General features: G+C 45.1%; 4 protein-coding genes across 7 annotated transcripts in view; 2 read left to right on the top strand and 2 right to left on the bottom strand.

Annotated features, from left to right (window-relative positions):
* Window positions 1-480: 480 nt before the first annotated feature.
* PSTPIP2 (proline-serine-threonine phosphatase interacting protein 2) lies at window positions 481-22,813 on the top strand. Its single transcript, XM_039567654.1, has 15 exons — window positions 481-559; window positions 9,501-9,601; window positions 11,250-11,327; window positions 12,211-12,245; window positions 13,718-13,824; window positions 14,478-14,540; window positions 15,403-15,501; window positions 15,700-15,745; window positions 16,126-16,205; window positions 18,616-18,714; window positions 19,229-19,325; window positions 19,624-19,705; window positions 20,382-20,416; window positions 20,727-20,784; window positions 21,302-22,813. The coding sequence occupies exons 1-14, from the start codon at window positions 527-529 to the stop codon at window positions 20,774-20,776; spliced, it is 1,005 nt and encodes a 334-aa protein (XP_039423588.1). The 5' UTR covers window positions 481-526; the 3' UTR covers window positions 20,777-20,784; window positions 21,302-22,813.
* A 1,734-nt stretch (window positions 22,814-24,547) lies between these two features.
* Window positions 24,548-79,631, top strand: EPG5 (ectopic P-granules autophagy protein 5 homolog). 3 transcript variants are annotated; one of them, XM_039567047.1, is made up of 44 exons: window positions 24,548-24,618; window positions 28,357-29,295; window positions 31,489-31,732; window positions 32,582-32,718; window positions 33,283-33,390; window positions 34,358-34,431; window positions 36,130-36,238; window positions 36,555-36,669; window positions 37,224-37,374; window positions 38,272-38,427; window positions 38,781-38,938; window positions 41,868-42,022; window positions 42,587-42,727; window positions 42,945-43,109; window positions 44,317-44,436; window positions 46,985-47,244; window positions 49,105-49,245; window positions 49,645-49,789; window positions 51,186-51,383; window positions 52,072-52,182; window positions 52,895-53,014; window positions 54,438-54,604; window positions 54,798-55,022; window positions 56,853-56,976; window positions 57,857-57,998; window positions 59,075-59,246; window positions 60,428-60,590; window positions 61,183-61,325; window positions 62,580-62,736; window positions 63,720-63,914; window positions 64,872-65,085; window positions 65,860-66,020; window positions 66,137-66,344; window positions 67,079-67,154; window positions 67,980-68,083; window positions 68,278-68,453; window positions 68,948-69,133; window positions 70,639-70,848; window positions 71,006-71,150; window positions 72,167-72,409; window positions 73,411-73,630; window positions 75,138-75,353; window positions 76,494-76,608; window positions 77,658-79,631. In XM_039567047.1, exons 1-44 carry the CDS (start codon window positions 24,571-24,573, stop codon window positions 77,838-77,840), a joined length of 7,740 nt encoding a protein of 2,579 aa, XP_039422981.1. In that variant the 5' UTR covers window positions 24,548-24,570; the 3' UTR covers window positions 77,841-79,631. The 3 variants fall into 3 exon arrangements, with proteins under 3 accessions (XP_039422981.1, XP_039422982.1, XP_039422980.1); XM_039567048.1 differs by having other exon boundaries at window positions 44,314-44,436; window positions 67,983-68,083; XM_039567046.1 differs by having other exon boundaries at window positions 44,314-44,436.
* A 1,706-nt stretch (window positions 79,632-81,337) lies between these two features.
* Window positions 81,338-89,682, bottom strand: SIGLEC15 (sialic acid binding Ig like lectin 15). Its single transcript, XM_019292001.2, has 5 exons — window positions 89,631-89,682; window positions 87,386-87,769; window positions 84,538-84,897; window positions 83,551-83,581; window positions 81,338-81,765 (listed from the first exon to the last, which is right to left on the bottom strand). The coding sequence occupies exons 1-5, from the start codon at window positions 89,680-89,682 to the stop codon at window positions 81,669-81,671; spliced, it is 924 nt and encodes a 307-aa protein (XP_019147546.1). The 3' UTR covers window positions 81,338-81,668.
* Window positions 89,683-106,774: 17,092 nt separating this feature from the next.
* Window positions 106,775-121,896, bottom strand: part of LOC104695705 (urea transporter 2-like) — a 17,407-nt gene continuing 2,285 nt past the window's right edge. Inside the window, exons 1-9 of one of the 2 annotated variants that reach the window (XM_010409667.4) lie at window positions 121,213-121,328; window positions 115,061-115,223; window positions 114,157-114,346; window positions 113,630-113,758; window positions 112,348-112,540; window positions 110,576-110,723; window positions 109,844-109,978; window positions 108,842-108,891; window positions 106,775-107,823 (exon numbers count right to left, since the gene is read on the bottom strand). In XM_010409667.4, the coding sequence (XP_010407969.3) occupies window positions 107,647-107,823; window positions 108,842-108,891; window positions 109,844-109,978; window positions 110,576-110,723; window positions 112,348-112,540; window positions 113,630-113,758; window positions 114,157-114,346; window positions 115,061-115,223; window positions 121,213-121,305 (1,278 nt within the window). In that variant the 5' untranslated portion in view covers window positions 121,306-121,328 and the 3' untranslated portion in view covers window positions 106,775-107,646. Of the gene's footprint in view, window positions 107,824-108,841; window positions 108,892-109,843; window positions 109,979-110,575; window positions 110,724-112,347; window positions 112,541-113,629; window positions 113,759-114,156; window positions 114,347-115,060; window positions 115,224-121,212; window positions 121,329-121,896 lie in introns of those variants that run through there. The other variant, XM_019291963.3, reaches the window with a different exon arrangement.

Genomic DNA, 121,896 nt, shown 5'->3' with positions numbered 1-121,896 from the left:
CCCTGGCACAGGCTTCCCAGAGCAGTGGTAAAGTCCTCATCCTTGTATTTAAAAATCCTGTGCATGTGTGGGGCATGGGTTAATGGTGGGCTTGGCAGTGCTGGGCGAATGGTTGGACTCGAGGTCTCTGGAGGTCTTTTCCAACCTAAGCAATTCTATGAGCCCATGAAACCTTCCCAAAATACTCCTGCAGCTCCGAGGCGGGCGGGCAGGGCACTGCAGGTGGCGTGGGCACGGCTGTGCAGCCGCCGGCCGAGCTGCTCCCGCTCCGCTCCGTCTTCCCTTGGGGAAGCCGCGCGGTTCAGCGGGATCGGCCCTCACGGATGGGTTTGTCCCACGGCCTGTGGATGCCGAGCTCCCTTCCCCGTCCGTAGCACCCGCCCGCCGCAGCCCGGGCCGCTCCTCGGCCCGCGGCGATCCTGGGGCGGGAGCACCCGTGCGTGGGAGGGGACTCCGCGGGGCGGGCCGAGCCGGGCCGGGCCGGGCCGGGCAGGGAGCGGCGGAGCGCGGCGGCGGCGGCAGCAGGATGAGGGAGGCGCGGTTCAGGGACCACTTCTGGGTGAGCGGAAGCACTGCGGGACCGGGGCAGCGGGGGCAGAGCCAGCCAGAGCCGAGGGGGCACAGCTGGAAGTGGAGGGATCACTGCTCTCTGGTTAGAGTTGGCTCCAAAGCCAACGATCGTGGTCGTGGGGTGACTTTGCTGAGTGCTCTGGGTCGGTAAAACACTGCCGCAGGGTGCCCAGAGAAGCCGTGGTTGCCCCATCCCTAGAAATGTCCAAGGCCAGGTTGGATGGGGCTTGGAGCAACCTGGAATAGTGGAAGGTGTCCTGCCCATGGCAGGGGGTGGAATGGGATGGGCTTTAAGGTCCCTTCCAACCCACACCATTCTGGGATTCTGTGATGCCCAGCAGGCACTGCCCACCCATGCACAGAACTCCTGAGAGTTCTGGCTTTACAACCTGCTCCATGCAGCCAAAATAATCCCAGCAAGTAGCTGCTGCCTTGCTGGAGGAAGTCAGTGCCAGGTTGAAGGATTTGATAACATTAATTGGCCATCGGTGAATTACTTGGAGACACCATGGCCAAAAATGTTCTCTTGATGTGGAGCTAATCCCGGACTAGGAGCAAATCACTCGGTGTGTGCTGCTACCAGCTGCTGAGCCATGGAGGAAAACCCACGGTTCAGAGAAAACCACAATTTATTCTTTTCAGTCTGAATTATGCTTTTATAAAAGGAGAAGTGCAGGAAACCCACATATCTGCTGCAAAACTTCAGCTCTGTGGCTACTCAGTTCCTCTTGTGGTGGACCTTCATTCCAAGTACTGGCAACCAGGAAGTAAATTACCAAATTTGGTCTTTTGGGGCTGAAAACCTTCATCTGTGAATGGTGCTTGGGGTTTCCCAGATGTTGCTTGAAAGCTGCTCCCATCTTTTAGGATGTGGAAGAGAAGCACAAGCCCCAGGAAGAGCTGGCACCGGGTTTGGGGCTCCTGAGTGTTGAGGAATAAGTGCAGAACACCAGGCTCACCCAGCATCATTAGCGAGTTAACTGGCAGAGGGTTGTCAAATACGTGGAGAATAAAGCCAACTTTGCATCTGGCTGCTGCTTCCCAGCTATTTGTTGCAGAGCAGTTTTCCAAGGTGCTCCCTTTGCTTTGCAAACAGGCAGAGGGAAGGTTTTGAGGGTGGTGGCAGCATCCCCCCAGGCTGGGGGAATAACTGTGATGCCAGGAAGGCTGAATAGACAAAGTTTGTCACGCCTCAGTGGCACATTGCATTGAAGAAGAGCTGCTCGCCGCAGGGCTGACTTCAGCTTCTTCTGTCTAGTTTGTTCCTCTCCAGCTGTGGTGTGGTGCTTTTTGAAGGAGGATCCTGGAGGAGGGGGCTCAGTAGGAGATAACACCAGCACAGGAGCAGCCTCCAGCTCCCAGGGCAAGGTGGATCTGGGGCATTGCGTGGGGCGCTCACTCTTGCCTGACCCCTTTTACTGCAAATACGGTTATTTCCTGAACAATCCCTGGTTCTTGCTGAGCCCCAAAACACTTGGTGCTGCCAGGGATTTTTCCTGGTTTTTGTTCTTTCTGAAGCCTTCATGCTCCAAGCCCCCTGACCGAGGAAATGTGCCTGGGGCAGGCAGCTGGGGTGGAGGTTGGACTGGATGGGAACGTGATGGATGTGACTCAGTGGAGAGACTGAGGCCCCTCTGCGGTCATTGGGCCCATGGAAAAGGCAGGTACCACCCCAAGCAGCTGCCACACCACGTACTGGTGACTGTGCATCAGCTGTGAGGGCTGGGGAGGAGGAGGGGAGTAAGGGCAGGAAGCAAAAAACAAATCAAGATGAGGTGTGGAGGGCTGCACATCCAGCTTCTGCCTGCTGCTGAGTGCTGTGAGTGGGTATGCACTTCCTCCTGCAATTTTCCTCTTAAATGGCTTTGCGTAAGGCAAAAATAGAAGAAGTCTTTGCCAAAGCAAGTGATTTCTTAGAATCAAAGAAGTTTTGAGCAGTTTGGGTTGGGAAAGACCTTACAAACCATCTCGTCCACCACCCTACTATAGTCAGGGACACCTTCCACTAGACCAGGGTGCTCCAAGCCCCGTCCAACCTGGCCTGGAACACTTTCAGGGATGGCATAGCCACAGCTTGTGTGGGTAACCTGTGCCAGTGTTTTAACACCCTCATCAAAAACAATCCAAACAATTCCTTCCTTATATTTAATATGAATCTCCCCTCTTTTAGTTTAAAACCATCATTCCTTGTCCTATCATTACAAAGAGCTTGGTGAGGCACAACTTTCATCTTCTGTAGGTTCTTCACCTATCAGATAAGGTGAGATCAAGAGAACCATTGCTGCATGATTCTGGGCAGGTGGCAGATGCTGCCACACATTGTTCTTCAGTGGTGATGCTGGCTCAGCTTCAGGTCTGCTGGTCCAACAAAATGTCCACGTCTTTTTTTTTGCCCCAAATTAACTCATCATCCCACTCTACCTGCAGAATCCCTAAATACTGGGAAAAATGTATGTTATTCTGGTGGGGGCAAATTTCTCAGTGGTTAGGACAGCCTGATGAGAAGGAGGAGACTTTGGGAGTGCTCCAGGGGAGATATGCTCCAATTGACAAGACAGAGTCTAAAAAATGTCCAGGCCCTCAAAACCTAGGCCAGTTTTGGTATTGAATCCTCTAGCTTTGAAATGTGGCTGGTTGTGAGTGATGACCTCCAAATTTCTTTGTGTGGATAGGATGATAAGGGTGAGGGTGGTGAGACCTTGGCACAGGTTTCCCAGAGAAGCTGTGGCTGCCCCTGGATCCCTGGAAGTGTCCAAGGCCAGGTTGGACAGGGCTTGGAGCAACCTGGGATAGTGGAAGGTGTCCCTGCCCATGGCAGGGGGTGGGACTGGATGAGGTTTAAGGTCTGTTTCAACCCAAACCATTCTTGGATTCTGTGATTGTATGCTAAGCTGCAGCCCACCCTTTGCTCTGTCGGGGTAGCAGGGCTGTGCTTCTAGCCTCACCTGGGGACTGATTTAGTTTTAAACCCCACCAGTTCTGGTTCCTTCGGTGGGTGCTGTGTCTGTTCCTGCACTGGCTCCTGTTCCCTGCTGGAGCTGATGGTGTGATATTCCTGATGTGCTCTGTCGGGAAAGCACGGGGCTACTTGGCTCTCTGCGCTGAAGTTTGCTCTTGGGTCTCAACACAAGATGATAAATTTTCTCAAATAAAGAGGTTTGCTCTCTGGCACCCCACTGCAGCTCCTGCTTGCTCAGGGACTGAAGTCCGGACATGCCTGAAGCCGAACATTTTTTGCCCGGCATGCTCCAGCTCCCATGTCACTCCCTCCCACCAGCTGTGTGTCCTGCCTGCCTGTGAGAGAGCTGTGCAAAACCAGAAATAGCCCAAAGCTTGTGTTTGTTTGTCTTTGCCCTGCCTGTAGTGATTGCCACAAGTTGGGCAAGCATGACGCTTTGTTTTCATTTGTTTTTGCAATCTGCTCTTCTTCTTTCACTATGTGAGGTCTTCTCTTTCACTTTTTTTCACTTTCTTTCTACATGCCTTGTTCTCCACAAGCTGATTCTTGCACATATTTCGGATAACCCAACAGCCTTGGGTCTCATCACTGCACTTTGGTGCTGTAAAACCATATGGTAAAAATAGAAATGACAGTAATGCTAAGAACCGTTCTAATTGTGATCTGTGGGTCAACAGGTTGCAACTTGAAGAGTGGAATTTTGGTCATTTGGTTTTAATGAGACAATGCTCTGCTCCCTGCAGTGTATTTAGAGATGCTGCTAAAACAACCCATGGCTGGGGAGGACGCAGCCCGGGGTTCTTGGGTTTATTCCCTGGCTGCTGACTGATGATGTGATGCTGGATGTTTTACTTCCCCTTTCCCCTGCTTCTCCTTCTCTAAACGGGGACTGGCTTGGTGAAACTTAGCAGTGTTGTGAAATCCCCAGGTCATTGTTTCAAAGGAACAAGGTAGGGTTTGTGGGAAGAAGAGGTCGTTGCGTCAAGGCAGGATGGTCCATTGCTTTTGGCTTCTCTGGGACAAGCAGGGAAGGTGTTGGCGTAGGGGGAGGAAACTTCAAATGGAAAATTACTAATCAAAAAGCTGCTTTTTGCAGGAATACTGATCCGAGGTGGGTGGATTTGCAGGGAGGCCTTTTCCTCCCTGCAATGAGTTTTGTCTGTCCTGTTGTACCCTCCTGGTTACGGGGTGGGGAGGAACTGCAACCTTGTGCAGGCTCTCCTCACTCTACTCCCTGCAGGCACCAGCATAAGCACTTCTCTTTGTCTCAGCAACTTCTGCAGGATACTGAGCGATTCTGAGGCTGCACCCTGAGCAAGGACAGCACAGCCAGTTACAGTTGCACAGTGTTTCTGACTACTAAAATAGTCACCGGCTTCTGGTGCCTTTCTCTAAGCACACAAGGCTGAGGAAACGTACTGAGAGCTTGGAATAAATATAGATCTTTCAAGAGGTGGTTCATGAACAAGTGCAGTGCCCCAAACCTTTCAGTTTGGGAAGGTTGGGACAGACTGGTGGAGGGCAAAAAGGCTCTGCAAGGGCATCTGGGCAGGCTGGATCCATGGGCTGAGGCTGGTGGTGTGAGGGGCAATGAGAACAAGTGCCAGATCTTGCACTTGGGCCACACCAAGCCCTGCGACTCCAGGCTGGGGCAGAGGGGCTGGAAAGTGTCAGGAAAAGCCCTGGGGGTGCTGGTGCCAGCAGCTGGACATGAGCCCAGGGGTGCCCAGGTGGGCAAGAGGCCAGTGGCACCGGGGCTGTCCCAGCCAGGGTGTGGCCACAGCCCCAGGGCAGGGCCCGTCCCCTGTGCTGGCACTGCTGAGGCACCTCCAGTGCTGGGGACAGCTCTGGGCCCCTCAGGACAAGAGAGACATGGAGGGGCTGGAGCGTGTCCAGGGAAGGGAATGGAGCTGGGAAGGGGCTGGAGCCCCAGGAGCGGCTGAGGGAGCTGGGAAAGGGGCTCAGGCTGGAGCAAAGGAGGCTCAGGGGGGTCCTTGTGGCTCTGCACAAGTCCCTGACAGGAGGGGGCAGCCGGGGGGGTCGGGCTCTGCTCGCAGGGAACAGGGACAGGAGGAGAGGGAATGGCCTCAGGTTGAGTCAGGTGAGGTTTAGACTGGATTTTAGGGAAAATTCCTTCATGGAAAGGATTATTAATCCTAGGAACAGGCTGTCCAGGGCAGTGTTTGAGTCCCTATCCCTGGAAGGATTTAAAAGCTGTGTGGATGGGGCACTTGGGGACATGGGTTGGACAGTGGTGGGCTGGGCAGTGCTGGGGAGTGACTGGACTCAATGGTCTTGGATGGCTTTTCCAACTTAAACATTTCTGTGTTTCTATGTGTCTCCAATGCCATTTGCTTCATAGGGTGTGTGTCTGCAGGGGTTTTCCGTGTAAAGTGGGGCAGAAGATGGAAACACCAAGGTCAGCAGCTTGCTGTGACTCAGACAGGATCATGACGTGCTTTCATATCCCCACCAGAACATTTTAGCCCCTCTTTTGGCTGAAGATGTAACCAAATCCCAAAACATCACAAGCAGCACACAAATTCCTTCTCCTTACTGAGTCCATTGGGTGCAAATCCAGGCAGCAGATCAGGAAGGGGGGTGCATGTCCTGCAGGCTCGGGAAACATCAGGTGCTGCTTTGTCACCTTGAAATCATCCATTTGCAGTTTCCATGGGCTGTCCTCTAAATAGCACATGGGCTCAGAGCTCTGCCCAGCAGGGAGGGCCAGGACAGATGTCTGCTGGAGAGTGGCAGGAGAGGCCCTCGTGCTCTGTTTGGGCAGGGCTTGGTGCAACTCCCCTGTTGCAGCGGGGTCTCCTGCAACATGCATTAGACAGCGAGGCCTGTGGAAAGAAATAGGGAGCAATTCTTGATAGAAGTTTCAGAGATCTTTATTCTCCAGGCACATGGCCGGGGGACTGCTGAAGAATCGAGCAATCACCAGACAAGCAGGGTCCTCCCTGGGCAGGGGAACACAAAATAAGCAATGGGGAACAGGATTAGGGCACATGTGACCAGGGAGCAGGGAGACCCCATGCCTAGGCCATGCCTCTACCCCAGGGTCCCCTCTCCCAGGACCCCATGGCAGGCGGGGAGGAACCCCAACACTCCCCGTCCTTCATATCTGTCTTTGGGTTAGTTTATTACGTTTTTAAATCTTCTTCTCTGTTCCCATGGCTCTGTGCTTGCTGTGTGGCACTTCCATTGCTGCCACCAGCCCTGCCTTTGCAGTCACAGAATCCCAGAGTGGTTTGGGTTGAAAGGGACCCTCATGACCATCCCATTCCACCCCCTGCCATGGGCAGGACACCTTCCACTGTCCCATGTTGCTCCAAGTCCTGTCCAACCTGGCCTTGGACACTTCCAGGGATCCAGGGGCAGCCACAGCTGCTCTGGGCACCCTGTGCCAGGGCCTGCCCACCCTCACAGACAGCAATTCCTTCCCAATATCCCATCTGTCCCTGCCCTCTGGCACTGGGAAGCCATTCCCTGTGTCCTGTCCCTCCGTGCCTTGTCCCAAGTTCCTCTCCAGCTCTCCTGGAACCTCTTTAGGCCCTGCCAGGGGCTCTGAGGTCTCCTGGGAGCCTTCTCCAGGCTGAACACCCCCAGTCATGCTGGTCCTTTTGACTCTTCCTTTGCCAAACCTGCTCAGAAGGGTGCTGCAAAGGCTGATTTCACACTATACAGCCCTGCCCAGCTCTGTTTGGGACCAGAGTTCCTCCCATGGAAGCCTCTCACAGGGGGATTTAAAAGCCATGTCGATGTGGCACTTGAGGACATGGGTTAGTGGTGGCCGTGGCAGTGCCAGGGAATGTTTGGACTTGATTGTGTTAGAGGGCTTTTCCAACCTAAATGATTTTATGGTTCTGTGTTTCATGTAACACCTTGCACCCTGGGGTCTGGTCCAGCCTTGGGTGCTTAGGAAACACACATGTGCTGGAATTAAATCCTTCTGCTGTAGGAGGAAGAGTGATAAAACAAGGAGCTTAATGCACATTATTGATGGATACTCCCAGTTTTCCCCTTGACCCATCTGCCTGGCACAGAGAGCCCAAGAGTCCCAGGCAGCAGAGCAGGATGCAGGAGCCTTTGGGTGCCCCTGGACATGCAATGATGGGGCTCTGACCCTCCCTCCTGCCTGGGCTTGCAGTGACCAGCAGTTGTGCTCTGCATCCATTTTGTTTCCTTTGAAACGGGGGATAGGAATTCAAGTTAGGCTGTTCATTTTGCAAATGTAATGAAGACTGACTTCAGTGCAGTGTTTCCTTTTCACAGACCTGATTAGTGAAGATGTAGAGCAACCTGAGAGCTGGTTGTTATCAGTACTAACCTCATTTTGGAGAGACATTTGTTCTTTGTAAAGGAAGTTTGGTTTCTGCTTAAGTCCTGCTCCACAGTCCGGTCTTCTGTGCATCCCACAGACACAGCAAAGCTGATCTGGGATCCCTGTGGATTTCCTGTCAGTCCCACTCCATCAGATCTCCCCTTCACTTCTTGCTTTCTGGTCACTGGCAGTCAAGTACTTGAATAGGGAATTCCTCTTAATTAAATCCTTCCTTTATTGCAAATACCAGCCCTGTTCTCCTCATTTATTGCACCAGGAATAAGCTCTTGAGAAATCCCCTCTTCTGCTGCCCGCACTTTAATGCCAGATCTCTGCATACTCTCATCCTGGCTTTGAACCACGTCCTGAACCTCTCCATCCTGCCACTATTCCTCTTCAGGTTTCTCGATAACCTTCTGTGGCTTTTGTTTCCTGTTGCTGAGCTTCATACCTGCTCCTACTACTGCTCCCTTTCTGCAGCCTCTTCCCCTATATTTCTCCCTGTGTTTCTTTCCCTGGAGGTGTTCAAAAGGCACGTGGATGTGGCACTAGTCTTTGTTCCAGAAGACAACAGGTGGAACCTTCTGCTTGGCTTGCTGCTTCTGCTTCAGGTTCTGTCCAGACTGGGAGAGTTCATGGTCTTTGCACTATCAAAGCACTTAGGAGCCCTGCCCTTTGCCTGGGGTGGTAAATTCCCAACAGTCATAGGGCAAAAGTCCTTTTTTTGTCCTAAGGTGCTTCAATGCATGGGAATGGGGAAAGAATGGGGTAGAGTAAGTCAGCCTACATCATTGCTGCAACTATCTTTTTCTTTTCTTCTCTTTTTCTTATTTCTTTTTCTTTTTTTTTCTTTTTTTTCTTTTTCTTCTTCTTTTTCTTCTTCTTTTTCTTCTTTTTCTTTTTTTTCTTTTTTTTCTTTTTTTCTTTTTCTTTTTCTTCTTTTTCTTTTTCTTTTCCTTTTTCTTTTTCTTTTTTTCTTTTTCTTCTTTTTCTTCTTCTTCTTTTCTTTTTCTTTTTCTTTTTCTTTTTCTTTTTCTTTTTCTTTTTCTTTTTCTTTTTCTTTTTCTTTTTCTTTTTCTTTTTCTTTTTCTTTTTCTTTTTCTTTTTCTTTTTCTTTTTCTTTTTCTTTTTCTTTTTCTTTTTTTTCTTTTTCTTCTTCTTTTTCTTCTTCTTTTTCTTCTTCTTCTTTTCTTCTTCTTTTTCTTTTTATTCTTCTTCTTCTTCTTTTCATCTTCTTCTTCTTTTTCTTCTTTTTCTTCTTTTTCTTCTTTTTCTTCTTTTTCTTCTTTTTCTTCTTTTTCTTTTTCTTTGTCTTCTTCGTCTTCTTCTTCATCATCTTCTTCTTCTTCTTCTTCTTCTTCATGCATCAATGCAATATATGTTTTTAGGAATAATTTGCAAGAAAACACTGACCCTTCAGAAGTCTATAGCAAGTGTGAATGGCATAGGTGTACCTTGTTTCAAATTGCCACCTTTGCTCTTATTCTGAAGTCTCTCCCATCCCTAAAAGAAAGGATTTTATTTCCTGAAGAGGCACTTGCATGCTTGCTCCCACTGAGCCATGGCCTGTGCAAATGCCTCAGGAGGTGGCAGTGGCCCTGGATTGCACTGACAAGGACATGACTCCTGTTCCTGTGTTTTCAGAGCACGGATCTGACCAGCACAGTTGGCTACGACAGCATCATTCAGCATCTGAATGATGGCAGGAAGAACTGCAAAGAGTTTGAAGACTTCCTGAAGGAAAGGTAGGGAGCTGCCTCTGGCAGCAGGTTGGGTTGAGCCTGGAAGTGATGCTGTGGCACTGCTCCTTCTCCTGGTATTCCCAGTTTGATTTCTGCCATGTGTAACTGTCCACTATGTTAAAATGCTGTCCCATGAAGTTCACCTTGCTGCTCACCTTGCAGAAGATCAGGTTGGAAGATCTTGGCCTAGGAGAGGCACGGCTTTGTCCTGACTTTGTCTTTGTACGTTATGAATGCCCCACAGATTCAGTGTTAAAAAGTGGTAGGGTTAGGTACTGCTGTTATTAATCAGAGGAGATGACCTAAGCAGAGGTTCTGTGGCTACAGAAACAGCTGAGAGGATCTGGCCATGTATTTTGCCTTTATCGTTCACCTGGTTAGCAGTGGCTAAATGTGAAGAGCATTGTAGAACACTGTACATTGAATCAATGTCATGTTGGCAGTGACAACTGGAGAAAACCAACCTCTGACTGCATGACTTGGTACAGAGCAGCCTGGAACAAACATAATGGGCATGAACAGGAGGAGAACTGCACTTAGAGGTGCCTAATGCACCGACATCTGTTCAGGCTGTAATCCCATGTTCCAGAAGAACTTGGGCCTTCCAATGAGGAAGTGGACCCTGAGAACCACGTCTCACTCATCCATGACAATGCAGAGTGCCAAAAGCCTCCTTCACACCCTGTGTCCTCTTCATTCTTGAAGGAGGTGTAGGTTGCCACTGAAGTGTCTAGCCAGGAGGAGATCAGAGGCTGGACCTGGGTTTGCCGCTCCCTGGACTTGGCCCAGTTGTCCAGCATGGCTGTTACACAGTCCCAGCTATGGAGAATGTGCTTGCTGGATGTTTTGTCTCAAACAAAGTTCATGGGAATGCTGTTAGGTAGAAAAAAAAAAATTGATCTGTAATATGTATTTTTTTTCAAATTCCCTATTAGCTTCTGGAGTTTTTAGAGTTAAGGTAGGTGAATTTCACTGCCAAACTCCAGAAATCAACCACCCAGGGGTCTGCCTCTGTGTTAGAAGTTAAGGCATTTTAGAAAGTTACTTGTTTTATTCAGTAGACATTCTAATGGCAGCCTCTAGCAGTACTTGTTCCTTTCCACTGGCCGCAGACAGCTAGGGTTGCCCACATGGAGAGAACTACACTTGACCAAGCAAGTCCAGCCCTGGTTGTCTGTAGTGATTTCAAAGCGGCTGCAGAGAACTGGTTGTTCTTACACTGCAACACATGGGCTCTCTTTTCCTCCTTCCTTTCTTCCAAGAGGGGGAGGTAATGTAGTCTCTCAAGGGTGTTATTTATGTCACCTCACAAGATTTGGTCTCTTCTTCAGGTGCTCTTCCTAAGGATTAGTGCCAGGTACAGAGAGTACTTACTACCACACATTGACAGAGGGCAGTTAGGTGGGATATTGGGAGGGAATTCTTCCCTGTGATGGTGGGCAGGCCCTGGCACAGGATTCCCAGAGAAGCTGTGGCTGTCCCATCCCAGGAAGCATCCAAGGCCAGGTTGGAGGGGGCTTGGGAGCACCCTGGGATAGTGGAAGATGTCCCTGCCCATGGCACAGGATGGAATTGGATGAGCTTTGAGGTCCCTTCCAACCCAAACCAGTTGATAATTTGTGACTCTATAATTTCTCTCTTTTCTCAACAGGGCAATTATAGAAGAAAAGTATGGCAAGGAGCTCATTAACTTGTCAAAGAAGAAGCCCTGTGGGCAGACAGAGCTGAAGTAAGTTCACAGTCTCCTGTGTTTATGGGTCTTTCTGGAGCAACCAAGGAGGAAGAGAAGGAAGGAAGCTATGGGAGACAAAACAGAATTGAAATGTGATTGGGGTGTTCAGAAGATGAGCTGAAATAGTTCTCATGAATGAACAATGCCCCGCTGGGTTCTGCTTTTCTTTGAGTTGGACCCCACCAAGTTCCCACCAGCCACAGATTAACCAAAGCACTGTAGACGCTCGGGGGGGTGTGGGCTGGTGGGTCAGCAGAAAGCTGAGGATCATGAGACCTTGGGTTAGCTCTAGACAGATTTTGTGCCAGAGGGAAGTACAGGTACTTCCTTGACTCAAACCTGGTGGACCTTCAGAGTCCAGAATGCTGTGGCCACTCCATTTCCCAAGTGACCCTTGGCGCCTTCTGCTTCCTCTTTTGTTTCTGTGCTATATACAAGCCCAGACTGATGTTCCCTGGTCATTTACTTACAGTTTTATATTGAGGTGTCACATAAAATGTTTCTGACATCTTTACTGTGCAATATTAATAGGGAGAATAGCTCCCTACTTTTCCAACCACTGGCAAATGCACCACGTTGAAATCGTTCATCTGTTCCAAATGATGGTTTTAGGAGGTTGCCTGAAACATTTGTCATGAAACTTTGAATTTTTAATAGCATCCAGTGTTCAGAAAAATATAAAGTATATCTCAAACCAAGTGAACTGTGTTATACCTGCTGAGAGGGGGAAAAAGCTGGAGGTGCTAAGAGGGTAAATAAATGTGCTTTGAGGTACTTTGGTCAGTGTTGAGTGAGCTCTGTTTTGGGAGAGGTGCTCTGCTGATGCCTGTGCCTGACTGTGCTTTCCCACCCTTTTTAATGCCCTGCCCATGTTTTTCAGTACACTGAAGAGGTCCCTTGATGTTTTCAAGCAACGTAAGTAATTCTTTGTGTTTGCCAGGACACTTGGCAGCGCCAAAGCCTGAAGGCAGCTGCTTGGGAAGAAAATAACAGGGAAATCTCTAAAGCTGTGCAGTGCTAAGGACAGGCATAGGCTGTACTGCTGGCCTGGCTCATCCCAGCGTGTGGGGTTTGGGACAAAGTGAGCCAGGGCACAGGTGGGACAGGAGACACACAGGGAATCATTTTGGGGATCTCTTGGGCTTTCAGATCCAGGTGCAGCTCAGAGGTCATCTTTATGTTGCACATAGGAAGCTGTGCATGGGAAGCTCATCTGGAGTTTGTTAGGCTTGTCCTCTTCACAAACACACAGTAACTCACACCTCAGACCTGGGGACAGCTCTGGGTCCCTCAGGACAAGAGAGACATTGAGGGGCTGGAGCGTGTCCAGGGAAGGGAACGGAGCTGGGAAGGGGCTGGAGCCCCAGGAGCAGCTGAGGGAGCTGGGAAAGGGGCTCAGGCTGGAGCAAAGGAGGCTCAGGGGGGACCTTGTGGCTCTGCACAAGTCCCTGACAGGAGGAGGCAGCCGGGGGGGTCGGGCTCTGCTCGCAGGGAACAGGGACAGGAGGAGAGGGAATGGCCTCAGGCTGGGCCAGGGGAGGTTTAGGTTGGATATTAGGGAAATTTTTTCATAAAAAGGGTTGTCCAGCCCTGTCCCAGCTGCCCAGGGCGGTGTTGGAGTCCCCATCCCTGAAGGGGTTTAAAAGCCGTGTGGATGTGGCACGTGGGGACATGGGTCAGTGGTGGCTTTGGCAGTGCTGGGGGAATGGTTGAACTTGAGGATCTTACGAGGCATTTTCCAACCTAAATGATTGTGTGATTCTAACTGGAGCATGTAAAAGATGGTGCTTTGGCTGCCACGCATTGTCATGTGTCACATCCTGCCAGGGTACCATCAGACAGCGCCTCGAGGGTGAGAATCTGCTATCCTGTGCCCAGTCCACCCCCTGCCCGATACAGGTTTCTTTGCTGCCCCTGTGGACCTCCCTAACAAGGCTCTGCCCTCACCACTGCTGACTGTTGACAGCTGTGTGTTTGGAGCAGCTTTGGGGGTTGAATCATGAGCTGCCATTTGGCTCCACTCCCATGGTGAGCTTGCTGGGGTGGTGTTTCACGGTGTGGCCTCTCACTTTCAGCAAGAGCAGCTTGAGATTGTTTTAGCCTTCATTTTTCTGTGCTCCAAGTTGGTGCCTGCTGTCCTGGGGCAGTGCAATGTGTTGAAACATGCCTAGATTTATCTGCATAAGGGGGAGAATTTTCTCAGACTGGGGGGCAGGTCCCAGCAGGATTGATCCTTACATTGGCAAGCACTGCTTGGAGGCTGCTTCAAACAAGTTGCTGCTTTTTCATGTTTCTGAGACTGGATGTGTGATGTGTTGTAAGCTGACATGAGAAACAGTCTCTTTAGGAATATACATATAGATACTGAATTTATTTTCTTTTTGCAGAGATAGACAATGTGGGACAAGGTCACATCCAGCTGGCACAAACCCTTCGGGAGGAAGCAAAGAAGATGGAGGACTTCAGGGAAAAGCAAAAGCTGCATCGGAAAAAGGTCAGGCACTGTGGGAAGATGTGCCTTCCTGCAGGGTGCTGATCCTGCCCCAGCAAGGGGCTGATCTTGGTGCTGTCTCATGCCTTGCCCCAGCCCCCACCACATCCCCGCTGCTGGGAAGTGCTGAGTTCCTTCCTCTGTGTAGTAACTGTGTTCGACTGTGTAGTAACCTCCAACTTCCTTCTTCTCACTTCCACGTCTTCTTCGTGTGCTTTTTGGGGTCAGCCGCAGCACTGGAATGTTTTTAAAGCATTTGTTTATAGTGCTGTATGATCTCCATAGGGGCTGCTAAAACAGCCAAGCCTTTTAACTTCCTCTGGCTTGAGATTCCTTTGTCTGGAAAACCAGGGGAAACTGCTAGAGCCAGGGACTGGCTTGTACCTAGCAGAGGGGAGTGGGCTTCCCAGTTTTGCCAGAGTCTATGGAGGTGATACAGTACTATATATTGCTAGGATTTAGTTTGTAGAGCTCCTTTGCATACACAATTCAAGGCTTAGGCAGAAGCATAAAAGATGAGTTTTGTGAAGATGCTTTGTGTTAATGGAGGTCCTTAAACACATCTCAGTGTGGCTCTTCCTCTTCTAAACCACACGGTGTGTCCTGGAGCTTTGATGGTCAGTGATGTGCTGACCCCAGGTCTGTTGTCTTCACAGATCGAGCTGATAATGGAGGCAATTCACAAAAACAGGAATCTGCAGTACAAGAAGACCATGGAGGTAAACCGAATCTGGGGCTGTTTCTTGCCATGTGGGTTAATGCTGCTCACACAAACACACACACACACACAGAGTGCTGGGACAGGCTTAAATGAGAAGGGTTTCCTCTTCTGCTGTGACTCAATGCTGTGTCTGTGCGAGTGGTGTGCAGGCTGTGCTCAGGAACATGCCAAGGACAAGGCCAGTGATAGCATTGCAGGGTTGGATACAGATGATTTGGAATCAGAGAATTATCTGGGTTGGAAAAGGCCTCTAAGATGCTTGAGTCCAATCATTTGCCCAGCACTGCAAAGCCCACCACTAACCCATCTCCCCAAGTGCCGCATCCCACACCTGTTTTGAACACTTCCATGGATGGTGACTACACCACTGCCCTGGGTAGCCTGTTCCAGGGCATGAAAACCCTGTCTTTGAAGAAGTTTTTCTGAATATCTACTCTAAACCTCCTCTGATGCAACTGGAGGCCATTTCCTCTTACCCTGTCCCTTGCACCCTGGGAGCAGAGCCTGACACCCCCCTGGCTGCCCCCTCCTGTCAGGGAGTTGTGGAAAGACAGAAGGTCCCCCCTGAGCCTCCTTTTCTCCAGGCTGAGCCCCACCAGCTCCCTCAGCTGCTTCTCATCAAACTTGTGCTCCTGCCTGTTACCGAGCCCTTCTCTGGACATGTTCATGGACTTGATTGCCACTAGCTTTTCACTGCAATCCAAGAGCAGCCTGCCTTGCAAGGCTTTTCCCAAGCTGGAGGGCACCTTTTGTGTCACTCCCTGCTCTGCAGGCAGCCTGTTCCCTCTCAGGCTGAGCTTTTCCCCAAGGCCTCCCCCTGAGGTGTGTCTGCATCTCGCTGTTCCCGGTGTCTATCCTAGGCCAAGCGTCTGTACGAGCAGCGGTGCCGGGACAAGGATGAAGCAGAGCAGGCTGTGCACCGCAACGCCAACCTGGTCACACAGAAGCAGCAGGAGAAGGTACAGGAAGTGGGTGGCCGGGGGGTAGGGGGAAAGGGATGTCTTTCCTTGCAGCTCTCCTGCCCCACAGCTCTTCTCCTAGTTCTGGGTTTTGGGGTGAGGTGAGGTGGCTGGTGATGTTCCCCAGTGGGGCTGCAGTGCCATTGGTGATGCACCCAGGCTCTGCTTCACCTTCCTTCTCTCTCCCGTTATTGGCAGCTGTTCCTGAAGCTGGCTCAGACGAAATCAGCACTGGAGGACACTGGTGAGTGTGGAAATACCATGCTGGGAGGGCAAGGGAAGTGTTTCCAGGGGCAGTGGGTTGTGAAGCTGTGGAGTGGCTTGTGGGGGAGCTCCAGCCCTTTGGTCGGACACGGCTCCTCAAAAACACCTGCCCAAGGTATTGGCAGTGGGCAACCTCCCTGGAGAAGCCTGCATGGCCCCACCAAGGCTGTGTCCTTCTGCTTTACCTCTCATCTCCCAGCCTTTTACCTTCTAGTGAAGGGATTTTTTTATTGAATGTTAATCATGGAATTACAGAATCATAAAATGACTTGGGTTGGAAGGGACCTTAAAGGTCATATTGTTCCAACCCCACTGCCCTGGGCAGAGACACCTTCAGCTGAAATGTGATTTGTCTCACAGACAGGAGTTACCAGCAGAGTGTGACCACACTGGAGAAGATCCGGGAAGAGTGGCAGAACGAGCACATCAAAGCTTGTGAGGTAAATGCCCCTAAACACCTCCACAAGCGTGGTCCTCTGGGTTTGCAATACTGGCTGCAGGCCTCAGGGACAGTGCAGATTTGTCTTCTGAGTATTCCCCTGGCAGTGAAGCAGCAGGATGTATTGCAGCTAACCCTGGGTGTCTGTCTCAAGCTTGGCTTCTGGATTCAAGGCCCCACTGCTTCAAGGTTTCCACTATTTTTTTATTATTTTTATTTTCCACCAGCTTTTAAAATTGGCAGAGTCAAGGTAGTGACATTTTTGCCCATTACCTGCGTGCATGTTTGGTGTGGCTGTCATGTTGAATAGCTGTGGTCACCTCTGGATACTCAGTGTCTCCAGGCCAGTACATCCTAGAGCCTCAACAACAACTGGAAGAGTCTGTCTGAAACTCTGGAAGACTTTAGATGACTTCTCAGCAGAGGCTGGTGGTGGTGGGGGATGCAGGTGAAGCCATCTCCACATGCAAGCTGTGCCAGGAGTTGTTCAGCTTGTGTCTCACAGACTGTGCAGTAGTGTGGGAAACCCTCTGAGTGGGTGTATCAGCCTGAAGCAGACTGCCTCACAGAGAAGTGGTCCAGCAGGGATTTCTAGCACATGCTGGGGAATTCCAGACTGGTAGCGAGAGGGCTGAGCAGCTGCTCTGCTGCTGGCCTGTGATCTGTGACTTGGGGATGGAGGGATTGCGAAGATTGAGATTTTATCCCAGATCTGCTTCAGGCTTGCAACCAGCTTTCCCATTCCCAGCTGTGCTGATCCCTTTCCAAGTTACCTCTCATCAGGCTGCTATTCTACTGTTCCCTTTTGAACTGGAATTTGCTGTCTGGTGTGTGTGGGTGTCTCTGTGCTGGTGTACTTTTGGTGTCTTCTCTGGAAGTCTCTAGGATGGAGACACAGTTTAGTGGTGGGTTGGCAGTGCTGGCTTAGTGGTGGGACTCAATGCTCTTAGACAGTTTTTCCAACCCTAACGATTCTGTGGTGGGGAGTGGAAAGCAGCAGTTTCACTTTCGCAGGTGGATCACATGGAGGTTTTCCTCTCCACGTGTTGAAAAGGTCATAAGCGGTAGCAAGTGTATATGTTCATGGAAATATATAAAAGCATGTGAAACTGAGGTGTACCAGACAGCAGATTTCAAAAGGGTTTAAACCTGCTTGGAAAAGGGTTGGGCTGGAAAGAGCAAGAAGACCAACCAGTCAATACACCTCTGTTTGAACCTGAGCCAGCAGTGTGCCCTGGTGGCCAAGAAGGCCAATGGCACCTGGCCTGGATCAGAAATAGTGTGGTCAGCGGGACCAGGGAGGTCATTCTTCCCCTGTGCTCGGCACTGGTGAGGCCACACCTCGAGTGCTGTGTCCAGTTCTTGGCCCCTCAGTTCAGGAAGGACGTGGAGATGCTCAAACGTGTCCAAAGGAGGGCAACAGGGCTGGTGAGGGGCTTGGAACACAAACCCTGTGAGGAACGCCTGAGGGAGCTGGGGTTCTTTAGCCTGGAGAAAAGGAGACTCAGAGGTGACCTTATCACTTTCTACAAACTCCCTGAAAGGTGGTTGTAGTCAGGTGGGGCTTGGTCTCTTTTTTCCAAGCAGCAACTGACAGAACAAGAGGACACAGCCTTAAGCTGCACCAGGGGGAAATTTAGGTTGGATGTTAGGAAGAAGTTTTTTACTGAAAGAGTGACAAAGTTCTGGAATCATCTGCCTGGGAGGTGGTGGAGTCACCATCCCCTGGATGTGTTTAAAAAAGATTGGATGTGGCCCTCAGTGCCATGGTTTAGTTGAGCTGGTGTTAGGGCATGGGTTGGACTCAGTGGTCTTGAAGGTCTCTTCCAACCTGGTGATGCTGTGATTCTGTGATTCTGTGTTTTCATACATCCCCAGTGCTTTTTATATTGCTCCATAACTGGAACATGGAAATGTTAAAAAAAAAAAGTACATGTGGCACGTGGGGAAATGTGTTAGTGGTGGCCTTGGCAGTGCAGGGGTAACAGTGGGATTCGATGATCTTAGAGGGCTTTTCCAACCTAAATAATTCTGTGACACAAGGGTACCTGTGTAAGGGAAGTGGGCTGGGACCACAGGAGCACAGGGTACCTTGGGAACCTGTACTGCCTTTAGGAAGCTGAGTTGGTCTCCCCAGAGGTAGCAGTGTGCAGGGTGGTCCCCTCCACATCAGTCCTGCAGATTTTCAAGCTTAGCACTCACCTTTGAATTACCTGGTTGCATAGAGGGATCATTGCTCCTTGGGATGAACCAGAGAACTCATGGCTTCCTTGTTTCCTGCAGAAGACCGACACCAACTGCTCTAGGCAGTTATCTTTGTTGTGACACGTGGGGGTGAGAAGCAATCAGGACAAAAGAGATTTGCCCTCGTTTTAAGGATGTTTTGGACAGTTTTGTCTGTGTCATTTCAGTTCTTTGAGACTCAGGAGTGTGAGCGGATCAACTATTTCCGTAATGCCCTCTGGCTCCACGTCAACCAGCTCTCCCTGGGCTGTGTCCAGAATGATGAGGTACCTCAACTGAAAATCTTAATTTTTCTGCATGGGAGGCAAAGTCAAATTTGTTTTCCTGGGCACCTAAGCTGTGTTCTGTCCAAGTTGGGCTGCGGACCTTGACTGACCGCAGATACCAGCATGAGCGGGCAAGCAGAAGGATTGGCCAAAACTGTTGCAAATGGGGTTTCCTCTGGGATTCCCACATTTTTTGAGGGTGGTGAGGCCGTGGCACTCGGTGCCCAGAGAAGCTGTGGTTGCCCCATCCCTAGAAATGTCCAAGGCCAAGTTGGACGTGGCTTGGAGCAACCTGGGACAGTGGATGGTGTCCCTGCCCATGGCAGGGGGTGGAATGGGATGGGCTTTAAGGTTCCTTTCCAACCCAAACCATTCTGGGATTCTGTGCTTCCTGTGACACTGAAGCTTGTGTGCTGCGTGAGTACTGGCCTTTCACTGTGTGTGGGAAGCAATTGGGAAAAAACCTTATTTTTTGACCTGATATATAGAAATGCATTTTATTTCCCTTTTGCAGAAATATGAGGAAATCCGCAAGAGTTTAGAAATGTGCAGCATTGAGAAGGATGTTGATTTTTTCGTAAATTTACGCAAAACTGGAAGTTTGGCTCCAGGTAAGAGCTTAGTAGAATCTGACAAAGTAGTGCTACTGCTCTGTACTCCTCATGGAGCTGGCTGCTCTGGTCAGCATCTTTTTGTGTGCAGAAAACACTCATTTTGCATTTCATTCATTGCCATGCAGCACTAGTCTCTGTCACTTTTGACAGCCCCCGGAGATAATAGTCCTGTTTTTTTAGTTTCCTGATCAGGTGTTTTCTCAGAGAGGGGAAAGACTTAGCAGCTGAATGTTGGTATAAAAAGTATTTTATGTCTATAAGAGGCCTGTACTTTACTGCTGTCAACTTTTCCTAGCTCCTGTTGTTTATGAAAACTACTATAATGCCCAGAGAAATGTGACTCCAGTGAGAAGTCCAGCTCCTGTACCTATATCAAGGTAAGGAGTGTAACATGTACAACTGCAATTGTTACTGCAAATGATGCTCGCTCCCCCAAAACAGGCATATTTTGTTCCTTTCAGTCTATTGGAAGCTTGCCTTGAGGGTATTAGAGAAAAATATTTGCTTGCATGGCTCTTGGTGTGATCTGCCTGTCTGAGGGGAGTTAAAAGCATTTGTGGGTGGAGGGAGGAACTGCAGAGCCGGATTCAGTCTTGTGGGACAGAAGCTGGGCAGGGAGGACACGGTGAAGGGTTTTTCTGCCGGGGGCAAGATGATGACTGGGGCCGAGGCTCATGCTAAGGATGAGTTGCCATTTTGGCTGCCACACTGGGAGAGGAGTCATGTTCAATTACGGCTTCCTGATGTCTCACTCTGGGCAAAGGCATGTACAAAGATGCACCCTGAGGCTCACTCATGAATTTTTCCTTGAGTTAGTGCTTTCTGGTTACTTTTTCCTCTCCCCCTCTGTATCAGGTTCAGTTCTCATGTTTGCCAAGCGGGGTGTGGGTGATGAGCCCACCATGACTTGCTTTGTCAGGTCTCCATAAAGCCCAGGGTGGCCAAACCTCTTGCCCTCCCACCAGCCCTGCGAGGGCAGCTGGGGGTGCAGAACCAGGGCAAAGGGAGTCCCTTAGCCACGCAGATCCTCAGCTCTGTGTTTCCTTCTTGCAGGAGGGGACCCCTGCCCACCCCGACCAGCGCACCAGGTGAGTTACTGCTTTGTGGGCTTTCTGGCCCCACAGAGGAACTCTCTCTTCAGCCATTGCCCAAAGTCCCTTTCCAGCTCTCTTGAACCCCCTTTAGGCACTGGAAGGAGCTCTGAGGTCTCCCTGGACCCTTCTCTTCTCCAAGTGAACACCCCCAGCTCTCTCACCCTGACTTGAGCCTCATTCACTCTTGCATTCCATCCCTTTAACATGGATGGCCAGTGTGTGGTGCTTCTGTTCCATTTAAAGTCATGTAATGAGCACTTTTCATGGGAAACCTGAAGGGTTTTTTTTGTGCTCTGTGTTTCAGGGGAGCCTGATTATGCCACAGTTGATGGCTACAGCTTGGTACATTTCTAACAGTCACAGTAAGTACCCACTTTTGATGAAGAAACGGGGCATAAAAGAAAGAGGGTGAGGAATTTTTTGCCTGGGCAGATAGTAAAATGACAAGAGGGAATGGTTTTATACTAAAAGAGGGTAGATGTAGATTAGCTAGCAGGGAGAAATTCTTCCCTGTGAGGGTGGTGAGGCCCTGGCACAGGCTGCCCAGAGAAGCTGTGACTGTCCCATCCCTGAAAGTGTTCTAGGCCAGGTTGGATGGGGCTTGGAGCAACCTGGGATAGTGGAAGGTGTCCCTGACCGTGGCAGGGGGCTTAGAATTAGATGGTCCTGAAGGTCCATTCCAACCCCAACCATTTTGTGATTCTGTAAGAAAGGATTTAAAATGAGATGAAACTACACAGAAGAGGGACAGTGGAGAAAGAAAGGTCATTGGTTAAGGGATGACATTTTGAGGTGACTGGAAGTGATGCTCCTGTCAGCCCTCCCATCACTTATCTGAGCTGGAGCTGTGGTTTAGACACTGTTGATCCTGTTCTCTAGGTTTTCCAGAAGGCAGAAGACACTGTTGGTCTGACCAGCATGGCAGAGGTGGTGTTTCCAGTTATTTCCAGACACACAGAGCTGAAGTTCTTCTGCTTTTAAAGAGAATATTTGAGGACTCCAGTATTTATTTTTACATTCAGAAAGTGCTTACTAAAATCTGTGCCTTTGATCAGCAAACTCCTTGGATGGATCTTCACACTCAGAGGAAGAAAAGGACCAGATCATCAGGGGTGATCTGTGTCAGAAGAAGTTTTTTATTTGAAGTGCTTCTGAAGTGCAGCCATCTAGAAAGGCTGGAGCCTCCCACTCTGTAGGTAATTAAGAGGTTGTATGTGCCGAGAGCAGTGCTGCATGATGCTTTGGGCACACTGGCTTGTGTTCAGGGTATGTACATCCCTCTCAGATCTCAGGTTTTGTGTGTTCCTGAAGTCTTTTGCCTGTTTCTTAAGTCTTTCATTAGTGGGGATTAAACTTGTCATTTAGATCAAATTTTACTCGTATCTCTCAGAAATCTTACTTAGAGGGGCACCAGCCGTTGCACTGCATGTCTGGCTTAGCTGTAGGTGTGCTCCAGGCTTAAGCGCTGACACTCGAAGCTGATTTGCATCTACCCAGGGAGGGGCTGTACCACATCCAACCTGCTGGGAGGTCCCAGGAAGGATCTGAAGGAATTAGTTCAACTCTTCCAACCACCTCTGCCATGAGGCTCTTGTGAGCTTTTAGGTTCATCAGGTTGTCCCTGGTAAGCTTTGGAGACTAGGGCTTGGAGCAACGTGGTCTAGTGGAAGGTGTCCCTGCCCATAGCAGCAGGGAGTTGGAACTAGGTGTCCTTTAAGATCCCTCCCAACCCAAACCATCCTGGGATTCTCTGATTCCATGATTTAATTAACTGCTGTGATTCTCTAAACTTTGGACTTGTTCTGGCTATGCACCACTGGAAACAAACTTACCTACTGCTGGAGCCGTGAAACTTGTTTTCTGAGCAGATCTCCTGAAAGTTTCTGCCCTTGTTGGTACCATATATATATATAGATATGATTATGGCTTTGATTCAGAAGCTTACGTGCTTCAGGGCTGCTGGTCTCTCTGATGTCCCTGTGTGCAGTGCTGCTTCACTGCTCCTCACTGCCTTATGACACTGCACACAGGGACACAGGACATGGGGATAAACACACAGTTTACTTGTCTAAACCTGGTGCCAGGTCACTAACCTGGAGCAACAGGATTTGCTGTTTTTATGATGTTTTTCAAGTTGCATCTGCATGGCTTCAATATGTGCCTTAGCCCATCAGTCCTAGGGGCTTTTACTGTATTTATTTGTGTGGGGAAGATGACAGCGAGCTCTAAAATCTGCCCTGCTGCCTCACAGTGAGTTGTGTGAAGTGCACATGCCAAGCAATTGACTATCCTATTTTATTTCTGAAAGACCAAGGACACAAATACTCTTCCGAAGGAGCCTGCTGTAGTCTTAGTTCTATAAATATATATATTAAAAAATAAGTTTTGAGTCTTGTGTTGTGGATATGCATTCTTTTTAAAAGTTGTCATGTTCACTTTCTGTTGGGGATAGGTTTGGGACCCATTCAAAGCATCCTAGTCTCTTCTAGAAGGAAACCTACAAGATCACATCCTTTACCTTTATTTCAATACCTTGCTCAATACCAACACAGTAGTGTGAGAAAACACCCCAAAAGAGAATGGCATGAGAAGTGCTTATGATTAGCCATGAGCTGCAGACCACGCAGGGCTGTTTGCCCTGGAAGAGTGTCTGCTCTGCAATAACTTGCATGGTTTATTTTCTGGGATTTTTCCACTAACTGAGCACAATAGTTGCTGTTAGGCTTTTCTGGATGTAGAGGTCCCCCGTGAGGCTGAAACTTGGCTTGCACATTTACTAAGAGCAGAGAAGTAATCCCAAAATAGGGGTGCTGGGGAAGGTTTCCCCCTAGACCCACATACAGTTTACCTTTCCCGTAGATAGTACAAATTCCAGGTTACGCTAATAACATGAGGACTTCTCAAGCCCTAAGTACAAGGTCCCACGGAGAGAACAGTGCCTGTTCAAGGCCATTAACTGGACTGTGATGTGTTCTGCAAGGTGCCACTGAGTGCTGGGCGCACTCATCCTCCTGGGGACTGGGAGAAGTCACTCCTGTCCCAGTGGGGTTCAGGCCCTGCTCCAGCTTTTGCTCCCTGGGGGTGACTGGGAGGATCTGAGGGACAGCAGTTCCAGGCCTGGGGCTGAGCCAGCATTCCTGCTGTGCTGGAGGTGTCTCAGGCCCTGGGGCAGACAGAAGCGACCTCACACTACCCATCCTTGCTAGTGGGGCTTGGCTTCTCATCCCACGTTCCCTCTGGCAGAAGCTTGGGCTGACCCTATGGATGGTCTTTGAATCCCTACAGCAGTCTCTGGTTCACTATAAACTATCTCTGGGTCCCTATGGACAGTCTGTGGGTCCCTATAGCAGTCTGTGTGTCCCTGTGGAGGGTCTGTTTGCCCCTGTGGACGATAGATCAGTCGCTTTGGATGATCTGTGTGTCTCTGTGGATGATCTCTGGGTCCCTGTAGTGGACCCTGCTCATCCATGGAGTGTCTGTCAGTCCCTATGGACAGTCTGTGGATCCCTACGGATGGTTTCTGGGTCCCTACAGCAGATCCCACTCACCTATGGATGGTCTGTGGGGCCCCCAGGACGGTCTGTGTGCCCACGGACGCTCTGTGTGTCCGCATGGACGTTCTTGTGGGTCCCCTACGGACGCGCTGTCAGTCCCTGTCGTGATCTGTTGGTCCCTATGGCTGTTCTGTGTGACCCCATGGACGGTCTGTCAGTCCCCACGGAGTGTCTGTGTGTCCCCACAGACTGTGTGTCAGTCCCCATGGGTGCTCTGTGGGTCCCTATGGACAGTGTGAGTGTCCCCACGGACGATCCACCTGCGCCCCTCTCGGCCCCCGCCCCTCCCTCAGCCGCTCCCTCAGCTGCTCACCCCGCCCCGCCCCCACGGCCGCGGCCCCGCCCCCACCGCAGCCGCGCCCTGTGATTGGCCAGTGCCGCGGGGGGCGTGTCCCGCCGCCCATCGCTCTCTGTGATTGGCCGGTGCCGTGGGGGGCGTGTCCCGCCGCCCATCGCTCTCTGTGATTGGCCAGTGCCGTGGGGGGCGTGTCCCGCCGCCATCGCTCTCTGTGATTGGCCGGTGCCGCGGGGGGCGTGTCCCGCCGCCCGTCCCTGCGCGGCCCGGTGCCGCCTCAGCCGCGGGGCAGCGGGGCCATGGCCGAGGCCGTGCGACCCCCGCGCCGCGCCCGCGCCCGCGCCAAGGTAACCGCGGCACCGACGGGGGCGAGGGGCGTCACCCGCGGGCGGGGGGTGAGGGGGCGGCGAGGAGGTGTCCCGCGTATGGGGGTGGCCGCGCCGGGCCGTGTTTACATCCGTGTTTGTGCGGTCTCTCATGGTGGAGGGTGGAGAGTGGGGGAGCGTGTGTGGGTGATGCTGCTGTGGGAGTTTTTTTTTGTTTCATAGAAGGATTCCTGGTGCTTCCTGCTGTTCTGCACTCCGTATCCATGGATTTGTCGTGTTTGCCGGGCGGGTGACGGGTGTGATAGGCCTTGTGCTGTAGCAGGATGTAAACAAGGTTTTTTTTTAATGTTGTCCTACGGCCTCCTGAGGGGTCCCGTGTCCTGTGGGAGAGCTGGGGGAATGTGCAGCAGTGGAACTTGTGTGCATTTACAGTGTTATAGTGTACTGTGAGGTGACAGTCCTACTGACAGAGTTGGGGGTGTTCAGCTGCACAAGAGAAGGCTCCAGGGAGAGCTCAGAGCCCCTGGCAGGGCCTAAAGGGGCTCCAGGAGAGCTGCAGAGGGACTGGGGACAAGGCATGGAGGGACAGGACACAGGGAATGGCTTCCCAGTGCCAGAGGGCAGGGCTGGATGGGATATTGGGAAGGGAATTGCTGTCTGTGGAGGGTGGGCAGGCCCTGGCACAGGGTGCCCAGAGCAGCTGTGGTTGCCCCTGGATCCCTGGCAGTATCCAAGGCCAGGTTGGAGGGGGCTTGGAGCAACGTGGGATAGTGGAAGGTGTCCCTGGACACGGCAGGGGTTGGAATTAGATGGTCTTTAAGTTCCCTTCGACCCAAGTCATTCAGTGCTTCTGTGATACTACATCTCCTCTAGGTTTGGCTTTGAAATGCTGAGAACACGAGGCCGCATGTAACTCATGACAGTGCTGCTTCTTCTTAAGTTGGTGCTGCAGTTTTTAAGTATCACTCTTCCTAGGTTTTTATCCTGTTTTGATTGTGTTCCTTGCTCGTGGTATTAGTACTGACAGCTTTCTGAAAGCTTTGTTTTCTTCACACAGAATGTTTGTGGGAGTGATCTGAACTACCTCACAAAGTGGAAATGTTTCCCTCTTTCTTGTTGTCCGTACGGACAACCATATAGAGCAAGGGCATTGAAGTAATGACTGTCAAAGCTCTTTGAAGACACTGAATTAATTGACCAGTGTTCTGTAAAACAAGGGTTAAATCTAAGTGTCAGGTGTGGGTGTGCTTCTTGAATAGAAGGCAAGTAAAGATTTGGGGGAAAAGCAATCCCAGGAGAGATACTGTGTCATTGTTTTGGTTTTGGTTCAGCGCCCTGGCGTGTGCAAGGCAGTCAAACCTTCAAACTGCTGCCTAAGAGAATTGGTTCCCTGCAGGAAGATGGTGAGTCATGGATGACACGCTGGTATTTCGTTAAGGACGTGTGTGGTGACTCCAGTCTTTAGCCATCTCTGCCAGGTGAAATTCACTGTGAAACAATTCACTGGAGGTGTCACATGTGAGAACCCTGAATTCTCCAGTACTACACATGACCCATTTCTGGTATTTCTATTGCTATTACTGTGCTCACCTCTGTTAATACCCGGGCGTGCCTGAGGATACAGTTTGTGGGTCAGTCACATTAAGGACTTTTCCATTCCCATGCCACAGAAAAAGCTGTAATCCTTTGAAATGCTGGAATTCTTGTGAGCTGAGAGAAAGGCTGGCTCAGCTGTGGAGCTGCCAAGTGGTAGAATGGAGCCCAGGGCTTTCTGACAATAGTAGTCCCAAAGTTAAACTTGTGAAGCACCAGACTGATTCAAACAGTGATGTGGCAATGCCAGTGCACCTGGAAAAGGTGATGAGGAGGCTCTCTGTCTGTTTGTTTCTGTGGGTGGCACTCAGGTTACTTCAGGGATATTTCCTGAAAAGTAGTAAGTGTCCTTAGAATTCGAGGGTCACTGATGATGTGCAAGGAGAGGAGGGTGGTCAGGCATGGGGCAAGGCTAATGAGCAGGTGCCATCTTCCTGTCCCTGGGAATGTTCCAGGCCAGGTTGGATGGGGCTTGGAGCAACCCGGTCTGGTGGAAGGTGTCCCTGGTCATGGAAAGGGTTGGAATGAGATGATCTTTAAGGTCCCTTCCAACCCAAACCGTTCTGGGATTCTTTGATATGTGGGTTAAGCAGATTTTGCTTCCATGTTAGTTCAGAACCTGATTTCTCTCCTTCTTTCTCAGATGAAATCCCATTTAATGATTATGCCATTTTTTTTGGCTAGGAGAGTGAGAACTGAAAGGCACTTCATAAATTTTAAAAACAGCTGTGTCCGGGAGGGGTGCAGGCTGATATGAGAGCTAAAGGGAGTTTATTCTGTATGAGGACTGCAAGAGGAAATGTTGAGATTGTAGAGGGGAGAGGACCAGCATGTGTTTGTAAAGTGTGTGGATCAATACCCTGTATAAATATGATTTACTGATACAGTATCCTGTGGAAGTTACTGACTTTGAGGTAATTGTCAGGAGATGTTAATTACGACAAGTCCCAGCTTTAAAAAGTTGCGCTGATGTATTTTTAACCTCTCACCTGCAGCTTTAGTTAGTGAGTCAGAGCTGTTTTGTGATCAGAAGTGTTTACAGGTTTTAATATACCAGAAAACAGTATGAAACAAAGCCTGAGTAATTCCTTTTTTGTAAAGGAGCTGTGACCATACGTTCAGAGTAAAATTAGTCTTGAGATCAAGGTGAACTAGTGCCTTGATTTGAGCTGTGTTCATTTATGCTTTCTCTTAAGGCAAAGACATTCAGATGTTTAGTAAAAATACATGTGATACTGTGAGCAAGTTTCCGAAACTGTTGTCTTTTCCCCATTATTATTTCCCCATATTAAAAGCTTGTACTCATTTCACCTGTGTTCATTGTTACGTTATCTGGGTCACCCAAAACTGGAGCGCTGTGACCTAACCCCTCAGTTTTGCTCCTAATAAACTGCTAGTTCTACACAGTTTACAGATTGGCTAATCACTTTGCCAAGTTTTTGTTTTACAAGTTGGCACATGATTTACAGATTATCAAAATCTTTGTTCATTTTCTGTGCTATGCTTTTGGGAAGGAGGCTAATGTACACTTTAGATTAGGTTTATGGGAATTATTTACCCTCAAACTAATTTTAATTTTCAATTGATTTACAATTTTAATGGCACTGTTAAATTTTTCTACATCTCTAGTGTGTATTGCCTGCTGAAAATAGGTATTTCAGTAATTGTTCAAATATCATGATGGTTTTAGAATGTAGCTAGGGGTTACATTCCAGACTCACTTTGTTCTGAAATTACTTTTTTGAAAATATTTTTCATGGATCTGGATCACAGAGTAACTTTTTTTTTTTTTTTTTTTTTTTAGCAATACAGTGAAATTGAGTGACTCTTCTTAGGTATCAGGGTCCTGTTATGTTGATTATTTTCTGTGTTAATGAAACAGTTTGTCCTGTGATATTTATAGATTTTTACTTAGAAATGTTGAAGCCTTGTGCAAGAGCTGACCGAGAAAATACACATTGATAGGCAGTCTTCAGCGGGCAGCTAAAGAACAAAGACTTGCTTGGTATATTTGTTTTTATCTTTAATATTACAAAAATTAGTATATTAAAAAGGGCTTTTGGAGTCATAATGCTGACCAGTGCTACTTTTGGTGTTGGTGGGATTTGGGATGCAAGATGGAGAGATGCACTTGGCAGTGACACTGTTAATTTTTTTGTTTTTTAGGAAAAAAAGAAAAAAAGTACTGAGGAGCCCCAGGTACAAGAGCCTGATGATGTCTTCCTGCCTCCTGTGGCAGAAGGGTCTTCTCAAGCTGGGAGAGTGCAAATGGAACATCCTGGAGAATTTACAGAAATTCAACTTGGAGATGAAGTAGACAATAGGAAAACTATAAATGATGTGTCTGACATCCCCCAAAGTCATTTATCTTCAGCAAATGAAGGGGGTCTGGCAGTCACTCTGGAGCCTCCCAAACATGCAGAAGAGGTCAAAGCTGGTTCTTCCCAGGAGGAATGTGAGGGGGATGTTGAGAAGAGTGAGAAGAACAAGTTGGACAAACCTCACAGCCCTGTGGAGGCAGCTGCTAGTGGATCAGGAAATTCTGATTTGTTGAGTAGTACCTTTCAGTCCAGTGCTGCTGGCCCTCAGACAGTGCTGGGCTTTGTGCGGGACAGAGGAGCTGAAAACCTACAAGATGTTAGAAATCCTCTCGTCTGCTCTTCAGAGAAGCTTCCTCTCAGCACCTCACAGCGCTCTGAGAAATCCAAGTCACGTGTTCCGCGGCCGGGATTCAGGTCGGTTTATCCAGACCTGTCCTCGGAACTGTCCTACGAGAGACCCACCATCATGGCAGTAAAACCCCTGATGCACCACGAGAGGCTGTACCCAGAGCTCCCCTCTGAGCCAGAGCTGGTGCCATTCACCAGGGAGCAGCTGAAAATCTTTGAGCCCTGTTCATGGCTGGAGAACGTTGACTCCTATGCTGAGGAATTCGAGAGTGTGGCTCACCAGGACAGGCACGAGTTCTACGAGCTGCTTCTGAACTACATGCGCTGCAGGAAGCAGCTGCTGCTGGCTGAGGCAGAGCTGCAGGCCATGACAACAGACTGCCAAAATGTGAAGGGGAGATTATGGACTTTCAAGGAACAACAGAAAACTGTGCAGGTGCTGTTGCTGAACCTACTTTTGAACCCAAACTAATAGGAAATTGATTTACTTGCTGCCAGGTTTATTGTACTTAAGCTGTTTTGTTGTAAAAGAATCACTGAATGTTACAGGTTGGAGGGGACTTTAAAAATCTGATCCCAACCCTGTGTGCTATGGACAGGGACACCTCCCACTAGACCAGGTTGTTCAAGGCCTTATCCAGCCTGGCTTTGAGCACTGCCAGGATTGGGGCAACCTTCCTGGGCAACCTGTGCCAATGTCTCATCACACTCACTGTAAAGTTTTTTTTTCCTAGTATCTAACCTAAATTTCCTGTTCTTTCAGTTTAATCCTTTTAGTCCTTGTCCTGTCACTACAGTTCCTGACAAAGAGTCCCTGTCCAGCTTCCCTGTAGGCCCCCTGCAGATACTGGAAGGTGCTGTGAGGTTTCCATGCTCCTTCTTTTCTCCAGGCTGAGCAGTCCCAACTTTCTCAGCTTGTCTTCATAGGAAAGGTGCTCCAGTCCTCTTACCAACTTCTTTGCTTCCTCTGGACCTGCTCTAACAGTTCCATGTCCAGAGATTATTGCCTATGCTTTCTGTCTCTCCACTAACCCTCAATACTTCAGAATATCATCCTCTTGAGACTTAAGTTTGTTGTTTTATTTTTAACCTCTGACATGTGCAGGGCACAGGGAGATGTATTGGTGGTCTCTTTTGGGGTCAGAAAGAATGAGCTGTGTACACCCAGTTCTGCCCGTGGTGTCAGGTGAAGTTTGTACCACAGCACTCCGTGCAGGCGTGGGGGACACGTGGTGGAGTGACTGTAGCAGTGATGTCCCATCTGGCCTGCTGCCAACTGTAGGGACAGTTTCCATTGATGTCATTCCTGCTGTCAGAGTGGCAGCTGCAGGGGAGCTCGAGTCATGCTCAGGAGCAGCCCTGTAGCTCAGAGGGTGTGTAGGCCCATCCACTTGCAGTAACTTGTTCCATAAGTGTAGCTGTGGTTTTTCTTACTTCCAGAGTGGTCATGGTACTCTGTAACATTTTTGTCTGCAAAACAGAGGGGTTTATGGAGCTCTTTGGGGCAAACATCAGAAAAGTTTCCCCCAGACTCCTCCTGTGACACTTCCCTTCAGAGCTCAGCATTACAGTGGGAGTGAATGAAAATGTTCTGATGCTGTTTATAGCCCACACATCATCAAAATTGTCTGAAGATGCTGAACACCTATGCATAGGGTAGATTTTACTATTTCTGCGAGTGCAGTTCATCAGAGTTGAGGAATTGAACTGATCTCAATTCTTCCCTTTTTCTTGGGGAATAACACTGAGCCTCACTGGATTCTCAGGTTTGCAGGGATCATTTTTTGGTACTGAAAGCAATTTTGGCTTTACTCTTGCATCCTCTAAGGTCATCACAGAGTTGTCTAAGATTTCTACTTGCTTTATTTCATCCCAGTTCAACATATATTTATGTCCAGAATAATTGTTGTCTTTATACCAATTTAAAATTCTTATTCTTCTGATTTAGGAAACACAGGGATGCTTTCAAGCTAAGCTTTCAAAGTGCTGGTTCTGAGGAGTGTTTCTTGGTTGCATACAAGATTAACAGGAATGTTATTTATGAAAAGAATAGCAAGAATGTTACTTATTGTAGTTTTCTTTTGCTGAAGAATTAGAGACAGGGCAGAGGAAAACTGATTTCAGCTTTTAATTTCAGTTTGGGTAAAGGTTAGAGTGTAGGTAATTTCTGAACATTTTAAACATGCAGTGGAGAATTGCTGCAAATTATCAGTTGTGGGAGTTATGAAAATACTTGTTTTGTTCCAGTACATGTTTTAGCTTTAAAACAGCAGATCCAAATGTTTATGAAAATCTATAAACTAAGAAGCAGGTGTACTCACTGGGAGTGAGACACCTGGTTTTGTTCACATCTCTCAGTGCTGCAGGCATGTAACTTCTGGCTGTTTCTAAACCTGAGTTACTGAGGGTTTATAAAATATTTTTTCTTCAGAAGCCAAGGATATGAATCTTCAGTAATCAGTAGCACAGAGGATATTGCCAAATGTTTGTATTTTCCATTTATGAAATGTCCCCTCTTATGAAGGCTTTGAAATCCGTTTAGGAGAGGGTTATATCATGATTGATTTCTGTTACGGTGACCCGGCAAAATGTCAGAACTGCTGACATAAAATATTTGCTCTCTTTTCAGGGTGTGTGTGCAGATCAGTGCAAAGTGACGGGTCACCACCGCTACCAGACAGTGGAGCTGAACGACAGCGTGCTGGGGGAGCTGAAGAAGCTGTTTGAGGCCAAAGCAGAGCACGTGCACCAGACCCTGGCACTGCACTCCTACACTTCGGTGCTGTCCCGCTTGCAAGTGGAGTCCTATGTTTACAGGTTGCTCAGCAGCTCATCCCTGCTGAGATCTGTGGCCCTGCAGCAGCAAGAACAAGGTGTGTTTGCTGGTCTGGACTGCTCCCAGTCCTGGTCAGGGTGCCCAGCACCTTGTGCAGCTGCAGTTTTGGAGTCTTGTGGTGGAATTTGTGTACTGGAGTGTTTGTCTTCTGATACAAAAAACTGTTGATCTTATGTAGGGATCAGTGAAACTTTTTTCTGACAGGAAAATCTCCCATTCCCTTAACTTTATCATCTGGGCAGTAAAAGCTGAATGCAGGAGTGACTTCTGCTGTCTGAGATGTAGACTAACACTGATTACTGTACAGAAACACTGTGTGGATGGGACACCCAAACTCCCAATCTTTTGTTGTCCAAGGCGATATCTAATACAGTTCTTTTTCCTAATTCTAAAATGAGCTGGATATTTTTCCTGCTTTACTTCCTCTTGGAAGGCCATTTGACATCTTAAACTATTAGTGCTTAGAATTAATCTTTTTGGTTTTCATCCTAAGTGTTTGGTTTGAGTTTGTGCCAATATAATCTTCTAGCTAAAGTATTTCCCCTTCTCCTGCCCCAGATATTTTTCTTTCCTAGTGCTCTTCCCTTTGCACTCCCAGATAGTTTATGTGCATAGTAAATGGTGGTTCTTACAAAGCTGATGTTGAGGGAAGGCCTCTTGTGAGAGTAACCATAATATATTCTTCTTATAATTAGTGTCCAGAGCTTAATTATAAGATTAAATAAAGTACTCTTAAGTATTCTTCTCTTACAGATTTAATAAGCAGCTGTGTTGAAATATATTGGTATCTACAGATACAGAGACCAATTTTTTATGCAATCCCAAACCCACTGTTAATGTTGCTACTTCTTGTCAAAGCTTCTTTAATTCTGTTTTTAATTTACAGTTTCAAAGCAGTCAGAAAATCTCTCTTCAGACTTGAGCCACTTGAAGGAATGTATCAGTGTCCTTTTCAGCTTCACTCGCAGGGTTATTGAAGATCCTCAGTTTCACAGTGACCTTCTCATGTGGCTGCAGAGACTGGTGAGGGAGTATACACGGATATGTCTGATCCAGCACACGGGATGAATTGGGGAATAATTTCTGGAAGTGTTACTCTTTCTCTTACTGTCACATGGGCAATGATTTTTTTTGGTGGGGTTTGTTCTACTTGAGGAACCAAATATCTTAGCAGACGTTTAGAATTGATTCCCTTATCTGATAAAGTCAAGCAGCATTAGTGAGGACTGGCACCTGAGCAGCCAGCACTGCTCAAAGTGAACTTAATAATACTCAGTATGCTTTCACTTATTTTGAAAGTAGAACTGTTCAGACTTGTCATGTTTGAGAAACTTTTGTTCTTGCCAATTTCTAAATAAATTAGATTTTAATGCAGGTGTAGAAAAAATAATTACACTGAAGAAAACGGTTTGTGGCTCATAAGGCAAGCAAGCAGATTTTAAATATTGTTCTCCTGTAACATGCTCTGAAAATTTAGGTTTGTTAGAAAGTGTGAGAAAAGAAAGGAGCTGTATTACTCTAGTTAGCAAAACTGTGAGAAAATGAACTTTGAAATTATTTACTTGATTTCTATATACATCCCTTTAGGTGTCTGTGCTGCAGAGAATTGGCTGTCCAGGTGACCATCTCTTCCTCTTCAACCACATCCTTCGGTGTCCGGCTGGCATCAGCGACTGGGCTTGTCCATTCATTCAGGTGTGAATGTTTAATTCTTTATCGTCAGCAGGTTGGAGTGGGAGAGGCCTGGGTAGAAGAGGAGAGTGTCTTGTGCGTGCTCAATCTGTCATGACCCACACTGCCTTTCCAGGTGTGTGGAGTCATGGTGGCAGCTTTTATCCATGTTAGGCCAGCCATGTGCAGGTAACAGCAGAACACACTGCACTCTTAATGGAGAGATTCCATATGAAAGGGAGTCAAGGCCTCATGCACCAGGCTTTGGGAGTGTTCTCCAAAAAGTGGAAAGTGTATTTAGACTTGAAGCAGCAGCTGTATATGAGAAGTGAGATTGGAATCAGGTCTGTGATGTGTGAGGGATCAGGAGGAGCAGATTTTTTTATATCCTGTACATTGAAATGGCACTGGTTTTTGTGGGAAGTTCAGAGGCAAAGGAAAGGGTTCACTTTGTCTAGGTCAGAGGGAGTGCAGATATCCAAAGGCACCAGGATGTTCTTTCAAAGAACATATTTGCTCCTCTAAGAGGAGAAAATGTTGGAAATACAGCCAGAGGAAAAGGGCTTCAATACACTGAGAAGAAAGGCAAACAATGCAATAAAAGTATGGAATAGAATAATTTAGGGTGGGAAAGACCCTTAATGTCACTGAGTCCAATCAACCTAATGTGGTAGGATTTCGACTTCACCTGTGCTCAGTGTCTGAATTAGCCCTGGTGCCCAGACCTACATGTGGAACAAAGAGAGAGGTTGTCTTTTTTTTTTTTTTGATGTGTTGTTTTTATTTTCCCCCCTCCTTTACTTCTTATAAGTAATTCTTTTGGACAAGTCACAGTATTTTGCCATGGCAGTACTTTCACCAGGGTGTGGTGCTGTCTGTTACGGATTCTTTTTAGTGTTAACAAAAACCTAGTGAGTTGTGGATTTCTCTGCTAAGATTAATTTGCCCTTTGCTTATTTTGATTTACTTAGATTTTTGCATTTAATTTCAGATCAAAGTCTTGGATAACCCATCAGGTGTCTTTCATTTCATGCAGTCTCTTGCCTTGCTTATGTCTCCTGTCAAGTAAGTATGAACATTACTTTTAAACATGTTCTGATTATTTAAGAGTAGAAAACACAACACAATCTCCTTGTAAAACTCCAAAAGTTCATTGCAGGTAAAGTCATAAAAGTGGGCACAAATAGATTCACAGTTTAATTCAAACTCGTTTTACTCATTCATCTTAAAATTCAGCCTTGGCAGTACCTCCTTGTGCTGTACACAGTATGATGCAGCTTTCTTTCAGCTGTGAAATAGCTTGTGAAGGCTGACAGACCCACAGGTTTTGTTACTGTGGGTTCTGAAGTATCTCTTGCTTTGCACCATAGCCTGTATTTTATATTGTCTCTGCAATATAATCTCCTGAGTAAAGGTGTTAAGCTGGTGTACACACTGGTTGGACCTCTTGATCTATTTTCCATCCTTTTTATTTTTGTTTTTAATTTTTAAAATGTAGAAGGAATGTGGTGCATGGGGAAGCTAGTTAATGACATTAGTCATTAGTGAAATCTGTTACGTTCTCCAGATAAAATACACAACTTGCCTCTCCCCCTGCCCAAATTTTGAGGTCAAGGAATCAAACTGCTGGTATTTAGGGTTGTCACTGTGATCTTGATAGTCTGTCTCTTACTTAAGTGAGAGTCTTGATTATTGAAAGCTTTTACTTTAAAGGATTTTATTTTCACATTTCCTTTCTGTCTGGGGAAACCAGTGTATCCTGAGAGAATGTGTGTTGCCAGTGCCTTTTGATACTTGTGTTTGGAGCAAGGGCTAACTTAATGTGTCTGGGCTGACGTTCTAAATGTTGATACCAGAACTCAGAGCCTCCACAGGGTCTGCTCTTACTGCTGAAAGAGCTGAGGCTTATGTGTTATCTTATCTTGTTCCGGTCCTGAATGTCAGGAACCAGGTTATCCTAGAGTCATTTAAAATCACAGGATTGTTTAGTTTCGGAAAGATCTTTAAGGTTGTTGAGTCCACCCTTAATGCAGAACCACTGCGTTCACTGCTGACATGTCCTCTGGTGCCACATGCATGAGCCTTCTGAGCACTTCCAGAGATGCTGACTCCACGACTGCCACGGACAATCCGTTGCAGTGCCTGACCATGTTTCCAGGAAAAAAATTTCCCTGATACCCAATCTAAATCTCCTCTAGTGCAACTTGAGGCTGTTTTTGGTCCTATCACTTGTAATGTGGGAGCAGAGCCCAGTTGCTCCAATTGCTCCCCCTCCTGTCAGGGAGTTGTGCAGAGCCACAAGGTCCCCCCTGAGCCTCCTTTGCTCCAGCCTGAGCCCCTTTCCCAGCTCCCTCAGCCGCTCCTGGGGCTCCAGCCCCTTCCCAGCTCCGTTCCCTTCCCTGGACACGCTCCAGCCCCTCCATGTCTCTCTTGTCCTGAGGGGCCCAGAGCTGTCCCCAGCACTGGAGGTGCCTCAGCAGTGCCAGCACAGGGGACGGGCCCTGCCCTGGGGCTGTGGCCACACCCTGGCTGGGACAGCCCCGGTGCCACTGGCCTCTTGCCCACCTGGGCACCCCTGGGCTCATGTCCAGCTGCTGGCACCAGCACCCCCAGGGCCTTTTCTGCCAGGCGCCTTTCTGCTTTACTTGCTAATTTCTTCCTCTTGCATTTGGGTTTTTTAATATCCTCCCTTAACTGAAATACTAATTAATTCAAAAATTTTAATTTTCTAATCTTTTGCACTTGATTTTTACTATAAACCAGAAATCGTGTGGACTTCATGTGCCATATGAAACCAAGTGAAAGGAAAAGTTCCTCTTCATCTGGGAAGGAATCTGGGAACTGGACTCTGGTAGATGAAGGAGGAGAAGAGGTACAGCAGACACTTCTTTTGTTTCTCTTTTTTTTGTCCTTTATGCTTTTGCTCAAGCTTATTGATCTTTGTGAAATGGGTGAAGAAACTCTGACTTGTTAAGATAAAAAGCGTGATTTGAAATTTACTTCTGTTTTGCTCTCCTTTTATCTCTGTGGTATAACTGTAGAGAGTGGAGCTTCCAGTAGTGAGTATTAGCAGAGAGAATTCAAATATTTCAGTTACTCCTTACAAAACTGTAATTAATACAATAGTGAAGCGCTTTACTATTGGTTTTATTGTAAAGCTACTGACAACACCTTGTATTTGTCTGTAGGATGAGGATCCCGAAACAAGCTGGATTCTACTCTTGGAAGATGACTTGATTGCTCTGTTGTCACAGTTCCCATTTCATGAACTCTTTCAGCAGGTCCTTGGGTTTAAGTCTGGAGGTAAATTGGTTGCTAAAGAGTTATTCTTCCTTATGCTTATGCTAATTATATTAATGACTACCACTGCCAAGAGTGCTACTGCATCATGGAACTCTCTGTGAGAAGTAATAATGAACCTGTGCAACAGGTCACAGGCTAAAGAGATGAGATGGAAGTATATGCCATGTGTATGGGAAAAATAAAAACCTTGTAGCAATATGCATGCTAAACATTGGAGTCTTTTCCCTTAGTTTGGATTTGGTTGCCAGAAGTGCTTTCAGAACCATTTTTCCCCCTTGTCTCTTAGTTGTAATGTTACTGTGATTTTTCTCTGATTTTTTTTCGAAATCTCTGGGGAAGTACATGAAGACAATTGCTTGCCAGAGGTCTTATTACCTCCATAGTTTATTTGTAGTTGCATACTTAGCAGGTATTTATTGTTCATGTCATAAACAAGGCATACATTTCAGTTCACTATATGGTGAATTGTTGCTTTGAGTGCTTGTCAAATTATTTAAAAATCCATAATTCACACTTCTCTTTTTTTTACTGTTATTTTTGTGTCTCCGTCTTAGGTGCTTATTTTCCTGAAAAAACATCTCCCCAGGAGATGATGAAGATTTTTGCCTTTGCAAACTCCTTAGTGGAACTTCTGTCGGTGGGGTTAGAAACATTTAACAGAGCACGGTACCGACAATTTGTGAAGAGAATTGGCCAACTCATCAAGTAAGAGAATTTTTCTCTCTAGTGTGATTTAATCTGTTTTATACATGTATTTGCTATTCAGAGTTGCTAAAAAGCTCCAGAACCAACCATCAAACAACCAAAACAAACCCAAACCCCACCCAAACAATTGTCAGGTAGGTTTTGCTCTGACAGTTGGTCAGTTCAGGGTTAGCCAGTCTGGGAATCTGAAACGGGGAATTGCAAACTCTGAATCCTGTGGGTACAAAGGAGCCAGGTGAGCTGTGGAACACCAGTGTGACTTCCATCAGTGATGTGATTAGGTTTGTCTTGGGTAGTCACTGAAACCCAACAAACAGAAATTCTTTGAATTTCCTCTGTCTATAACCAATGTTACTGCTTTATTTCCATTGTTGTCCAGAATTGCTTTGGGGTTTTTAATTTGCTTCCTGCAAATTATCCTGGTTTTGCAGTAAGTAAATGTAATTGAAATCTAAAAGTTGCTCTTTATTTTTAAATCTCTAGCATTCCCTCTGTATGGCTTCTGTGAGTGTGTTCTTAAGGGGGAATACAGTCAAATCAGAAACAAAATCTTTTTCTTTGTGTTATGTAGGGAGTAACTTTCTCAGTGTAATTTTTCCTGTATGAGCTTACTGCTTGTACTGCCGTTTCATCCTGTATAGTTACCTCAAGGCTCCAAAGGTCACACACAAACTAATTTGCTGTAACAGAATGTTAAGCCTTGTTTTCTTGCAAAACCAGGGAAGGAGAACACAGAAATCTGACTGATGCAATTTATATAGAAACCTCTGGAACCCAGAGGGCAGAATGTTGGGCATGTCTCTTGTGGCTAGACCCTGATCTGGTTGTCCTTGTCTGTGTTTTCATGGGGTGGTGACATACTTAATGATCCTTTGGCTTGTTTGTTCTGCTCTGTAGGATGACACTGTGTCATGTCAGTGACCACTGGGCCCAGTATGTTAGTGGCAATAAACAATACGGATCACTAGAACACCCCTACTCCGTGGAAAAATTGCAACTGGAGTTTGATGAGCTGTTTTTTAGAGCTGTTCTACATGTTCTGAAGGCAAAAAGGTGGGTTGTCCCTTTACTGGCTTCATCTTGGAGGAGTTGAATACTTGAAACTGGGCTTTGGAGTAGCTTTAAATACTTAAAGGTTTAAACAAGACTGAAATAAGTAGGATTTTTCAGTGCATTGGTAGCATCAAGATGAGGAGGAATTATGCCATGGATTGTAGCATCTGACAGAAGCTCTGAAGTCTTGGTCAGTTCAGAATGAGGTTGGCTCAGAATCTGAGGTGCTGATACCCATCCTCGCATTCCTCATTCTGTTGCACAGCAGAGGTGTGGGCAGGAGATGTCTCCTTTTCAAATGTTGGGATTTATCAGGGGGGACCTGTTCCTATCTGCCTCTTCAAATCCAACAGGTTGGGAGTCTGGCTGTTCATGTCCGAGATGCCTTACGGAACCTTGTCCAGCAGCATGCTTTGGAGGCTCTTCTTTGTCATGCACTGTGCCGACAACGAGCACCTGGAGCAGCTCTGCTCTACTCTGCAGCCTGCTGACTACAGGCAAAGACTCAAAGGTAAAATTCCCCCACAGAGAACCAATTCTAATCCATTCAGCTGCTGCTGCATCAGCTATGGGTTTAACTCTTTGCAGGTTGCATTGTTAAATACACCCTTGAGAGCATGACTGGTCCAGTGGCCTTAGAAATGTCTTGGGCAGTTCATGGTTTTCCTGTAGCTGTTTGTCCAAGTCGTCATTTTAACAGCAATTGATAGATTTACTGTCCTTGTTTTCTCTCTGGCTGCCTCAGAGCTGCAAGAGTGACATGTAGGAGGTACCTCATGTATTCTCATATCACCTCCCATCTTGACCTTCAATAGTATTTGGAGAGTGAGGTTTAAATCCTAAAGTGCAGAGTTCTGTATCACTTAGGGTTGGTGTGGCAGTTTTTTGGTTGGGTTTGTTTGTTAGTTTTTTTTTTTTTGTGACTGGTTGACTGTTGAATTGTTGATAGTTCTATAAAGTATTTTTAGAGTCCTCTTTTTTTCCACTAAACTTGCTAGTTTTGGTTTCAGTAACTCACATTATCATCCACAATGATGTTTCCCTTATCTCAAGCCTTCTTTTGATACGTTTCTTGTCCTAAGTGGCACCCTTTTATTTTTATTTCCTCTGGACTTGTGTCCCATGTTGATCTTCACAGTGACTGTGATGTCTTCAGCTGTAGCAGAGCTATTTAGAGGCCAGCTGGAATGCTAGTTTCCCTTTGCTGCTGCATTCATGGGTAATATTTCAGAACTTGATTGACAGGGGGACAGGTAAACAAGCAGTAACTCCCTACTTCATGGCTCCTTTGCGGTCTTCAGGGGGAGAAAGTCTCGTTTCTGTCAGTTTGATTTCTCAGCTGTCTGGTATCTGAGGTAGCTGTTACTCCATCTGCCAAGTCTTTTGATGGAGAAGCAGGAGACAATGGTGGTCCTGAGATGTTACTGAATGTCTTGACTGTGCAAGCTCAGCTAATATTTAAGGCAATTTGCACAGAGTGGGAGAGAGATACCAAGATTATAGTTGTTTACACTTGATGAAGTGCTGATCTGATAAGCACTTGCCAGCCAAAACAGTAACTGTTACACTGTTTCTGTAGAACGTCTTTATTTTTGGTTTTGCTAGAAATTTTTTACTGTATCTATCACGTGTTGCAGTAACAAACACAGTTTTTTTTTTTTTTTAAATATATAATTTTTTTTTCAGGTGTTGTTTTGCTTCTAGCTAACTTTTATGTTTCAAAATCCCTGGTATGCTGATGCAGAATTTCTTTATCCTCTTCATTCTCCTCAGTGGGTTATGTCAGCATAATACTGTTTTTCACCAGTGTCTAGACAGGGAATATCAGCAGTTCTTTCAGTGAAATCCATCTAATCTTCTGGAATATCTTCTTTTAACCGACACTTAATGAATTAATGCTTAATTTACTGTAATTCATACCCTGGAAGACCATGACATTAATTTTCTGTTGGGAGAGGACCTTTTTTAATGATTTTCCTTCCCAAATTAAGCTTGAGAAAAGGATGGTGAATCTGCAGGTGGAATGAAGCCTTGGTAATAGATGGAAGCTTTTGGCATCAAATCCATAGGGGTGGGAACATAGTTGCGGTTCTAGTGAGTGGCATCCCTGCTGTGGCAGGGATTTGGAACTAGTTAATATTTAAGATACTTTTTAATCCAAGGATTCTATGATTCTGCTTCTGGTCACAGTTCCCTTGCTGCCAGTACCAAGATTTGAGGAGCCACTGATTTTTAGTGTGTCTCTGGAAGGGAATAGGGCCAAGTAGCAAGTAAATGGTGAAGATGTTGTTTCTCCACGGTGAGACGACAGGGTTTAGGCGGAGTCTCTCTGCTTTCCTTATTTCTTGTCCCCATCCTTCAGTCCCAGGCTATGGCTTGGTGTGGAGTCCACAGGTGACCCCTTCTCCTCACTGTGGGTCACTCTGCTATGCTATTAGATACAGTAATGGTGTGGTCATTTTTGATGTCCTTCTGCATCACCTTGAAAAAACCTTGAAGTACAAGAGGAAACACAGTTGTCTGTAACTTCTGCCATAAGAATAAAAAAGTAGCATTAGGAAAGGGAGGGGAATGGATGAGGCACCCCCTGTTTGTCTGCTGTATCTAGCAGGAGGGTAGGTTGTCTTACTGTTTGGAAGAAACTGTTTTCCTAAGTTGCACAATCCTCTAACATGCTGTTCCATGAACTGTTTTGCCTATACAAGCCTGACCTTCTCAGGTTGGAGTACAGTTGCAAAATTCTTGAAAGCCCTTAAAATAGAATGTAACCTAAGTGCAAGTGTTTGATCACAAGCACGGTGAGCACATGCCTGTTCAGGTTAGGTAGCTGAGTGCCACAATGGGTGCTTTTTCTGTATATTCAACTGCCACGATAAAATCACTGTAAGCAGTGTTTTCTGGCATGTTGTGGTTCAGAGAAGGCAGATCACTCTCCAAAACTTTTTACAGCTCAAATCCTGCTTTCAGTGTTTGTTTTGCTGCACAGTCTCTGTTTAAACTTATATGGAAGAAATAAAAAACAAAAAACATTTTGAAGCCCTTTACAGGTTCTTTTGTATCCTTACCTTCCTGTTGTCCCATACCCTGAGGAATGGAATATTTTTTTGCTTTTGGCAGTATCTCTTTTGGCTTTAAAGAGGAAACCTGCCTTGAATTTGAGTGAAAGCATCTCTTAGCCTTCCCCCTGTGCAGGTTCAGTTCTCTGTTTTCAGAGATAGATTCCAAACAAATGCATCCAGTATTTTTTCTTGTATTGTATTTGGGAAACTAAAACTTGCCTTTCCTTGTAGCTCTTGGGCATAATCAAGACCTGGGGCTAGGTCCTTGCAGAATTTTTATTTGTAGCTGGCATGGAATGATCTCCACAGATCACTTTTCTAGGATTTGAGTGAATAACTTTATAGATGCTGCTGATGTGTGTCCTTTGACTTTCTTTCTAGATCCGGAGCACCTTGAACAGTTTGAAAAGTATCTCCAATCAATGAACTGCTCGGAAGAAATCTGTCTGCTCACCACATTTGCTCAGATGGCACAAACCAAACGGGCTGATGTTGATGAGGATTTTATCAAAATCATTGTTTTGGAGATATATGAGGTTAGTAATGTTACTGGGTCCATTCAGGAAAAGAAGGAAAATTCTCTTTTTATTTGTAACAGTGGAAGGTGTGAAACTTTCATGGCTTCTGTAGTTCATTCTACTATGGAATTAAGAAAATGCTACTTTAAAAAAGTACTGAATTAAAATTGCCTGAAGTACTTGTTTTTTTCTGGCAAAAAGAACAGCTTTTCTGTAGGCAAAGCAAGAGTGAAGCAAATGAACAAAAATATATTTCTTTTGTTCTATTTTTCTCATGCAGGCCTAACTGATAGCTATGAAATTCCTTACCTGGTGTTTTTTCTGTTGTTTTTGGTAGGATTTTTTTTAGTGCCCATGTTGTTCCTGTGTTTAGTTTTGGACATTTTCTTTTGGCATGGTGACATAGAACTTTCCTGATCTTCTAGGCCAGTCAGTTTCTCTTTTCATATTGGCATTTATCAACTTTGTATGATGACCAAGAGCAATTTAGTCCTGTAGTTTCCAAAAGGCATTTTATTTCTGTGTCAGTGGAGGTCAGCCAGAAGCAGTAATTTCTCCCTACTCATCTTCCCATCTTCTCAGGTATCCTACATTAGTCTTTCCACAAGAGAGACATTTTCCAAGGTTGGTCGAGAACTCTTGGGAGCCATTGCCAGCATCCACACACAGATTATTTCTATACTGCTGGATCGGATTAGAGAGACCATTGAGAAGGTGGGGATGGTAAGTGCTGATGTCCATCATTTAAATCAGACACCTAGTTAAACCTAGAGGCCATACCAGGCTGTGTGATAAGACATGGCTTGGTATGAGTGGATGTGTTAAAAGGTCTGTCTGTGGGGTGTTTTGGTCATACCACCCTTTCAGATAGCAGGGCACAGTGCTGATTATTGTTGTGTGCTGAGTCCTGATTTGCACTTTTTGCTCTCTCTCCTCAAAGGTTTCTTTATATCTGTTTAAAGAACTGCCACTGTACCTGTGGAAGCCTTCTTCATCTGAGATAGCCCTGATCCGTGACTGGTTGTTAAATTGCAGCCTGACAACAGTGGAGAATAAACTGGCCTGCATTATTTTGGAAGGGCTGAACTGGGGATTTGGTGAGCATGTATGTATTGAAAACAGGAGCCTTGAACCTCCTCAGTGTTTCAGAGCAGAAGTTTAACTCGACCTGGGAGCAGAGCAGAATTAGAAAACAGTTAATTAATGATATGCTTTTATATTATGGCTGTAGACCTAATGGTGCAAAATGTGAATTTCATAATAATTTTACAGCACTCTGCCTGAGGATTTGCTTGTGCTGTACCTGAGTTTAAAAGAGATATTTAAGCAGGAATTTTTTCTCTCTAAACAAGAGGAAACAGCTGACCAGACAATTTTTATGAGTCACATGAATAAAATGCTTTTGGCTTCAGAAACAGAGGAATCCTCCAAAAAATGTGTAGGAGAGTGGTGTGACTGTAGTTTGTGTGCTGGTATCTAGGTATGTTTTTTACAGTGCAAGAAAAGTAATGATTGAAATGAGACATTTCAAAACCCTGAGCATAATTTAAATTATTGGAACTTATTCCATAATACTGGGTTGCTCCAGGAGGTCCATGAGTTCAGGATTCAGTTGAGGGTGAATGCTGTTTCAGAGAAAAACAGAAATAGGTTGGGGGAATAATCCTATTGCCTGTGTTCAGTGATACAGTTTTAGCATTGCATTCTGTGCATTTGATCATCCTGAACTCTTCTCTTTGCCATGATGATGGTTTTACATGAATATTTATTTTTTCTCCCTGTTTCTTGTGAACATGTAAAGAAAAATGAATGTTAGGGAAAATTAACACAGTTCTTCGCTGTGGAATAGCAATGCCATGTCTGTTCCCTTTGATGTGGGGAAAAATGGCTCTTTAATGGCAATTGATGGAGGAATTGCTATATTTTCCTACAGAAAAGATGGTGATGTGATTTGGTTTTGTTTTTAAAAGGAAGAGTTCACGTGTCTGTATTATGTAATTTAAAATGGCATCTGTGGATTTTTTGATTAATTATTATATGTTCATAAAATGCACATGGAAAGTGAATATTATGATGCCTTTTAAAAAAATAATCTAGTTGTTGGGCTTTGTATTGCCCTGTGTGAGCCTGGTACTCTTATCATTGAGCTGAATTTTTTTCACTGGGCAAGATTTTTGCCTAGATAATGCAATAATTAATTTGAAGATCCAGGAAGAGATTAGGATTTATTTCTCTGTAGTGCAGCTGAATGTACAGTTGTAGAGACCTTGTAAATGACTCAAAGCTATGTGTTCTATTGCTGTTTTTAGCAGAATACTCTTCACCTGGATCCGGCTGTCCATTCTGAAGTTGCATTGATGGTCCTGGAAGCATATCAGAAATATCTCTCCCAGAAACCATATGCTGGGCTGCTTTCTGAAAGCATAAAACAGGTATCCCTTCTTCTGAATTACGAGGAATAGCTTATGTGATTTACCAAAATACGAATATCGATCTAATATCGATATCCAACTGAGACAGACAAAAACTCTTAACAGTTTAGAGTTAGAAAGTGTATGTTTTATTTTTGCGTGGGATAGCTCCCTAAGACACAGGCCCCGATACAAGCAAACGTGATACCTTTTATTCCCAAATATTATGAATATCCAAAATACAAATGCATATTCATAGTGTTAACACCTCCCATTCTCCACTTCATATGGAAATGAGCTTACATGTCATTAGGCATGCGTAGTGTGTGTTCTGAATTGAGTCGGTGGTCTTGAATTGGGTCAGTGGTCCTAAGGAAGATGAAGTAACTCCTCTTCCTCACTTTGACCTTTTTGCCTTTCTGAGTTTTAACAATCCTAATTACTTTAGTGACCTCTAAGTTTCCTCTTGCGTGACTTTTGGACGAGTTCCCACAAAGGGAGGAAATTGGTAATTGTCCTTGTTCCCTACACCAACTTATCGACGTTTCTATTCCTCATTCTAAGCACAGCTAAGCAAACATACAAATGACAGATCATCAGTTATTTGGCAATCAGTTACTAACATCTTAAAACCCATTTCAGGTCCAGCTCTCCTAACTATTTTAATTAACTCTCACTGGGCCCAAGTTCTTTCCTTTTCCAACTAATACCAACACAGCTAGCCTATAACTAAAATCTTTGTTTCTTCTAAATCTATGTTTCATATGGATGGCTATAAATGGGAAAAGCTGCAGGGCAAGACCTTGTTTTCTCTTTTTTTTCTTCTTCTTTTTAAAGCTGTTCTTTGTGCAAATAGAATTTCATAACATACCAACACTCAGTGTTGTTTGCACCCACAGAGCTATTTGAAAATACTGTTAGGCTTCTGTTGCACATCTGTATGAGAATCACAGAATGGTTTGGGTAGAAGGGACCTTAAAGCTCATCCAGTTCCACCCCCTGCCATGGGCAGGGACACCTTCTACTATCCCAGGCTGCTCCAAGCCCCGTCCAACCTGGCCTTGGACACTGCCAGGGATGGGACAGCCACAGCTTCTCTGGGCACCCTGTGCCAGGGCCTCCCCACCCTCACAGGGAGGAATTCCTTCCCAATATCTGCTCTAATCTACTCTGTCAGTTTGAAGCCATTCCCCCTTGTCCTGCCACTCCATGCTCTTATAAACAGTCTCTCTCTGTCTCTCTTGAAATAGACATTTTAATTTTGACCCACTTGCAGGTTTGTGTATAGTCACACACTGCTCCTCCTTTACTCATACAGAGGTGGACAGTACTTGATTAATGAAAAGCTGTTTCTCCTTTGCTGGTGAGCATAAGAAAACTCAGTCCAGCTCTTAACCTTATTTGAAGATTCAGGTGTTAATCCCTTTAGGAGTTTCTCAGCAGTGGGCAGCACTGTGTGACCTGAGCACACCACAAACATTTATTAAATTGGTTTTACAGCACCCTGGACTCGCGAAGTGATAGCTCCAAGTTACAGAAGGCAAATGGAAGGATAGAAAAGTCAAGATTAAAAAATCCCTGTTTCAGATATTCAGTCCAAGATGCCTCTATTTATTTACTCAGAGGTTTTAGCACTGTGCTGGGCTTTGTCTTCTCAGTATTTCTTGTACGGTGTTTTCTCCTTCTCTGTGGCTTTTTCCCCCAGCCTTTTCTTCCCACACTCTGAATGTTCTTTGTTGTCTGCTCTGTTCTGACTTGCTTCTCTGCACTACTTAACCGTGATTTGTTTCCCTGTGCCAGCCAGATGAGTCCTCTTTTTTAAGCCTGTGTCAGCCCTAGTTGCCACTTGTGCTGGTGAATCAGTCCTTACTTGCATGAGCCTATAACTAGAATTTGAGAGAAAATAGTGCTTAGGTTCTTGTACCGCTACTCAGAGAGGATGAAATATCTGCATTGCCCTCCAGCTCTGCAATTTACACTGCTCTGTCAGAGCATGTACAGTATTTTTTTTCCCAGGGATTTATCATTCCTTCTGACCTAGACAGGGTCTTTGTGACAGTGGACACGTATACATATATCTCTGCCTGTCCACATGCAGGCTTTTTTCTAGGGACAGGCTGCCAGGTTTTAGGCTTTTTGTTGACAGATAGTGTTTTTGCATAGGTTTTTTTATGTTTCCTTTCACTAGCAGTCTTAAATGTTTTAAGCATTATGGAAGGTTGTGTCTGGCTTTTTATTTTTTTTCCTGTATTAAAATTAAAATTTAATTCAAGGTCAACATCTAGCTTGGAAAAATTTAAGCAGACAGTGTAAGTCGATAGCCTTTATCTGAAGGGATGGGGGGTAGGAGAGGGAGGTAGAAATCGAGGCCACAGGAAGAGTGTTTAGATAAACTACATGGTATGTCTAGAAAATGATTGCTGTTAGTCTAATCCTAAAAGATTTGGGTTGAAAGGGACCCCAAAGGTCATCCAGTTCCCTTTCCATGGGCCAAGTCCCAGACCAGTGCCACACGTGCTGTGTCACAGCTGTGCTTCCTCTCATTCCTGCTCCTGCTGCTTTGTTCCAGGTCTCCTACCTGGCCAGCATCGTTCGCTACGGGGAAACACCAGAGACTTCCTTCAATCAGTGGGCATGGAGTTTGATTTTGAGGCTGAAGCTGCACAGGAATGACCGTGGGGTGCAGCAGAGTGGGCTGGCTGTCCCCGTGTACGACACTGCGCTGGACACGGCCGAGTCGGTCATGCTGCACCCCCTGCTCAAGGCTGTGAAGGCAAACATCCCCATCGGCTGCTACCTGGCACTGGCAATGACCACCCTGGGGCACAGGTGAGGGCTTTCTGGGTGTTTGCCTTGGGTGGATGGCCCCAGGGACTGAGCAGCCTCTCTAATGCTTAGCTGAGGGTTGTTAACAACTCTGTGCATGTTTAAAGAGCGAAGGACTTGTGATGCAAGGGATCAAGCAGCTTGTCAGGGACAGCATCTCTGATGAGGAGGAGCTGGGCCTGGTTAGTCTGGAGAAGAGAAGAATGAGAGGGGGATCTCTTTAATGGAGATAGCCATCTCAAAGGGGTGTCCAGAGAATGGTGCTGGACTCTTTTCAGTGGTGTCCAGCAACTGCATGAGGAGCAATGGCCACAACTAAAACACAAGAAGTTTCAGCTCAGCATGGGGAAGAACTTCTTTGCATTGAGGATGGCAGAGAGCTGAAACAGCTGCCCATGGAGGTCATGGATTCTCTCTCTCTGTAGACATTCCAAACCCACCTGAACTCGTTCCTTTGTCTCTTGCTCTGGGTCACCCTGCCTTGGAGGGGTTTGGACTGGATAATCTCAAGGTCTCTTGCAACCCCCATACTCTGTGCTTCTGTGACTGTAGTTGCACAGAATCCCAGAATCACTTAGGTTGGAAAAGACCTCCAAGGTCATTGAGTCCAACCTGTGACCAATCCCCACTTTGTCACCCAGTCCAGAGCACTGAGTGCCATGTCCAGTCATTCCTTAGACACCTTCAGGGATGGGGAATCCACTGCCTCCCTTGACAGCTGTTCCACTGCTTAATAGTCCTTTCTGTGAAGAAATTCTTCCTGAATTATTTCAAACAACTTGCTATTTATTTTACTAACAGTTTTTTTTGCCTTCTGCACTTTAGGGTCATAAGAAATAGGACTGAAACTAGGGGTTAACGTAATTTCTCTGGACAGGAGTAGCTTTGAACCACACTTACTGAAAGGGTTGTTCTGGAGGTCATTTCTTTTATTAGGGCAGAACAGCATTCAGAAAATAGGGAGGAGAAAAAACCCACTCACTCTGGGAATGGTAAATAAAGAGCATTGTAAGAGCAGTGAACCTCTTAGCCATGATTGTGTTCCAACACAGTCTTTTCCAGTGCTTTTAGCAAATTTGTAAGTAAGGCTTTTGGATGTATTCAAATGTACTTGTTGATTAAGGTACAGAGCCACACAAAATTTGATCAATTCTCACCAGAACTTTTTTCCTTGACTCTGTGATCTCTTTAGTTATGCGTTATACTATTCAAAATTTTCAGTAACTTGTTTTCTACATAAAATATTATGTTACTCTTTAAATGAAAAATTATCTGGGCTTTCTTCTCCTTACCCAAGAAAGCCATGGCTTGAGGGTAAGATTGTGTCATAGATACTTCCAAGCACTGGAGTAGTTTGAGACTGATATGAAGGTATTTTGGGTTGAGAGTGGAAATTTTTCTATAACTTTGAGCATGGAATAAAAAACCGAAGAATCTCTTTAGTCTGTTCCAGTGCACCTTCTGTGTTTGGCCTTTGGCTCTCCCTTTCCCTGGAGAGGGAGGCAAGTTGTCCAGGTTAGGCAAGAACAGTGAGCTTTAAAGTGATAGAAACTTGATGAAGACTTGCATCTCCAGTGAGTTTTGGAAGACAGGACACTGATGCCTGGAAGAGAATTTGTGAAGGAAGGAGATACTTAGCAAATATTTGAGAAGGAAATACTAAGAAAATTACTCAGCGATTGAGTGACTCCTGCAGCTGAAGAAAAAACCTCTGGATTTAGCTACTTAGGTTTTCAAAATAAAGTGTAAAGTTATAAATGTATTTACATCTCAGTTCATAAAAATGAAATCAAAACCTTGTCCTCCTTTCTGCTGATAGTCAATGTTTTTTTCTTAATTTTATTTTTGTTTGTTTTCTGACAGCATTGAGAAGTTCTGTGCTGAAGGGATCCCTCTTTTGGGTGTACTTGTCCAGAATAGACATCTGAGAACAGTAGTCCATGTGCTGGATAAAATTTTACCCATGTTTTATTCTTGCCAGTATTACCTCCTGAAGAATGAACAGTAAGCATGATATGTTCATAATATGTTCATTTTAAAATTTTATATATTTATTTACTTAATTTATTAATAGTTGCAGCGGAAGTTAATCATAATGTTTTGGTTTAGACCGCCTGACAGTCTCCCAGACAAATCCTGAGTAAGATTTGGGTGCTGATGTAGATCAAGAACTGTGTTTAGTCCTGATAAGCTGCCTTGAAATACAGTCTGCTGTGAAATGTTCATACTGTGCCCATTGTATTGCTAAACTGGAGCAATTAAATCTGCACTGTGGTTGTGAATCAAAGCCTTTCTATATGTATCTCACTGGTGCTATTGAGCTGGTTTAAAATTCTCTGGAAGCAGGTTTTCTATTTATTATTCAGTAGGACATATTTTAATTTCGTTTGTTGACATCCCTAGGTTTTTATCTTACGTTGAACTGTTCCTTCATCTGGATAGTGGAGTCCCTCAAGGAGTGACCCAGCAGGTTACCCATAAAGTGACACAGCACTTGACAGGAGTGAAGTATGGAGAAAACGTTAAGCTGCTCAGTAGTATGATACAGGTAAAAAGATTATTTAAAAAAGTAAAGGAGGGGAGAGTGTTTAAAAGCAGGCTTATTTGACTGAGCTAGTGTTAAAGGTTAGAAAGGATACTAAACCTGGCAGTTCAGTCACAGAGTACCTGGTATCAAATATTAGTAGTTGGGCTTGGTTTCCTGAAATTCTCCTGCTGAAACTTGCCTAAATCTGGCCGTGCATGTGACACTAACAACAATATTTGCCTGTCAGACTTCTTGGAAAATTCGTATCCCAATACCAGGTCAAAACTGTTTAAAAACGGGAATGTAATATGCAGCACTACTTTCTTGTTTGTGTTATTTGAGGAATGCAGCAGATACATTAATGTTTGAAAGCTTTGCTTTTGGCCATTAATGTGGGCTCTGGAATGGAAAAATGTTCCTGAGTGAGGGAGCAGTAGTATTTTTTTAAGCTCAGAGAGGTCAAAACCCAAAGCTCTCCAAGATTAGAGGGGGGCAATGGAAACAGACCTATTATTTTTCTTCTGTTTTTGTATCTCGAGTTCTTTTACTCAGAGTTAGAATTAAGATGCAGAAGATCAAGAACTCTTGTTTGGTCTTAGTTGTTTATTACATCTTAGCAGTAATACAGCTGCACAGTGTGTGCCTCTTGGTTGGCAGGGTGGAAAATGGCTGTGAGTTCTCATTTCCAAGGTTTTTTAAAGTCTAAATTAACCAATTATGAAATGCTAAGTAATATGTTTTTACTTACAACCCAGTTACTAACCTTTCATGTTCTGCAGTGCGGAACTTTTGACCCAATGACAGAGCACTCAGATTTGTGAAGAAGAAGGAGAAAGAAGACAAATCCACACCCAAAATCCTCCATATTGTAACCTATTATCACCTATATCCCCTAAACCTAATTTTCTACATTTCTACATATTTCACCCAGTGATAAAACTTTTAATTACACAGCAATAACCTCAGTGTTATCACACAATTTAGGAAGCTTTTCCCAGGGTTTTGGATGGAGTACAGTGTACTTCTGAGGATCACTGCCTCTGAGCACTGACAGGCTGAAATTCTCAGAACCCAGGGTTCCAACACACACCTACTCTGGGAAGTCCTTTTGCAGAAACAGCAGGCTGGACTTTAGAAATAGGTGCTATTTATGCCTGCAGGGGTCCTGCTTAAGGCTTCTGTGTCTGTTTTTGCTGATTGCACAAGGTCCTTTGCTCTTCAGACTTCAGAATCTGCAGAAAATTGGAGGCTGAAGATGACAAAGCTGTCCTTACTTGGATATAGAGACTGTTGTTGTAAATTATTTAATTTAAGGATTGGCCCACAGCCTCAAGCAAGTCATACAGTTCTCCAATAAATTCTTAAGCTTTACTCAAAGCTGCAATCTGTTGACTAATTTTACCTTTTAATTTGTCAGACTCACATCTTTCTAAGTGACCAGCCAAACGGAGTGGGGCCAGCTGCAGTCCTGGAGTTCTGGGTGCAGGTCCTTACCAGCCAGCAGCTGTGGCACAGGGACCGCGCCACGCTCTGCCTGCTGGATGACTTGTGCAAAGCTGCTTTTCAGTACAGCCAAGAGGACTGTGTGCAAAAGCTGCTTTACCAGCAGCACAAGGTAAATAGCTGTGGTGTTTTGGTGTGGCTGTTGAGTAAATGGTCAGTTCGTGTGTTGCACAGTCTGATTTTGAGGTGAATGTATTTTCCTGAAGTGCAACAAGAACGGCTGTGAAATCCTAGAATGGTTTGGGTTGGGAGGGACCTTTACAGCCCATCCAGTTCCACTCCTGCTATGGGCAGGGACACCTTCCAGGGAAACCTAGACCAGGTTGCTCCAAGCACTGTCCAGCCTAATCTTCAGCACTTCCAGGGATGAGGCAGCCACAACTTCTCTGGACAACCAGTCGTGATGATGAGTGATGATGGGGTTATCTGATTTGTTACTGAGTGGGTCAAAATTAATGAAATGTCTGATATTTTAATAATAATGATAATAATTATTAATAAAACCAATTTACTATACAATTTTGATTCATATGAGTTCTGTTGTAGTTTGTCTTTTTTGCATTTCAAATATTTGGTTGTTTAGAACAAAAATGGAGCTTCTTCTGAAAAACCAGACACTGTCACTGTAACGGGATGTTTTCACTGAAAAAGACAGTCCAAGCAGTGGTGCCTGGCTGAGCTGAGGTTGGAAAGTAGCAACAGGAAGTGGAAAGGAACCTGGATGAAGATTGAGTGATGCACCTGTAGCTTCTAAATCACCTGCTCACAAAAAAACCCCAGATGTTTTCTGTTTTATGCAGAACGCTTTGGGCTATCACTGTGACAAGGGTCTGCTGTCTTCTCTTGTCAGCTGGATCGTGGCAGGCAATGTCACACCATCCTTTGTGGAGGGCAATGCCAACTCCTCTCAGGTGAGTGCCATGATGGTGTTGTGTGATGGGAAAAGCAGCATACTGGTCTAGGGATCTTTTTTTTTTTTAAGATCTCTTTCTTGGTCACTTTTTCTTCCTATCCCAGAGTTTTCTTGCGAGGAAATCCTACTTTAGCCTAAGAGAATACTGTGGGTTTGTTGCACTAAAAGGAACACGGATATTTTACATGGGGAGAGTTTTGTCTAATCTGCATCCAAGAATTCATATAATAGGATTGGATAGTTAAATTTTCTTCTAATCTGGTATTATTCTTGATCTGTTTAAGAAGACAAAATCTGTAAAGCCAGACTTTTCTATTAGATCAGTCTTTATCTGATAAGTGTTTTGAATTCCAGCTGCTTTCTCTCTGCTTAAGTGAGCTCCTTATTCAAGCAAAAAGGGAAAAAACCCTTGCAGTACCCCAGACAGAGATGTGTAGTGCAGGTGGAAGAGAGGAGATCTTGTTTTACAGAGACTCTCTGGGTAGTTCTGTCAGTTTTCTCTGGTTTTCCCCTTCTTTCCCAAGATTGTACGAAGGGGAAGTTTGAATTTAAGGGTAAAGAGGTTTTGTTGTTGAGATGTGATACTGTTTTTTGCAACTCTGCAGTGAGAATCTGTCAAACACCTATTCCTCTTAAGAGAGCATCAAGCTTCCTGATGCTGCCCCCTGCCATTTTGTTACCAATATTTCTCTTATTTCTGGGTTGTCCAGGTCTGGTTTGCATGGACGGTGTTAAATGTGGAGTCAATATTTGAAGAAGATTCACAGCTTCGCAGAGTTGTGGAGGGGGAGCTGGTTATCAATGCTTTAACTCCTGATCAAGCTTTGAAGGTGAGAGAACTGTTCATCCCTTTTTATTATTTTATTGGAGAGGACTGCTGGGGAAAAGGGTTCCCTTGTGTCATTTAGTTTTTTTTCTTATGTACTACTTTCTTACCAGGATAAAAGCATAAATAATGCTTTACTTGGCTGTGCAGGAGAAAATGTACCTCAGGGAAATTTTCTTTTACATTTTGAGTATGATTGAGTTCTTCTATGTTTAAAAGCTACCATGGAAATATCTGATTTTACTGTATCAATATTTACAGAAAACTAATTCGTGCTTTTACATGAGTTTCTGGGTCATCTAAATGCCTCACAAGCTTCAGTGGATTTATCCCCTGATATGGGGAGTGCTTATTTTTCAGATGGGAAAACATGTCTGTATTTCAAACAGATGATTTCTCAGATGACATGAATTTACAGGAGACTGGCCTTTACTTTTCTCTGTTTTCTGAATTATTTTCCAAGGCTTTCAAAACTGTTCAGGTCTCTCCTTTAAGAAGGCACTTAATCAGCTCTACTTCAGGCCACATTGCAGCATTTTCCAGCTTCTTTGCCCAAATTCAGTTATAAATTCTGGAGTGAAGCAAGTGAAAACCAAAACTGTCCATTCTCAAAGTGTAACTTTTGGCCCATCCTTCGTCTCAGCTGTTTCAGTGTGTTTTAATGAAGGAGGTAGCTCTGTGAAAATAGGTTTGTTTGGGCCGTGTCCAGTACATGTCTTGCATCCTTGGAGCTGGTTTGGAAAACATTTGTTCTTTAGCTTGCATGGCTTGATTCAGCTGGAAAACAAATCGGGTGTGGGCAGTGTGTGGAAAAGGATGCCAGAAGTCTGGTGTAGGGGATGAGGGAGTGCCAGGGTCTGCTCTGAGACTTGGGAACTCAGAAGAGCCTCCCATTCCCCTGCTTCAGGCACAGTCCAGGGGAGCTTGGAGTGGGACTGTTCAATGATTTACTGGATTTGTGGTGTTGCTGAAATGGGGTGCTGCTACTCATTGCGTTGTCTTTGTTCTGCTTTTGCTTCTGTGTCCTTTCTTCACATTAGTTATACTTTGCATTTAGAATTTTCACTAGAGGTATATTACATGTAATCTGGAAAAAGCTAAAAGTAGCTCGCTGGAGATCTAAACCAGGGACATCTACTTCTGTGAGGAAGAACAGTAATTAACTGTAATTAACACCAGTGGCCCATATGTTGGCCTGGTGTCAGAGCCATCATGCTGGGTTTTTGTAAACATCAGAGGTGTAGGTCTGCTCTCCAACGTAACTGTGAGATGGGCAGCTCATCCTTCAAGGCCCATAGCAGATATGTGACGGCTTCCAAAGTTTTCTCCTCTGTAATTACCAAGCGTTCACGCTGTGTTAATCCGCTCAGTTAGCCTGTGACAGCCTGTTACAGCACCACACTTGTCTGGAAATGTTGTTTCTGCAGAAAGCCCAGACCCAGCTGAAGCTGCCCATCGTCCCTTCCCTTCAGAGGCTCATGATTTACCGCTGGGCTCACCAGGCCCTTGCTACCCCTGCAGATCACCCTCTCATGCCTCTGATCTGGCAGAAGTTCTTCCTCCTGTACCTTCACCGACCAGGACCACAGTATGGGTGAGTCTGACTTGCTCCAGCAGCTAGCAAGCACTCATTAAGTGCACAGAAGAAAGTGAAAGTAAGTGCGTTACACTGACTGAACCTGAAAGCAGTGGGTACCAGCAGCTTCTATGGTGAGCCAGTTTATCTGCAGAGATGCTGATTTGACATTTGCAACAAGACTTAGTTGTGCTTTTTTGTTCATTTTTAGATTACCTGTAGGTGGCTGTATTGGAAGACGCTTTTTCCAGAGTGCAGCTCATGTTAACTTGCTGACTGAGATGAAGCAGCGGCTGACAGAGGTAGCAGACTTCCACCATGCTGCCAGTAAAGCACTGAGAGTGGAGAGTCCTGAGGGCAGTGAGAGGTCACCAGAGAAGGCCAGCTGCTCACCTGATTACCTGACTTCACCTGAGCTGCATAAGGAACTTGTCAGGTAAAAAAAGCCTGCCCAGTTCCATCTTAATCAATGCAACTGCCTGAGTAACTGCTACAGCGTAGTTGTAGCTGTGTGAGGAATGAAGGGATGTGACCTTAGATGTACTGCAGGCACTTACTAAAAGCATGAAATCACAGAACCATTCAGGTTGAAAAAGCCTTCCAAGATCAAGTCCAGTATTTAACCCAGCATTGTCAAGGCTGCCACTAACCCATGTCCCCAAGTGCATGGGTGTGCTCAAATCCATTCTTCTGTTTGCACAACTTGTTTGAGAGGGGGCTGGTCTTCTAAAAATAAAACATTATTGATAGATTTGTCACTCCCCTTAGGGAAAAAGCTTTGCTTTTTAATGAATGGTAGCCCCATGCTGGCAAAATATTTATTATTTAGGCATATCTGCTACTCGCATGTACATCACTAGCTATAAATGTAAAAGGCTACTTGGTGTGTATGCATGTTTGTCACAGACCAGGACCTGAATTGGTCTGAGTAAGATTACTTCATCAGGAAATTTACTGGGGACTTCAGCACATGGTTCAGTGCAGTTTACTTAGTTAGCAGCCTAAAGGTGAGTTCTCTCAAGTGTCTTCTGTGCCACCTGAAAAATGGTAAATCTGCTTACCAAAACCTCGCCACAAGACTCCCTTTTTGTCTTGGAGTAGGCTAAAGAGAGGGACACAGTCACTCACTGCCACTCAGCTGCTGAATGCCCACTTTTTTGAGGGATGGTAGCTCCTAAGAGCTGTCTATACCTCATGCACACTAAACTTGAGGCAGTATGTGAATATTCCCAGGAGCTAGTTGAAAAGATGATTTGAAGAGAGTCCCTTGTTCAGGGACCCTGGATGTGTGGAATCTGAGCTCCTGCTCAGTGCTCCCCTCAGCAATCAGTAGGTACTGTACAAACAAACAAGGGGGATCATAAATCCCACCTGGTTGCCTGTGAAAAATAATCCAGAGATGCTCACTGGGTGAACTTGATTAATATTTTCAGTCTTTCATTTAAAAAATGTTTCCCACTCCAACAGAGAGCCAGACTGCTCTACACCCAAATAAATCTTATGCTCAGGAAGTTTAATGACCTGTCTAGTTTCCTAGACAGGAGCGAAATTATTGGTAGGGTTTATAGGGGCTGATTCTTGGAACTGGTGTACTTCCATTTTTTCACCAGTGACACTGATGAAGGAAACAGGAGTTTGCTAGCGATATTTAATACCACAGTGTGAAGATTTAATGGCATTCTACTCCTTCCTTGTCAGGAAGGCTTGGACGGTGTGATAGTGAAAATGGTACCCGTGGGTGGAATGATGTCAGCTGAAGAAAAAGGTGTATTTATGTTACAATTTTAACAGAGGAGGAAATGAGAATGAACTAGCCATGATTGAGACTCTGAAAAGAAATTAAAAGATGTGGCTTAACTCAGGCATGACTTTTTGGAGCGGGCACTGCAGAGAGGTTGTGGGGTGAGAAGCCAATCTTGCTCACATGTAATCTGTTTATTGCTTTGGTCTTTTGAGTGGGGTTGTGGTGATACTTCTTGACATAAGAGACAGTCAGTCCTGGGTCTTATGCTAGTTTGCATAAATGTTTTCTTTTTCAGAATTTGTCCTATTACCTTTGTTGTTGCTGTTCATACTTCTCTAAGAAGCTTCTTTCCACCGCTGGTGTTTAACTTGACAGTAAACGAGTGAAAAAGCACCTGAAGTACCTGTTTTTAACCATGTTACCTTGTAGCATTATTTGTTGCCTTAATTCTAAACCTTAGAACAATCAAACTCACACTAATTTTATTTTTTTTCCTTTTTTTCCCTTTTTTTCTTCCCTCAGGCTTTGTAATGTTTTAATTTTGTGGCTGGAAGAAGAGAGTTTCCAGAAAGGAGATACATACATTCCCTCTTTACCAAAGCAGTATGATGCACACAGACTTGCTAAAGTCATGCAGAATCAACAGGTGAGTTGCTAATAACACTGACAATCTGAAATCTACTTGCTAAAATGAGTCCTTGAAGTCAGTGGGTGACTTGTGTCACTGGTCTTTAATACACATACAGCATGTATGATACCTTCATGGCTCTAACCTTTTTCCTAAAACCCTGTGCTATCCCAAACTGCCTTCCTTTATGTTTGAAAGAGGACTCAGATGTAAATTTCTTGCATATCTGTCATTTCTTGCAGCACAGTAATTTTTCTGTACTGCTCTGTAATTAGTATTAGAGGGTAATTTAATTTGTAACTTTAAATAACAAATGACTGGAAGCCAAAACGTGCTTGTGTTGGTAGTCTGTAAAATGTCAAAGGTTCAAATATAAGTTAGTGAGTGTGTATTATTCTGTTCTTGAAGACTAAAGACTTAGTATAAGCAAAACCCTGCAAGAGGGGAGATTTTGGAAGGGCATTTCCTTATGCTTGCTTTGTTTTCTCTCCTACAGTGTATGTGACTGCTGGAAATACAGCCTGCCTTAGCCTGGCTGCAGTTAATCATGCCATGATCTTTTAAACTATCTTGGTCTCTTGTATTCCCTTTTTAGGAACAGATTTTTAGTAATCTCTCTTTCCCTTTGCCTCTTATTTATCAGAAATTATACCATGTGTTAGATTTCATCTCTAAGTGTCACAAGTGCTTTTCAGTCGATATCTATATATGTAATAAAAAGTGTTCAGTTTTTCTTTTAATTTTAGATTTTTTGCCCTTAATAATAAATTTCATGTGACTTAAAACTGCAGGGTATATTTTTATTTATTTGCTTTAGTTCCCCAGGTCCTAGGATGGGTGGACAGCACATGATACATGATCAAAATGGGGATGATAATTTAATTATTTTGTGCTTCAGGATCTGTGGATGGAGTATGTCAATGTGGAACTCATACACCATGAGTTTCAGGAAGCTCTGAACCTTTGGCTGCAGGTTCAGCTTGAGTCCCATACAACCTGTGCTTCTGCAGGGCAAACAGATTTCACCAATCCTTTGTCAGGTAAGAGATGAAAATACTGTTATGGAAACTGTGCCTTAAAGACTTACTGGGATGTCAAAGCCTTGGTTCCTTTAGGAGCTTGATGATGCCTGTCAATAAAGTTATTAATATGGTTTGTTTTCTATGGGTACAGTATTTTCCTTGAAGTTGTTACAGTTTTCTCACTAAGATTCTTGTGTGAGAGGCTAACATTGATGCTTTTTGGCTTCAAGTTTGCCATGTCACAGAGCAGAGCTAGGGCTTCATGGGCAAGCTCCCCAAAAATTCCTCTGCACAGAGCATGCTCCAGACATTTTCCCAAAGTTCAGACAGCGACAGGTACAAGCAAAGGTAAAACCAGCTGTACCTGAAAACATATTTTCTCTGTTTTGTTTTTTTTAAGTTTTGTTTTGTTTGTTTGTTTTCTGTTTAGTGTTGTTTTTCCCAGTGTGTTTCCCTGGAATTTTGGTGTGGTAAAAGTGCTGTTCTAGCACAGAAGGGGTGATAGTCATGACTGGTATATTAAGGACGTGGTGAGATTGGATTTGGGGCTGATCCAAAGAAGGGGAAGGAGTGAGGGAATAGAAGGGAACTGGAATAGTTCCATAGGTGAAGTGGCACTGTTTGGACAAAGAAACTGAATGCAAATCAGCAGGAGGAGAGGGCAGACCCGGAGAGAGGCTGTGCTTTGAGGAGGAATTGGCACTGACAAGACTAAAGATGAGGATGAGCTGTAGGGAAAGGAACATGAATTTTGATTAGAATTTTGTTTGGGAGCCTCTGTCAGACGAGTAAAATAAATGGGGTGACAGGAAAACCGGAAGATAGGAGTGTTTGGGGAAAACAAGGAAACCATTGGGTCTTTTGATCCTAATCTTTGTGTGATGGAAGAGCTGGTCATGAAAATTAGCTGTGTGAAATAAACTTTGGCAAAAATAGGAAGATTAGTCGAGTGATTTTTTTTTTTTCTTTTTAAAAGGGGGAATCCTGAGAAATATTTGTCCACAGTTAAAAATGCTTCATGCAAACAAATGTTTTTGTTCAGCTTCTCCTAGTTTTCTTATTGACCAAACTTGTTTCTCCTTTTTTTTTTGTAGCCAAAGTGAGGATCATGAATAATTTGAAGAAGTTTGATACTCCCAAGCCCCCTCTACCACTGCAGACGATGAAGGCTCCTGTGCCAGTGATTTCCTCTGCCAGTCTCGTGAGTCAGAAAGATGCAATCCAGCTCATGCGCACGGACCTGAACATCTTGCAGCAACACGCCAGGTGAGTCATGTCTGTGTTCCTTGTGCCTCAGCAGTGTGTCCAGCAGTGCCTTAAAATGATCATGGAGTCTCTGAATGGTTTGGGTTGGGAGGCACCTTAAAGCTCACCCCATTCCACCCCGTGCTGTGAGCAGGGACACCTTCCACTATCCCAGGGTGCTCCAAGCCCCAATGTCCAACACTTCCAGGGATCCTGGGGCAGCCACAGCTGCTCTGGGCAACCTGTGCCAGGGCCTCAGCACCCTCAGAGGGAACAATTTCTTCCTGAAGATGCCCTTCACAGCAGCCTCATTTGTGGTGTTGGCACAAGACTGTCAATACTTGATTTCTGCTTCTTGTCCCATTTGTTCTATCTTTCTTCTGGTCTATCATGTTGTTATTCTACTTCTTCAACTGAGATAAGAGTGCACAAGTCTTATCTAGTGACCGAGATTACCTCAGACAGCATCTAACTTCTTTTCTCATTTGTCATATTTCCTGAAATAAAGCCTCCTTTTAGGCTAGATTTGTTGACAACGAGTTATTTAACCCTTTGGCACTGATGTAGTAGTTGCAATATGAAGCACCCAGGAGAGAAATCTGATTTCTGGTTCTGCTAGCTTTGCGAATGAAAGAGACTTTCTGTTTTTAATATTCCTACTCAGATATCCAGCTGAATTGTTTTCAATCACAATTGGTCAATCTGTAGTCATTCTTACTCATTGTAGTCATTTAATAACGATATTATGAACCAGAACAAAAACTACTAAGCCCACGAGAGGCTGTGTCTAAACAATTCCAGCATTAATATTACTTGGGTTCTCTTTTTTCTTTCTTTTTTTCCCCCTTCTGACTGAATCATCACACTCCAGCTTTTTTTTTTTTTGTCTGGTGGAAAATTACGTTTCCTACAGAGATTATTCTGTTTAGTGTCCTTCCAGGTTGTCATCTAAAGTAACTCAAAAGAACTCACACATACTTGAGTATTTTTGTTCTTATGAACCTGTTTTTTTTATTACTTTGAAGTGCTATTACTTTGAAGTTTTAGCTCAATTTCATTTAATAACCTTTTATGTTTTCCAGGAAGGTGTCATGAGTCTTTGTACAGCACATCAAATTGAAGTCTCCTCTGTTGCTTATAAAATCTTAGCCTTGCCGTTTCCGGGAAAGATTGTGGTAATTTTATTAATAAATGCCTTTCAGAACTGCAGCTCTCTGGGAGTCTCAGCATGTTGCTCTGAACAGTGAGATACTGGACACGGTGCCTAAGCTGTATGTCAACAGGGAGGAGCAGATCACTCTCCACCTGGAGTGCAGGGGAACTTCAAATAAAGGCTGCCAGGGAGCAGCTCAGCTCACCATCCAGGTTAGAGGCACGGCATCACCTCTGTTTTGGGGCTGTTGGACATAGAGGATGAGTGTGAAATGGCTGAATTACTGTAAAAATGGTAGTGTGTGACCAAATAAATCCACAGACATCTTAGTGATCTGAAACACCTCATGTGTAATGCTCAGAAGGAGAAGCAGATCAAGAGCTGAAGAATAAGTTGTTGCATGATTTTTTTTGCTCATGGTATCCATTCTAAACTGCTTCCCAGTGTATGGATGTGGGAATTTGCCTGCTGATAGGAATAGAAGCATGAAAATGTTTAAAGATGTTGCTTAGTAAATGAATTTTTTGATCCCCTCTAAGTTTTAGTCCCTGTGGATTAAAAGCCTTAGATAAAAGACATGAATTATATTAGTGTGTATGATAATTAATTAGGAACATGTCCAAAGATGTGTGCTTGGGCACAATGTACTGAATCTGATCAAAGCTCTCAGGGGGAAAACCATCCAAATTCAGAGTTCTCTGACTGACTGGACTGTGCTTTGTTTTTACGAATAGCTGCAACATGGAAGAGTTTTAGCAAAACCGTGTTAATTCTGAAATGAGTATGTGTCCTTTTGTCATTTAGTTTGAAGGGAAGCACAAAAATGAAGCAGTGAGCCAGCAGCTTCATGCTTTGCGCAAAGAAGTGAGACAACTGCAGGCAGAAGCCATGAAGCCACCTTCTCTGGGTGTTGTGGAAGCAGCTGTTCATGTGGAGAATTTCATAACGTAGGTTGTTCAGACACTGCTCTGGGCAGGGGTGTTTGTATTTCCATTTTGGTATGTTGGAGTTAAAATGTGGAATCTGTTCATGTGTTTTCCCTCATGCTTGTCAGCTTGGGCCAACAATCCTGAGACCTCTAAAGGAGTATTTCTTATTATCAGAGGGTCACTGAGGCTCAACAGGGCACACACTATTGTGTTGTACTTCTGTTTATTGTTTTCTACTTCTTTTTATTGTTCTGTGCCTTATAACAGCCTTCCTAATCCTGTAAAAGCACACTGAGTCATGACACGGATGCTGTGCTAAACTTCAGGAAGTGGGAAACTTGTACCACAGCTGTCTCAGCTATAGGCTAAATTACATGATTCCAGTATGACTCTCTATGGGTTTTTCTGTATTATAGTGCAGAGCATAATTCTTTAATAGAGTGCTATAATTTGAAGTAGTTTTTCAATTTGTGAAACAAAATGTTGCAGTGGAAGCAGGCTAGATAATACCACTCTTTTAGGGAGTGTGAATAAAATGGGGTCATCCAAGGCCCTCTTGCTCACTTGAAGATCTTTTACAGTTCTTTCCAGAGGTCCACTTTTGCAACTTCATTCTCAATTTTCCAAATTTCTGCTGGGATTCTCTTAGTGTAGCTGGTTTGCTACAGAGTGTAATGATTGTACAAGTAAAAGGATTTACTTACTACTTCTACTTGTTCATTCTTGATCGTTGATTTGAAAAATTCTGTGGATGAACTAGTCCTTGGGATTTACATCTGTGAAACTGCATCTTCTTCAGCTCTTTTAATTCAGACTCAGTGGAGACAGGGATTTAATCTCAACAAAACATTTACTTGGCAATACACAAGAAAAGATTGATTCTGTTTTAATTCTTTTATTGTTGAGCCTGTGAAATAAAATGAGGTAATTTTTCTTGCAATACAAAGGTAGTTGAGATGCCATCAGAATATGATGATTACTTGATTAGAGGGAGAAATAATCCAGTGGAACTCTGCTGTGGAAGTCTTTCAGTGTTCACTTTCTGACTGTGGTTATAGAGACTTGCTAAGGTTTGGAAGTATCCATTTCAGGCAGCAAAATTACATGAGCTAAATCTGTGACTTTTCAGCCTGGATATGAGAAGGAGGGATACTCAGGGGATATCACAAATACCCATCTCAAGGCTATATATTGGCAAGAAACCTTTCTTTATTGTCACAGGTTATTCTCTGTGTGTAAATCTAATTTGCCTTTTTAACCTAATTTTTTTAGGGCCCTCATAAATATCTACAAGGTGCAGCCTATGCCTGCAATCAAGAAAGTTGGAATTGGCTTGTTTTTTACACTGGTAGAATATGTGTGTGATGAAACTCAACGCAATCCTCCCACAAGACAGTTCTTCACGTCCTGCATTGAGATTCTGGGCCAAGTGAGTTTACTTCTTGAATATGAAAATATTTTTCTAAGTTTTTAAAATTTGATTTTTGGATGCCTATTCTTATTCAAATTGCTTGCTGACATTGGGAGGTCTAACATGTTCAGAAGCCTGAAAGTTAATTTCTAAGCTTCTATCCCATTTTCTTTTCAACTAATTGTGTAATATGCACAGTCTTCAGGAAAGGCAAGGCTTGCATTTAAGCAAAATAAAAACTTGATCTGAGGTGCCTGCCTAATGTTAATAAATTGTCATTGTGCTAGTTAAATGCTAGAGTTTGGCAGATAACTAGGGTTTGGATACTTTCAGTTCATAGAAGTGTGTTTCAGCATAGACTTTGCTTTTACTTGTCGCTTTCTGGTTGATGTACATCTTGTCAACTTCTGTATTTAGACGTTTTCTTCTACAGCCTTGCAGTGTTCTCTGTGTAGTGAGTTATACCAGAAGTTTGCTGGAAAAGAAGATAAGTGCTTGTTGGTGGTGATAATGTTTGCTGTGTTTGTGCACTGAGAAAAATCATTAGCCTCTGCTTTGGGTCAAGATCCTTATTTTTATCTTAGATGCAGCTTATTTCCATGTGCAGCTGTCCTTGAGCACCTCTAACAGCTGAAGTGATGAGAAGTTCTTCAGAGCTGTAGTTCAGTTAAATTTTTCCTATTATCAAGCACGGCTGGTCAGATCAGGATTCATTTTCTTGTACTATTCCATCAGAAAAAAATGGTATTTCCAGGCAACATATGTGATCATAAATGCTGTTTTAAAATGTGCTAGGGAGATGTGTTTATTTTGTGTTATATCTTGTGGACCAACAGCATTTAGCTGATGTTAATCTCATACAGTGTTTTGTTTTTGAGAAAATCTTCCCTTTTTATAAAAGGACCAAAACTGTGACTGTCGAAACAACTAGCTTAAGAGATGTATTTCCCAGTTGGCTCATATTTGGCTGTTATATTTTCCACCATTCCCACTTTTCTCAGGTGTTCATCAGTGGGACCAAATCAGAGTGCAAGCGTTTGCTCCAGACAATCCTGCAGAATCGAAGGCTTTGTACTCTCCTTTCTCCTTACTTCACTCCTGTTGCCTCTCCCAGTGAATTTGTGACTTTATACGAAAAAGTTGTGGCCTTTCTGAGTGAGGATAATAGTGATGTTGTCTTCATGCTGCTGACAAAGGTAAAGTCTGGTCTGTGGGTGTTCTTCCCCTGAAGACCTTGTCTTTGGGCTAAAGAGGAAAGAAGTGCAAATCTGGTATTTTAAAATAGCATTGACCGGTTCTGTAGAGCTGTGTTGGTCATACTGAATAGTAATTTAAGATCAAGAGGTGCTGGAGTCAAAAGAGAATAGCTTAAATAGCCTTTTCTAGCACACATAGTATCAGTATGTGCTTCCCAGGGCTTAGTGCTGAAATTAAAACCATCTCTTGATGGCTTCTTCTGCCTGATTATCTCTGCAGCGACATTCATCACAGTAGCCAGTGAATGCCAGGTATCTTATAACAAAATTTGGAACAGTGTCTGCATTTGCCAGCTCTTTTTGGCACCCACGTCCTTCCTGCCTGTCTTAAAACTGAATTAGGTAATAGCAAGTGATTTACACATACCGTGTTACTCATGATACTGCCAGTGGAAAAATTAGTGTAACACTTGGCCTTTGATACTGTTCTGATTCTCCTCTTTAGTTACAGGGTGACAGCTGGAAGCAGCAGAGAGTCTGTCCTGGGCAGGACTCTGAGCTGTCCATGGTGACAGTGGCCAGCATTGTCCCTGCTGACCGAGGTCTGAGCAGCTGCTCAAGAGGCTGCGAAAGCTTTGCTCCTCCATCTAAAAATTTATGGACTATGGACATCAGGTCCAGTTTAATGCTTGTGTGGAAACTCAGATGCATCTTTATTAATCTGAGCCCCCCTGCCAAGGGCTGTTTAATAAATCTAGGGACTTCTGCGGTATGCTAAATCATAGCCTTTGGAGAGTGAGGTTTGGAGCTAGGGCTAACAAGATGCACATTCATGAGGGTTTTCTTAAACACATAAAAATGTCATGATTTTATTTCCCTGGCGATTTCTCCCTTCTCCCAGAAGTGTTGTGGCTGTCAAATCTTGTGCTTGCGAATGCTCCCTGTGCTCTGTTCTAGTTTGACCTCACGCAGTGGTTGAGCGTGGCCAAGCCGCCTCTCTCGGAGCGCACCCAGCTCCTGGAGTCCATTCACTTGGCCCTCAATGCATGTGGCCTGGAACCTGAAGAAGATATTTTGATGCCATTTAATATCTTCTGCAAGCATTGGACTAACCTTCTCCAGTATCAGTTCCCTGACCACTACAGTGATTTCTTAAGGTTGTTTGTGCAAAGTAAGTATCTGAGGTGATGCATTTTAAGCTCCTTGTGCAGAACCCTTCTGGCTTAAAAAAGTGAACTCTGTGCAGTAGAGTTAAACAGCAACAAATGCAGTACAACTTAGACTTCCTTAGGTTTCTGTGGGCACTTTCATGTGCCTTGCTATGTGATGTATTTTTATTAGACATATTGTAGCTCTTCTGTGGCTCAGGGCACACACATCCATGACAACAGATTTTTCAGCCCATGTAGCAGGAGAAGGATGGAGGAGTGGTCTCCTGTTAATGGAAGCACCTATTAATTATGGTTATGCCACAGTCTGTAATGCAGAAACCAAAACCAAAGGGTTTTTGATCACCCTTCAATATCAGGTGGAGAACTGGAAATATGAAGACCTGGAACTGACACTGAAATCTGCTGAAAATGTCCTGGTTGACATTTGATGCCACCCATAATCTGATGTGTCCCTCAAATGAGAGCAAAAGTACTTCTCTTTGTCATACCATACCTGCTGAGATACCAGCTGTCTCTAAATGTGTGTTTGCGGCCAGGGATGTACAAAGTGCCTGGGAAGATCTCTAAGGAGAGAAACATGTAGATGCCAAAAGGAAATGTTAAGTTGATTACATTTGCAAATTAGAGATAATCTCTCACTCTCAAACTTGGGGCTTTCAAACTCCCGTGTTACCTAATTTTTCGTGTAGCAGGGAGCTCTAATTTCAACCTTTTTTGAGAGAAGGGGACTAACTTTGTGGTTTTCATGCGTGCATTCCCTTCTTTCTCCTAAGGCTCATCAGAGCAGCTTCTAAGCCCTGACTGCTGGAAGGCATCACTTAGAGCTTTGGGGTGTGATTCACTGGCGATTGAGCAGGGCAGTGTCAAGAGAAGTGATTCTGCTGAAGCTCCTGTGGTGAGGGAGGCTGCAAAAACTCTCCTCTCTACAGAACAGGTGGGTGCCTCTTGGGTTGATTGATATTTTTCAGGTGAAACAGCTTCCCTCCAGTGACAGATAGCACTGCTGTGCAGCCTTTCTGCAGCTGATTAACAGCTTCCTTCTTTTTACAGGTCAGAGAGACAATAGAATGGCTTTCTACATCCTTCTGCAAACTCCGACTGGCCTCGGTGGACTTCAGGACTTTCGGCCTGTTTTCAAAATGGACTCCTTATGTGGCTGAAGTGAACAAATTCCTGGAGTATCTCATTAAACGACTTATTGACACTGAAGTTGACAATTTAGCCCAAGAACCTATTGGGAGTAGCAGAATTTTAGCAGGTAATGTGTCTTAAAAGCAAATTACTTAAGTACCTAATTTCTCTAATTCTGCCTGTTAAGGGCCATTTAAATAAACAGTAAAATTTTTTACTTTGCATTTGTATTAAAATACAGATGGGAAATGTTGATGCTACTTCGTGGCCGTGTAGGACTTTATGCTTTATAATCTGAGAAGGAGGCTCTTCTATATTTGAGCTTGCTTCAAAATTATTTTATGAGGTGATTGCACTTTCTTCAAGAAAAATAGTCTTTTGCACTGAGCAGAGGTTTGGAAAGAGATACTACTGAATTTCATCATGCATGATTTAGATCTGGAGAAAGTTGGCTTTTACTTTAATTTTTAATTAATTTTAATTTAAATTTTAATTAAAACATTTTAGTATGTGGAGGTTTAAAGTGTGGATCATCATTACCCCCACAATCTCTGGTGTATTATTAAAATTATACTAATAAAACATCTTAACAATGCAAAATGCTCGTGATGGTTGTTCATACAGCCATATTGTTAACAGTTATTATCAAGCATATTGTATTTTAAATTCTTATTTGACTAGAAAGGACTGATTGAATAGTTGGATTCAATGATCTTAGAGGTCTTTTCCAGTCTTAATTATTCTATAATTCTGTGAATGTTAGAGTGAGAAAAGGATATTATATGCAAATTTAGAAAAGTGTAATATGTTCACTGTTGTTGATTTGAAAGAAAAAAGCAACTTTGTTTTGTTTCCTTTTAGCATTGCAGTCCTTGTATTCAGTCATTGCTGGACTCTTTAAACCATGGATACTGGTCTTGGATAAAGAAGATGCAAGGTATGTATTGCATTTTAAAATTAAATTAATTTTTGCTAAAGTAGGGACTTTAGTCCTGTAAGAATGACTTTCATTATTACCTGGTTTTTAATAATTTGTGACTGTCTTGCCTTCCATTTAAATAGGTCTCACTTTGTCATTTCCTTAATAATTACAGAACTAATTAATGACCTACATCAAATTTTCCAAGGTTTGGATAGAATAATTATTTTAGATATGACAAAGATCTTGCAATAATAACATGAGCAGAGCTTGATTATGTGAAGGATTTCACTCAGTTTTAAAAACGCTGAAACTTGAATTTCAGATTCCCTTTTTTTAGCTTCCATAATATCTATAATACCTGTTTAAAAGAAAACAAAAAAGCCAAACAAATATAACCCCAAATGCCAGTGGTATGTAAAGAAACTTCAGGCTAAATCAGTGCTGTGATGATCTATTGCCTTGTGTACCTCTGCCTTCACGTGAAAAGTTAGTTATGCTACTATACATTCAAATTGTGCTTTCTTTCAAAATTAAAAGCTTTTGGAGTTGTGAATGCACTGTCAGCACTGAAGTTAGAAGGTTGTCTGCAGTTGGTGAATAATATCACTGAGAAACTCTGTTGTTTTAATTCCATCATGAAATACCAAACAAGTAATTTCTGGTTACTCTTCAGTGGGATAGTAAACTATGTAGCTCTTCTAAGGAAGAAGAGGAGAGTCCCAAAGAGCTGAAAGTGGGAGAACTGCTGATACTTGTACTTCACTGCTTTAGAATATTTAAATTGCAAATGTTTATGATCAGGTAACTGAACACTGAAATTTGTGTTGTGCCTGTTTTCAGTAGCCAGCCCTGCTACCCTTGGCTGGAGAGTGACACTCCTGTAGCCTCCACCGTGGTCGGTTTGTTTGCAGATTGCATCAAGCTTTTGCATGAGAGCTTTAAAGGTGAGCATGAAATCCTAACCTCCTCACTTCTGATTTGGAGAAAAAAACCACAGAAATTTAGTGTGCATTTTTTTCTTTGAGTGTATTTTAGTGTAACTCACAAGTTTTCATCTTCAGAAATATACTTTCTTCTGAAAGCAAGTTTTATCTGAATTTTTTTCTGTTGTTAATTCAGCAATTTTCTTTGATTCTAGAAAAGCTGTTGCCAAGCCACCATGGGGCTCTCTGGTTACACCTAATGCATTACTGTGAATGTTGCACAGCCCCCAAAATGCCAGAGTTTATTCTCTATGCTTTCCACACTGAGTTCAGAAGGCTTCCATGGAAGGAAATGCATCCCGACCAGATGCTTATGGAAGAGTTCTTTAAAGTGAGTTCATGGGAACTGTTGAATTAAGTTCGAAGTCAGTGCTGCCCTCGAAAAGAGCTGGAGAGCAAGAGACAGTTCTTTTAGCAAGTAGGCTTTTAAAGTTTGTTTGTAGCATTCACAGCTGCTCAGTTTGTGATGGATTTTTGTAAAGGAGTGCTTTTGAGTCCTAGACAAAGTTGTGGGGAGCTGTACAGCTCCCTTTTCGTTGATGTGCTTGAATGTCTCATTTATTGCTTATGTATATAATGTTTTTAGTTAGATTTAATATATTTTGCTAGTGCCATGTTGTTCTCACTTCCAAGTCATCTGAGACAAGGTAAAGCTGCAAGAGGGGGAATGAAATGATGGAGAGAAGACATTTGTCTACTCTTCTGCTGACCTAAAATGCTGCTGTAGATTTACAGTTGGCTAAGGAACTAAAAAGTATGAAAGTACTTACATCTTACATTGTACTTGCATTGTTTTACACACCTTTTTCCCTTTCTCCTTTCTAGATTGAAAGAGGCAGCCCCAAGAGTTGTTTCTTGTTCTTGGGTTATGTTTTATGTGAAATAAACTGGGTCAGTGTCCTCTCTGATGCTTGGAATCCCAACCCTCACCCTCAGACTCACAACATGATTGTCTGTTTGCTGTATATGATGGTGCTGTTGGCAAAGGAGGAACAGCTTATAGGCAAAGAGGTAATTTTTGTGAAGGTTCCTACCCATCTCTTAAAAGAAAAATAATCCTTTACTAGAAGGGACATGCAATGTGACTAAGTCCAGTTCATTGCTTCTGGAGGACTCTGCAGAGGGTCTTGATTGTCTTCAAGAAGTCCCATTTCACATCTGTCAGCTTTCTTCCACTTGCAGCATCTTCTGTTCTCCATTTCCTCTGAGGCATTACAAGATGCCACATCAAGATGTCACCAGCAGCCTTTGACCATCATTGTATTTCAGTTTAGGAAAATTACCAGAGTTCATGTGCTTTGACCTGAACGTGTTTGCTTATCAGAACCTTCTCAAGCTTCAGAAGATAGCTGTTTGCACATGGTGTGAGTCAGCCTCAGGAATTCCCTCCTTCCCTCCAGCAGTGTGTTAAACTGACACACTGTCAGGAGGTTTTTGCCTCCCAGAGCACTCTTGTGATGCCTTGATCTAAATCTCAAACTTTCTCAGCCCTGTGTTCCAGGGCATGAGCAACTTGAGAAGTACTTGTTGTACCAGTGTCACATTCCTGTAGAAGTAGTGTAATTTGTGTTAGTTCTGGATTGTCAGCACAATTCTAGTATTTGTTCATTCTAAAACTTGTAGAAACATAGAGTAGGATATAGAATATCCTGAGTTGGAAGTAGTCATGGAGTCCAACTCCCAGCCCTGCCCACACACCCCAGCAATCCCACCCTGGGCATCCCTGGCAGCGCTGTCCAAACGCTCCTGGAGCTCTGGCAGCCTCGGGGCCGTGCCCATTCCCTGGGGAGCCTGGGCAGTGCCCAGCACCCTCTGGGGGAAGAACCTTTCCCTGATACTCATCCTGCACCTCTCCTGACTCAGCTCCATGCCAGCTGGTGTTTCTCTGTGTCCAGGGGGCTCTTTTTTTACTGCAGATATTTAAGAATAGATGAGAGCTGCTTGTAAACAGACAGCTTTCCATCTGCTGACTTGCACTGCTTGTGTGAGCTGTGTCTCCATCCCTGCTGTGCTGTTTAGGGTGGTGTTTATGAGAAAAAGCACATGTGGAGTCTCCCAGGTTGGTGGATGATTCACTGAATCAAAAATTAGGGACACAATTTCTACTGTGAACTTAGATGAACCTATTTTTAAAAATAATATTTTAATGCCTCTTTTAAACCTGTACTGAAGTGACTTTAACTTGAAGGGTCTCCATATCTTTCTAGCCATCTTTACGTTTTTACATGTCAGATTTTAACATTTTTTTCCACTGACTTTCATGCTTGATTAGAGCTACTGCAACAGTCTGCATACAGTTTTGCAAATGCTAGAGATGAAATACATGTGTTAGCTTACTGCTTGAATAAAGAATTGGTTTTCAGACAGACTCCCAATGGTCATCTATTTCTGTGGCTTTTCTGCTCCATCTCCTTCAAATTCTGAAGCCAGATCTTCCTTCCAGTATTGAGTACGGTGCATATGAATTGAAAACTGCAAAGAAGGTGTAGCTTAAACCCATGTCTTTAAATCTTCAGGAATCTCCACTCATAAATCTTCTTGGACAGACCAGCTCCCTTCCTTGGCAGCTTGTGGGCATTTCATCTTACCAAAGCATCATCAGCTACTGCAACAGTCACTACCCTCCCTCTGTTATCCTTGCTAAGGATGCTGGAGCTGAACTGATCGTGAAGCTCCTGAAAATCTCAGCAGGCTTTGGGGCATCTTCGGATAGTCACATCCACCTTGTGAGTTGAACTAGTTTTGGAGCATCTCCATGCTGTTACTGGCTTTTGCAAAGTTCTGCTTGTGTATATTACAGAATAAGGAAAGAGTTCTAGGTGTGATTTTTCTTTTTTTTTTTTTTTTTTTGGTCCCCTAATTGATTTTAATTTTGTTTGACAGGATGCAACACTGAAGTGCCGAGCATACATTCGCCAGGTGGTTCAGTTCCTCAGCACCTTAGAACAAAGTGGAAAGATAACCCTTGCAGTTTTGGAACAAGAAATGGCCAAGTTGCTAGATGATGTAGTCATCTTTAGTCCCCCAGGTTTGTGTTGAAGAAATGGCAAATCACCTTAAAGCTGTTCAATGCTTTGTTCTGCTGAGTAGATTGATCTGTGATGATTTAATTATTTGCATTACTGTCATGTGTCCCTTACAGGCAGCAGGGCATGGTGCTTTGGTGATGTATATATAAGTGGTATATTAGCACAAAGCAAAAATATGAATCTTACTCCACGGAGCTGTCAAGAGTGACAGAACCAACATTAAAAACAGGGGTTGTGTTGTGAATAAAACTGGCTGATACACAGGAGCTTGAGGGATAAATTTCTTTGTCATCTGGTGGTTTAGGGTTTTTTCTAATTTTTATTTTACTTGTCATTTACCTCTTTTTTAAAGGGAGGAATGACACAAATCCATTCTCTTGGTCCTGAGCGATTAGAAGTAATGGCTACAAACTTAAAGTGGGGAAAATTAGGTTAGATGTTAGGAAGAAAGTCTTTACTCTGAGGGTGGTGAGACACTGGCACAGGCTGCCCAGGGGGGTTGTAGATGCCCCAACCCTAGCAGTGCTCCAGGCCACGTTGGATAAGTCCTTGAACAACCTGGTCTAGTGAAAGTGTCCCTGCCCATGGCAGGAAGGTTGGGACTAGATGATGTTTAAGGTCTTTTCCAACCCCTAACATTTTATGATTCTATGAGTGGATTCTCACAAATGGTTCTAAATCATAAAGCTAGTAAAACTTGACAGTATTGACATAGAAGAGGTATATTGGTGTACCCTAGTGGTATGGTGTGTCCAGACACACAGGATTTATCTAGATCTCCTTTTTAGTACCAGTACTATCTTGAGGTTCCTCTGTCAAACTGTGAGTTCAGGTGAAAACTGTGTCTCGCTGTAGTCCGCAGAAATGGTTGTGAGGGGCTGTGTCTCTTCTGCCCATGGCCCACAAAGATGTGTAACGAGGAAGACCAGTGTCCACACAAAGTGTCCAGTGGTGAAGCTGAACCTGGGTTCCAGCGTCTCTTCACTGAAATGCTTCTCTGCTTTCTGACTTGCAGACATGGATCTGCAGACGCGCCACCTGGCCCTCAGCAGCCTGTTCATGGAAACGCTGATGATGCTGAACAACTCCAGCATCACCACGGCCGAGTCTCTGCGGGGCAGCCTGCGCAAGTGGATCAACAGCAGAGTGCAGGGGCTGCTGGCCATGCCCCTCCTCACGGCCGCGTGCCACAGCCTGGCCTCCGTGCGCCACATGGCCGAGACCACAGAGGCCTGCATCACTTCCTACTTCAGCAAGGGTAGGAGCCTGTCTCTGTGTCACTGTCTCTGATCAGTCCGGGATGCCACTGTGCACAAATTGTCTGGAATTATGAAGTGCTTGAGGTTGGAAAGGGTGTTAAAGATCACCTTGTTCTGGCCCCTCTGCCATGGGTAGGGACAAGGGGAAATGGCTTCACGCTGATGCAGGGTAGATGGGATATGAGAGAGAAATTCTTCCCTGTGAGGGTGTTGGGGCCCTGGCACAAGTTTCTCAGAGAACCTGTGGCTTCTCCATCCCTGGAAATGTCCAAGGGCAGGTTGGACGGGGCTTGGAGCAACCTGGTCTAATGGAAGATGTCCCTGCCCATGGCTGGGGGTGGTATAAGATGGTCTTTTAGTTCCTTTCCAACCCAAACTATTTTGTGATTCTGTGATTGTGGTTTGGGTTTTACAGCTGCTCTAATTGTGTGTTTCCTTAATATCCATACCTGTCTCCGTGAAAACCGATTTGCTCTGTGTAGTGTGGCTGTTTTTCCAGCTAAAGTGGAGGACTTCATAAAAAAAAAATCACCCCAGGAGAACAAAAGACATTTTTCCCCTTCTCTGTAGGGTGTTCTGTAGGCTAATTTAAGAAAAAAATACTCTGGTTTGGTAAAACTCTGTAAGTGTGGTGTGCGTGGTTTTCTTTGGTTTCTTTTTTCTTCTATTTTTCTGTTTACATAATCCTTGTGGAACTACATTTCTGTTTCTTTCACTCTGTGGAAGATTTCAGTACACCTGAGGGAAATACTTCTAATTCCATTGCTAAAATGTTCAAATTTTAGTCCTGGCTGAATGCTGAGAAATAATCTCACCTTGACCTCAAGGAGGTGCCCTATGATAGTGGAATTTTTCTTTCCTCTCCATCAGTTGCATGATATGCTGATTCCCTGAAAAACACCTAAACCAGCCCAGATTCTCTTAACTAGTAGCCCTGGTTCTTAGGTTTTACCAAGTGCTGCTTTCTCACACGCTTTTTATTCTTCTGCTTTCTTCAAAGATTCCCCTCATCACCAGGAGTTAGGCTGGGGCCCTATACTTGCCTCCCTCCAAGTTCCTGAGCTAACCATGGAAGAATTCCTGCAGGAGTGCCTGTCTTTAGGAAGCTACTTGACCCTCTATGTCTACCTGCTGCAATGCCTGAACACTGACCAAACCCTTACCAATGAAATGAAAATCCTGCTGACCATCAGCAAATGGCTGGAGCAAGTGTACCCCAGGTATGAAACTTGAAGCTTCTGAATGTGCCCAAACTTTTAGATTATTATTATTTATATTAAAGTTTATTTAGAGTTGTGTAGCTGGTATAATTAGGTGGCCCTGGTTAATTAAGTTAATTTCAACAGGCTGCTGGATGAAATGGCCTGTCCTTCTCTATCTACTAATACTGAGTCTACCCATATGCAGTGCCAACAGAAAATAGCTGTGGTGGTTTAAGAGAAGAAGAAATTTAATTTGCTAGCAAATTAGTGAGTTTCAGTCATTTTTCAGTCAGATGAGCTCGGTTTCAATGACAGCCTGGATTTGCGCTCAGTTAAAATGACCAAAAGCAAACCGTGAATCGCTCTGGGTTCCACTTCCCAGCGTGTCCACAAGGTGGGATGTGTTATGTGCTGAATATTCAGTCTGGCATTCTGAGAGACCTGGTGCTGAAAGCTGCTGGATGGGGCCTGTGCAGCAGCTCTGAACCAAGTCTGGAGCCAGTGGATCTGGTGGGATGCCCAGGGTTGGTGGCCTGTATTGCTGTAAAACTTCTCAGATAACTGGGTTCTGTGGGGAAAGGATGCATAGCCTTGGGGTCAAAATAAAAATACTTAACATATGTAACAACTGTAGTTAGAGTTGCTGCTGAAGTTGCCAGGATTTAGCAATCCTGATTATCATTTTTCTGTGTTAGCGTTGATAATGTTCATATTTTCTGTAAAACAATTTGGGAAAAGGTATGTTCCCACTGTTTCTTGAAATTCAAAAAACACTTTCACTGTGGTACGTACTGTAGTAATTTGATTGCCAAGGTGTGAAGGAGACAGCAAAGCCACCATATAAAGCAGATTAAACCTTGCTCTAAACATCAGATCTGAGATTGCCTGGGATAGGAAATGACTGGGAGGAGTAATGTGAGGATAGTCTGATGCAGGAAACTCATGCTGGTGCTTTATGTGGAAAATCTGAGCTTGTTAACTTGAACTGCCAGCTGTTTGGGGAAAGATTAAAAATAGCATAGGGGGAACTTCATTTTGGGCTTTACTCAACAAAAATCTTCAATGTTTCCTAATCTCAAGGATCATATTAAAAGTCTAAATTGTTGTGGTAACAACATCCAGTGCTTCTTAAAGTGTTTTATTGGTAAGTAAAAAAAAGAACAAACAAGTAAAGATACAGCTTAATTCCTTTTGTGCCAAGTCTTAGGCAAGTTTAAATCCACTTACGACCGCAGTATCATTTATTTCCAGTTGTAAAGCTTAAAAGGAAGCACTGTTCTTTGTCCTCTTACAGGCCCTTAAAACCTGCTAGCTGGTGGATCAAATCCCTAACAGTAGCAGTTACAGCAGTATAATAACTGGTGGGGTAGTATAGTTTATGCTATCCTTATGTAATAAAATTAGCTGTCACTAATTAACAATCTGAATTCTTCATGGATCTAATGGGGAGAGAAATAAACTTCTTAACCTATGCATCAGACTCTTTTTATTTTCTCTAATTTTTCTCCTTACATCTTCCCTAAAGCTCAGCAAAGGAAGAGGCAAAGCTGTTTCTCTGGTGGCATAAAGCCATGCAGTTATCCTTGGTGCAGCTAGAGCAAGATGACCCTGTTCTGATTGAATCTGTCATCCGAACCCTGCTGTCCATCCAGGGCCGGCAGAGCCAGCTGGCTGAGGAGAGACTCACTTCTGGATTGCTTGGTGCTATTGGGTTAGGCAGGAGGTCTCCTTTGTCACCCAGGTGAGGGCTGAGACTGTGGTGAGTCAATTGGTTTGAGTCATGGTGTTGAAGAAACTGCAGCCTGGGTCAGAATGCCCAGTGCAGTGTCAGAAGGTGATCAGAATCCAGGCTGCCTTCAGATCTGTAAAGTTGTTTGGACCTATCACAGAAAAAGCACAAGGGAGTGTATTCATCAGGTTAAGAAGCGAGTATGAACCTCTGCAAAGGTGGTGAAAAAGGAAAGAAAATGCAGTTCTGATTCTGTCCACCTCCAGCAAAGTTTGTAGGCAGATACAAACTTCGTATTTGAACTGTTAGTTAGAGGGAGATACTTCCAGCTGGTCTGTAGAAAACTGCTTCAGCTTTCTACACAGACTTCACAAGATTTTGTTTAAAAGCAGACACATTGCATTTTCTGTCCTAACCTTGAGGTATTGGAAATGTTAAGAGAAGCTCAAAGGAGCATGTGCTTGCTTGTGATTCGGTCTACCTTCTAAAGAGAGACACTAAGTTTGTTAGGTGTCAAAATCAAGTTCACTGTGGAAAGAATGCTGAGAAAAAATCCCATAATTGTTTGTGGAACACCAATTCAACCCTGCACCTAAACATAACTTTGTGTTTATAAAGACCTTCTGGGATGCAGTGCTGTTCAAATTGCCCTGAATTTTTGGTGTCATTCAACTCATCCCTTGATTTGGGCCGTAATAATGTTTTATATTCTGTCACCCGAGGAGTATTTCAGATGTGAGGTGAGGAGTATTTCAGCTAGGCTTGAAACTGATGCAACTTTTCATGTGAAGGGTATTTTGTTATCTTCTAGTATGTGTTGTGTCCTGTTGTGTGTATACCCAGAGAAGCTGGGATCCCCTTCCAGTCCTGGAAGTGTCCAAGGCTAGGTTGCACGGGGCTTGGAGCAGCCTGTTCTTGTGGAAGGTGTTGCTGCCCATGGCAGAGGGGTGGAATGAGGTGAGGTTTAAGGTCCCTTCCAACCCCAACCATTCTGGGATTCTGTGATATTGAAGTGACACTGGAATAGATCCTCTCAAGCCTTTACTTTGTACCTCATGCAGTAGATACCTCACGGTTAGATCTTACAATTTATCTGCTGCTGAGATGTGAAAATCTGGTGTCACCTTGTCCCTCTGTGCTCTCCCTGTGCAGGTTTCGGGTGGTTGCCCGCAGTTTGTCCACCTTCCTCCTGGTGCAGATCCCTGCAGAGAGCCAGGTGCGCCTCAAGGCTGGGTCGGAGCCCAGGCTGTCTCAGAAGGCTCAGCAGGTGAGGTGTGCCCATCTCTGGCTGCTTGACGTGCCCTCTCTGCGTGCTTGTTTAGCTTTTGGGGTGAACTTTGTAAGAGTCACTGCAAGCATTTCTTCAAGGTAAATCCTGCTCTCACCTTGTTGTTGAACTTCGGCAGCAGGACTGTGTGTTTGACTCTGTCCTAAAGTGATCCTGGGTAAAACTTACAGTGTTTTGCATGAATATGAAGGCACCATTTTCTAATCTTACACAATTAAAAGGGGCAGACGAACATATGTCTGTAAAACCCGACTTCAGAAAGTTTGGAACATAGCAGGTAGAAGGAATTTAAAACAAACAGGAAAAAACAGTGCTGCTGTGGTTTGCACTGCTTTTCAGTGATAAAGCAGGGCTACATTCACACTGACATTTGTTTATGTGCAGTCAGGGCTTAAAAGTCCTGTGACAAATAAACATTCCTCCTTTAGCATGTGCACTGACCGTGGTGTTCTTTCAGTAAGCTCTTGAGAAGAGGAAGGAGCTGTTGGTTGGAAACCAAAGCAAAGTAGCTCAGTACAACTTGATTCTCTAAGAAAAGAACAAAACTTGTTCAGAAATATTTTCTACATTTTCCCTTGCTAGACTTGCCAACGTAGACTTCTCTGCATAAAATTTTTAACTTGACAGTTAATATCTAACTTTAATACTATTAATGGGAACAAAACAATACTTCTACGAAAGTCAATATATTCAGAACAACCTAAAGTGAAGATCTAAGTGTGTTGCAGCTTGTAGTTTGACATAATTTCTGTGAAACCATGTCTTGAGTTCATGAAGTAAATATTTTACAACATTTGGGTTACAGAATCCTAGGAAGCCTTAATAGGACAGTTTTTGTGTTGATCTTGGGGAGAGAACAGCTTGACAAATACAAGTTGACTTGAAACACTGTTATGGGATTGTAGTTTACAGTTGTTTTGTTCTGAGTACTCTGTGGAGGTGAGGATCCTTTAGGGGAATTGTGCAGACGGTGGTGTGTTACGGATCGAGGTACACACAGCTAACAGCATCTTCCCTTCTCCCTGTAGGCACTGAATGCTCTCGAAGCCATGTCATCCAACAAACAATACATGGATTTCCAAGAGCAGCTCTCCCAGGCCTCTGTGTTCATCAAGCACCCCGAGCACTGCCTTCGGGATGGCAATAACCTCCTGTCCCTGCTCGTGAACACGCTGTACCCAGAAGTGCATTACTTGGACAGCATTCGGTAGCGGCGCTGGGCGCGCGGGGCCGGCGGCGGCTCTGGTTTACAAACAGCGTCCTTATTGCACAAATGATTTTTACCTTCAGAGTTCCACTTTAATTAAGTCAGACCTGTGAATAGGAACTGCACACTGTCAAGTTTTCTCCACTTCAAGGTTTTCTTGCTTTCCTTTTGAATTTTAGGCCTGTGGAATTGCTTAATGGTTTGGGTTTCTTGGGGCTTTTTTTGGTGGTTTGTTTTTTTTTTTTTTTTTTTTTTTTGACTGAAAGCACTTGAGTATCTTCTGTGCGTGGTGCCCTTTGAAGAGAAGGGTGCCTGGGGATAGGTGTACAAATCACTAGTCAGCACAGCTCATCCTGTAGTGTCTGAAATTTTTGCTTGGTGCCTTTTTTTATTTTCCAGTGTGTCATCACTCAGACCAGTTCAAAGTGAATGGAGGACTGTGTGTAAAAGAGGTTTGACTTTCTTAACCAGGATACCTCTGAGTCTTACCTGAGTGTGTGTCTAGTGATTTTTGTGAAATCCCTGTATTTGAAAAGATGGTATTTTAAATCTTGACTTTTTTGCTATCCCACAGAAATCTGTAGTTTAGAGGCATGCCTACAATCTTTGACCACTTCTGTAAATACCAACAAAAATAGGAACTAAAGAACTTTTTTTTTTTCCTGTTTTCTAAATATTAGTGTGTCTGCATCTATATTGCTTGATTAAATGCAAGTAACTTCTAGCCAAGTTCAAGGGGATTTAAATCCAGAGACATATTTTCTGGATCTCCAGTGTCTGAGAGGGGAACAGTCAGTTATGATCACGTTAAATAGGATTCCTTAATTACTAAAGTCTGGTTGTTTAGGAAATGTTTAACAACCACCACTTAAGCTTATTCTCTTCTGCCTAGCTGGGCATGACATGACAGGATTTTAGATGACACTGTGAAGAGGCATTTTTGTTGTATTAAATTTGGTGATCACTTGTTACAATTCTGTTGCCAAAGCATGAACCATGAGCCTGTAAATCTGTTGTTTCATCTGGATGATCACTGCTTTTGTTGCCTTGTCTGATCATAGGATGCACTTTTGTTTAGGAAAAGCAGAAGGAGAATTTTCCCGGTACTTGTTTGATGTCCCTTTAATCACTGATCTGTTTGAGCTGTCCCAAGGTCCTGCAGTCCCAGTCCCTACAGCTCTGTGAAGGAACTGATCGCTTTTTCTCTTCCTCCATTAATTGTGCCTTTGTGTTTATGACACGGTTGCACGTTAAAACATGAGTTCTGGTCAATAGGGGATAGAAATGTGCTACCTGCTGTCTGGTCAATGATGCTTTGAACTGTTGCTCTTAAACCATGGTTCTGGTGCTAGAGGACAGATCACCTTTTCCTTCTTGGCAGATTCTGCTAATTATGCCAGCTGGGTCATTAGATCACCGTCATTTTAATGTGGTCTTAGAGTTCTTTGCTCTATCTGCGAGCCTATAAATAAATATATATATGTACATCCCCCTATATAGTAACCAGATACCAATGCAGCATGGTTTTTAACAGACTCTTTTGGAAAATTCATGTCTGGAGGAATACATTCTGCTGCTTTTGCCCCCAAAGACTTAAAACCACTGGGTTTATTAGGCTCAATGTTATTGATCAGTTGCATATAAATGTGAAGAAGTCAGAAATATGTGTTTGACATGCACTTTCAAAATGAGGAATTGTTTCAGCTGTTGAGTTTTTACAAATGTTGTATTTATAACATGCTCTGTCTGCAAAGACCATGCAAAATAAAAAAGGAAAATCAAGCAATTTGTAACAGACACTGTGGTATTTTCAACTTGGTAGAAGGATCCACATCAGATAACACATAATTGCTGTATCTGTCCCCACAGACCAGTCTTCTGGCTTCATGATCAGTGTGGCAGTGGCTGAAGTCTGAACCTGAATTGTAGTTCTCTGTGCAAGTGTGAACTCCAGAGCTTGAGGCCTTATTTTCCAAGTGGTGACCAATAGATTGACTTTTTATTCTTTCTAGTTTTACTGGAAAGACTTTGGCATTCCCTGCACCTCCCAGATGAGTTCAGTACCTGAAGCCTCCTGGTGTGTGCACTGTCCCTCCAGTTTATACTGGTTTGAGTGGGTGTTTGAGTCTCCCATGAGGACCAGGGGGAATGAGTTGGTTTTGGGACACGAGGTCTGATGCTTCTGTCTGGACCCAAACTAGTTGAGTTAAAAGAAGTAATTTTTGAAAGAAAAATTCAGAAAGCCAAGCCTCAATCTCATGCACAGGTAGAAGTGGGTTCTCATTAGTCTGTCTGTAAATCATAAGGGCTCAGAAATCCAATTCAATTTGTCCAGCTAATATCTCTGAGGTCTCTTTCCTCTGTGACACCTGTGAAACCGAGCTCACAGATCTGTGACTACACTGTCTACTCTAACTTCCCTTTTCTCTTTGCATCTCTTCTTACTTTTATTAAATCTGGCTTTGTCACTGCTGGGATTTTAAGCTGGGATTTAAAAGATCAGGTTCAAGTATATCCTTGCATCTATTTCTTTCTTTTCTCCCCTTATCATCCTGGCCAAGTAATTTAAAATTCTGCTTTGCTTTCCCAGTGCAGATATTACGAAGGGGTGAACTTTAAAATAATGATTCCCAGCCTGGGGTTGAGCTTGCAGGCTTGATGGTATTTCAGTAGCAGTTTGGTGGTTGTTACCAGGGGCAGGATTGTGCAGGGAACAGTTTTGGAGCTGCTGCACTGGGATGGCTGCACAGAGCATCAAATCCAGCAGTAGAAACGTGAAAGTAGGTTCAAGCCACTTGCTCTTTCTTAATTCTTTCTCCTCCTCCTCATCTAAGCCAACGTGTTGCTCTTTCCAGCCTTATCCTGGGCATCTGTCTGCCTCTGCAGGACTCCAGGTTGACCCACATTGCCCTATACCATAAGCTGGGCCTGTTCACCTCACCTTGGAGGATGTTTACAGTTGGGTTAGAGATTTGTCTGTGCTTGGCCTTTTTGTGACTTTGTACTAGTGACTTCATCTCAGAAGAGAGATTTAAGAGATGAGTAGTCAGGCCTTAAAAAAACTTCTCTGTGTAACACAGGGATGGAAATGGTTTAGACCCAAAAATTGGGTGTATTGGAACATTTTCACAGCACATTTATCACAAAGCTCTGAGTTTCTGGGCACTCAGAGCTGCAGTAAAGTTAGAACACAGACTAGTTTAGACTTCTTATGTCCTGCCTTCAGCTCTACCAGTTTTTAGAAACCATCTTCCTTTTTTGCTTGGATGCCTCTTTAAAGTTAAGGTTTCCTTTAAACTCTTAAATAAACTCTTCTGGACATTTAGGAATAATAATAATAATAATAATTTTAAAAAAGGAAACAAACCCCATCAGAAACTCCAGTAGTGTTTTGCCACAGCTAGTATTTGAAACATGTCGGTAGCCCACTTGGATGTGGTTGGACAAGTGGAGTGGTGAAAACGGCTTTTCGGAGCAATGTTTGAAAAATACCAAAGCAAAAAGCTGTGAGACAATTTTATACTGTCACCTGCTTGCTAAATATCTGATACGGGCTAAAAACACACAGATAGGGTAAAACTGACATCCTGTGCTTTGCTCTTCCAGCTCCATCCCTTCTTTTTTTTCTTGTTTCCCCTTAAAGGCTGCTCTCACTTGTGAGGAGCAGCAGGGCTGGAACTCACAGCATCATGGAAGGGACCGTCGAGATCATCCAGTTCCAACCTCCCCGAGGCTGGTCTGACCTTCTGTGCCTCAGCCAAGGCCAGCTCTGTGTTCCCTGGGGAAGGACACCCGTGGGGGGAGCGGGTGGGGATGGGTCCACATCCCCTGCTCAGCTGCGCCTCGGCACGGCCCCTCCTGTGGGCAGGGTCTGGCTGCCGCCGTGTCTGCGGTCAAAGTTCTCGTAGGTGCACTCTGGCAGCTGTGGCCTGGCAGGAGGAGATGTGGGAAAGGTGAGGGCACGTTTCAGGCTGCTGCGGGTTTTGCGAGTGGCTCCAGTGAATGTCAGAGCATCTGTGACACTCTGAGACAGATCCTCTTCTACTTCACAGTAGTTTTTAAGGGTCTGAGTTGCAACTGCTGTTTTACAGCTTAAAAGCTTTTACATCTTAAAGTATGCAGAGCAATCTCCTGCACCCTTAGCATCCACTGTGCTACTGTCCTGCTCAGAGCCTCGGGAGGTTGTCACAAACCTCTCCTGTGAAGGATCTTCTTATGTAAGTGTTGGCTTTAAGCCTTCTTATCTATGTAAGTATCTATGCAAATATAACCCAGGGTGCAGTGTGGTTTACCCTGATAAATCCGCAAAACTATGCTTTTTTTATGCCTTTTTACAAGTAGTTACAAATTTGACTGTAGGATTAAATTCCTTGTTGTTTCTTTGGCTGTGCCCTATATGCTTGACTGTCCTGCTGGGATGGCCATGGCCATTGTTCTTGGGTAAGGTCAGGGAAGGAGACATGTAGGGGTAACTCAGGAGGGCGGTATCACAAAGAAATGAAACTACTCAGATTGAAAGGCGGCAGCCCCATGCAGATGTAATTATCCTTGACCTCAGATACATCTTCTGTACCATTAGACCAAGGGTTGTTTCTGGTGGGATTTTTTTTTTTTTAAATTTATTTTTTCCCATCCCAGTAGTTTGGCCACCCTATCTGTCAGGAGTGTCCAAGATCAGTGTTGTGCTGGGTAATGGGAAATGCCAGGGATTTGTGGGAGCATGCTGTGGATGCCAGCCCAAGAATCAGGCCCTGTCACACCCGAGCTGGGCTGTTTGCTGTCTCCATACCTTCCCTGCACACTTGGCTGAGCTCATCAGCTTTGGTGTGGCAGCTGCTTCTGCTCCATTACAAACTGGGGTGCAGAGGGAGGGGAAGATTTCTGTTTGACAGTGTCAGCACAGACTCCATCCCTGGCCTTTCCCTTGGGTGGATGATCCATTGTTAGTTTAACGTGGCATCACAGAACCATGGAATGGTTTGGGTTGGGAGGCACCTCATCATTCAAACCTCATCCAGTGCCATCCCCTGCCATGGGCAGGGATACCTTCCACAAGACCAGATTGCTCCAAGCCCCCTCCAACCTGGCCTTGGACACTCCCAGGGATCCAGGGGCAGCCACAGCTGCTCTGGGCACCCTGTGCCAGGGCCTGCCCACCCTCACAGACAGCAATTCCTTCCCAATATCCCATCCAGCCCTGCCCTCTGGCACTGGGAAGCCATTCCCTGTGTCCTGTCCCTCCATGCCTTGTCCCCAGTCCCTCTGCAGCTCTCCTGGAGCCCCTTTAGGCCCTGCCAGGGGCTCTGAGCTCTCCCTGGAGCCTTCTCTTGTGCAGCTGAACACCCCCAGCTGTCCCAGGCTACCTGGAGCCTTCCAGCCATGCTCTGGGCTTAAGGCACATCCAAACTTGTGTTAGCCCTTTGCTGGTGTAGCAGCCGTGTGCTGTGGTCTTTACACTGCTGCCCAGTCCCTTGTCCTCACACCACTGGGGTCTCCTCTCAGCTGTGCCCAAGCCAGAACCTCCTCCCAGCAGTGTCCAGTCCTTGTTCCCTCATGCTGGCTCACCTGAGCATCAGCTGAACCCTTTCCTTGCCCCAGGAGCCTGCTCTGAGGCCAGAGAATTGTTACCAAGACCAAGGACACACTGCACTTCTCACCTGGGCCATCCTCACTCTCCTGCAGGATAACATGAGTAGAAGGCAAGACATCCTTACCTGGCCAGGCTGGATGGAGCAGAGGGGGAACCTGTGAAGTGGGAAGGATGATGTGGGTTAGCAATGAGATCAAAGTGGGCTGGGAAGCCAGGAGTGACCTAGAGCTGTTGGGAAGCTGCACTGGAGGGTGGTTGTGGCACTCCAGTGAGTGGGAAGAAGCCCTGATGTCAGGTGTGTGGCCCTCTTCATGTTCTTGGGAATTAGGCACTGGAATATAAGGAACAAAAGCATTTTTGGTTGGTTTGACAGCTTCTACTGTTCAAATCAAGTGGTGGCTTCCATGAGTGTGACATCAGATTGTCCCTACAGATGAGTCCCAGCGGTGGGACATCTCATTCCCCTCAGTCCCCTCCTGTCGATGCCACCACTCAGCAGCACTGGAGGGCTGGGGGCCAGTGGCCTCTTGGCTGCTTGGGATGTCATATCCGTCAGTCCATGGGCTGATCCTCATCTCCTGTAAGCTGGGCATTCCCTGATCTCACAGCCTTGGTGTGGCTGGAAGGTGGGATTTCTCAAATGCTGGCTACTGGGTAGTGAGGCCCTGGGGGACTGACAAGGGCGATCTGTAAAATGAGGGTGCTCATCCCAGGAGATTAAACTTGTGTGGGATGCAGCAAAGGGAAATCCTGGCTGTGAGCTACAGGGGAAGTAATTAGCCTGCTTCAAGGAAAAAAAAAATCTGGTTATGTAGGCCGTGGCTTCTCCACTAATCTCCCCTCTGTTGGTTTATTAACATTTCTTCCTGGGCACAGGGAAACTCCTGCCCCCTCTGAATTTTCAAAGGCCCCCTGTGTCAGTAGGCTGTGACTAGCCAGCCAAGAGCTCTTGGCTCTTCCTGCTAGAATTATCCTCCTAGGGTAGAAAATAATAAAATCATTAATATTCCCCCCCCGCCCCCCCCCGCAAACAAACAAACACACTGCCTGACTGTTTCTGCTCTACCCATCCCTGGTTGCCAGTCGGCGGGAGGGAAGTCAGGACACTGACCTTCTCTGGAGAAAACGGTGAAGCTCAGCATCACCAGCAAAATGAGCACCTTGATTCCCAGCGGCACAAAGATCAGGATCATGAAGGAGGAGCTGTCGGAGTCTCTGAGTTTGTAGAAGTAGAGGGCCCCCTCTGCCCTGCCGTGGCTGTTGACAGCAGTGCAGGTGTATTTCCCGTCGTGGGTCAGGGACCGCAGCTCCTTGGTGACGCTGTGGCCGGAGCTGCTGGTGGAGCTGGGGTTGCCGTAGAGGGGTCCGGTCCAGGTCAGGGCGGGCGCTGGCTCCCCCTCGGCCGTGCAGCGGGCCTGGAAGGTGTGGTCCCTGTTGGAGCTGACTGTGATGTTAATGATCCTGGGAGCGGCTGTGGGAATCGCAACAGGGGAGGGAAAGTGGGTCAGGCTGCAAAGGCAGGTCTGGTGCAAAACCCCCGGAGTGAAGTTTTGGTCTTGGTGGACCCTCAGCATTGTTCTCTCAGGGTGAAGTTGGGCACTGGTGGGGGAGAGCTGGACCTGCCCTGCCCCTGAACCCCCCGTGCCCTGGGCTGATCCCCAGCGTGGGCAGCAGGGAGGGGGGATTCTGCCCCTCTGCCCCGCTCAGGGGAGACCCCACCTGCAGAGCTGCCCCAGCCCTGGGGAACAACAGCACAAGGACCTGGAGCTGCTGCAGCCAGTCCAGAGGAGGCCACCGAGATGCACCAGGGCTGGAGCCCCTCTGCTCTGCAGCCAGCCTGGGACAGCTGGGGGTGTTCAGCTGCACGAGAGAAGGCTCCAGGGAGAGCTCAGAGCCCTTGGCAGGGCCTAAAGGGGCTCCAAGCAAAATAGGGACAGGACTTGCTGTGACAGGACAAGGATTAATGTTTTGGAATTAAAAGAATAGAGATTTAGATTGGATGTAAGGAGGAAATTTTTTGAAAAGAGGGGTTTCCCAGAGAAGCTGTGGCTGCTCCACCCCTGGAAATGTCCAGTACCAGGTTGGACAAGGCTTGGAGCAACCTGGTCTAGTGGAAGGTGTCCCTGGCCATGGCAGGGGGGTTGGACGAGATGAGCTTTAAAGATTCTCTTCAGTTGAAACTGTTTTATGACTCTATAGATGTCTGGATCAGCCCTCTCCTTCCTTGTTTTTCTTGGCACTTTCTTCCCCTAGATTCCCCCACCCAGCCCATGTTGGATAGAGGGGCAAAAGGATTCACCCAGCAAAGCCTGGATGCAAGCATGTGTACTCTGTTTGTTTTATCCCAGTAATGCCTCACTCATTTTTCTGAACCTTGACCAACTTCAACTGTTGTGCCCTTCCTTGGTGGCAGAAGGCAGAGAAGTACCACCCACCATTGTAGGCACAGGTGCAGCTGGTGACCTTTTTGGACTTGGCTGCAAGTCCACGTGGTCCAGGACATGTCAACCACAGTGTTCTGCGCAAGTATTTTTTGGCTGTTCCTTCAATTCCTGACCTCCAGAACGCACGTGGATGGACCCATTTGTGTGAGCCCTTTGCTCAGTGCCTGGGACTTGCCAGATTTGGCAGGTTAGTTATAGGAAAATTTCTGCTTCTTGCCACAACCTATTTTTGGTGGTTTTTTCCAGCCCCAGAGTGACCAGATCACCTTTAGGTGGGACATTAGGAGAAATTTCTTCATGGAAGGGGTGATTAGACATTGGAAGGGGCTGCCCAGGGAGATGGTGGAGCTCTTTTCCCTGGAAGTGTTCAAAAAGGTGCTACAGAAAATGAAGGGCACTAAGTGAGTATCCTTACAGACGAAGAGCAGGAATTCATTTTTTTTCAGACTAGACAACAAAAATAGAGTTTGCAACCACCTACAGCACGTCTTCCCCTTCGTCCACACAGTGCAAGAGGAATCTGAGGCTGTGTGTCATGGGTCTCTGTGTTTTGGTTTTTAAATTAACCTTTTAAGCATTAATTAACCCCTCCCAATCACAGCGTCAGGGCCTATTCCCAAGCAGGGTACTGTTTGTGTGTGTGTTATCATTCCTCTGGTGTAAAAATCCCCTGAGAAACAGGTCTTGCTGCCATCCTGGCCTGGTCCTGCTGTGTGTGGGTGCTCATGAGCTGGGGCAACTGAAGGAGAGCCTCAACTGTGCAGAACTTCTCAAGAAACAACCAAGCTCATCCTTGGGTCCCATCTGAACACCCACGCTGCACAGCAGGTATAAGGAACTTCCCTCTCAAAAGCAAAATCACCCAACCTCATGGCCTGGGTAAGATCTGAGTCTGCTTCTGAGGCCTCTCTCCTAGCTCCCCCTTGATCTGTGAGCTTGCCCTGGGAAGTGGGATTAGCATTTGACATTTGTTGCTCTGAGCTGGCTTTCCAGGACATTTGTACTTCATGTTTCACGCTCCAGAGGATTCTGGATTTATTTTACCTGGGTACCAGGTATCTTGTCTTTCCAATCCCCTGCTACCACCCACGCCCTGTTGTGCTAGCGCCTGTGAACGTGTGGTCAGCACCTGGGCTGTCCAGTTCAGGTTCTGATGGAGAGGATGTCTTTAACCCCATCTTGGCTCACCCCAGCTTGCCTCTGCTGTGTGCCCTGCTCCTGTGCTGCAGGGACTAAGTGGGATGCTCAGCTTTTGGTGGGCTCTCACCCCGACTGCCAGAGCCTCGCCATTTCCTTACTGGTTGTGTTCCTATTCCCTTCCCTGCATTGTGCTCATTGTCTTATGCTGGAAGACTGAGGAGCACAGTGAATATTCCCTGCTATAACGGAGAAAGAAAAGCCAACCCTTTGGAAAACCATCTCAGGTAAACTTCTGCTACCATTTGTCATTTCCCACATCCTGTGGCTCTTCCCTAGAGGGTGGCTTTACCTCCTTTGTCTCTCGCACCCTCTTACCAATCACATGCAGCTTTATCCCATTCCTGCTCTCATACTTGTCGTGGATGTCTCCGGCCAGCTCCACCCGGCAGAAGTACCTCTCGCTGTCGCTCCAGGTCAGGTTGTCAATCCTGATGGACAGGTCCTTGTGCCGGGGGTTGCCCAGCAGCTTGTACTTACTCTTGTGGCTGATGGCAGTCTTGCAGAGCTCGCTGCTGCTCTGGCTCACACACTTGAAGACTATTGTGCCATTGTAAGGCTCCTTGATCCTCCAAATGGCCGTGAGGGCCCGGTCAAATGTTTTGTAGGGGTGTGTGAAAGTGCAGGGCAGGATAACCATCTTCCCAAGCTCTCCAGTAACGTCAGAGGGGACGTGGACAGACCAGCCATTGCACTGCACACCTACAAGCAAGAAGGGATCATGGAATTGCAGAATGGTTTGGGTGGAAGGGGCCTTAAAATTCATTTCATTCCACCCCCCTGCCATGGGCAGGGACACCTTTCACTATCCCACATTGCTCCAAGCCCTGTCCAACCTGGTCTTGGACACTTCCAGGGATGGGGCAGCCGCAGCTTCTCTGGGAAACCTGTGCCAGGGCCTCCCCAGCCTCACAGCCAAGAATTTCTTCCTAATATCTAATCTAAATCTCCCCTCTTTCAGTTTAATATATAGACACGTCTATCCACCCACTGTTCTGCTACTACCAACAGCTGTAGCAGCAGATTGTGGCTTCAGAAACATCTGTGCTGGCATTCCTGTCTTATGAAAAACTCCTTTCATTAGATCAGGGGCTCTCAGTAGCTGGGGATACCTGTGAAATGTAAAAGTGTCCTGTAAGTAGTTCCACCCATTCCTGGTCTTGCTGGCTTCACCATATGGGCATTCAGCTGTCAGATTACTCCTGCAGACTCAAAGATAAGATTTGTTTTTTGTTCCTGTATCTGTGGACCATAACACTTGACAAATATCTCTGTGGCAGTGCAGCTTGTAGTCATCTATTGTGTGCTACACAATGGACAAAGGCCGTCCTAGGGCCAGTTCTCTGTTCAGGTATTTACATCGAGTCAGCTCCAAGCCAGTATTTTGATTACTGAGATCTGGAGTTGTGCTGCCCTGTCATACACAATAACGATACGGGCACCTTTTCCAGCCCAGGTAATCTAATAAACTATGCTGCAGCACTGCAGGAGATTCGTGAAGCTCATGGGTTTGGAGCACAAGGACCTGGCACTGAAAACTGTAATTGCTATTGCTTTCTAGCTTATTTGCTCTTGTTTTAGCTATTTTGCAGCATGTCACTGCAACCTTTACTTTGGGAGAACTGTAGATTATGTGCTTCTGAGTACAACTTGCTTCTCTCTGCCACCCTTTTGATTAGTTTTTTCTTTGTTTTCAATCTTAAGCAAAGAACTTCTTTTTTTTTTTTTTTTGGCACATAAGCCCCCCCTTGCCTTCCAGATGAAAAATAATGTTAAAAATAAGTGCTTTTAATGCTAACATCTCCGCCCATTTCCATGGAAACACAGTTTGCCTAGTTATGAGTGGAGGGAGTTGTCAACATTCTGTGTATAATTTACCCTTAACTCTAAAGCTTCAGCGTGGTAGGCCTGCCATATTCCTTTTGTTATATCCAGGCTCCATTTGTTCCTGGAACTGACGCTCTCATGAGAAACAGAGAGGCAAATAGCCTGCCCACCTTACAGAAAGTAACTCCCAAAAAGGGTTGTCAAGATGAGTGAATCTGCTGGTTGTCAGTGGGAAAGGTCATGAAGACAAGAGCAAGAGCTGGGGTCCAGCCCAGGCACTACCCTTTCTCTGGAAAATGCTGTTTAACAGTGTCTCTAGCAAATCTCAGAGAGTTTAATGGAATTTAAGAGCATATTTGAAGTTAAATGAGAGCTTAAGTGCTCAGTGGAACTGGAAAATACTGCGTCTGTTGCATAATAACTCCTAAGGAATATGAAAGGAGGGTGGTGATGAAAATGCTGCATCCACCTGACAAAGCTGGGGAAAAGTTAGATGAATTCCCTGCACAAGTTAGAAAAACAAAAAAAAAAAGCAAAAATCCCCCACAAACTGAGGACCTCTCTGAGTTTCCCAGGGTTGTCACATGCACTTGGAATTTCAGGATGCTTTTAAGCAGCGTAATGGAGGGTGCAATTCTTGGAGAGTTTGTTGTAGCAGGCAGTTCCCTGGCACTCGGACTAGAGTGAGAGGAGAAGCTGTGATCAGACAGGGGTTGACAGCAAGCTCAGAACTCACCCTTCCTGGAGATGCGAAGGAGGCACAGCAGAACCAAGCCGAGCTCTCTCATGCTGGTTGATGTTCTCCCCTGAGGGCATCAGCAAACCAGAACCATCTCCTTACATCTGAGCTACTGGTCTTGCGGTCACAAAAGGTTTTTCCAGGGGTAGAAGAAGTTGTGGTTTTCTTCTCCTTGGAGTGAATGAGTCGTTTAGCTGAACCACCTCCGGGTTCAGATATTAATAGTTCTGTGGTCAGTCATATGAAAATTACACCAGAAGGAATCACAGTATTAACCATTTTCCAGCTAAAGGGAGGGGATTGCAGATTGGGGCTGCAAACACCCATGCCATGTGTGTGACTGGGCAAGAAGGGATGGCCTTGCAGTGCTACCAACTCACCAGGCTGGAGGAAATCCTTGCAATCTGTCTGAGGGTGTGACAAGCAAGACTCTTGCTGTCCTGGCTTCAGGCAGCCTCCTCCTGAACCTGGAGCCTGCAAACCAGCTGTGCTTTACTCCTTGTGCTCACTGGTTGTTTTCATCCCTAGGTATAGAAAAAAACCTCAAACCACTCTTCTTTTGAAGTCACTTGTGCCAAGGTTCACTGGTAGATGAGTGGTTTGTTGTCCCCTGGCACCTTGCTCTGTCCACACTCACATGACCCCGATGAGCGATGAGTCATTCCCTCCTTTGAAATTAGCTGAATTCCAGCTTTTTGCCCAGCATCCTTGTGCAAATGCTCGCTGTTTTCCTTCTGGGTTTAGCTTTAGCAAATTTACTGTGCAGTTTGCTCATCTGCAGAGCTCGGGGCCTGTGGGGAGCTGACCGTGTTTTCCCCCTCGTCATCCCCCTTATGGTGATCTCGGGACTAAGTTTATCCTTGGGGCACGAATTCCCTGTCTGGGTTTAGCTTGAGGTCTGCTGCCTTTGCTTCAGGCCAGAGGGAGGGAGGGAGGGATGGTGTGTCCTGACTAATCTCACCTCGTCTGGGATGCTGCTGTAGGGCCCCTCTGCCTCCTTCCTGGACGGGGACGGGGACAGCAGCAGGATTCACAGACAGGCTGGACAGGGAGCAACCTGGGATAGTGGAAGGTGTCCCTGCCTGTGGTGGAACGGGATGAGCTTCCAGGCGCCTCCCATCCCAAAGCATTCCGTGATTCCCGCTGCCGGCAGCCACTGGAGGGCTCCCAGAGCCAGGATAAGATGCTGCTGAGTCGCCGCTGCCACTTTCTCTGTGCCCAGAACCAGCGCCCTGTTCTCTTCTGAACTTGAGGAAAGCCTCCTAGAAGAGGGACCTTGAGATGTGATAGTGGGAAGTGTGTTCGCTGCTTTTTGATCCCTTTCTTTCTTCTGTTTGTAGTGTTTGTGAAGAGAGAGATTTCTGTTTTCCCCAGGCTTTTTGGAGGAGGCTCTGAGAGTATGCAGCTCTTATTTATGGTTGTTTGGACCTGTTGCTACTTGGCCAAGAGTGTTATTATTTCAAATACGGGCTTAGATCCCTGCCCAGTCCCTATGCATGTCATCCTTGAGTAGGAGCATTAGGACCCAGGTCTAATTACTTTGCAAACTGTCCTTAGCAGCTGTAAAACGTAAGTCATGCCAGCAGCAGCTGAGAAACCTGAGGGCAAGGGTGGTGGAAGCAAGAGACCTGTAATCCCTATCACATCTGTGATATGTGCCTTTTCTGTGTACCTCCCCCTTCTTCCTCTGTGTGCAGTTTGATTCTATCTATTTGTGATGTAAAGTTTTTGGTGGTGTGACTCTTTTTAAGCATTTCACTACTCATGGCACAGTGGGACTCAGTGGATTGAAGTAAAAGATTAAAGTGAAATCCATGTTAAAAACATCTTGTTACAGTGCAGCATAAATGATTCATGTAAAGGATAGCTGCAGTTAACACCAGTATGATCCTCTTCCTCTTTAATGTTTTACTGCAGCATCTCCTAGAAAAATATCTGGTAAATCAGAGCAGAACTACAAACCCTTCGAGTTTTATCTGTGGACTGATTTTCTTTTTGGACCATGACTATTGGAATGAGGCATTTGAGTGTTTAAAATACAGAGTTGATAATGTATAGCTGAAAAAATTTACAACTATTTGAATCAGCCAAAAAATGTTGCAAACAAAATCATCCATTGCTGTGTGATCCACAGACTCTGCGACCTTTTTTCCCTGGTCTGTGCTTAAATAATATGTGAGATTTCAGTATGGAAGCCTGCTTCTGGTCCAACACCAAAACCAGGATGCTATCCATATTTATCAAATACTTGTTTTAGTACTGGTAAATCTAAAGGCTGCAAAAAATGACATTTTTCTTGTCTCCCTAAGAAATTCCTGCCGTGTTTTGTGACAAATGATTGAGGGATTGCCCCAGGGGATGTTTAGATTGGCTGTTAGGGAAAATTTCTTCACCAAAGGGTTGTCCAGCCCTGGCACAGCTGCCCAAGGCAAGGGTGGAGTCCCCATCCCTGGAGGGGTTGAAAAGCTGTGTGGATGTGGCACCTGGGGACATGGGGCAGTGGTGGCCTTGGCAGTGCTGGGGGGAGTGGCTGGACTGGATGGTTTCAGAGGGCTTTTCAGCCTAAATTATTCCAAGACTCTGTGGCTGGGTGGTGATCTGCACCCAGGTTGCAACGTGTGGCTGGAGATGAGCGTGGCAGAACTCGTCCCTCCTGGTCCCAGGTTTGTCACTGAGGACTGAAGCAAGGAGTTATTTGTGTAGCTGTACCTGTGCTGACAATGCACCCACTAATTCAGGGACCAGAGTGAAGGCAGGTGTTCCCACTTCCCTCCCTTTTAGGTCTTAGTTTCAGCTCCAAGGTTTTCTACTTCAATTACTTCAGCATCATGTGTGCTCCTAGTCCACCGAGAGTGCCAACCTGCACATATTCGAAGCAAAAGCCTCGTGTTTTGTCACATCTGGCTTTCTTACCTGAAGGGGTTGGCTCTGTGAAGTACTGGGAACTGAAGCTGGGAGGCCAGAGGGGCTTTCCCTCTGTCTAGTCCCGGTCAGCAGCAGAAAGTGGAGCCACGCTCCCCTTTTTGGGAAGCTGCTGTGGGCTGCCCATCTTCCCTTTGCATCCACTTCATCCTCACCAAGCTAGAGGCAGGAAAAAAATTATGGGTAAACCTACAGAGCAGGGAAAGAAAGGGATGGAGGGTGTAAAGTGCAGGCACCATTATTGATGGCCACACTGATCCTGCTTCCTGGCTTTGAGTGTTGCTGCAGAACACTGTCACCACTGCCTCAAGCTCCTGATGATCCAGTCGGAAAGTCTACAGGTTCAGTCACTTGCCTGTGGTGTTTGCTCAGCCCCTCACCAATGCTCCTGACCTGGGAAGTTCTCCTGCCTGTCATCCCATTGCTCCAAGGTCTGGGGCTGTTCCATCACTGAAGCTGTGTTGGCAGGCTCATGGAGCTGTAACAGGGGTGCTGGTGAGCCCTTGTTGCCTCTGGTGAACATCAACTAAAGCAAATTAAGTGTATAAGTGGGTAATTTGCACCTAGTGGGCAATTAATGCATGAAAAACTGTTGCGGTGAACCACGGACAAAGCCAGGGTCAGCCGGATCAAGTGGACCCAAAGGTCCATTGGTTTGATGCTGCCCCAGCCCAAAAGCCCTGAGCATTCAAAAGGCTGTGAAAAACATATAAATCTGTCCCTTACCATTGGCTGCAGCCCTCCCCTCCCCTTATTTCTCATATTTGGTTCTCTTTCCAGAGAGTTCTATGTGCCTTGGTAGTTAATTGGCCTTTGTTATCCCTCCCCGCCTATCCCTTCTCCCATTTGCTGTAATTCCTTCTCCCCACCTCCGTAACACCCCCGGCTGATGTTCCATTGGTAACTGTGTGGTTTCCACACCCATATTGTGGGGGTACAAGACCCCCTGCAAGCCACATTTCTTTGGCTTTCTCCGTGGATTTCCCATTTCTTCAATAAACCCCTTCCCCCAGGAGAAAGTCCCTCTGCTTTTTTCCTGCCTCTTTCTCGCACCTTCACCATCGGTGGGCAAGGTGATCCCGACCCGAAGCTTCTCCTGCCCTCCTGTGCCGCAGTCAGCTCCGTCCACCCCCGTTCAGAGCAGGCAGAAGATTGCCCAGTGCCAGGACAGCGTGCTAGCCGCACGGCACCGCGGCAAAAAACAGCTTGTGTTATGGGCAGAGCCTGGCGGGTGGAAGAAGACAAGAGAAGTGTCTCTCTCTAAGTCGTTTGTTGACTCTTCGGTCACATCCATTGAGGTGGATGAACAGCTCTGATCTCCCAAACTGCTGCATTTCTGTCCCTGCTGCTGCCTGTTGACATCCTCTGCTCTGCTCTGACCACGGAACACCCGCAGACAGGCAGTAGCCTGGTGGTCTCTGCTTTGCCCATACCAAGACAGGTCAGAGCCATTAAGGGGATGATCCTGGGGCCGAGTTAGTGCTGGTGCTCACCTCCTCCAGACTGGTCCTGGTCCGGAGCCCAGCCAGCAGTGTAGATACACCTGCTCTAACCACTGCTTCACGCTGACGAGCCTGAGGTGGCCGCAGCAGAGAGACCTTTGACTCACAAGGGATCTGTACCAACTTGCTTAATGACAGCTGTGGAACGTTTTAGGACTGCCAACACTCCTCAGACCCCTGCCAGCTTACCAGCTACTGAGTGTCCTCTCCTGGCCTGGCCATTCTGTCACCCAGAGGGTCTGGCCTGGTCTCTGTGTGACGCTGGGATTAGCCTGAGCCAGGGGCTGATCAAGCTGGCAGGACAGATACGCTGCACATCCCTCTAGACTAATCCAAATCATGTGTCTGATTAAAGGCACTTGAAATGCCACCAGAACAGAAGTCCCTGCCCACCCTTCCTGCTGAAAGAGAGCCTTTGGAGATTTTTGTGCTCTGTCTTTCCCTGCTGAATGGGCACAGCTGGTGATTTAAGAGGTTTATGCTCCTCTGGTTGTAGATTCCATAGCTCTTCCCTTGGATGAGAGCTGCTCTCCTTTGGGAGGGAGCGTGGGCTGGTTTTATCCACCAGGCCACACAATATCTGAAGCACATCCTGAACTTTCCCTTGACAGGACACTCTTGGTCAGTGAAGGGGTGGGTCTGGTGCATGGTCTGAGCTTTGATCACTTGTGTACTGCCTTGCTTCACAGGCTCTAAACAGATTCAAAAGCACTTAGAATGAGATCTGTGGTGATGAATGTGGGCACCTGTCTAGGATGTGCCTCTGGAGAATAACTTTACACCTCTTGCTGTCACTCACTCATTCAGACCCTGCCTTGCCTGAGATCCTGTGCCCTTTAGAGTGACATTTATTGTGGCATCTTCTCTGAGAAATGTTCCGTCCTGTTGTCCTTTGTCCTTCCTAATCTGTGGTAGCCTGTAGTGTTTTCACTGATTTAAAGGCAAAATTTAATCAGAATGTTGTCACGGTTTTTGGTTGGTTGTTGTTCCTTAGTTTGTGGGATTTTTTGTTGGGTTTGGGGTTTTTTTTGGAACTTTGGTGGTTAAATCTGGGCTGTTCAGCCATTTCCCCTTGCTGGTGAACTTCAGCTGAATTTCTCCACTTGGCATTACCTGTTGCTGTGTGGCTCCACAAGTGCTTTGACTGCTCCTCAGCATCTGTAAGCATCATCCACAGGTTTTCCACCTTGCAAGGCTACCTCACCATCATCTCTACTCTTAAAATATGACCCAGCATGTGTTTGAAACTAATAAAGGCCAGCGGACACCACTGCATCCGCTAATCTGTTCTTCTGTGTAATTTCTAGCATAGCATAGAGAGTTTTCATCCTTTTTCTCCTGAACTGAATTCCAAACCTTGGATCTGACCTGGGTGTTGAGTTAGCACGTGCGGTAGGAAGGAGTGAGGAAAGGCACAGCTCCCACAGCCCCTGCACTGGGCAAGTGTGGGAGGAAAGCTGTAGGCCTGAAGCCAAGCTGTTGAGATAACAAATGAGGCAAGGCTGAGTGACCACTCTTCCCCAGGGACTGTGTCCAGAGGCAATATTCATTGACAGCCTTGGCCTGATTGTCCCTGGGTCGTCTATGCTGCTGTTAAATCTGCAGCTGAGTTATAAGCAGAGGCAAGAGTATTTTAATGGCATTGTAGAGACTTGTGCCTTTAAGGAGACCACTACAAATAATTTTTGTAGGTAGCACATGACCTGGGGGAAGAGTAAGCAGTGTTCTGAACTACTATTGAAGCAGGAGACCTTGACTGGAATTCTTGGCAGAGCCTGTCAGTGCAAGATCAGCTCCTTTCTAGCTGGGACATGAATTAGATGAGGGAGATGCAGGCACCAACTTCCCTTGCCCTGGTGGAGTTATTTGCCTCTGGCAGAGCCAAGAGAAGGAGTAATTTTTGCCCCATGGCAGGGGTTCCCCAGAAAGCAGTTTGATGGTGGGATTCTCTTGCAGTTTAACTTTCCTTGGGGTTGTTCTTAGAGTTTGGTTTTCTCAGTGGGTGTGATTTTCTGACTGATACAGGCAGCAGGGCTACAGAGGACATACTAAATCAAAATCACAGAAATATGGATTCACAGAATCAGAGTTACTTCTTTACTTTAGCCTCAGGAAACATTTCTGGTAGAAAATGGAAAATTTAGAGGGAGTAGATGGCAAAATGTGGGTAAGTGTCCAAATCCAGCTGTTTCTGTGTTGCTGGTACTGGTATCTGCTGGGTCAGGATGTCCCAGAAGTTGAAGTGACATGTGAATTGTAGCATGTAACAATGCATATATAGACTCAGAGAATGAGTTGGGTTAGGGTAGAAGGGACCCTAAAGATCACCTAGTTCCAACCTGCCTGCCAGGTATGGGGACACCTTCCACTAGTCTAGGTTGCTCCAAGCCCAATCCAAACTGGCCTGGAGCCCTTCCAGGGAGGGGGCAGCCACAGCTTATCTGGGTAACCTATGTCAGTCAGTACCTCACCACCCTCACAGGGAAGAATTTTTTCCTAAACCTACTCTTTTTTAGTTTGAAGACAACTTTTCATTTTTTCTTTTGCTTCCTCTGGTCTCTGATGGCACAGAAGTGTTCCCAAAAAGCCGGTGCTAACCCTTTCAGGCCAGTGTAACCTTTACTTAATTGCACGACTGACACAACCTCATGTAGCTCTTGAGATACAGAGTGAGATAAGGCCCCTGCCTAGGGGAGCTCGCTCTCATTAACAGTGATGGATGATGGCATTGACTCCTGGGATTAAGATCACAGGCTGATAAGGTAGAAGAGAAGTGCTGTGGGGAGTGCATTGTTCATATCAGCTCTCACCTCATGCGGGTTGGAGCAAACAATAGATAACTTACATTCCTCAATACTCCCAGCTCACAACCGTGTGTGCACGTGGGCTGTTGGCTCCCTGGCAGCAGCTTGCTGGAAGCCCTGTGTTCTTGTCCAGGCAGGATTGGAAAGGGAAGCTTCACCAGAGGAGGGAAGACGCTTGACACAGAGGTGGCAAAATGAGGGAAGCTGAGGAAGCGTGGTGGGAAAGTGGGGTGAAGGAGAGGGTGCAGCCTGGGGCTGGAGGTGATGCTGCAGTGTCAGGGAACAGCAGAGCCTGGGAGCTGAGGGCAGGATGGACCCTTGCAGGAGGATGCTTCAGAGAATATCTTGAGCTGGGAGGGACCCACCAGGATCATTGAGTCCAGCCCTGCACAGACACCCCAGAAATCCCCTCTGTGCATCCCTGGCAGCGCTGTCCAAATGCTCCTGGAGCTCTGGCAGCCTCGGGGCTGTGCCCATTCCCTGGGGAGCCTGGGCAGTGCCCAGCACCCTCTGGGGGAAGAACCTTTCCCTGACATCCAACCTAAACCTTGCTGGCACAGCTCCAACTGTTCCCTGGGTCCTGTCCCTGCTCACAGAGAGCAGAGATCAGTGCCTGCCATTTCCATATAGGGATTTCTCTGCTCTCTGGTCCTGAGCCCCCTTTATGGATTGTGACTTTTGTGAAGAGACTGCCTTAAAGCACAGCAGGATGGAGCCAAGGCACCAGTGCGATGAAATTTTGTCACGCTGCAGGGTAGATAAAATACTGGTAGTCTGAAGCTGGGGTCAGGCAAAGCAGGTGGTGAAGGGACTGTGCTGGTTAGGAGTGGACATGATGGATGGAAAGAGCAGTTAATGTCACTTCTTGGCAGACAGGGCAGGCAGGTTTCTCACAACGCTCTGCTTCTCATGTGACATCCTCAGAGACCTTGGTGCAGTTAACCAGAGAGGCTCTGCAGTCCCTGGAGGAAAACTCTTCCTGGGGTTTCCACAATCCAGTGGGTTGGGTGTGGGCTTACCCTGGGGAGCTGGAAAATCCCTCTGCCGTGTTGCAGTATGTCCTTAAGCATGCAAACAGTTAAAAACATGCGAACCTGGATTGCCCATGTTGTATTTCCCATGTTGTATTTCCCACCACATGAGACGGGAAAGGAGGTTTCTCTTTCCATTGGGGAGCTGGGTGACTAAGGCCATCCACAGGCAGGCTTTTAAGGAGTAGAATGCAGGTCATGGCATCATAGAATAGTTTGGGTTGGAAAGAACCTTTAAAGCTCATCCAGTCCCACACCCTGCCATGGGCAAAGACACCTTCCACTGTCCCAGGCTGCTCCAAGCCCTGTCCAACCTGGCCTTGGACACTGCCAGGGTTGGGGCAGACACAGCTTCTCTGGGCAACCCATGCCAGTATGGGTCATAGAGAGAAATTTTGATTAAGCCCATGTTGATGAAACAGAGCCAAGTTCTTGTAAAAAAAGGGCATTGCTTTGTAACAGATAATCATACTGTGGAAAGATTAGCCCATGATTTAGCAAGGAGAGGAAGAACAGACATGTACATCCTCTGAGGTGCAATCATTCATTTGTCTGTCAGGTTCAGTTATTTTGAATAGTCAGGGCTTTTGCCCTTTTTTCTCTGAGTATATAAACAATTCTGAGTTATCTTTTGAATGCTTTTGGATAAGTTCCCAGGAGAACTTAAATCTTGGATGGATTTGTAACATGCCTGTAGGCAGCTGTCTTCTCCTGTACTCAGGTTTGTGGTTACCCCTCCTGTGACCAGTGGAAAATTTGGTTATGTGTACATGGGGAGCACAGGAGCAGCCCCACATGTCTGAGGTCAGACTCTTTGGGTGCTTTTTTTTTTTGTTGCTTCCTCACAGCTTCATCTAAAAGCACACATTTCTGCAAGACTTACAAATAACCATCCCTCTTTGGAAGGAAAATGGAACAAAGGAATGGGCAAAAATTGCTGGCACGATTATCATCATCACAAATGGGGCTTCTGTTGCTTCCTTAGGTTTATTACCTAAACCTTGCATACAAGTTAGGAGGCTCCTCTGGGACAAGCATTGTTGTATGGACAATGTGACTCTCCTGCACGGAGTTCTTGTGGACATTCCTCCTCAGCTATTTGGGCTTCAAAATTCCCTGGCCTGCCGCATGCTCTAGCTTGAAGGGTGGCACTGGTTTTGCCTGGATGGTGTATGTGAGCCTGGTGGATTCCCTGCAGAATTCCCACCCTGGGAGGCAGTGACGTGCTTGCAGCTGAGATTTCCAGCACTGTGAAGGACCTGATGGATGGTTTGATTTGCTGTGAAGGACCATCCCACAAAGTATCAGTAGAGTTTAGGCTGCAGCTGTGCAGATTGCATCCCTCGTGTGTAATTCCTCCTTTGACACTTGCTGATGCTGAAGATGAGAGACAACTCCCGCTTTCAGGAGGTTTGAGTCGGGGGGAAAATGTTCTTCTGGAATTTTCACTGAAGTCAAAATATAAAACAATGAACACTTCTGTAATAAAGAAAAAAGCCTTTGATACTCAGTGGGGAAAGCTTGGATGTCTCAGTCTCACTCAGCCTGTGTCTCTTGCACGTTAGATGTAACTCATTTCTGTGACACCTCCCTCGCTGCTTCTCAGCACATCTGCCAACACCTCAGGGACAAGCACAGATCTCCTTTTCTGCTCTGTTCCTGCTATTCTGCTCTTATTCCCCAGCAGGGCTTTCAGTTCACAATGTAAAATCATAGAATCATTAAGGCTGGAAAAGAACTCTGAGATCATAGAGTTCAACCCTTAACCTGAATTAGCACTGAATTCACCTCTAAACCATGTCCCCGAGTGCCACATGCCTTTTGAACACTTCCAGCGATGGAGAGTCCACCACTGCCCTGAGCAGCCTGTTCCAGTGCCCTACCGTCCTTTCTGTGAAGAAAATTTTCACAGTATGCAGGCTAAACCTCCCCTGGCACAACCTGAGGCCATGTCAAACATCTCTCATTTGGTTTATTAGGGGCATTTGCCCTTTCAAAACTATTCTATTTCCTCTCTCTAGCTTGAATCAGCATTCACTTTTGTCTGAGTAAAATAAAAAACTGTAACATGTCAAATTCATCTCAAAGTTGTACCTCTGCAACTCATGTTTTGGCTATGTGTAATCTTCTGCTCTCTTATTTAAATCCTGCTATGTTTTGGTCTTTTGTTACACTTCTGTGTGGATCCTTTCTTTCTTGAACCCATTTTTGGGGTATTCTCCAGTTAAATGAGTGTAATCTGAAAGTGTCTTCTGAATCATGAGATTGAAATGTATGAGATGACATGTAATCTGCCCTTTCTGAATGCCTCAGTGATACTTTTGTTGATTTCCCAGATCTTTGGGGAATGCTGATCCTGCACCTGGATGGAGCAAGTTGCTGGTGCTGTGGAGCCTTTTGACAGGATACATGTTTTTCATCATTCTCCTTCCCACAGAAATGTAATTCTGTGCCTTTAAGTATTTCAGGAGAGAAAGGAATGGTATGTACTTTCCAACAAGATGCTGAGGGCAGCAGGGGTGGAGTGAACTCCAGTGAGGGTCCTGCTCGTGGATGCCTGTGGAGGGACAATGCTGTGGTAGGGACGTGGGTGCAAGGAGTCACTGAATAAGCTCTGGTAGGAACTGGAGGGTGTTGTGGTTAAAGAATGCAAAGGATTAGCGAGTTTGAAGTGTTTAGTGGTTCTGGAGAAGATAGAATGTTTTCCCAGAGGGCTTGGTGGCCATGTCCATCACCAGCAATGCACTGCAAGCAAACCAGGATTGGGGAAATGGAAAAGGGAATGATGGCTCAAAGAACCATTCATGATGCGATAGCCAAAAAGAGGAGGTATTTCTTGGGGCAAAGAACAGAAATTCAATATCCCCCAGGGGGTTTGTTTGTTCTGTGGATAGAACTTTGGTTTATTCATGTAGCAAGCTTGCTCACTGCTCAAAGTGCCTGGCAGAAAAGCTACACAGAGGTGCCTCTTGTTGCTAAGCCACCACCACAGGACACCTGCTGGTGAGTGGGATTTCTCCCTGTGGGGAGGGAGAGTTTGTGTTTTAAGGTATTTTTTGTGTGGGCAGGGCTGAGCCATCCACACAGTTTGGATAAAGGTGAGCTGAAGATAAGTGAGGTGTTGGGTTATGCTGAAGTGAATCAGAGGGGTGTGCCAGTGGAGTTATCCTCCTGGGTTCTCATATCCAAGCTGCTGCTTTTTGCACAGGGAGGGGCTGTATCTTCCTCTGGCTGAGAGGAAAGCCAGGACATTTCAGACAGTGGGATGTGGCCAAGCGTCCTGCATTTGCTTCCACTTGCTGTAGGTGTTCTCTGTCATGTGAGTAGAGGAAAGCAACAAAGAGCAAAGGGAAGATGTGGATGACCTGGGAATGTGTAGTGAAAAATATATCACAATTCCAGATACAGGAAGTGTTCTTATTTTCTTGTTCTGCAGACAAAAGAGGGTTTGTGGGGAGACAGATGTAACACCAGCCACTACTTTTGTGGTCTCTTTGCCGTTACTAACAAAACCTCATCTGTCCTTTTTACCCACACAGAAGGTGATCAACATCAGGATGTCTAATGAGGTGAATAACCGGTTCATGAGGGCTGCCAGATGAGATGAAAGCATTTCTGTACACCAGCAGTGAAGATGCCTTGCACAGATACCTCTTGGCTGCTTGCTGAGAGCCCTGTTTTGGTTTTAGCATCTCAACACAAACAAATCCATCCCAGAATGGTTTGGGTTGGATTAGATCTTAAAGTTCATCTTGTTCAACCCCATGCTACGGGCAGGGACACCTTCCACAAGACCAGATTGCTCCAAGCCCCCTCCAACCTGGCCTTGGACACTGCCAGGGATCCAGGGGCAGCCACAGCTGCTCTGGGCACCCTGTGCCAGGGCCTGCCCACCCTCACAGACAGCAATTCCTTCCCAATATCCCATCCAGCCCTGCCCTCTGGCACTGGGAAGCCATTCCCTGTGTCCTGTCCCTCCATGCCTTGTCCCCAGTCCCTCTGCAGCTCTCCTGGAGCCCCTTTAGGCCCTGCCAGGGGCTCTGAGCTCTCCCTGGAGCCTTCTCTTGTGCAGCTGAACACCCCCAGCTGTCCCAGGCTGGCTGCAGAGCAGAGGGGCTCCAGCCCTGGAGCATCTCGGTGGCCTCCTCTGGACCTGCACTTTCCTACAGAGTGTCTCACCCTCCCCCATCAAAACTATACACTACAATGAGTTTTGTAGCTGCTTCATGACTGGGGCACCAGGACTGTTTGCTGGAAAATTCCACTTGAAAAAATTCTTTCTTTTCCTTCCCAGGAAAGGAAAAGGGGCACACTTTTCCTAGAATTATTTCTCTAAGTGTTCTAATTAGCAAATATGATCCTTAACCTCCCACTGATCTCAGCCTTATCCGATTAAACTGATGACCAATCCAAGAATGTTTAATTTAAAGTGAAGGGATTTGTAGTTAGTCAGTTTCCTAAGCCCATGGCTCCTGTCCATTTTCTTCTAATCTATATATTTTCATGAGAGGCAAAAGGGAAAAAAATACAGAATTCCTAAAAAAGCGTTTGCAGTTGAACTCCCATTTATGCATCTGTGCATATGTAGTTTTATTTTACTCAAAAAATTACTGTTGATGACGTCACTGGTCCTAAAAGTAGAAGCAATTGCTCCAGTATTCCAAGTCCAGCTGAGCTGTATTTTCCCTCATAGGTGCTTCTGTTTGCTGACAGGATTGATTTTGTTGCTACCTTCTAAGAGTTTGAATTTGTTGTGGGAAATCCTCATGCCAATGATCTTACAGGTATATTCCAACCTAAATGGTGAGCGCTATGAAACTGAGGGTTTTTTTTTTTTTTTTTTATTTTGCTTTGAGGAAACAGCCTCAAGATATACCAGGGGAGCTTTAAGTTGGATATTAAGGGAAAATTTCTTCACTCAAAGGGCTGTCCAGCCCTGGCACAGCTGCCCAGGGCAGTGTTGGAGTTCCCGTCCCCGGAGGGATTTAAAAGCCGTGTGGATGCGGCACCTGGGGACATGGGGCAGTGGTGGCCTTGGCAGTGCTGGGGGGAACCTGATGATATTTTCAAAGCTAAACCATTCTGTGATTTTATTCTATGATTCTGCTATGCACTAGAGTGCAATAGCAAGTCTAGGAGGTCTCAACCTCAAGGTAACTAATTTAACCTTCACAGCCCCTTTGCAAGTAAAGCACCTCTGGGGACTTAAAATGGTCCTTCTGACCCACATCCCTGAAATATTAAGGCTTCCAACTCCTGTTTAAACAGTTTCTGTTTCAATACATGTGAACTTAATTGCCATGGTCTATCTGTGCCTCTTGAGAACAAGGAGAGTGAGGGCCTTAAGTCACTGAGGTGTATTTGCTTTGAGTTATACTGTTTCCTCATCTCATTCCAAATCTGGAAAAAGCTCAACTGCTGGTAACAAACTAGGTCTTACCACCTGAAGGCAGTTTTCCATGTCAAGACAAAGAGAAAGCCTCAGAAAGGTGTTAACTTGTGCCTAACAATTCACTTGTCACGGAGTCCTTGCACTCTGAGGGAGAGGGAAAGAATTAAGCAATAATCAAGCAATAATCTTTTCAATGCACAGCTCTGCTTCCTCATGGGTAGCATCTTTCTTAGCAGGTGAAGTATTCGCAACTATGGCCAAATTCTGTGTTAATTCCTTCACACTAAGTGTCAAGATCCAAAAGATTAGATAATTATCAACAGCAGCATTCTTTATACAGTTTATATTTTGTGTGGAACATGGTAAAACCAAACAGAACTTGCAGCAGTCCTGGAGGATCAGATAAAGGACATTGCATTGTTGCATTTCCTCATATTTGAGCTCTTGACATGAAACTGGGCTCTTGGGGAGAATTATGCACATCAGACACCATCAACAAGAGTGGTTCAGGAAGTGGCAGTTGGGCAGTTCGTTTGAATTAGACTTTTGGATAAAATGTGACTCCAAGCAGATGTTTCCAGGTGGTTAGGGCTTGGTTTTGTTTTGTTTTTTTTTTTTCTTAAATTTTACTTTTTATTTATTTTTTTGTTTATTTTTTTAATGAATTTTTTCTTGTGAATTATTTTTAATAGTATTTGCTTATTTTATATATACAAATATGTATTTCTTGTCAGAATTTTAAGCACAGTGACATCTCTTTGCTGGCACTGGGAAGGAGGTAGTCCAGGAAAATACCCCAAGATTTCTGCCCAGCGTAAGTGTTTCTTATGAGTCTGGCATCACATGTGTATCAGAAACAGGAGTGAAAAAAGAGTGCTTGAAAAAAAAATAGGTGATCTGAATAGCATTTATTTGATGTAAAGACAAAAAAAAAAAAAAAAGAGAAAGGTTTCAGTAATGAGATAAATTAGTTCTGTTAGCAAAGACAGTGTTTTGAACGATAATGGGAAAAAGCATAATATGCGTGTTCTGACTGACTTACATGTCAAATCTCCAAATAGCTGTTAACATGGGAAGAATAAATTCTCCAGATAGTGTAAAATGTAGAATTAATTCTGAACGATGTGCAAAATCTTTCTAAATGGCTGGGACATGGCCTTAATCTTTGGTTGTTTTTCAGTTCTGTGCATATGATTTCTTTATGGTACTGCCAAAATGTCCCTGTTGCTCAGCAACAGCAGGCTGGAATACCACCAGTCAGAGGAAATCTGCTGATTTACACTGGACATAAATTATGTTCTCTTATTCGGGTGCACATTTTGACATGAGTGAAAGCGGCCTTTGTAGATTTGCCTCTCCGGGCATGGTCCTGGGTGGGAGATCTCAGTTCAGACATTAAAATACCCTTTTACATTATGTTTTGGTAAAGCATAGAAACAGAGAATGGTTTGGGTTGTGCTGGACACCTAAAGGTCATCAGTCCAACACCCTACAATGAGCAGGGACATCTTCCACTACACCAAGTGGCTCAGAGACCTGTCCAACTGGACCCTGACTTTTTCCAGGGATGGAGCATCCATCATATCTCTGGGAAACCTGTGCCAGTGCCTCACCACCCTACCCATAAAAAGTTTCTTCTTTTTATCTGGTCAGAATTGATCCTCTTTTAGTTTAAAACCATTGCCCCTTTTCCCATCGCAACAGGCCCTGATAAAAAGTTTGTCCACATCTTTCTTAAACAGATCTTTAAGTACTGAGAGGCCACAATAAGATCTCCCCAGAGCCTTCTCTTGTGCAGGCTCTCCCAGCCTGGCTCCAGAGCAGAGGGACTCCAGACCCCAGGGCATCTCTATGGCCCTCTGGTCCTGCTCCAGGTATGTTCTAGATAGAACACGACCTCATCTAACCCCAGTCTGGGGGCCTGTCCAGCATCTCCCTAGGAATGAATCACTGCCTGGTCTGGAGGAGGATTTTGTAGCTCTGCTTACAGCTCTGTTGGCCCAGTGCTATGCCTTGGGCTGATCCTGCCTCCTGTGCAGAACTTGCACCTTGTTTAAGAAGGTTTGATGCAGCAAAATGCCAAAAGACCGAGAGAGCTGGAGGTGTTCATCCTGGAGAAGAGAAGGCTCTGAGGAGACCTTAGAGCCCCTGCCAGTGCCTAAATGGGCTCCAAGAGAGCTGGAGGAGGATTTTGGCTAAGCCTCAAATGGCAGGACAGGGGGAATGGCTTTACACCAACAGAGGGCAGGGTTAGATGGGGTATTAGGAAGGAATTCTTCCCTGTGAGAATGGTGAGGCCCTGGCACAGGTTTCCCAGAGCAGCTGTGGCTGCCCCTGGATCCCTGGGAGTGTCAAAGGCCAGGTTGGACAGGGCTTGGAGCAATGTGGGATAGCGGGAGGTGTCCCTGCCCATGGCAGGGGGGTGTAACAAGGACCCTTTCAACCCAAATAATTTTGTTATTCTATGATTCTGTGATAAGCACAAAGAGCAGAACTTAAAAGTTTCCTATGCATCCCACACACACTGATTTAAAAATTTTGTTTTCCTATGTCTTCTACACTACTTGTCTAAGAGGTAACCTATCTTTGGGAGAACTTAATGATAACAAATAGAGAGGAACTTATACCGAACTCAAAAAAGTATGAATGTTTGTTTGAGAAATTAACCCCACAGAATATTATGTAGATATTTATTAAGTAAATCATGGAAATGCTACATTTTACAAGTGAGTGTCAGTCATACAGAAATACTGTTGAACATCTGAAAACCTAAAACTTCACCAGAAGATACTGCCAACAGTTCATCACAAATATTTTACACTCAGAACTTTGTGATGTATGCAAAAATACATGGTTTGGGGGCTTTTTTCCCTTCCCAAACTCAAAAATAATGTTAGATTTTATTTCACCTGCTACAAGAAAAACAGGTTTCGATTTGCTTTTCCTGGAGTGATGTCACTGCGTGTAGGCTCCTGTCAGCTGAACGACCTGAGCATATGCAATATTTTTGGTGAAGGTATCAGCTTCAACATGAGACAGAGTATGTCAGTGAGCCAGGCAGAAAGGTGGCACAGTTAATGCCTGTTGAGGTGATCAGCACTGCTGGGTGCAAGGCCAGCTTCCCCCTTCCCTACCTGCGTACCCTGGGAGCCTGGACAGAGGCGGCACATGGCTGGTGTCCTGCAGAGCTCTGCTGGAGTGGTCCTCAAACATCCCCTTCCCACTGTGAGGCAGAGAGAAATGGCAGAGCAGCAGCTTCACAGAATCACAGAATTGATGCCAAGGCCACCACTAACCCATGTCCCCAAGTGCCACAATCTCAAGGCCTTTAAAACCCTCCAGGGAGGGAGACTCCAGTGCTGCCCCAAACAGCCTGTTTCTAGGCTTGATAACAATTCCTATGAATATATTATCCCTAATATCCAATTTAAACCTCCCGTGGCACAACTTGAGGCTGTTTCCTCTCATCCTGTCCCTGTTCTCTGGGAGCAGAGTCTGAGCCCCCCCGGCTGCCCCCTCCTGTCAGGGAGTTGTGCAGAGCCACAGGGTCCCCCCTGAGCCTCCTGAGCTTTAACAGCAGGCTGGGACAGTACAGCATTTTGCTGTTTGATATTCGTGGGCTGAGGGAGGCAGTGTAGGGAGAAAGGTTAAGAACAGCTCAAATTAGTTCTATCTGTGCATTGACTGAACAGACCCATTTTATTGCATAGAAAAGGGGCAGCAATGACTCTCTTGCTGTCCCCTCCTTTGCTAACCCATCACCAAGTTCAAGTATTAAGAGAAATCATGAGATTAAGACAAAAATCACAAAAATCATGTCCGTCTTATGTTTGATGATTGCTAATGAACATCTCTCTCCACGGGGTTTCAGAGGCCCTCCAGGTAGAATCCTTCACAACCTATTTTTTACTTGGCAAAGGGTGCTCTTTATTCCATTTCTCTGCTACAATGAAACTCTCTAAGATGCTTTGCTGTCATAAGCTAGTTTTAGCCATTAATTTGAAGTCCCCTCAGATGCTGAAAGATGCTCTTTATTTCTTTACGTCTGATTGCTGTGTCTTCAATTTCACAGAGATTTTTCTTTTCCGCTTATAAGTAATTTTTCCTGCTGCTTATAATTCAAGTGTCTTTTCAGACATGTGTGCTTTAAAATCATTACAGATTGATCTTGGGAAAGATCTTTCCAGCAAAGCACAGTCCTACCTAATAGAAATCTTCTTAATAGAACAAACAGATGCGGTGGAAAAAGTCTCTCCACGCAGAAGGTGGTGTTGGACTTTGTAGCACACAAATCACAGTCTGTTGGGGAAATACCTCGTGCTCTTGCCTTAAAATCTGCTGAGTATCTCTATTCTTGTGTCTCTATGCCTCACAGCAAGACCTCTCATGTTTCTTCATCATCAGATAATAAGCTCGGTTGGCTTCTGGGTAGGTGACTTTGGAGAGTGGCAGCTTTTGGATTGCAGAGTGGTTTGTGGTCATTAGCAGGAAGGTCAGCGCAGACAAGCAAAAGGGCCAGGTTCCTGATGGCACCCCAAACTGCAAAGAAAATAACAAACCACCTATTTACTACATGTCTTTGGTTTATTTGAGTAACATTCAGAGCCAGCCACTTTGGAACAGGGTTTCTGAAGCAAGTCTAGACTCGGTTTTACATCGAGTCTTTCCTTAGGGAGACTGAGTTTCTTTATGAGGTCTCAACATTGTGCACTAGCCTGCAACATCTACCAGCTCTGGCGAGAGGGCTGCCTGCCCTTCGTGCATCTGCCATGGTCTTGGGCGGACATGAGGTAGGAATGGGTGGAGATGAGACAGGAGAGTGGATACTGGAAACATTCAGCTTTTCCCTGGGCTTTTATACTGACTGACTTCTGGCAATTGGGAGAATAAGTTAACCCAAATTTAATGTTTCTTTACACATGTGCAGGGCCCTTTTTTCCAATTGCTTCAGGCACAAAGTAAATCTCTGAAAGAAGGGAGATGTTGTAGCAGTCTGCCAGTGCCTGAAGCGGGTCCAGGAGCTGGAGAGGGACTTTCGGCAAGGGCCTGGACAGGATAAGGGAGAATGGCTCTCCTCTTCTAGAGGGCAGGGTTAGCTGGGATTTGGGGAAGAAATTATTGGCTCTGAGGGTGGTGAGGCCCTGGCACAGGCTGCTCAGAGAAGCTGTGGCTGCTCCATCCCTGGAAATATTCAAGGATAGATGAGGCTTGGAAAAACCCAGTCTAGAGGAAGGTGTCCCTGTCCATGGCAGGGGTAGAACTGGATGAGCTTTAATGTGCCTTTCAACCCAATCTATTCCATGATTTTGTGATCTCATAAGTGTCTAGAGCTGAGCTGTGGAAGTTCATGCAAACTCTGAGGATGGAAAGTGGTACATGATGATTCCAAGTGGCCTGTTCCAGTGGGAATCACACCAACCTGCTGGGCAGAGAGTAACCCCTCTCCCAGACTGTTTCTGCCTTTGCCTGAATTTTTCTCCATGTCTTGGTGTTTTGTCTGACAAGCCAGGGAAAAATTCAGCGTTGGAAACCAGCCCTTAGCTGATACACTACTTACCACAGACAACATGTGGGTCACTGCTGCTCCCAGGTAGGCACTGAAGAGAGCTGTGAAAAAGAAAGGTAGTTCCTGGTGAGTTCTGTTGCTCATGGAGTAGAACAGCAAGGGCAAACATCCCTCATTCTGCCTTGGGTAGCTCAACCAATGACTATGACCCTTGTCTGGACAGTACCCTGCTAAACCCTTTCCTTAACACTGTGTCCCCTCCAACCTGGAGCTTATGGAAAGGGCAAAACAAACAAAGAAGCAAGCAAACAGAAAGAACTGGAGTGATGACAAATGTGCTATGGTATCACAGGCTTTTGAAAAATGCACTGACATGGAAAATACGTAGCTTGATGGATAGGGTTAAATAGGAAAATAACCCTTCCACCCTCATCTGTCCTGCCTCCAGGGCTTGAAGGTAGGTCAATGACATACAGAGCTAAATCTTTCTTATATGAGCACTGAATCAGCAATAGCTTCACTCCCAGCTCACTCCTATATTGAAATTTCATATGGAATTGCCTTATAAATAATTCTTCCGTCCTGCTGTGTTGCCCAGCTCATGCCTTTGATCCATTTGAAGAGAATGGGGAATGTGTACTGTCTAACTACAGCTGCGGACAGATCTTGAGCTCCACTCTTCTGAAAGATTAGGCATGTCCTTCTTCAAAGAAGGAATTTGAGCTGGTATCTATGGCTGGAAGAAACCAGTGTGATTAATCCAGCAATGAATGAACAAACACAATTAATGACTGAAAACAAAGCATCTGATTTCAAAGACCTTAGTTAACACACATCCACTGATCACAGCTCTTGCTTCAAACATAGCTCTTGGCCGAAAATGAAAGCACAGGGTATGTTAAAGCCATGGCTTCAACATCCAGCTTCACCACTCGTCAGCCTCACGTACATCCATCTGCCTGCCTGGAGGTGCTCATCTGGCTCCAGCCCACCTCTGCTGCAAAGGCATCCTGTCTCACTTCAAGGGGAGATGAAAACCTGCCGGGTACCTACCACAGGCCATGGCCAGGAGGTGTGTCTGCCAGGTAAGGGCCAAGAACATGCCCCCGATGGCAGCGCAGGACAGGGAACTGTTGTAGCCCCACAGCCCCGAGTAGATTTGGCTAAACGGTGTTGCTAAGCTCAGCCCTGGAAAATAAAGTCAGAGATGTGTCATTCCTCAGCCAGAGAGATAGAATCGATGGAGAAGTGGCATGAACACAGATTTTCAAGGGTTCTAGCCATCATTTGTAGATGGAGTTGCTGTTTGTAGTCATGTTGCTACAGTCTAAGGGCTAAGTCATTTTAATTTAGCAGAGTCATGGCAGAATTTCCCTGTTGCTCCTGAGCTGAATTTAGTGATGACTTCAACAAAACATATTTGGGACTATGTGTGAATCTTAAGGCCCTGAGGCCTGCACATTCAGGATGATGGCTCTGACTTCCATTGATCTGCCCCTAAAACCACCAGGATACACCCAGAAATTAAGTATTTCATGGTAAAAATTCATCTCAGCACAAAAGACACTAATTTGTTCTGAAGGTTTCTGCCATCATAAAACAGGGTAAGAGAATGGGGAAGTCAATCAAAAGAATTCTTAAAACAGAAGGCTGAATATATTTTGTTTTCAAGCAGCCATTCTCCAATGGGTGAAATACTTGTGATTTTAAGTGCTCCACTTATTGTAGCTCCTGTTTTATTCTCCATGCTTTTATATAAATCTGTGACACAAGCCAAATCATTACCTGCCATCATCCCCACTGCTGAGCCGATCACTGCATGGACACAAATGAGTGGAGAGGAGACAAATAAACCAATCAGGAACATTCCCCCAGCCCAGGGGTTGTCACAACCATAAACCTGACCCACGCCGACTGGAATCGATTGCAGGAGCTGTAGAAATTAAAAAAACAAACCAAACAAGACAATTTGTTATCAGATTTGCAACCTTTTTTTTTTTTTTTTAACTTGTTTTTCTTGGCCAGGCTCATATTTGGCATTTGTTGGATGCAGTCTTTCTTTCTAAGTGGAGCATTTGGACACGTCTCGGGAGACAGCAGGGCATTTCCACTGGGTTTCCCCTTCAATGAAAATGAGTCATGGCTTGTTCCCTAGCCCTGAGCTCCTCTGCCAGGTTTTTGCTCTAAGATCAAGAGTAAATATTTTGTGAAAGGGTTTAATCATCCTCTTTACATGTGCTGCTGACTTGACCATTTTTACATATCCATATGGACCTTGACAGGGAATCTAGGGGATGGTTCCCTTGGGATCCACTAGGAATATGAGCAGGAGTTGCTGGGCTGGTGGGACAGAACCCAGATTGGTCACAGCTTAGAGGTGGTTTTGAGGCACTATTCTGTATATAGTCCCCATAAAATTATGCACCACGGCAAATGTTCTTTGAGAAATGTCACTTGTGGGTTTCCATTGAGTGTCAATTAACTTCCTTTTCTTAACCACTTCCTGGGAACCTCTTAAAATAATCAGCTGTACCTTAGAAGAAAATAGTTACTCTGGTATCTGTATTGTTTATGGTGTAATGCAGGAAAAGAAAATATTTCTTTGGAAAGGTCCCACTTAAATATAAATTAAAAATATGTCAATGAGTATTTGTACCCAAGCTTATAACCATTCTACCATAGTAATATCTTCTTGCTCATGTCTAATCAGAAAAATGCAATTTTATAAACAGCTTATATCTGAAAAAGTAATATTACCCTGTGAGTTAACTGGAATTCTCAGCACAACCTTAGCTGTGGGGAGATGATTAGTATATGCATAGAAATAGAAATGGGTAATTAGATTCAAGAGAGTTTGAAGATTATGATATATACACTTAGATCCAACTGCAAATGAAAAGATCCTCATTTTCAAGCTATCAAAAGTGTTAATTCCTAGAGTAAACCCTTATACTTTGGATAATACCCATCTTCTATATCAAATTTTGTATTGCCAGGCCATAATGCACTCACAAAGGAGGTGGACTTATTGGAGTGAGTCCAGAGGAGGGTGACAAAGATGTTCCAGGGCTGGAGCCCCTCTGCTCTGCAGCCAGCCTGGGACAGCTGGGGGTGTTCAGCTGCACAAGAGAAGGCTCCAGGGAGAGCTCAGAGCCCCTGGCAGGGCCTAAAGGGGCTCCAGGAGAGCTGCAGAGGGACTGGGGACAAGGCATGCAGGGACAGGACACAGGGAATGGCTTCCCAGTGCCAGAGGGCAGGGCTGGATGGGATATTGGGAAGGAATTGCTGTCTGTGAGGGTGGGCAGGCCCTGGCACAGGGTGCCCAGAGCAGCTGTGGCTGCCCCTGGATCCCTGGAAGTGTCCAAGGCCAGGTTGGACAGGGCTTGGAGCAACGTGGGATAGGGGAAGGTGTCTCTGCCCATGGCAGGGGGTGGGACTGGAAGGTCGTTTAAGGTCCCATCCAACCCAAGCCATAGGAATTTATAAAGGCAGATAATACATTTCTATAGTGTTTTTAATTGTAAGTGAAGGAGACTGTTATCCTGAAGACATCCTACCAATGTGATTTCAGCATCTGCCCAGGTGATATTCGGTGCTGCCGTGGCAGGATGAATGACAGTTGTAGGGAAGAAGAGGTTGTGTGGTCCTGAAGCAGCCAGATAGAGGGTCAAGGCCAAGTTGAAAGGCAAGGTGAGAACAGGCAGGTCCCACTTAGAGAAAACTGCACTTAAAGCGCTGGTGAAAATAGGGCTGAAAGAAGAACAAAATGGTCTCACTAGAAGCTTGTCAGATAGGCAAAAATCACACCAGAACCACATCCAGCCCTAAACCCATCCCCAGAAAATTTGGTCTATTTAAAATAAACAAAAAAACCCGCTCCCCTCCTCATAACTGTTTAATTTTCTCAGTCTGACTGATCAAATCAGAGATTAGAAAGGGTCACTCCATAAATTTCCTACCCCCTCTAAAGGCAGTTATCAATGTACAAATTCCTGTCATGTTATGTCAATATATATGGTGAATTTGGTGAGCATGAAGGAGACAGGATCCAGCACTTTAAAGGAGTTATTCCCCCACTCAGTCCTAGTGTTTACCTTTTTCTTTTTAGCACCTGAAGTGGACTGAGACTAGGACACCCATGCTGGGTCTGAGTGAGCTGTGAATATGCCTGTGTGCCCTTGCTAGAGCTTGTGGATCAGCAGTAAAAGCTGACATCAAAGGGACTGTAACACCACATGAACTTCAGGCAGACAAATTACACGTGTGGTTTTAGCAATCTTCAGATAGACATTTTGGGGTCAAAGATCAGGTTTCAACATTTTTTTCTGTCCAAATACCTAGCAGATTATGGTGCCATATATATGAGTAAAATATTAGTAGTTGTTTGTTTTGATTAGCGTCAACCATCATGTCTAGGGACCACCGAACTGTTTCTGTGCCTGGAGAAGTAAATTTTCATGACATTTTTATATGGTGACTTAAATAGATGAAGCTCTTGTGGTTGATGATGGTAGGAAATGGTGAAAATAATGTTCCTCTTGAAACAGAAATGAATTGATGCATCACAGCAATATGACTCACATTTAGAATATTGAATTACGCATGATCAGCCATTGATTTTTGTTTTCCCCACTGGATTATTTGTGATTATGTGGGTATTTTTATTTGTTTCTGGATTACATCTGAGTTTAAAAGTGTAAATAATGATGCAGATTTAGCAGTGCATATGTGTTAGTTTTGTGCCCTTTCCATTGCTGCCTGCACAGAAATGCAACAGCTCAGTCTCACTTGTGGGGACTCTGGGGCTGGAAGGAGAAGCAGAGGAGACATCTGACTTACCAGGTCATGGACACCAGTGTCACTGGCAGGAGGAGCCACCAGTTGTAGTCACCGTCAGCAGAGAAGACGGCCATCAGCAATCCCACCAGGACCCCGTTGTACCCATACAGGCCGGCTGCTATGGCTGATCTGTGTGGAGGGAACAGCTGTCTTGAAATCTTCTCCCCTGAGGATGCTGTGCTCACATCTGCCCTCCCTCCCCACCCAGTTGTGGCTCTGTGTGGGGATGACCTGCTGGGACATTTGATTTTGCACGCTTGGGTTAGCACTTCCCCCTTCTGCAGGTTTATCCACTGTCCCTCTGCACCAGGTGTGGCTGCTGGGAGGATCTGTCTGGTCCTACCAGACCAGATACACAAAATCATAGAAGATTTGGGCTGGAAAGGACCTTAAAGATCACCTTGTTCCAACCCTCTGCTGTGGGCACGGATGCCTTCCACTAAATTCAAGCTTTTCATTCACATCACACATCTAACACATAAATCAGCACTGAAGTGGCTGCTCGAGGTGGAAAAGGATGGACTTACCTGTCCTGACCGAGAATAAGTGCTGTTAAAGTTGAGACAACTGTTCCCACACATCCTGTGAGTGTCCACCATGGGTTCTGCAGCAGGAGGCCAGCAAGGATGACCAGCCCACTGAGGGGATTGTTGACAAACATCACCTGGGATATCCCACGCAGCACCCAGTCAAGGAGCTGGATCATGAGAGGTTTGTCTGGAAAAGATCAAATTAAGTAGTAAAACAAGCCCCCTAAATTCTGCAGATGGTACTGATTTGGGATGTATTTTTGAAACTCAGGAAGAGTTTTGGCTGTGGGACTTGGCACCATGACTGAAGCAATGAATCAACGAGACTGTAAAACCTGACAGGGATTTATTATGGTCTGCACTGAAGTCTTACAGCTGGAAAACTGAGATGAACAGCGAGGTTGCCAGAACCCTGTGTTATAAAGTACCCTGGACCAGATTCATATGAACCAGCTAATTTATGATGTCTGTGGCTCAGATGGCAAATAGTGTGTGTATCCCACTGCTGATTTATTACAGGGACCAAACACACCTACCTATGTGTAATTTAACTTCACAGTGGCATTAGGCTTGACAGAAACTGCTCAGCTGAAAGGACCTGGAGTGTTATGAAGAATGGCAGAGCACAGAATAACCATCCAGGGCTATGTTCTGTGGGACTAAACTCGCTTTGTACATGGCATGTTGGGAGGTAAATGTCATCTCAGACGTCCCCAAGATTTAAACAGTATGTGGATCTCTGCACAAAGCTGATTTCTTCCCCTACAAAATGGACATAAATCAGGGTAGAGGTAGTTTCTGTACTACTCTAACTTGAATCACATCCCTGAGAAGTTACTACTCCTTTCATGTACTTTTTATTTGGAATCTGATGTCATTAGTCACGATGAAGTAGGTTTACCTTTTAGCCAGGTTCCAAAATCCTTCATGTCTCCAGTGAGGTAACCCACAGCTCTGCAGAAACTCTTCCCACCTTTGCTCAGTGGATTCTGCTTCACTGGCATTCTTTCCCCCTTGGTTTCTATCTTGACATCAACACAGTTTTCCATGCTGATCTTCTGAACCTTTGGTAAAATGAAAGGGGAAAAAAAAGAAAGCTCATCACAATGTCTCTTTTTGGTCTGATCTTTACCACATAACTGCTCACCATGTGCTACTTTGGAGCCAGAAAGAGGAAAATCCTTACTCTGAACACCTAATTCTTATGTCTCCATGAGTACATTCCCTCTTCACGTGCTCTGTCCTCCCAGATTTCCATGCAGTTATAAGAAGATGTTTCATTTATTAAGTTTCTCTGCTGCTTAACCCATATTTCCAGCTTGAACTTATCCATCAGGCATCAATATTAGGCACCTAAATTCAGTTTCATAATCACCTATTGGGACCAGTTCAACCTTTCTTGTGAGCATGGGCTTAGCCTGGGGTTGTCCACGGTGCCCTATTCCATTACTCACATGCATTCATACATTTCTTTTTCTCATTTGAGCTGTACTTTTAACTGCCCAATCTTTAGAAGTACCCAGCATTGATTCAAGAGTTTAATGCCCAAATTCACAGTTCTTGCTTTCCATTCTGCCTTAGTCATGTCACCTTCTTCTCTGCTGGGACAAGATAGGGGACCACATGTTGGAACATGCGTAGTAAGAAACCCTCAGGGACTAATGAAAAGAACACTTACTGAATTTAGCAGGTGCTATAAAAAGTTTTAATAAGGTAGGGGACTGTTATAGGCCCAGCAAAGGTGTTTAGGCCTAGATAAGGTGTTTGGGGTGCAGGGCTGGGAGATGGGGTGCCCTTTGGGACACATGTCCCTTGGATAAGGAGCTGCCGGAATACCTTTGGCACCTCATACAGCCTAGAAAGGATTATTCAGGCACGTGGATCAGAGGCTTACACCTAACAGTAAAAAACAGTGTCTACAGCCAAATCAGTGTTTGTCTAAGAACCAATTCTAAATAGGAAGTCAGCAAATTAATAAAAAACCCTGTTCCTGCAGCATACTCTGTTTACTGAACTAATTCTTGGTAATTATCCAGCAAACACCAGACAAAGTGTGTTGTTGTGTGAATACAGAACCAGAGGTGCTTCAGGTTTCACTGGTGAATAGCAGCTTGTGCAAGAAGCAGTGAATTTAGGCTGGGAGCTGATAGTCTAAATAGGATGATACAGACACAGAGATCTTGTGTTAGTCCTTGACTCACTCAAAACTTTACTAAAAAACCTTGTGGGCAGCTGGGGGAGAGAACCCATAGTTCAGAAACACAGGTGCTGAGAACTTAAGCTGCTTCACCCCTGGGCATTGCACTTCCAGACCCTCCAGTGTGGTTAATCAGCTCTGGGTCTGTGTAGGGGAATGCCTGGTTAATGCACATCCTGGCCAGTTTCTCACTCTTATGTTACTGGAGGGCTGGTGGTGACCTTACAGGAAGCAGTAAATATTGGCATAAATAAGAAATGGACATTTTCTACCTTCTGGAAGAGCCCAGCTAATACAAGGACAGGTTTCATATGAGAGGTTGATTAGAGGACCAGTATATACAGAAAAGTGTTGAGTTTGGCTTTTGTAGGACATGAAGGTAAGGATTTTAAGGAAGGCAAGAAAAGAAAAGAGAGAAGAGAGAAGAGAGAAGAGAGAAGAGAGAAGAGAGGAGAGAGAAGAGAGAAGAGAAAAGAGAGAAGAGAGAAGAGAGAAGAGAAAAGAGAGAAGAGAAAAGAGAAAAGAGAAAAGAGAAAAGAGAGAAGAGAGGAGAAGAGAGAAGAGAGAAGAGAGAAAAGAGAAAAGAGAAAAGAGAAAAAAGAGAAAAGAGAAAAAAGAGAAAAGAGAAAAAAGAGAAAAGAGAAAAAAGAGAAAAGAGAAAAGAGAAAAAAGAGAAAAGAGAAAAGAGAAAAGAGAAAAGAGAAAAGAGAAAAGAGAAAAGAGAAAAGAAAAAAGAAAAAAGAAAAAAGAAAAAAGAAAAAAGAGAAAAGAGAAAAGAGAAAAAAGAGAAAAGAGAAAAGAGAAAAAAGAGAAAAGAAAAAAGAAAAAAGAAAAAAGAAAAAAGAAAAAAGAAAAAAGAAAAAAGAAAAAAGAGAAAAGGAGGAAAGAGCATTGCTGGGGATGGTGTCTTGATGCAGGAAGGCTTTTTTTGGCTCTGTTATAATTCATTATCTTAATTCATTAACCTTTACTTTTTTCATACTTTATTCTGGAATAAGTGAGTTGAATGTACTTTCAATTAAATCAAAATTTCCAGCCAAGATAAATGCTCTCCATTTGGTGAAAGTGCATTTACATTTTCCTTTTAAAGGATCTCCCTCTTTATGTAACTTGGGCTTTTGCTGTTGCTAACATGTAAAATGAAGTGCTGCTGCACAGCAGAGTGTTGCTGTGTGACCCATGCTGGCGTTCCCTGGGTGTTTCCCTGCACACTTGAGCGAGGAGCTGTTTGCACTCAGGAGTCTGCAGAACAGGGTGTAATGTGCACGTGAAGTGCTGGAGTCACAGCCCAGTCCACTTGCACAGTGGAGGAAAAAATTGATGAATCTGAGGGCCTGAACTCACCAAAACTTGATGTATTGCTTTGCCATTAAAGGCAGTTAAGTGCATGCTTAGGGCAGTGATGCAAGTGTGAGCTGGCCGTGCTCCTCTGCTCTGGGTTTCCATGGGCAGAAATGAAGCCAGCTCACCGCAGTTGGCACGGCAAAAAGACCAGGTGATCTGGTGAGTCACTTGCACTAACCTGTCTCAAACCTGATACTCAATGAATGCCCCGCGTACCAGAGTATTCAGAGTCACAAAGGCTGCGGGGTGATCGTAGTTACCTTCTGCCCAGCAGTGCTGCTCAAACTCGTGTTCATTATGTCACAGAATCATAGAATACTTTGTGCTGGAAGGGACCTTTAAAGCTCATCTAGCCCAACCCCCAAGCAGTCCCATTTGATCTAGGGATGTGTCTCTCTGGAGAGGAACCACTGGGAATTCGTCAGCTCTGTAGTACATGTAGCAAGGACAGGACAAGGGACAATGGCTTCAAACTCACAGAGGGCAGGGTTAGATTAGGTATTAGGAAGAAATTTTTCCCTGTCAGGGTGGTGAAGCCCTGTCAGAGATTGCCCAGAGAAGCTGTGGTTGAACCGTCCCTGGAAGTGTCCAAGGCCAGGCTGGACGGGGCTTGGAACCACCTGGGATAGTGGAAGGTGCCCCTGCCCATAGCAGGGGGTGGGACTGGATGAGCTTTAAAGATCCCTTCCAACCCAAACCATTCGGTGATCATTTATGCTAAGGGAGAATGAAATCAGTATTGAACAACCTCCTCACCTGCAGAGCAGCTGGCTGGAAATGAGTGTAGGCCAAGAGAACCTTTGGTTTTGGATGGGGTCTTCATGACACAGTAAAGACCCAGATCCAGCCCCACTGGTTTCATGGCCTCTCTGAATCCCATCCCAGGCACTGTGAGGGGGCTACATCCTGTGTGAGGGGACTGTGTTGTCACCACAGCCCTGAGGCTTTTCCCACCTGTTCAGAAATGCAAAGTATGAAGGACTTGTGTCGCTGTTGTCTCCAGGGACAGCGATAATCACCACATGGAATTCCAGGAATTATTTCATTAATTATCCCCTCGTTTATATAACTTGGTTCGCAGTAGAGAAATGACATTATTGGGTGCTTGACCCTACACCTCCCAGAGTGATTGGCTGAATGCTACGATGCCTATTTCAAAATATTTTCTTCAGTAAACCAAAACAAGATCGTGCAGGTGCAAGAGAGAGAGTTAGTTTACAGAACCGTCTTTCACTGTTTCTCAGCTAAAGCATGAGAAAGGAAAACTTCACAAAATGCTTCAGCAGTGGGAAAATTCCTCTGCTCCTGCTTTTTAGCATCCACAGACTTGCACTACTGCTACTGAGATGTCTGATGAGAGTGTAAAGAAGTAGTGAAGCACTTGGAAACTGGCACCAGCATAATAGTTTTTAGGCATTTTTAGTGATTTTACAAAGCAGTACCTACCATTTATAAGCTCAGATTAATGATTTGTTAACACATTACATTGTTTCAGGGCATAGGTGATAGCAGGTATTTAAGAAAGGAGAGAATACAAAAGGTGTCTTATCTCAGAACTGTGGAGATGCTCAGAGAATCTTAACACAGCGAAGTCTGAATATTAATGCAGACTGAAGTGTACATGTTCTGATGGGGATTCCATGTGTGCTGGTCTGCAGCAGGTCTTTTGAAGACCTGCTATTAAAGTTGTGCAAACACATAATTTTCACTGAAAGTGTTATTTTTTCTTAGTGCACAAAGGAAGGAAATGGAAATAATTGCAGAAGGAGTGTTCTGCTGGAACAGACTGCTTGGCTCCCGCAGGGGGGCAGGTTTGGTAGGTTTTTTTTTTCATTCCTGATTTCTACTAGTCTGGGAAAAAGTTTTTTTTTAAAGACTAAGTCCGGTTCTCAGACAGACAGCTTGGAACACACTGCCTCATCTCATGTAAGCTCTGGAGAGGTGTTCCAGTCTTGTAGCGCAAGCTCTCAGTAGTGGTTGGTGTGCAACTGGTGAGATACAGGAGCAGCAGCAGAACCCAGGCAGAGCCAGTCTGAATGCACTTTTCGTCTCAGTGGTGCCAGTGCAAGTGATTTGTAGTGTGCTGTGAGTGCAGAGAAACTACTTAAAACTATTTCCATGGGAAGTGAGAGCTTCCCATGAAACAAAAGAGAACACATAAAAGATGATTCTCTTTTACAAAGATTAAATCATCGCAGGGCCGAGATGTTAATCTATCCTGTTTTTTTAATCATCTTTTCAGAGTTAATAAATGTCCTGTAGCAAAGTACTGACGTTATGCAACCCCGTGTCTCCCTAAATCAATTTTCCTTCCACTTGTGTGCACTTCCTCCCTGTCATGCCATACCCACGCATCTCAGTCATGCCTTGTTAAAGCTGCCGTGGAGCAGGCTCCGTGCTGGGGCTGCGCTCCTGCAGCATCTGGCCCTGCAAATACTCCTCTATTCACCTGCTGAAGAGGGAAAAGCCTGGCCACACCTTCGTTTTGTGTTGTGCATGGTAAGAACAGTGTTGTGCTTGCAGCTGGGAGAGGGACAGTGTCTTTAATTTGGCTAATTAATACTCCCAGGTAATGGGTGCTTCCAAGCTGGACACTGGGCTTTTACCTGTGAAAATGCAGCAAATTTATCTAGTGCTTTCTCTTCTTTCTGGAATTTTCCTCTCTCCCTGCCAAAATTCAGGTTTCTCTGAGGGTTTAATTTATGGTGAGGTATTTGTTTGTCCAAGGACCCGAGGACCTGCTACCGCACAATTGCAGCCATTGTCTCTTGCATTCTCTGAATTGTTGCTGTGAAGTCTGAGGGCAGCCAAGCTCTGTGTGCAGCCTGTTTTTAGAGGAATTCCTGCATCCAAGCACAATAGCAGGAAAGGGCCAGACTCTCAGCAGCTCTAATTCCAGCATAGCCCATGTAATGTTACTAGGGGTGTAGTAAAGCTGGATTAATATTGTGTTAGGCATAGGAGCACAAGCATGCACAAGCACAATCCTTGAAACAGGTTATAATGCACTTGACCCCCACTGGAAAAAAAGAGTTCAGGTTCTTCCATAGAAGATATATTTCAAAGTATTAGTTCAAAAGAAAGCTTACCCTTCAGATTTAAATATTCATTAAGCCCACATGCAATTCAGTTTTCAGAGATCTGTTTCCCGGGGCAGAGAAATACAGAGACACTATCACATCAACTCTGTATTTTTACTCTCTGGGCATTTTCATTTGGCAGAATGGAAAGGCAGTAAAAGGAAATGTTAAAGAGTTCTGGCTATTTCTTTTTCTCTTTTTCTTTTCTCCTTCTCCTCCAAGGTTCAGCTGCCTGGGCTAAGCAGTACTATTAAATCCTCACCCCGCTAGAAGGTTGTTGATAACTGATATTCTTGTGCCCCTCCTGAGCTTCAGATGTTCTCCTTCAGCAGGATTGCTCAAATGCTGCTTGCCAGGTGTTTTGAGGGAGAGGAAAGACCCAAGTAAGTCAGTAACATCGTGCATTAGAAGGAAAGAACAGAGTGCTCTTACCTCTCTGATGAGCTCAGGAGTAGCTGTAGGTTTGCTGGCTAGGACAGAAGTAGAGAAAAAGAAAATGTCCCACCAGCTTATATAGGCTAGCATGGCTCCTGTCCTGATATTACTGATTTGTTTCTCCTCCCACTTGGAGAGCTCCAAGTGAATGTTAAGAAGGTTCCCCTTTGAATTCTCCACCTTTCCTCTTGCTCTCTCCTGGGTCTCTTGCCAACAGTCTATCCAAATGTCCTCTTCCCTGATGTGGTTTTCTAAAAATTATTTTATTTTATTTATTTTTTAAAATTAATTCTCCTTTAACTCGGCCTTATCTCCTCCTCTACCACTTAAAAGGACTGAGGGCTTTAAAATGGACTTTCAGTGTACCTGAGCTTGACCTCTCCAGCATTATCCTCCTTATCCAGCACAACTTAGCATCTTTCCCTATCAAAATTCTGACCTGGGAATGTACAACACAGCATTTTGTGTTCAGCAGCCTGTCAAGTTTTCCTGTTTCTGGGTAGTTTTCAGAAGCAATAGTCTGTTAATGAAATGCAGTGAAAGACCTGGTGATCTTCCATTGTTTAATTGATTTTTATCAATTAGTTGAGAAATTCAAGGGGTATTTTTCTTTCTTTTCCTTTTTTAATTTTTTTTTTAACCTGTCCTCCCTACCCTGCTGGAGGAATCTGAAATATCAGA

The sequence above is a fragment of the Corvus cornix genome, chromosome Z (genome assembly GCF_000738735.6).
Source record: "Corvus cornix cornix isolate S_Up_H32 chromosome Z, ASM73873v5, whole genome shotgun sequence".
Lineage (NCBI taxonomy): Eukaryota > Metazoa > Chordata > Aves > Passeriformes > Corvidae > Corvus > Corvus cornix.
Note: the sequence above shows the minus strand (reverse complement) of the source record. Positions and strands in the feature narration are given on the sequence as shown.

Excerpts from the sequence above, each read along its gene's own strand:
- EPG5 (XM_039567046.1), top strand. The coding sequence starts at position 24,571 with ATGGCCGAGGCCGTGCGACCCCCGCGCCGCGCCCGCGCCCGCGCCAAG. Across the intron at positions 53,015-54,437 it reads CTCCTGATCAAGCTTTGAAG|AAAGCCCAGACCCAGCTGAA; the intron begins GTGAGAGAACTG and ends TTGTTTCTGCAG. Across the intron at positions 70,849-71,005 it reads CGGATAGTCACATCCACCTT|GATGCAACACTGAAGTGCCG; the intron begins GTGAGTTGAACT and ends TTTGTTTGACAG.
- PSTPIP2 (XM_039567654.1), top strand. The coding sequence starts at position 527 with ATGAGGGAGGCGCGGTTCAGGGACCACTTCTGG. Across the intron at positions 15,746-16,125 it reads ATCAGCACTGGAGGACACTG|ACAGGAGTTACCAGCAGAGT; the intron begins GTGAGTGTGGAA and ends TTTGTCTCACAG. Across the intron at positions 19,706-20,381 it reads GCTCCTGTACCTATATCAAG|GAGGGGACCCCTGCCCACCC; the intron begins GTAAGGAGTGTA and ends TCCTTCTTGCAG.
- SIGLEC15 (XM_019292001.2), bottom strand. The coding sequence starts at position 89,682 with ATGAGAGAGCTCGGCTTGGTTCTGCTGTGCCTCCTTCGCATCTCCAGG. Across the intron at positions 87,770-89,630 it reads CCTTCGCATCTCCAGGAAGG|GTGTGCAGTGCAATGGCTGG; the intron begins GTGAGTTCTGAG and ends TCTTGCTTGTAG. Across the intron at positions 83,582-84,537 it reads CACCGTTTTCTCCAGAGAAG|GTTCCCCCTCTGCTCCATCC; the intron begins GTCAGTGTCCTG and ends CCCACTTCACAG.